Source organism: Nomascus leucogenys, chromosome 22a, assembly GCF_006542625.1.
Source record: "Nomascus leucogenys isolate Asia chromosome 22a, Asia_NLE_v1, whole genome shotgun sequence".
Taxonomy (NCBI): Eukaryota; Metazoa; Chordata; class Mammalia; order Primates; family Hylobatidae; genus Nomascus; species Nomascus leucogenys.
The window spans coordinates 13,571,518-13,705,065 of record NC_044402.1 but is presented as its reverse complement, the minus strand read 5'-3'; the positions used below and the strand labels follow the sequence as shown (position 1 = coordinate 13,705,065).

General features: G+C 41.9%; 3 protein-coding genes across 5 annotated transcripts; 1 reads left to right on the top strand and 2 right to left on the bottom strand.

Moving 5' to 3' along the window:
* Positions 1-17,174: 17,174 nt before the first annotated feature.
* ATXN3 (ataxin 3) lies at positions 17,175-67,560 on the bottom strand. 2 transcript variants are annotated; one of them, XM_030802809.1, is made up of 11 exons: positions 67,474-67,560; positions 56,504-56,668; positions 55,933-55,977; positions 53,568-53,653; positions 53,075-53,141; positions 48,123-48,210; positions 41,845-41,977; positions 41,011-41,177; positions 39,712-39,808; positions 29,537-29,649; positions 21,751-23,011 (listed from the first exon to the last, which is right to left on the bottom strand). In XM_030802809.1, the coding sequence occupies exons 1-11, from the start codon at positions 67,495-67,497 to the stop codon at positions 22,902-22,904; spliced, it is 1,095 nt and encodes a 364-aa protein (XP_030658669.1). In that variant the 5' UTR covers positions 67,498-67,560; the 3' UTR covers positions 21,751-22,901. The 2 variants fall into 2 exon arrangements, with proteins under 2 accessions (XP_030658670.1, XP_030658669.1); XM_030802810.1 differs by lacking the exons at positions 55,933-55,977; positions 56,504-56,668; positions 67,474-67,560 and adding an exon at positions 54,689-55,118 and having other exon boundaries at positions 17,175-23,011.
* A 9,397-nt stretch (positions 67,561-76,957) lies between these two features.
* NDUFB1 (NADH:ubiquinone oxidoreductase subunit B1) lies at positions 76,958-83,685 on the bottom strand. Its single transcript, XM_003260895.4, has 3 exons — positions 82,514-83,685; positions 78,323-78,467; positions 76,958-77,064 (listed from the first exon to the last, which is right to left on the bottom strand). Exons 1-3 carry the CDS (start codon positions 82,650-82,652, stop codon positions 77,028-77,030), a joined length of 321 nt encoding a protein of 106 aa, XP_003260943.2. The 5' UTR covers positions 82,653-83,685; the 3' UTR covers positions 76,958-77,027.
* An 851-nt stretch (positions 83,686-84,536) lies between these two features.
* CPSF2 (cleavage and polyadenylation specific factor 2) lies at positions 84,537-124,327 on the top strand. 2 transcript variants are annotated; one of them, XM_030803168.1, is made up of 16 exons: positions 84,537-84,917; positions 86,983-87,041; positions 91,791-91,975; positions 94,328-94,487; positions 94,567-94,672; positions 95,689-95,818; positions 98,511-98,626; positions 101,850-102,037; positions 102,936-103,226; positions 114,733-114,833; positions 115,805-116,005; positions 117,162-117,314; positions 118,337-118,562; positions 119,665-119,964; positions 122,058-122,192; positions 122,594-123,752. In XM_030803168.1, exons 3-16 carry the CDS (start codon positions 91,827-91,829, stop codon positions 122,684-122,686), a joined length of 2,349 nt encoding a protein of 782 aa, XP_030659028.1. In that variant the 5' UTR covers positions 84,537-84,917; positions 86,983-87,041; positions 91,791-91,826; the 3' UTR covers positions 122,687-123,752. The 2 variants fall into 2 exon arrangements, with proteins under 2 accessions (XP_030659028.1, XP_030659029.1); XM_030803169.1 differs by lacking the exon at positions 94,328-94,487 and having other exon boundaries at positions 122,594-124,327.
* Positions 124,328-133,548: the final 9,221 nt, after the last annotated feature.

The following is a 133,548-nucleotide window of genomic DNA, read 5'->3' as shown; positions in this document are numbered from 1 at the left end:
AAAAAAAAAAAAGCGGGGCCGGGTGCAGTGGCTTACGCCTGTAATCTCAGCACTTTGGGAGGCCGAGGCAGGTGGATCACCTGAGGTCAGGCGTTCAAGACCAGCCTGGCCAACATGGTGAAACCTCATCTCTACTAAAAATACAAAAATTAGCGGGATGTGATGGCAGGCACTTGTCACGGGCGTCCGTGTGAAGAGACCACCAAACAGGCTTTGTGTGAGCAATAAAGCTGTTTATTTCACCTGGGTGCAGGTGGGCTGAGTCACAAAAGAGAGTCAGCAAAGGGTGTTAGGGATGGGGCAGTTTTATAGGATTTGGGTGGGTAGTGGAAAACTACAGTCAAAGGGGGTTGTTCTCTGGCGGGCAGGGGTGGAGGGGTCACAAGGTGCTTGGTGGGGGAGCTTCTGAGCTAGGAGAAGGAATTTCACAAGGTAATGTCATCAGTTAAGGCAGGAATCAGCCATTTTCACTTCCTTTGTGATTCTTCAGTTCCTTCAGGCCATGTGGATGTATACGTGCAGGCCTTGGCTCAGAGGCCAGACTTTCCTGTCTTCTTATATTAATAAGAAAAATAAAACAAAATAGTGTTGAAGTGTTGGGGTGGCGAAAATTTTGGGGGGTAGTATGGAGAGATAATGGGCGATGTTTCTCAGCGCTGCTTCAAGCGGGAGTAGGGGTGGCGTGGGAACCTAGGGTGGGAGAGATTAAGCTGAAGGAAGATTTTGTGGTAAGGGGTTTTACTGTGGGGTTGTTAGAAGGAGCATTTGCCATATAGAATGATTGGTGATGGCCTGGATATGGTTTTGGATGAATTGAGAAACTAAACAGAAGACACAAGGTCCAAATAAGAGAAGGAGAAAAACAGGTATTAAAGGACTAAGAATTGGGAGGACCCAGGACATCCAATTAGAGAGTGCCCAAGGGGGTTCAGCATAATTACTTGCTTGGTTGGCAAGTTTTTGGGCTCTGTCCTTGAGTTTCTTTATATTGTCATACACCAGGCCAGATTGATTTAGGTAAAAAGAACACTGTTCACTTAAAAATATACAGAGCCCGGCCGGGCGCAGTGGCTCATGCCTATAATCCCAGCACTTTGGGAGGCCGAGGCGGGCAGATCATGAGGTCAGGAGATCGAGACCATCCTGGCTAACATGGTGAAACCCTGTCTCTACTAAAAAAATACAAAAAATTAGCTGGGTGTGGTGGCAGGCGCCTGTAGTCCCAGTACTTGGGAGGCTGAGGCAGGAGAATGGCGTGAACCCGGGAGGTGGAGCTTGCACTGAGCCGAGATGCGCCACTGCCTGGGTGACAGAGCGAGACTCCGTCTCAAAAAAATATATATATATATATATATATACACACACACACATACACACACACACAGACACACACACACACACAGAGCCCTCCTTTTTCAGCAGTGAGTAAGTCAAGGCCTTGGCAGTTTTGGAGGACAACTGCAGCCAGAGAGTCAACTTGGGCCTGAAGGACTGATAAAGTTTGTGATATGTCTGTGATGCTAGCAGAGAAGTCATTAGAGAGGCTACGGAAGGTTGTGACAGAGGTTGAAATGCCTTCTATTCCAGTACCGAGGGAATAGAGGAGGCAGAAAGTCCTAAACCGACAAGCAAGGGAATTAGTGGAATAACCCTTTTCTGTCGTGTCGGTGTCATGAGAGGAACAGGGAGCTCTTTGGTCCCATTCGCAAATTGAATTTTGGGAGTAAGGAAACTGAGTGTGCATGTGCCTGTCCAGTTAGCAGGTAGACACATGTAGGTAGAGAATCCACAGAGGAAGAAGAGAGCTTGTGCCAGGCAAAACTGGAAATGCAAAGTAAAAAGATGAGAAGGAGTGCTGAAAGGCGTGTCTTGTACCCAGACTCCTATGGATCGAGCTAGGGCGGCGGCTGTCAGAGGTTGTAATGGGGACTGATGAGGTAACTGTGTAGAGGGGAAGGTTCGATTTTCATGGTGTATGAGAAAACGTCGAATGTGTACGAGCAACCTTTCACTGTTATTTACGGGGCTGGGTATAAGTAAACAAGAAGAAGGCCTGGGAGGAGAGTCTGACAAGCAAGGGGAAGGTAGCCAAGGATGGAGTGAAATACAGGGTAAGTGTCTTCCTAAGCAATAATTATTGCTAATGTTTTTAAGTTTGCCTGTATTGATAGAGGGCTTATCTGTAATATGGAGCTGGAAGGCTCCAATTGTTTCAGTGATGTGTGTAGTTGGGCTTTGGAGATGAAGAGTGAAGGAACATCAAGAAGGTGAAAGGTTACCCAGGGGAATTCCAGTGGGTCTTTGCCGAGAGATACGTAAAGGAGCGGCCGCAGGAAAAGTAGTTTGTGTTGTGAGGGGTCCAAATACGGGGGGAGTAGAGTTGATATAAGGAGAAAGGTTTTTTAAGTAAGTGCGGAGGAGGGTGGCAGCTTGCTCATGTGAAATGTCTGGGGAGGTCTTGCTGGACCTTCTAGAAAGTAAAGAAGTTCTTCAGGAGGGTAAAGGTGAGGGCTGTTAAAGGAAGTTCAGAGGTGTAGGGAGACAGGAGATGTTGCCCAGCCTGTATGTAAGGCGGGGGCAGCTGTGTAGGCGCAGGAAGAAAGGGAAATGCAAAGCCAGCAATTGTTCGCTAAGGAGGGATTAGAAACGGCTAGGAGAGAGTAAGATTGATAGTGTGGTGGAGATAGCTGGGGAGAGGTAGAGGGTGGCATAAGAATGGGAGTGAGAATAAGAGTGAGTATAAAAGTAAAGAATAGAACTTCATCAGGGTGAAAGTATTGGAGGGTACCCTGCCAGCAAAGATCATCTATCCACTCTAAGAGGGAGTTAAGAGTGGCGGTTTGGGGATAGCACCAGGAGATGTCAGCTGCGATGGCTTGGAGAAACAGTGTAAACAGGCAATGTAAACAAGAGTAGGGCATTTATGAGTAGTTGAGAATAGTGAATAGGAGTATGACTAGACAGAAGACAGCAGGGATGACAAGTTTTTGGGGTGCAGTCCAAGTAGTGGGGGTGTCTATGTAAAGCCCTGTTGCAAAAAGTAGGGTAAGGACAAACAGACCTAATAGAATGAAGGTATGTATTAGGCTCATAAGGGTTATTACTGTTTTTCAGAAATGCAAGTGAGTTTAAGGGAAGTAGGGGAGAGTACTTGCAACTTCCAGGAGGAAGAAGAGAGATTAGGCTGGTTGTCCGATGGGCACAGCTTTATGCTGGAACGGTGAACCCAGTGGGGAGGATCCTGCAGGCGGATGGCAGTTGGGGTACTATAGATGACTAAGTAGGGTCCAGTCCATCGAGGCTGTAGAGTTTGAGGGGTCAGGTTCTTAATAAGAACTGATCGTCCAGCTAGGGTGTCTTCATATGGCTGGGAATCTGGAGTAGGCAAGAGAAGATTAGCAGCCTGGCGAATTTCCTGTTTATCCTGCCAGAGGACTGGAAGATAGTCGCCTAGAGGGCTGGTGTCTGGAATGAGGTTGGGGCCGAGCAAGAAAGTGCGTCCATATAAAAGTTCAAATGGACTGTACCCTGTAGCATCTGGAGGATGGGCTCTAATAATGTGAAGGGCAAGAGGTGAAAGTACTGTCCAGTCCTTTTTAAGTTGGAGGCTGAGCTTGGTGAGATGTCTTTAAAAGACCATTAGTCCGTTCTACCTTTCCTGAAGATGGAGGATGTTAAGGGGTATGAAGTTTCCACTGAATACCAAAAGCCTGAGAAACTGCTTGGGTGATTTAACTAGTAAAGGCCGGTCCGTTATCGGTCTGTATAGAGGTGGGAAGGCCAAACCGAGGAATTATGTCTGACAGAAGGGAAGAAATGACTGTGGTGGCCTTCTCAGACCCTGTGGGAAAGGGCTGTACCCATCCAGTGAAAGTGTCTACCCAGACCAAGAGGTATTTTAGTTTCCTGACTCCGGGCATGTGAATAGAGTCAATTTGCCAGTCCTGGGCTGGGGCAAATCCCCAAGCTTGATGTATAGGGAAGGGAGGGGGCCTGAATAATCCCTGAGGGGTAGTAGAATAGCAGATGGAACACTGAGAAGTGATTTCCTTGAGGATAGATTTCCATGATGGAAAGGAAATGAGAGGTTCTAAGAGGTGGGCTAGTGGCTTGTAACCTACATGGAAGAGGTTATGAAATGACAACAGAATAGAATGGGTCTGTGAGGCTGGAAGGAGATATTTTCCTTGGTCTAAGAACCACTTGCCTTGTGTGGGAAGAGATTGATAGGTGGAAGTTTCAATCCGTGAGTAGGTGGGAGTGACTGATGAGAAGGAGAAAAACTGGCCGTGAGGGACAGAAGTTGGAAAGCTAGCTGCTTCTTTAGCTACCTTATCAGCATAAGTGTTGCCCTGAGCAATGGGATCTGATGCCTTTTGATGGCCCTTGCAGTGAATGACTCCAGCTTCCTTTGGAAGTAAAGCGGCCTTGAGAAGAGTTTTTATTAAGGAGGCATTAATGATGGAGGACCCTTGCGTACTGAGGAAACCTCTTTCTGCCCATATAACAGCATTGTGGTGCAGGATATGGAAGGCATATTTAGAATCAGTATAAATATTGACACGTAGTCCTTTTGCAAGAGCGAGGGCTCGAGTTAAGGCAATGAGTTCGGCTTGCTGAGAGGTAGTGGAGGGGGGAAGAGCAGTAGCTTCAAGGATAGATGTGGAAGATACTACTATAGCATAGCCCGCCTTTGCTGGTGAATGGCGATTAGGCCAGGTGGAACTGCCATCGATAAACCAAGTGTGATCAGGGTGAGGAACAGGAAAGAAGGAAGTATGGGGAAATAGAGTGAATGCCAGGTGGATTAGAGAGATGCAGTCATGGGGGTCAGGTGTGGTATCAGGAATAATGTGGGGGCTAGCCTAAAACAGTAAGGTCAAGTTGTTTGGACAGAAAGGCTACAGGGCGCGGTCCTGGCTCTTGTGTAAGAATTCCAACTGCACAGCCCTGCATTTCGGCTGTGTGTAATGAAAAAAGGGTTGGGATGAGTTAGGGAGAGCTAGTGTGGGAGCGGCTTTTAGGGCTGTTTTTTAAAGAATGGAAAGGGGAGTGAGGAAAGGATTTAGGACTTATGGGGTCAGCTAGGTTCGCTTTTGTGAGTTTGTATAGTGGTTTTGTTAGGATGGCAAAACCAGGTATCCAAAGTCAAAAGTATCCAACCATGCCCAGGAAGGAAGGGAGTTGTTGTTTTGTAGAAGGTGTTGGGGTTTGAGAGATCAGTCGGACACGATCGGCAGGGAGAGCACGTGTGTTTTTATGAAGAATTATACTGAGGTAGGTAATGGATGGAGAAGAAATTTGAGCTTTGGAGGGGGATACCTGATATCCCTTGGAGAATAAATGTTGAAAAGTATCTTGTTGAGAAGATTCAAAGGAGGGGCTACAAAGTAGAAGGTCATCAATATATTGAATAAGGTGAGAAGCGGAGGGGTGGAAAGAAAGTAAAGCATGAGAAAGAGCTTGACTGAAGTAATGAGGGCTGTCCCTGAAGCCTTGCGGCAGTACAGCCTAGGTAAGCTGCTGGGACTGATGGGTGTCAGGGTCAGTCCAGGTAAAAGCAAAAGAGGCTGGGACGAGGGGTGTAGGGAATAGTGAAAAAAGCATCTGTAAGATCAAGAACAGAATAGTGAGTTGTGGAGGAAGGTATTGAGGACAAACGAGTGTATGTTTTGGGCATCACAGGGTGGATAGGCAAAACAATTTGGTTGATAAGACCCAGATCCTGAACTAACCTGTAAGACTTGTCCGGTTTTTGAACAGGTAAAATGGGAGAATTGTAAGAAGAGTTTATAGGTTTTAGAAGCCCATGCTGTAGCAGGCGAGTGATAACAGGCTTCAATCCTCTTAAAGCCAGTTGTGGGATGGGATAGTGGCATTGAGCCAGGTAAGGGTGATTAGGTTTTAATGGGATAGTAATGGGTGTTTCATCGGTTGCCAGGGAGGGAGTGGAAGTGTCCCATACTTGTGGGTTAAGGTGGGGGGATATGAGAGGAAGATGTGAAGGAGGCTTTGGGTTGGGAAGAAGGGTGGCAATGAGATGTGGCTGTAGTCCAGGAATAATCAGGGGAGCAGACAATTTGGTTAAAATGTCTTGGCCTAATAAGGGAACTGGGCAGGTGGGGATAACTAAAAAAGAGTGCATAAAAGAATGTTGTCCAAGTTGGCACCAGAGTGGGGGAGTCTTTAAGGGGTTTAGAATCCTGGCCGTCAATACCCACAACAGTTATGGCGGCAAGGGAAACAGGCCCTTGAAAAGAAGGTAATGTGGAGTGGGTAGCCCCCGTATCGATTAAAGAGGGGATGGACCTACCCTCCACTGTAAGAGTTATCCGAACCTCGGCGTCCATAATGGTCCAGGGGGCTTCCAAGGCAATCAGGCCCTGTCAGTCTTCAGCTGCTAAGCTGAGAAGATCTGGGAAGGAGTCAGTCAGAGAGCCTTGGGCCAGAGTTCTAGGGGCCCTGGGAGTGGTTGTCAGGTTGGACAGTCCAATTTCCAGTGGGGTCCTGCAAAGATGAGACATGGCTTACTGTCTTGGGAATTGGTAGCCTCTTCACATGGACGTGTGTGACATTTGGTGCTGAAGACCTGGGACAGGAGGACTCCTTCAGGAGACTGGTCCCCTGTCCTTGCCCTCACTCCATGAGGAGATCCACCTACGACCTCGGGTCCTCAGACCAACCAGCCCAAGGAACATCTCAAGGAATGTTCCTTGAGGAATCCTGGGCTGTGGGCATTCCTTGGCCCAGTGGCCAGATTTCCGGCACTTGAAGCAAGATCCTGGGGTAGGCGGTCCTGGAGGAATGCCTGGCTGCTGCAGTTCAGGCATTTGGAAGGGCTTGTGTGCTGGAGATGTGGCTGGGGTTTGTCTCACAGTGGAGGTAAGGAATTGCAACTCAGAAATACGTTACTACTTGGCTGCCTCTACTCTATTATTGTACACCTTGAAGGTGAGATTAATTAAGTCTTGTTGTGGGGTTTGAGGGCCGGAATCTAATTTTTGGAGCTTTTTCTAATGTCGGGAGTGGGTTGGGTAATAAAATGCATGTTGAGAATAAGATGGTCTTCTGGCCGTTCTGGGTCTAGGGCGGTAAAGTGTCTAAGGGTTGTTGCCAAACAGGCCATGAACTGGGTTGAGTTTTTATATTTGATGAAAAAGAGCCTAAACGCTAACAGATTTGGGAGAGGTCGGATAAAGAAAAAGGAGCATTACCCTTGGCTATGCCTTCAGCTCCAGCCACCTCTTTAAGAAGAAATTGTTGGGCAGGTGGGGGAGGGCTAGTCAGGGAAAGAAACTGTAAGCTGGACATGGTGTGAGGAGGGGTTGATAAAAGGATTATAGGGTGGGGGACCGGAGGCTGAGGAAGAATTGAGACCTTGCTCAGCCTGGCGAGGAGCAGCCTGGGGAAGAGGGGAGAGGTCAGATGAGTCCATAGAAAAGGAGGATTCAAAGGACTCAGAGCTTGGGGTAGAGACTGAAGGAACAGACAGGAGAGAAAGAAGAAAGATTTGGGATGAGTCGCATTGGGAGCAGAGACTAGGGAGGGACTAGTGTGTAAAAGAATGCCTGGATGTGAGGCATCTCAGACCATTTGCCCATTTTTAAACAAAAATTATCTAGATCCTGTAGGATAGACAAATCGAAAGTGCCATTCTCTGGCCACTTGGAACTACTGTCAAGTTTGTATTGGGGCCAAGCAGTATTGCAGAAGAAAATAAGGCTCTTAAGTTTTAGGTCAGGTGTGAGTTGAAGAGGTTTTAAGTTCTTGAGAACACAGGCTAAGGGAGTAGAAGGGGGAATGGAGGGCGGAACATTGCCCATAGTGAAGGAAGTAAGTTTAAAGAGAAAGGTAGAGACACAGAGAAGGGGGTGGGTGAGCAGCCAAAGCAGGTGTCCCTGCAATTGACTTGCCACCAAGGGAATGTGGGTGAATGACCAAGACAGGCGCCCCCACGGTGATCAGACACCAATGGAGTGTGGGTGAATAATCAGGCAGGTGTCCCCACAGTGATTAAACACCAAGGGAAGACTGTCTTCCTGAGTCCATGACCAGCACCGGAGTTTTGGGTCCATGGATAAAATGTGTCTCCTTTGTCTCTACTAGAGAGGAAAAAGAACTGGAATTGGAAGGACAGGGAGATTGAAGGGTAGTGAGAGAGGGAGATTGAAGGGTAGCAAGAGAGGATGGAAAAGACTGTTTACCCGATTTGAAATTCATGAGATGTTCCTTGGGCTGGTTGGTCTGAGGACCCGAGGTCGTAGGTGGATCTCCTCATGGAGTGAGGGCAAGGACAGGGGACCGGTCTCCTGAAGGAGTCCTCCTGTCCCAGGTCTTCAGCACCAAATGTCACACACGTCCATGTGAAGAGACTACCAAACAGGCTTTGTGTGAGCAACAAGGCTGTTTATTTCACCTGGGTGAAAAAGAACGAGACATGTAAGTATCTGCGAAAGAGCAATCCAGGCAGAAAGAAACAAATACCTTGAGGCAGGAGAATCCTTGGCAGGTTAGAAAATTAGAAGGAAGGTAAGGATAGCTAGTGCAGAAAATTAGAAGGAAGGCAAGGATGGCTAGTGCAGAAATTAAGTAATTAACATAAAAGCTATGTCCTAAAAGTTTCTCATGGGGGATTTCTTTCTGTGAGATGGACTGTGACTGAAGAAACTTAATAAATAATGTGATAAATAATGTGATGTGATGTCTTGGATGTGCTTCAAAATAATGGAAGTTGACTTTGCTCCCGTGTGTGTGTGTGTGTGTGTGTGTGTGTGTGTGTGTGTAGTGTCTGTATGTGTGTATAATAGAGGTGGGGTAGGTGAAACAAGAATTGTCAGGAACTGATAATTGTTGAAACTGGGTGGTGAGTACATAAGGTTCATTAAACTAGTCTTTTGCTTTTGCCTATGTTTGAATTTTTTATAATAAAAAGTTAAAAGACATACAAGTTTGATAGCATTTGAGCTGAAGACATCTCTTCCTTTTTCTGCAAAATATCTCAGTAGCTAATATGTTGCTCTTCATCACTCAATAAGCAGCAAAACCAACCCAGCACAATCGAACACAACACCTCAAACAGAGCCTGTGAACCTCAGTGGCTACAGGTGGTGGGATTGAAGCTGCCCAGCTGAAATTCCAAACCTAGGACAATGGATAGAACAGGAAAAAAAGACAAAAAATAACTATCAGCTGCAAGCTGGTTTCCATTACTCAAGCAGTGGGATCATCAATATTCCTCAAAGGAAAACAGTTCATCTGTTTTGTGTTTTTTGTTTTTGAGACAGAGTCTCACTCTGTCACCCAGGCTGGAGTGCAGTCGTTCCATCTTGGCACACTGCAACCTCCACCTCCCAGGTTCAAGCGATTCTCCTGCCTCAGCCTCCTGAGTAGCTGGGATTACAAGCATCCACCACTGCGCCCAGCTAATTTTTTGGCTGGTCTCGAACTCCTGACCTCAAGTGAGCCATCTGCCTTGGCCTCCCAAATTGCTAAGATTACAGGCATGAACCACCGCACCCAGCCAGTTCATCTGTTCTGAGAAAACCATCAAAATGAATTTATTTATGCAACTATAAAGCAAAAACTCAGTTTAAAGTAGACTTTAAAATTTAGTCTGATATTTTTCTGAATTTCTAAGCATTAGGCTTATGATTGCCATTTTCTTGTTAATTTTAGACATTACCAACTTATTGAAAAATAAAAGATTTAGCACTCTTGTATTTCCCTTTATTTCCCTTCCTTCTGGGCTTTCAATATGTTGATATCATAATTATTGGTAAACTAAGTAATCAGTGTTTACCTTATATGACTATGTAAGTCTTATTCATTGCAGGTAAGTCAAATGTTGTACCAAGATTATATTGCCCTGATTTTTCTACCTTTTGTTCTTCCTGAAGTTAACAGATTCCATTTTTTAAATTTGCACAATTTTCCATTACTACAGAATCTTTCTAAAACTTACCAAGAGAATTGTAAAGTGCTTCTGTTTTCAACAAAACATCAAGAATTCTATCGATTGGTTAGACTCAGTTCTCTCTACCCAGGACCCTGTTTTCCTGCTCTACTCTCCTCTGATTATTCTCTGTGCCTTGTTTTCTTCCAAGAAGCTTGTCAGATCTTCTCTTTATTTCTGATGCTCTGAAATTAATAATGGTGTGCTTTGATGTGGGTTTGCTTTTGTTTCATACATTATGCTGGGCACCCTGAGCCCTTTCAAAAAAGGCTTTTACTTTTGCGAATTATTTTAATTTTTTTTTTTTTTTTTTAGTGATGAATGTCTCCTCTCTAGGGAATCTGCTGTTTCTTTTTTCTTTTTTTCTTTTTCTTTTTCTTTTCTTTTTTTTTTTTTTTTTGAGATGGGATCTCTCTCTGTCGCCCAGGCTGGAGTCCAATGGCATGATTTCGGCTCACTGCAACCTTCGCCTCCCAGGTTCAAGCGATTCTCCTGCCTTAGCCTCCTTAGTAGCTGGGATTACAGGCATGTGCCACCATGCCCGGCTAATTTTTGTATTTTTAGTAGAGACGGGGTTTCACATGTTGGTCAGGCTGGTCTTGAACTCCTGACCTCATGATGCACCCGCCTTGGCCTCCCAAAGTGCTGGGATTACGTGAGCCACCGCACCCAACCTCTTTCAAAGAGTTTTAACCACACCTCCTGATTTCAGTCTACATCTAACCCCCACCTCCCAGGATACTTGTTGCTTTCCTTTCCTGCATATAGCTAGGAACTCTTTAACACTCAGTATTCAGCTTCCTGGTTCTGCTCATGCCTGCATCAAATTGTCATCTTCCAAAAAACAAAAAAAAGTTCGCATCTCTTGCCGGGTGCGGTGGTTCATGCCTGTAATCCCAGCACTTTGGGAGGCTGAGGCGGGCGGATCACCCGAGGTTGGGAGTTCAAGACCACCCTGACCAACATGGGGAAACCCCGTCTCTACTAAAAATACAAAATTAGCTGGGTGTGGTGGCCTGTAATCTCAGCTGCTCTGGAGGCTGAGGTAGGAGAATCACTTGAACCCAGGAGGCGGAGGTTGCGGTGAGCCGGAGATAGCGCCATTGCACTCCAGCCTGGGCAACAAGAGCGAAACTCCATCTCAAAAAAAAAAAAAAATTGGCATTTCTCTTCTGTTGTTGTCTCACCTGGAAATGACTGCTAATTGTTCCCCAAAGTCTGTTCTCCCCTTCATATATAGTAATTGAGCCTCCACTTTTTACCTGGATGCATGACAGCCAAGATGCCAGTGCCCATATTGCACCCCCTCATCTCTTTACCACTTTGGTGCACACCAGCCAGCAGTCAGCAGACTGCCTCCAGGTTACTGGAGCCCATACTTTCCAGGTGCCCAGAGAGCTGAAACGCAACCTTATTCAGCCAGAGTTGAAAATTATGCAGCTTGCCTGTTCTGTTGTGGACAACTCTAAGATGTGAATATCCTGCCTCTGGACTGTCTGCAGGACTGAGGCTTTGCTTGATAGGATCCCCTTGCTTGGCTTCCTTCCTTTCCTATTTCCACTGTCTTACTCCCCCATGCCCTTTCCATTTCCTCCTGGAACACTTTTAAAAAATCATTTTCGGCCAGGCACAGTGGCTCACGCCTGTAATCCCAGCACTTTGGGAGGCCGAGGCGGGCAGATCACCTGAGGTCAGGAGTTCGAGATCAGCCTGGCAACATAGTGAAACCCCGTCTCTACTAAAAATACAAAAAAGCCGGGCATGGTGGCGCATGCCTGTAGTCCCAGCTACTTGGGAGACTGAGGCAGGAGAATTGCTTGAACCTGGGAGGCAGAGGTTGCAGTAAGCCGAGATCACGCTACTGATCTCCAGCCTGGGTGACAGAGTGAGACTCCATCTCAAAATAAATTAATTAAATAAGTAAATAATCATTTGCACAGGAATCATCATCTCAGGATCTGCCTGTAGGGTACTCAAGCTAAGATGCATGGCAACCCAGAATAAAAACCATCTTGTAGCTAGTAGTTGTCATGTTAACTTCTGGCCAATGTAATGTAAACGAAAGTGGTATGCACAACTTTGAGAAGGTAACCCGAAAGAAAAGGTACATAGCCTTTTTCTGCCCTCTTTTTTTTTTTTTTTTCCTAATTACTTGAGATGGGGTCTCACTCTGTTGCCCAGGCTGGAGTGCAGTGGTGCGATCATAGCTCACTACAGCCTCAAACCTCCGGGCTCAAGGTATCCTCTCACCTTAGCCTCCCGAATAGCTGGGACCACAGGTGCATGCCACCACACCCAACTAATTTATTTTTATTTCTTGTAGAGATGAGGTCTCCCTGTGTTGCTCAAGCTGGTCTCAAACTCATGGGCTCATGTGATCCTCCCGCCTTGGCCTCCTGAAGTGCTGGGATGACAGGTATAAGCCACCAAACCCGGCCTCCTTTCTCTTTCTGATTGCTGGGCTGCAACATGAGCACCAACACAGCGATATTAGATCCATTAGCTGACCTTAGCCATGGAAGCCATGTACATAAAGCCATTATGTCAGAGGCCTGTAAACCAGAGCAACTCCATCTTGTTTTTTTTTTTTTTTTCTCCCAAGATGGAGTCTTGCTGTGTCATCCAGGCTGGAGTGCATGGCGCGATCTCTGCTCACTGCAACCTCCGCCTCCCAGGTCCAAGTGATTCTCCTGCATCAGCCTCCCAAGTAGCTGGCATAATAGGCGCACGCCAACCACGCCCAGCTAATTTTTGTATTTTTAGTAGAGACGGGGTTTTGCCAGGTTGGCCAGGCTGGTCTTGAACTCTTGACCTCGTGATCCACCCGCCTCAACCTCCCAAAGTGCTGGGATTACAGGCATGAACCACCGCGCCCGGCCGCAACTCCATCTTGAATAGGAGCTGGGTAAAATGAGGCTGAAACCTACTGGGCTGCATTCGCAGACGGTTAAGGCATTCTAAGTCACAGGATGAGATACAAGGTCAACACAAAATACAGGTCATAAAGTCCTTGCCGATAAAACAGGTTGCAGTAAAGGAGCTGGCCAAAACCCACCAAACCCAAAAAGGCCACAAAAGTGACCTCTGGTCCTCCTCGGTGCTACGCCCCCACCAGCACCATGACAGTTTACAAATGCCATGGCAACATCAGGAAATTACCCTATATGGTCTAAAAAGGGGAGGCATGAATAATCCACCCCTTGTTTAGCATATCAAGAAATAACCATAAAAAATGGGCAACCAGCAGCCCTCGGGGCTGCTCTGTCTATGGAGTAGCGATTTTTTATTCCTTTACTTTCTTAATAAACTTGCTTTCACTTTGCACTGTGGACTTGCCCTGAATTCAAGAACCCTCTCTTGGGGTCTGGATCAGGACCCCTTTCCTGTAACAATTATGCAGAAAGAGCAGATTCCTGACACTGCAATGCTGTATCATCCCTGGACTGGCAGTCTCCACATTTCTTGAAGATGAGAGGAGAAAAAAAAAACCCATAGCATGTAAAGTCGCTGTTATATTAGTTTGTTTTTGTTTGAGATGGAATCTTGCTCTGTCACCTAATCTGGAGTGTGGTGGTGTGATCTCGGCTCACTGCAACCTCCACCTCCCGGGTTCAAGCGATTCTCCTGTCTCAGCCACTTCAGTAGCTGGGATTACAGGTGTACGCCACCACGCCCGGCTAATTTTTGTATTTTTAGTAGAGATGAGGTTTCACCATGTTGGTCAGGCTGGTCTCAAACTCCTGACCTCGTGATCCGCCCGCCTCAGCCTTCCAAAGTGCTGGGATTACAAGGTGTGAGCCACTGCACCGGGGAGGTTTTTGTTTTTGTTTTTTTACAACCAAACCTAATCCAATGAATGCATCTCCTCTCCTGGTCCCTGTGTTCTTGTGGGTTTATATATTTTTCTTTACTTTAACCTAGGTGAGATTTTGGAAGGGAGCAAATATAGTGATCAATCCTCTGTATTTTTTATTGTGATAAGATATATATAACACAAAATTTTGTAACCGTTTTCAGTTGTTTTGTTTTTGTTTTTGTTTTTTTTTACCATTTTCAGTTGTTAAATGGTTATACGGTTCACCGGCATTAAATACATTCACGTTGTTGTGCAGCCATCACAACTGTCCATCTCCAGAACTTTTCTCATCTTCCCAAACTGAAACTCCATACTCGTTAAACGACTCCTAATTTTCCCCTCTACCATCCCCCGGCAACCACCATTCTACTTTCTGTCTCTATGAGTTTGACTATTCCAAAGATCTTATGTAAATGGAATTATACACTGTTAATCCTCTGGATTTGACTAGAAGCCCCTGGAAGATGTGTGAGACAGTGGTTCAAAGCAGTTAAGTCTGGCTGGGTTAGGTGGCTCATGCCTGTAATCCCACAACTTTGGGAGGCCGAGGCGGGTGGATCACCTGAGCTCAGAAGTTCTAGACCAGCCTGGGCAACATGGCAAAACCCCGTCTCTACTAAAAATACAAAACTTAGCTGGATGTGGTGGCCCACGTCTGTAATCCCAGCTATTCGGGTGGCTGAGGCAAGAGAATTGCTTGAGCCCAGGAGGCAGAGGTTGCCGTGAGCCGAGATCATGCCACTGCACTCCAGCTTAGGCGACAGAACGAGGCCCTGTCTCAAAAAAAAAAAAAGGCAGTTAAATCTTCTCTGGGTCTGGCAAAAGGGGTTTCAGTGTTGGAGACAGAAATGCCCCTGTGCAGAATTCAAACACAGCTTTTGGAAAAAATGGATCTGGAGAAGGCACGGAAGCAATGGAAGTGGCATAGAATCTGCTCCCTCCTGGCCTGCTGCGCTAGTTTGAGCCACTTTAGAGGGGTGAAGAACAAGACTTAGCAGGACTCTGGGCACAAGAAGAGTTCCTTGGGGCCCATGTAGTGACATGTGGCTCAGGGCTGAGACAAAGGCCATTCATCTCTGCTCAGCTTGGATTATAGTACCTGTCTGGTATTCAAGAATTTGACATTTTCAGGCTTGGTATTTTCCATCTTATTTTTTTAACCAGGTTACTGCTGGTATGTAAAAAAGCTATTGGTTTTGATGGATAAATGAATAAGCAAAATCTGCATATATCATACAATGGAATATTATTCATTTTTTAAAAAGAAAATTCGGATGTATGCTACAACATGGATGAACCTTGACATGCTAAGTGAAATACACTAGTCACAAAAAAACCCTACAAATACTGAATGATTCCACTTATAGGAGATACTTAAAATCAGAGACGAAGTAGAATGGTAGTTGTCAGGGTCTGGGGAAGGGAGGAAGGATAGGGAGCCATACTGACTGACTGAGCTCCTCTCTACCCTAATACAAGAGACTCTCATAGGCAGGAATATCATCACCCCTATTCAGCCTGAAGAAGTTACAGAAGATGGATCTTCATCCCTCTGCAACTCTTAGGATTAAGGGTTTTCTTATAAAAGGGAGTAGGGAAATATCAGAGGCATTTGAACCAGAGCAACTCTATCTTGAATAGAGGCTGGGTAAAATGAGGCCGAGACCTACTGGGCTGCATTCCCAGATGGTTAAGGCATTCTAAGTCACAGGATGAGATAGAAGGTCTGCGTAAGATACAGGTCATAAAAAAACCTTGCTGATAAAACAGGTTGCAGTAAAGAAGCCGGCTGAAAAAGCCAAAATTGCGATGAAAGTGACCTGTGGTCCTCCTCACTGCTACACTCCCATTAGCACCATGACAGTTGACAAATGCCATGGCAATGCCAGGAAGTTACCCTAAATGATCTAAAAAGGGGAGGCATGAATAATCCACCCCTTGTTTAGCATATCATCAAGAAATAACCAGCCAGGTGAGGTGGCTCATCCCAGCACTTTGGGAGGCCAAGGCGGGTGGGTCACGAGGTCAAGAGATCGAGACCTTCCTGGCCAACACGGTGAAACCCCATCTCTACTAAAAATACAAAAGTTAGCTGGGCGTGGTGGCGCATGCCTGTAGTCCCAGCTACTCAGGAGGCTGAGGCAGGAGAATTGCTTGAACCTGGGAGGCGGAGGTTGCAGTGAGCTGAGATCATGCCACTGCACTCCAGCCAGGTGACAGCGAGACTTAAAAAAAAAAAAAAAAAAAAAAGCGGGGGATGCGGGGGCGGCAACCAGCAGCCCTCAGCGCTACTCTGCCTATGGGGTAGCCATTCTTTTATTCCTCTACTTTCTTAATGAACTAGCTCTCAATTTATGGACTTGCCCTGAATTCATTCTTGCACAAGATCCAAGAACCCTCTCTTGGGGTCTGGATCGGCCCCCTGTCCTGTAATGTTACTATGTTTCAAAATTTGTGCCCAATCCTAATTAAAGCTAAAATGAATAGACAACCCTCATAAAATTTGAGGACAATATATTCCTCAATCAGTCTAGGTGGATTCCAATCATTACATTTGGATTCTGGTGTCCAGAGTTGGATAAAATGAGGAAAAGCAGCACTTGAAAATTGCTACTAATGTGCTTTGTTTGGCCCTCAGCGTTAAAAATCAACTGAGCAAACATTTATGATTTTTTTAAGGCAGTATTCTGTCTCTATTTTTTTTAATAGAGATGGGGTCTCTTTATGTTGCCCAGGCTGGTCTCAAACTCCTGGGGTCAAGTGATCCTTCTACCTCGGCCTCTCAAAGTGCTAGGATTAAAGGTGTGAGCCACTGGCGCTGGGCCAGTTGAGCAAACATTTAAAAAATATATTTCAAATAAAAATTTGGAATTCTTAGCTTCTCTTGGAAAAGACTGAGGATCCCGTAATAATGGACCTTTTGGCAGGCAGTAAGCTGGAAGAGAATATCAATGGACTGTGCTGGCCTGCGTTATGCATATTCATCACTGCAGCTGGTTAAGAACAATCCATACACCAGTGCTTCTCAAGCTTCACGCTATACTTTAGTGTCCTGGGGATCTTGTAAAAAGTGCAAATTCTGATTCAGTAGGTCCGAGTGTGGCCTGAAACTCTGCATTTCTGAAAAACTCACAGGTGATACAGATGCTGCTGGTCCTCCATCCATACTTTTCTCCTGCTTTGTCGCCCAGGCTAGAATTCAGTGGCAAGATCATAGCTCACTGCAGCCTCGAACTCCTGGGCTCAAGCAATCCTCCTGCTTCTGCCTCCTGGGTAGCTGGAATTGCAGATGCAAGCCACCAAGCCCAGCTCTAATCATACTTTGAATAGCTATGAATTAACAATAAATACAAATTCAAAAGGAAATAGAAAAGCAAACATTATCTTTATTTAATAATCTTTGATATTTAAAATACAACTCATTGAACATCCACACTAACAACAGAATCCTCAGCGTTCAACAGTGCTTTGGAAGCCCGGCTTTTCTAATGACCAGACAGGAAGGCCTGTGTGTGTAATAACAGCAAATGAACTTACGAGGGAGCACACACAGAAGGGCTGCAGGGGCTAGGTCCTGAGCAAGCGGCACTGCCACAGTGCACTTGTATCATGGCCAAACAATGCTTTTTGTTTCAGATATTTTCTGTACTTGAATTTCAAATATTTATACAGAACAGTAATTTTTAAAAAGTTATTCCTAATAGCCCAGTGTTGTAAAAATTAATCACATTTAAAATGTATGTTTTCCTCTTTCAAAAAAAAAAGCATTAAAAAAATTCCGAAAACATTCCTTGAACTATGCAAGAGACAAGTGAGAGCTCCCTAAAGGCATCAGGAATATCCATTTATATTTCACTAATGTTTCTCATTGCTTTGTCCATGAATCCACAGGCTTAAAATGTTTTTTGATATGCTATTAAACATGCCAATTACGACAAATTTAGAAGTTACGTTATTAGCACTAATTCTTAAAATGCCAGACCACTTGGAAAAAATAAAAATTGCAAAGATTTTCTTCAAATTAAAAAACGAAATCAAAATTCTAGAATTTACCAACGATGTCAATAATCTTCATTCATGAAAGCAAATTTGAACAAAAATACTTTTATTATGTTTAAGACTTTAAAAAAATACAAAGCCAGCTCATTTTTTAAAGCAAAAAGATGCTGGTTATAAAGGGACCAGGAATAAAAGGAAGTTTTTATTTTGAATATGAAAAATAAAAAGTTATTTACATTGCTGACATGATTAGTTGATCCAATCTGGTATTTCTTAATTAGGGTCACATATATCATATATCCATACTTGTTAAGGACTCGATACAACAAACAATTCACTTTGAAAACAGTGGCCCGAGGCCAGGCATGGTGGCCTGCACCTCTAATCCCAGCACTTTGGGAGGCCAAGGCAGGCAGATCACCTGAGGTCAGGAGTTTGAGACCAGCCTGACTAACATCGTAAAAACCCGTCTCTACTAAAAAAACAAATATTCGCCGGGTGTAGTGGCAGGTATCTGTAATCCCAGGTACTTGGGAGGCTGAGGCAGGAGAATTGCTTGAACCCGGGAGGTAGAGGTTGCAGTGAGCCAAGATCGTGCCATTGCACTCCAGCCTGGGCAGCAGAGCTAGACTCTGTCTCAGAAAAAAAAAAAAAAAGAAAGAAAAAGAAAATAGCGGCCCAAGGCCTCTTCGTTTCCGGATTTAAAAAAAAAAAAAAAAAACAACCTTTAAGACGGAGTTCACTCTTGTTGCCCAGGCTAGGGTGCAATGGCATGATCTCAGCTCACTGCAACCTCCACCTCCTGGGTTTAAACGATTCTCCTGCCTCAGCCTCCCAAGTAGCTGGGATTACAGGTGCCCGCCACCACACCTGGCTAATTTTTGTATTTTTAGTAGAGATGGGGTTTCACCATGTTGGCCAGGCTCGTCTCGAACTCCTGACCTCAGGTGATCCACCTGCCTCAGCCTCCCAAAGTGTTGGGATTACAGGCGTGAGCCACCGCACCTGGCTGGGATAAAGTTTTTAATAGGAAGTCATATATATATATATATATATATGTATTTTTTTTTTTTTTTCAGAGACAGAGTCTCACTCTGTTGCGCAAGCTGGAATGCAGTGGTGAGCCCTCGGCACTCTGCAACCTCTGCCTCCTAGGTTCATGCAATTCTTAGCCTCCTGAGTAGCTGGGATTACAAGTGTGTGCCACCACGCCCGGCTAATTTTTGTATTTTTAGTAGAGATAAGGTTTCACCATGTTGCCCAGACTGGTCTTGAACTCCTGGCCTGAATTGATTCGCCCGCCTCAGCCTCCCGAACTGCTGGGATTACAGGCATGAGCCACTGCGCCCAGCCGGGAGGTCATCAATATTAATTATTGAATCCTCCTAAGAATTTAAAACATCAAGATTTATTTTTCTACTTAAGATTTTAAAATTATCATATTTTGATTATGCACTGAATCTATTTTTTATCTGTACAGGTCCAATGGGCTGGTTTTAAGAATTTAGTAGCTCTTGGCACTAGCATGATTTTTTTTTTTTTTTTTGAGACAGAGTCTCACTCTGTTGCCCAGACTAGAGTGCAGTGGCACCATCTCGGCTCACTGCAACCTCTGCCGCCAGGGTTCAAGCGATTCTCCTGCCTCGTAGCTGGGATTACAGGCACCTGCCACCGAGACCGGCTAATTTTTGTAGTTTTTAGTACAGACGGGGGTCTCACCATCTTGGCCAAGCTGGTCTTGAACTCCTGACCTCCTGATCCACCCGCTTTGGCCTCCCAAAATGCTGGGATTACAGGCGTGAGCTACCACGCCCAGCCGGCACTAGCATGATTTCAAAAATAGTATCAAAAATTCAGACATTCAAAATGTGATTTAGGCTCTGACTGAAATAAAATTTATTTTATTCAACTTAATATTAAATGAAACAATATGGACTACTGGTAGTTTTGTCTGCAATGATACTCAACTGGTTTTGAGTTTTTTTCCTCATTTACTTTGGCATCATGAATAAAGCCTTAAGAAAAATCAAGTTTTAAGGACGAAAAAAAAAAGCACCACCTTAAATAAAATATTCTGTGAATTGTAAATTATTTGGCCAAGATCTTAGTATAGAGTTTACCTGCAGCAGCCTTTTCAAACAGTTTATATTACTGAAATATGTATATGATTAACGTAAAAAACATAGATTGATTTTAGATCAGAGATTAACTATTCTGAATTTTAAAAACATAAATTACTCATTAAATCCATGACATCTGAAAATACGAAAGTGGTATTTCCAAGGCTTATTTAAACTTCTACTAGCATCACCACTGTACATACTTGATCCCAGTAATACAAATTATACATTAGAAAAATGATACCAATAGTTTAAATATTAAACATTAAGATGTTCCCAATTAGTAAAACAAAATGGAAATCTTTAATACACTTCTTAGCAGGACAGTTCTTGTGAATTTAGTTGTTCCTGACTTTCTTGCAGGTGGTTTACAGTAAATGGCAGTAACTGATGTATGAACTACAGCTTTGCATAACTTTTAACTTTTTTGATACTATGGTTACTTGCACTGGCATCTTTTCATACTGGCCAATCAATTAAGAAATGGAATCTAAACATTCAATTAAATTTAAGCCAACCCCACCAAGATGGCAGTTCACTAGTGATTCTGGATCTGCCTGCTAAATGTAACAATTTCACAACAAACTACACAAACACATTCAAACGCATCCAGTGTGTGCTCAGCTCTGCTTTAAAAACTCTCTAGCTGGCCAGGCGCAGTGGCTCATGCCTGTAATCCCAGCACTTTGGGAGGCCAAGGGAGGCGGATCACCTGAGGTCAGGAGTTCGAGACCAGCCTGGCCAAACATGATGAAACCGTGTCTCTACCAAAAATACAAAAATCTGCCAGGTGTGGTGGTGGGCGCCTGTAATCCCAGCTACTCTGGAGACTGAGGCAAGAGAATTGCTTGAACCCAGGAGGTGGAAGTTGTAGTAAGCCGAGATCATGCCACTGCCCTCCAGCCTGGGAGACATAGCAAGACTCCGTCTCCAAAAAAAAAAAAACAAAAACAACAAAAAAAAACTCTCTAGCAACTAAAAGTCAAACATGCCATATTTTCTTAAGTGCTTTAACTAGGGTATATATGAACTTTATAATCTAAAGTTAAAACTTTAAAATGCATATTGGTTTTCTCATTTTTATATTAGGTAGCTCATCAATTCAAGTGTATGAAAAGTTTAGTTTAACTTTTCAATGGAAAAAGGTAATGAACAAATATCCATGGAAAATATGACTAACACACTGGTAATAATTAACATAAATGTTCAGTCTTAAAATATTTAGCTTTTTAAATCTTGAGGAAGTAGTAGTAAATTCCAACATCCCTTGCAGTTTTAAAGTTTTATAATTCTTCTGAAACATTTTTAACTATTAAAAGAAAACTTTAGATTTTAAAATAAAGCTATCCCTTTGTGTAAGGGAAACTTCAGAAAACTGATTGGCACAAAATAATGACTTAAAAAATCTGTTATATCCAAGAAAAAACTATTTTATAATCATAAATAAAAGATATTTTTTCTCTTTTCAGTTAGTTAGCAATAAATCCTAGATCAAAAAACTTTCCCTGATAAAATGTGTGCGCCACACACCAGGAGGGCAATATACCATATTTTAATTTTCGAAGTTGTCAGCTGAAATTTCTTGGATTTTAGCTTATGAACAATTCAACATTCAAAAGAGCTTCAAAAGGGGATGGAGAATGAGGGATAGGGAACACAGAAACTAAAACATCAATTTCAGAGACATGGTTTTCACCAAAATGATACTACCCTATTGACCCAGCAAGAAACTCTCTGTACATCTCAATTAAAGAGAATATTTATCAAAACTATGGACTTTCTTATTTACAGACCCACTAAGTACTGTGACTTCTATTGTTCTTAAGCTATCTAAACATGATGCAAGTGTCAAATCACAGTATAAATTTAAACATATTTTCATTAGTAAATTATTTTCATGTTCCAGATCACCATCTTTGATAAGCTATACCTACTAAAAGATGTGAAGCAGACACCTATATTCCATGACTCAACTGTAAAGAGAACAGAAAGCTCCAGTCATAGGAGAAAAAATAAAATAAAAGTGCTATTAAAATTGAAGGCCAAATTTCATGTATCATACATTCATGGTGGGTACATATGTTTAGTCTTCTAACAGAAGGAGACTTGCCTGCATACTATGCTTCTCCTAGTTTTCTCAATTGGAGAAAAAAGGAAAAAATAAGGCGCGGGAAGAAGGGGTTGCAACAAAGCTGTAAGGTTTTGATATAAGTGAAAAGACATTCATAAAGCATCTGGGAAAGCACATGCTCACACATTTTAAAAAATGCTCATTTATTCTCAAGTACTTGTGCAGGGCTGATTTCAGAGTTTAGGAATGCACCAGTCATGAAATAATGATCCCATCGTAGGGCTTAAATGCTAAACCTCAGAAAAGATTACCATCTTTCAAAAGAATTGTGGGAAAATAATGAAAACCAGGTAGCAGAAAAGTTGTGATCAGAGAAAACAACACAAGAAAACACTGGAGCACACGGTATACAGTTGAAGGGAGAACCGTTCATCCTTCTAGAACCATTACTATTATCAACACAGACTAGAGATACTTTCCTGAAAGGTTAATTTGGTTAATAAGAAATGAAAGCCACTATCACATGATGTGAGCCAAATTACCTACAAGAGAGAAAAGGAAAACAAACCATATGGAAAAAGCCTGAGGCAAGAGCTAATTAGCTGGTCTGCAAAAAGATCCAAGAAAAATGCCCTAACTTTAGATATGTTAGATATTGCACACTCAAAAAAGAAAAAGAAACATTTAGAAAACTATTTTAAATGTCTTTAATTGCTGAACGCCTCTTTGGCTAATATTTGGAAGATCATTATTTAGTCCTACAACTGACGCATTGTTCCACTTTCCCATCATTTTGTTTGCAAACCACTAAAAGTCTTATTTCCTCATCTCTTTGACACATTACCAAAGTGGACCCTATGCTGTAATCACACAGGATAATGTTGGAAAGTATGAATATCTAAATTATTTTGTAAACATATTATTTTTTCCTTCTGTTTTCAAATCATTTCTGACAGTTTCTAAAGACATGGTCACAGCTGCCTGAAGCATGTCTTCTTCACTCATAGCATCACCTGTTGGGAAACAAAACCACATTTGTTTAAAATTTCCAGAAAATTCTCAAAGTCATCAAAAGGTAAACTCTCAGAAAATGTTTTTCTATTTGAGCACGAGTTTCTTTTTTTGATTTAATACATATAAACCAAAATTTACTTTTATGGTTCTATATATTTTGACAAATACACCGTTAAGATATACAACCATTCCATTGCCCCAGAAAATTCCCTCATGCTGCCCCTTTGTGGTCAATCCCCAATTCCTAATCCCAGATAGCCACCAGTATACTCTCTGTCCGACAGTTTTATCTTTCCCTGCATGTCATATAAAAGGCATCAGTAGGTATGTAGCCTTTTGAATATGGCTTCTTTCACGTAGCATAATGCATTTGAGATTTGTTGTGTATATCAACAATTCATGTATTTACAAAAACCCAACTTTCTATTTTGAAAGAACTGTCAATTCAAAGGAAGTTGCAAAGATATTTCAGAGAGGTTTCGTGTACTCTTTTGCCCAATTTCACCCAATAGTTACATCTTATGTAACTAAAGATCAAACTAAAACCTAGATATTGACATTGGCACAATGTTATATGTAGTTCTACATGGCATTTTATCACACATGTATATTCATGTAACCACCACCACTACAATCAAGACATAGAAGTGTTATAATACCACAAAGATCTCCCTCCTATCGATTTATATTCCCACCCACCTCTCTTTCACCCACTTTCTCTAACTAGTGGCAACCATTAATATGTTCTCTATCTCTATACAGCTGTCATTTTTAGAATGTTGAACAAATGGAATCATACAGCGTAAGACCCTTTGAGGCTTTTTTGCACTCAGCATAATGCCCCTGAGATCCAGCCACGGTGCTGCCTGTGCCAACAGTTGGTTTCTTTTTAATCCTGACAGTAGAGTATTACATGCTATGGATGTACTACAGCTTGTTTCACTGTAGGACATTTTGGTTGTTTCCAGTTTTTGATTATGACAAGTAAAGCCGCTATAAACATTCATGTACATGTTTTTGTGAGAATACAAATTTCTATTTTTGGCTGGGAACAGTGGCTCAAGCCTGTAATACTAGCACTTAGGGAGGCCGAGGCAGGCAGATGGCTTGAGCCCAGGAGTTCAAGACCAGCCTGGGCAATTGCGTCAGTGGAACAATGTGTCAGTTGTAGGACTAAATAATGATCTTCCAGGCTGGGCACAGTGGCTCACGCCTGTAATCCTAGCACTTTGGGAAGCTGAGGCGGGCGGATCACAAGGTCAGGAGATGCAGACCATCCTGACTAACACAGTGAAACCCCGTCTCTACTAAAAATACAAAAAATTAGCCGGGCGTGGTGGCACACGCCTGTAGTCCCAGCTACTCGGGAGGCTGAGGCAGGAGAATGGCGTGAACCCGGGAGGCAGAGGTTGCAGTGAGCCAAGATTGCGCCACTGCACTCCAGCCTGGGTGACAGAGCGAGACTCTGCCTAAAAAAGAAAAATAATAATAATGATGATCTTCCAAATACTAGCCAAAGAGGCATTCAGCAATTAAAGACTTTTAAAATAGTTTTCTAAATGTTTGTTTTTCTTTTTTGACTGTGCAGCATTGCCCAGGCTGGTCTTGAACTCCTGGGCTGAAGCAATCTGCCTGCGTCGGCCTCCCTAAGTGCTAGTATTACAGCACTTACAGAGTGTGATATTAAAAAAAAAATAGTAATAAAGTTTCTGTTTTTCTGGGATAAATGCCCAGGAGTATAGATGCTATGTCATATGGTCAGGGTATGTTCAATTTTTAAACAAATAGTGAAATTATTTTCCAAAGTACCTGCATCAGTACAAAAGAAATATAGAGGGGTTACCTCCCTTTATATCCTTTGACCCTCCTTCATTTGTAACATAATTGCCTTAAATATTTCCAGTATATATACTGAAAACCAAATCAGTGCTATAATTCTTGCTTCAACCATCATACAATTTAGAAAATTCAAAAGGAGGGGGAAGTCTATTGTGTTTACCCATATTTTACTCTTTTTATTGTTCTTTCTTCCTTCCTGATGTTCCAAAATTACTTCTTTTATCATTTCTTTTCTGTTTTAGAGAAATTCTTCTAGCCATTCTTTTAGGGTAGGTCAGCTGAAGACAAATTGTTAATTTTCCCTTCATTCCTGAAGGATATTTCACTGGATATGTAATTCTGGGTTTAGAGGTTTTTTCTTGGTTTTTTTTTTTTTTTTTTTTGAGACAAGGTCTCGCTCTGTCACCCAGGCTGGAGTACAGTGGCATGAACTTGGCTCACTGCAACCTTCACCTCCTGGGTTCAAGCAATTCTCTTGCCTCAGCCTCCAGAGTAGCTGGGACTATAGGCGCCCACCACCAAACCCAGATATATATATATATATATATTTTTTTTTTTTTGAGACGGAGTCTCGCTCAACTGCCCAGGCTGGAGTGTAGTGGCGCGACCTTGACTCACTGCAACCTTCGCCTCCCAGGTTCAAGCGATTCCCCTGCCTCAGCCTCCCAAGTAGCTAGGATTACAGGTGCATGCCACCACACCCAGCTAATTTTTATATTTTTAGTAGAGACAGGGTTTCCCCATGTTGACCAGGCTGGTCTCGAACTCCTGACTTCAGGTGATCTGCCTGCCTCGCCTCCAAAAGTGCTGGGATTGCAGGTGTGAGCCACCATGCCCAGCCTAGAGCTTTTTTCTTTCAGCACTAGAAAAAATGTTGTATGTACCCCTTCCTTCTGGCCTTTATGATCTCTGATAGGTAATCTGCTGTCATTCAAATTGCTGTAGGTAAGGTCATTTCTTGCTAATTTCAAGATCTTCATTTTTTGTCTGCAGTGTTCAGAAATCTATAATGGGTCTCTGTGTGAATTTCTTTGAGTTTATCATATTTGAGCTTCATTCAGCTTTTTCAATCTGTAGGTTTCTGACTTTTGCCAAATTTGGGAAATTTTCAGCCATGACTTCTTCCTCCAATTTTTTTTAGCCTCACCCTCTTTCTCATCTCCTTCTGGGACTCCATGACACGAATTGAGATGGAGTCTTGCTCTGTTGCCCAGGCTGGAGTACACTAGTGCGATCTTGGATCACTGCAACCTCCGTCTCCCAGGTTCCAGTGATTCTCTTGCCTCAGCCTCCCCAGTAGCTTGGATTACAGGCGTGCGCCACCATGCCCGGCTAATTTTTGTATTTTTAGTAGAGATAGGGTTTCACCATGTTGGCCAGGCTGGTCTTGAACTCCTGACCTTAAGTGTTCAGCCCACCTCGGCCTCCCAAAGTGCTGGGATTACAGGTGTGAGCCACCATGCCCAGCTTAGTGATTTTCAATTAAATCTTGAAAATTTGGGGTATTATGTTATGAGAATGTGAATCTTATTTATCTTCCAATTTAGCAAGTCTCCTCTGACACAGCACTGGCAGCAGGGAAAAGGGAGTGCCACCTCACTACAACCAGAGGGGAGTGAAAGTCCAGGTTTCTTCAAGGCCTGTGATGACACGGAGTGGTGGTCATGGGGATTATTGCTGAACGCCCATGGGAGTCCTAGCTCCCTAGTCCTCCACTGACATCTCTCTGACTGGGAGGGAGAGGAGTGCCTTGTTACTGATCTCCACGTGGCCTCCACGGACATTGTGGAGGTGTCCTTGTTACTGCTGGGTGTCAGCAACAGTCTGGATTCTCTACTAGGCCTCTTCTCCAATATCACCCACATAGGAGCCAGAGAGATGCCTATGTATTATTGGGTGAAAGTTCAGGCTCCCTGTGACCGCTGACACCGTGGGAAAGGAGTGTTATCACCTCCTGGAGGGAATGAAAACCCCAGCTCCCCAGTCAGCCTTCTCTGCCACCACCTTGGCTGGGAAAGGGGAGACGTGTACCTTATGACTTCCAGGTTGGGGTACATATCTTGGCTCCCACTTGGCCTTTGCTGACAGGGGTGAATGGGGCCAGTTTATTCTGTTCTGTTTGACTGGAGTCTAAGTGCTTATTATCCAAAAGTTTTTGTCTTGCTAGGCTACCTCTTTTGACTAGAGAGAGCAGGCTTTTCATGGGGTTTTCTCTTGGTCTGAGCTCATAGCTTCTCCAGCACCAAGTCCAGGAAAAAAGAGGCAAAAAGAAAATCCAGGCCACTCCCCACCACGCTGCTCCTCTGGTTCCAAGGTCCCTAGCCAGTCTGTCTTCTCTCTGACTTTGAGATTCAGCTTCATGTTTTTTTTCCTTTTTGAGACAGAGTTTTGCTCTTGTTGCCCAGGCTGGAGTGCAATAGTGCAATCTCAGCTCACTGCAACTTCCGCTTCCCAGGATCAAGCAATTCTCCTGCCTCAGCCTCCCAAGTAGCTGGGATTACAGGCATATGCAACCATGCCCGACTAATTTTGTTATTTTTAGTAGAGACAGGGTTTCTCCACGTTGGTCAGGCTGGTCTTGAACTCCCAGCTTCAGGTGATCCACCCGCCTCAGCCTCCCAAAGTGCTGGGATTACACGTGTGAGCCACCGCACCCGGCCCAGCTCATGTTTCATACAAATGTTGAGGTGTTTTGGCGAATAGAAAAAAGTACCAGTTCATCCCTTTTATTATTCAATTGTTTGGACATACCACAGTTTGTGTATTCATTAACTAAATGAAGGTCTACATTTACACAGTTTGTAATTTTGGGCAATGATGAATAAAGATGCTATAATCTTTTTTTTTTTTTGAGGTGAAGTTTCAGTCTTGTCACCCAGGCTGGAGTTCAATGGCACAATCTTGGCTCACTGCAACTTCTGCCTCCCGAGTTCAAGTGATTCTCCTGCCTCAGCCTCCTGGGATTACAGGTGCCCACCATCACGCCCAGCAAATTTTTGTATTTTTAGTAGAGACAGGGTTTCACTATGTTGGCCAGGCTGGTCTCAAACTCCTAACCTCAGGTGATCCACTGGTGTCGGCCTCCCAAAGTGCCGGGATAACAGGCGTAAGCCACCGTGTCCAGCCGTTTTGTTTTGTTTTGTTTTGTTTGAGACAGAGTCTTGCTCTGTCACCCAGGCTGGAGTAGAGTGGCACAATCTCGGCTCACTGCAACCTCTGCCTCCCAGGTTCACGTGATTCTCCTGCCTCAGCCTCCTGAATAGCTGGGACTACAGGTGCTCGCCATCACGCCTGGCTAATTTTTGTATTTTAAGTAGAGAAGGGGTTTTGCCATGTTGGCCAGGCTGGTCTCGAACTCTTGACCTCAGGTGATCCACCAACCTTAGCCTCCCAAAGTGCTGGGATTACAGGCATGGGCCACCATACCTGGCCAGCTATAAGCATTGGAAAAAAGTTTTTATGTGAAACTAAGTTTTCTTTTCTCTTGGTTATATATACATGATTGGGACTGCTGGATCACATGGCGAAGTATATATTTATCAAAAAAATGCCAAACTGTTTTCCAAAGCTGTACACTTTTACATTCCCATTAACGGTATATGAGTCTCAGCTGCTTGGATCCTTGTCAACACTTGGTATTGTCGGTTTTATTTCTTCATTAAGCCATACCTACAGGGGTGCCGTGGTATCTCATTGTGGTTTTATTGTGCATTTCCCTGTGACTAGTGATGCTGAGTCTTTTCATGTGCTTATTTGTCATCCCTATGTCTTATCTGGTGAAATATCTTTTCAAATCCTTCACCTTTTTATTGAGTTGTTTTCTTATTGTTCAGTTTTAAGAGTTCTTTATATATTTTGCTTATAATTTCTTTGTCAGATACAGTTACTTTTTCTCTCAACTTCTACTACTAATTGGCCAAAGTTTAAGACATATTTAAACCGAGACCTGGAAAGTAACTCTGCGCTTCCCATTGTTATTTAGATTATACTCAAGTATTTTTCATTTTCCAGGTGGTAAAATGTATTATTTTTCACCTACTAATATTCGTGATTTCTGGCCGGGCACGGTGGCTCATGCCTGTAATCCTAGCACTTTGGGAGGCCAAGGCGGGCAGATCACGAGGTCAGGAGATCGAGACCATCCTGGCTAACATGGTGAAACCCCGTCTCTACTAAAAATACAAAAAATTAGCCAGGCAAGGTGGCGGGCGCCTGTAGTCCCAGCTACTCGGGAGGCTGAGGCAGGAGAATGGGAAGCGGAGCTTGCAGTGAGCCGAGATCGCGCCACTGCACTCCAGCCTGGGCAACAGAGCAAGACTCCGTCTCAAAAAAAAAAAAAAAAAAAATTCATGATTTCTAAGGAATTTTTGGAGACTGTACAAATTACTGTGAAGTTTAAATTATTATGTTAAAGTATTCATTAAATGTTCTAGCAATCCTCTCCTGCCTTGGTTTCCCAAAGTGCTGGGATTACAGGTTTGAGCCACCGCATCTAACTTTTTTTTTTTTTTTTTTTGGTAACTGCTGCTTAATCCAGGGAAATTTAGTAGATTACAAATTTACTTAAGAGTCTTAATATGATTAAAGAGGGGATGAAGAATAACGTAAAGCAAAAATCACATGAAGCCCGTATGTCAGATAAAGTGTGAAGGTAGCGAACATGATGAATGGTGAGCAGTCCTTACCTAGATCACTCCCAAGTGCTCCTGAACTGGTGGTTGGCCTTTCACATGGATGTGAACTCTGTCCTGATAGGTCCTCCTGCTGCTGCTGCTGCTGCTGCTGTTGCTGCTGCTGTCTGAAACATTCAAAAGTGAATGTATATTTAAAAAAACAAAACTTAATAAATACACCATGAGAAAAACTATTCATGTGGAAAATACATTGTTCCACAAATCAAAGTAGTCACTGGTATTAAAAGAATGCAAGAGCAGTTAGTCTGATGTAGATTACTTTAAAATATAGAAGTGCTCATCTTAGGAAACCTAGACATAAAATTTAAATTTATCAGACAAATTAAGAGGTAGGTATTTTCATCACAAAATAACCTATCATGGCCGGGCGTGGTGGCTCACACATGTAATCCCAGCACTTTGGGAGGCTGAGGCGGGTGGATGGCTTGAGGTCAGGAGTTTGACACCAGCCTGGCCAACACGGTGAAACCCCATCTCTACTAAAAATACAAAAATTAGCCAGGCGTGGTGGCAGGCACCTGTGATCCCAGCTACTTTGGGAGGCTGAGGCAGGAGAATCACTTGAACCGGGGAGGTAGAGGTTGCAGTGCGCCAAGATCGCGCCACCACACTCCAGCCTGGGCGACAGAGCGAGACTCTGTCTCAAAAAAACAACAAACAAACAAAAAAACCTATCATACAAAAAGATTCACTGGTAGCTATTCTTATGCAAATGAATATTGGTTTATAGACCCTTAATATTGCTGAAAGTCACCAAAATAAGTACCTTTGATCAGATAAAGCATTTCAAACTACCATGTGAGTTAACATAATGTTTCCATGGCTGGCTCATTCTTTTCATTCAGGTCTGAGCTTAAATCTCCCCAGAGATGCCTTTCCTGACCATCCCACCAAAAGTAGCCACCTGAGATTCCCATTATTTAATCACTTCATTTTAATTCTCAGCATAAACTTATCATCATCTGGTGTTCTCTTTATTTCCCTCTTTATGGCGTGTAAGCTAATGAGAGTGCAAATCTTATCTTGTTCATCTATTTCCCCAGTGCTAATTGTGCCGTTACGTAGTAAGCATTCACTGAACACTTGATAAATGAAATAAATGAAAACTACTATTTAACACACATTATCAGATTTTAAGTAATATCGATTGCATTAAGCTCCTCTGTAATTTTTTCAAAAGGAGAAACAATGTAATATAAATCCCCATTTTAAAATGTTTAAACATGATGGTTATGATGTAAATATGTAGGAATATATTCTTGAACTTAGAAAATATACACTGAACTGAGACATAATGGAAAATCATATCTGCATATTATTCCCAAATGGTTCAGAAAGGCCAATAATTGGGGAATCTAGGTGAAGGATATAAGGAGCTCTGTGTACTATTTCTGCTTTTATGTAAATCTGAAATTACAGGTCAGGCATCCTAAATCCGAGAATCGGAAATCCAAATGCTCCAAAATCAGAAACTTTTTGAGCACCAACATGATACTCAAAGGAGGTGCTCAGTGGAACACTTCAGATTTGAGATTTTGGATTTGGAATGCTTAACTGGTTAAGTATAGTACAAATATTCACAAATCCTAAAAAACCCCAAATCTAAAACACTTCTAGTCTTAAGCATTTTGGATAAGGGATACTCAATCTATATTTCATATATGCAAATACAAACACAGAAAACCAAAAACCAAAACTTACAAACAGCTGACAATCTCAGTGAGAAGCCATAGGTTAAAAAAAAAAAAAAGGCCGGGCGCAGTGGCTCACGCTTGTAATCCCAGCACTTCGGGAGGCCGAGGCGGGCGGATCACAAGGTCAGGAGATCGAGACCATAGTGAAACCCCGTCTCTACTAAACATACAAAAAAAAAAAATTAGCCGGGCGTGGTGGCGGGCGCCTGTAGTCCCAGCTACTCGGGAGGCCGAGGCAGGAGAATGGCGTGAACCCGGGAGGCAGAGGTTGCAGTGAGCCGAGATTGCGCCACTGCACTCCAGCCTGGGCGACAGAGCGAGACTCCGTCTCAAAAAAAAAAAAAAGATTGCTTCTCAGTCTTTTGGCTAAGATCAAGTGTTTAAAAAAAAAAAGGTATATAAGAATTTGAAAAGGAACCAGGATTTTTAAACCACCAGCAACAATTATTAATAGAATGGCACATTTTTTAGAGAGTTCCTCTCAATTTTGTGTTTTAAAACTGTGAACAATAAAGAAAGTTCAACTAATGAGAACTGCAATTTCTCCTTGTTGGTCTCTGAGCCAGAATACTGACCTGTGTGTAGGTGTAAGACCTTAGTGTGCATGGCTAATGATGCACATAAGGGCAGTATCCTCCCATTAGCAAATCCTGATGCTGCAACATAGCACAAGAGAGACGGACTAAGTTATGGAGAATTCCTGGCACATCCACTATCACTCCATGCCCTCTTCCCCTCCACTCAAGAAGGTATGTGAGAATGCAAGGTAGTGACAGGTGAGATAGCAATTTTAGAGGAATAGCCTTTATTCTACTTTTAGTTTATGAAAAATGAGAAGTAAATCAATTGTCCACCTTGAAACAACGTAGACACCTTCCAGCTGTGAAGACACTGAGGTGGAACATGTTCAAGTGGCACTCAGCATCCACTCCAACTGTGCCATCAATATTATAGAGGTTACAAAGCTAAAAGCTACATGTCTTAGATTATTTTACAAGTAGGATTCTGTTTATAAATTAAGTGCTCACATGAGCTTTAAAAGGCAGAAATGGGTCAGGCACAGTCGCTTGTGCCTGTAATCCCAGCACTTTGGGAGGCCAAGGCAGGCAGATCACCTGAGGTCAGGAGTTCAAGACCAGCCTGGCCAACATGGCGAAACTGTCTCTACTAAAAATACAAAAATTGTCTGGGCACGGTGGCTCATGCCTGTAATCCCAGCACTTTGGGAGGCCAAGGCGGGCAGATCACAAGGTCAGGAGTTTGAGACCAGCCTGGCCAACATGGTGAAACCCCGTATCTATTAAAAATACAAAAAAATTAGCCAGGTGTGTTGGCGCGCACCTGTAATCCCAGCTACTTAGGAGGCTGAGGCAGAAGAATTTCTTGAACCTGGGAGGCGGAGGTTGTAGTGAGCCCAGATCATGCCACTACACTCCAGCCTGGGTGACAGAGTGAGACTCTGTCTCAAAAACAAACAAACAAACAAACAAAAACAAAAATTAGCCAGGTGTGGTGCTGCACACCTGTAGTCCCAGCTACTCAGGAGGCTGAAGCAGGAGAATTGCTTGAAACTGGGAGGCAGAGGTTGCAATGAGCCAAGATTGCACCACTGCACTCCAGTCTGGGCAACAGAGTGAGACTCCATCTCAAAAAAAAAAAAAAAAAAAAAAAAGGCAGAAATGGGCCAGGCAGGGTGGCTCACGCCTGTAATCACAACACTTTGGGAGGCTGAGGCAGGCGGATCACCTGAGGTCAGGAGTTCAAGACCAGCCTGGCCAACATGGCAAAACTCCACCTCTACTAAAAATAAGAAAATTGGCTGGGTGCAGTGGCGGGTGCCTGTAACCTCAGCTACTCGGGAGGCTGAGGCAGGAGAATTGTTTGAAGCTGGGAGGCGAAGGCTGCAGTGAGCCGAGATCACACTATTGCACTCCAGCTTGGGTGACAGACAAGACTCCATCTCAAAAAATAACATAAAATAAAATAAAATTAAAATAAAATAAAATGAAATAAAATAAATAAAATAAAATAAATAAAATAAAATAAATAAAATAAAATAAAATAAAAATAAAAAAATAAAATAAAATAGGCAGAAATGAGGCCTAGCCACCTCCCTCCACTTTGATTGTTCTCTGGTGGTAAGCAAAGGCATTTGGGAGATGCTTCACTGCTGTTGCAATGGGGGCCAGACTTCATGTTCCCATGTCTAGGCAATTGTGGTGGCAGCTTTCTAAGCCGAGGATCATTGCTATAGCAGTGTGTTCTTAAATTTAATATCCTCATTACCCATTGTTCCAATTGGGGCAGTGGTTACAGCTCTTCCTGCAAGTTGGTTTGTGGTACTCTGGAGGCCTGGCTAAGAGCTGTACCTTCATCCTTTCTTAAGATTATGTAAACCCCTAATTTCTGTATTAAGTACTTTTCTCTTTAAAACATCCCCAGCAGTTTCTGTTTCTCAACACTGTTTGATAAATTATACCATATCACTGAAGTGGTGGCTCAAGTATTAGGCAATCAAACACTCATAGCAATCCATGTCCATGAAGATATTTGTGTCTCTCCTTGTTACAAAACATTTGTAACTACGTTTTTTGTAACAGAAAGAATCTGCATCCATTTCAAAGCCACACCTAGAGAAGACATTAGTAACTGCCAACATGTATGTATGGAATACTTTACAGTTTATAAAATAGTTTCACACACATTGCTCTCGCTCTTATCGCCTAGGTTGTAGTGCAATGGCACAACCTCGGCTCACTGCAACCTCTGCCTCCCAGGTTCAAGTGATTCTCCTGCCTCAGCCTACTGAATAGCTAGGATTACAGGCGCCCGCCACCACACTCGGCTAATTTTTTGTATTTTTAAGAGAAGAGGTTTTGCCATGTTGGCCAGGCTAGTCTCGAACTCCTGACCTCAGATGATTCGCCTGCCTTGGCCTCCGAAAGTGCTGGGATTACAAGCGTGAGCCACAGCGCCCAGACGAAACTAGTTTATTTAATGCATGAAAACTATGATTACTTTATGCATTTATGCAATTACTTTATGATTTTCTTTATGCATGAATACTATGATTACTATATTCAGTATGAAGCTTCAAATACTCAAAAAGGGAAAAGAAAAACTAGAAAATCGTATGAATAACAAATCAGCACCAGGGTCAATTTGGGAAGGGTAAGAGGGAAGAAGGAGTTAGCTTGATAACCTTAGAGCCAAGCTCCCAAATACAGAACCTAGAGAGACAACGAACTACCTAGACTAAGTAATCAGGAATTTTAGTGAAAGGCAAATATTAGCTTCTCAGCTCCTACTAATGAGCTCTATAAGGTTTTGAATGCAAGCCATTGTTAAAAATGAACATCAAGAAGTTAGTTCTTAACTCTTCTCAGCAACATGTGACTATGTAAGATATTCTCAAGCTCTTTCCAAATTCTCACCAGTATTTGCAAAGTCAAGCCAAGAGGCTGAAGCTGGTAACCATCAATGCACACTTTCCTCCTCAATCAATCCTCCTCCAATTAGGAAGGAGGTATATTGATATTTGAACATTTTTGAAAAGGTACAAGGTTGCCTGACCCTGTTTACTAAAAAGCACTAGTTATGGCTGACATTGTGCTTGTTATAACTTACTTAGTCATTATTGGACATTACTGAATTATCTTTACTACTATAAAAAGTTCAGGCCGGGTGCAATGGCTCATGCCTGTAATCCCAGCATGTTGGGAGACCCAGGCTGGCAGATTGCCTGAGGTCAGGAGTTCAAGACCAGTCTGGCCAACATGGTGAAACCCCGTCTCTACTAAAAATACAAAAAAAAAATTAGCCTGACGTGGTGGCATGTGCCTGTAATCCCAGCTACTTGGGAGGCTGAGGCAGGGGAATTGCTTGAACCAGGGAGGTGGAGGTTGCAGGGAGCCAAGATTGTGCCACTGCACTCCAGCCTAGGTGACAAAAGCGAGACCCCATCTCAAAAAAGAAAAAAAAAAAAAAAAAGCTCAATTTGTTGGAAGTTTCATATTTTTAATCCAGTTTTTTAAAAATTTTAAGTAAAAGAGCAGTTTATTTTTATGCTTTAAATATATTTTCCTTTTCTTAGATATACCTGTAAATTTTGTATTATAGTTTCTCTATGATGTATGTCTTTAGACCATTTTATTTTGGCAAAAAAAACTCTGATGGCCGGGCGCGGTGATGCACGCCTGTAATCCCAGAACTTTGGGAGGCCGAGGTAGGAGGACTGCCTGAGCTCAGGAGTTCGAAACCAGCCTGGGCAACATGGTGAAACCCCATGTCTACAAAAAACACAAAAATTAGCTGGGCGTGGTGGCACTTGCCTGTAATCCCAGCTACTTAGGAGGCTGAGGCAGAAGAATCGCTTAAACTCAGGAGGCGGAGGTTGCAGTGAGCCGAGATCACGCCATTACACTCCAGCCTGGGTGACAGAGTGAGATATCGTCTCAAAAAAACAAAAAAAAAAGTCTGAAATAAACATAGTGAAAGTATCACATGGGAATTATTCTGGAAAGCAATTTAGAAATCTGTACCAAGGCTTTAAAAATGTTCATATCCTTTAACCCAATAATCTGACATCCTCAGAAAAAACAGAAGAAATGATAAGACGTTTGAGGCACAGAGGCAATATAAGAATTGTTCATTGCAATATTAATTATAATAGCAGAATTCAAAAGGCTCACATATAAATTATGCCACACCCCTTCATTTTATGAAATATCATGCAGTCTGTTACAAAGATTATTTACTGTCATAGGAAATGAGTACAACACTTACAAGGTAAGTGTGTATATGTCACAGAAAGAGAATATGCCAAAATACTAATATCAGTTACTGAAGGAGGTGAGAGTATGCTTTCTTTTTTTTTTTTTGAGACAGAGCTTCGCTCTGTCACTCAGACTGGAGTGCAGTGGTGTGATCTCTGCTCACTTCAAGCTCTGCCTCCCGGGTTCACGCCATTCTCCTGCCTCAGCCTCCGGAGTATCTGGGACTACAGGTGCCTGCCACCACACCCAGCTAATTTTTTTTGTATTTTTTAGTAGAGACGGGGTTTCACTGCATTAGCCAGGATGGTCTCCATCTCCTGACTTCGTAATCTGCCTGCCTCGGCCTCCCAAAGTGCTGGGATTGCAGGCGTGAGCCACCGCGCCCCCCTTTTTTTTCTTTTTGAGACAGTCTTGCTCTGTCACCCAGGATAGAGTGCAGTGGCACAATCTCGGCTCACTGCAACCTCCACCTCTGGGTTCAAACGATTCTCCTGCCTCAGCCTCCAAAGTAGCTGCGATTACAGGTGTGCACCACCATGCCCAACTAATTTTTTTGTATTTTTAGTAGAGACAGGCTTTCACCATGTTGGCCAGGCTGGTCTTGAACTCATGGCCTCAAGTGATCTGCCTGCCTCAGCCTCCCAACGTGCTGGGATTACAGACATGAGCCACTACGCCTGGCCATGTATGCTTTAATTTTGATATTTCTTTTTCTTTTTTGAGGCCGAGTTTCACTCTGTCACCCAGGCTGGAGTGCAGTGGGGTGATCTCAGTTCACTGCAACCTCTACCTCCCAGGTTCAAGCGACTCTCCTGTCTCAGCCTCCTGAGTAGCTGGGATTACAGGTGCCCATCATCGTGCCCGGCTAATTTTTGTATTTTTAGTGGAGACAGGGTTTCGCCATGTTGGCCAGGCTGGTCTTGTACTCCTGACTCTCCTGACCTCAGGTGATCCGCCCACCTCAACCTTCCAAAGTGCAGGGAATAGAGGCGTGAGCCACCGTGCCCGGCCAATTTTGATATTTCTCAAAATAAAATTTTTAGAATGTTAGTTTTTCCAATTAAGAAGATTTAAGTTATTTTTTATTATCTATTTATTTATTTGAGATGGAGTTTCACTCTTTTTGCCCAGGCTAGAGTGCAATGGCACGATCTCGGCTCACCGCAACCTCTGCCTCCCGGGTTCAAGCGATTGTCCTGCCTCAGCCTCTCAAGTAGCTGGGATTACAGGCATGCACCACCACGCCCGGTTAATTTTTTGTATTTTTAGTAGAGATAGGGTTTCTCCATGTTGGTCAGGCTGGACTTGAACTCCTGACCGCAGGTGATCCACCCGCCTCAGCCTCCCAAAGTGCTGGGATTACAGGTGTGAGCCACTGCACCTGGCCTTAGATTTATTTTTTACATTAACTAGATAATTGATGGTATAGAATTACAATTAATTATTATTATGATTATTTTATGACAATAGCATTTAACTATGTTAAAAATAAATCTCATATATTTCAGAGACACATATTAAAATGGTTATAGGATAATATGATGATTGAGATTTGTTACAAAATAATCCAAACTTGCAGGCGGGACAGTGGAAAGAATGGGAGATGGGAGTATTATAGAACGAGATTGGGCCAGGCGCAGTGGCTCATGCCTGTAATCCCAGCACTTTGGGTGGCCAAAGCAGGTGGATCACTTGAGGTCAGGAGTTTAAGACCAGCCTGGGCAACATGGTGAAACCCCGTGTCTACTAAAAATACAAGAATTAGCCAGGCATGGTGGTGTGCACCTGTAATCCCAGCTACTTAGGAGGCTGAAGTGGGAGAATCACTTGAACCCAGGAGGCAGAGGTTGCAGTGAGCAGAAATTGTGCCATTGCACTCCAGCCTGGGCAACAGAGCAAGACTCCAACTCAAAAAAAAAAAAAAAAAAAAAAAAAAAAAAAAGCAAGATTGGCCGTGTGCTAGTATTTGTTGAATCTGGGTGATAAACAGGAGTATGCTGGTTTTTCTACTTTTGTATAAATTTGGAGTTTATTATAATAAAAAAGTTAATTTTGAAACTTAAAAGTAAAAAGCACTAATAAGCACTACTTTGAAATTTAACACATATTTAGCCATTAATCTATGCTGAATAAAGACTAGAAATATCTCACATTAAGAGGATGTCAGCTGATCAGAATTTTCCTTCATCTACTTCTGAGTTGTGACTTAAAAACAAAACAGAAAAAAAGGTAAATATTTTCTGCATTATACCATCAAATGTAAAATGAGCCAATATTTTTAGGTGCTGCTAATATACTGTCAATTATGACTGTAAGGTGCTTCTCAATTTCAGAGACACTGAAATGTGAAACTATGTGCATCTCAGAATGGAAGAAATACAGCAAATAGTAAGTCAGATTCAGCTATGAGTCTGTTTTCTGACCTAGGATCAGTGGGTCTGATTATTTATCTTGTAATCTTTAACATGAAGTTTTCTTTTTCTTTTTTTTTTTGAGACGAAGTCTTGCTCTTGTCCCCCAGGCTGGAGTGCAATGGCACAATCTCAGCTCACTGCAACTTCTGCCTCCCAGATTCAAGCGATTCTCCTGTCTCAGCCTCCCAAGTAGCTGGGATTACAGGCACCCACCACCATGCCCAGCTAATTTTTGTATTTTTAGTAGAGATGAGGTTTCACCATGTTGGTCAGGCTGGTCTTGAACTCCTGACCTCAGGTGATCCACCCACCTTGGCCTCCCAAAATGGTGGGATTACAGACGTAAGCCACCGTGCCCAGACTTTTATTTTTCTTTTAAAAAAAAGTGGGGGACAAAAGTCTGAATGATAGTTACTTGAAAAGAATGTATTTTCACATGGTGGAATTCCTATTTAGCAAGCACTTACAAGGCTGGGCACAAGGTAAGGTTTTAGGAGTTGATCCAGATTTATGGTTTGCATCCATTCGCCTGATGCTAACAGGCCTACAGGACTGCCTGAAGCGGCCATGAGCAGATAAATGAACTACCACGTCTATTTGGGAATGTGCTCCCATACCTCCAAAGCTGTTTTTCTTACTGATTGGTAAAGGAATTTTGCAGGGTTAATCAGGTAAGCAAGAAGCACATCCAAAGGATCAATAGGCATTCTTCTTGCCTTGTCCTAATTTCATTTTTCTTCTAATAAATGAAATTGTATAAGGTTTCCTTCACTCAGTTTCAAAAATTTATCCAGTATTGGGGCAAGGTTTGTTTCATGTTATTTGCTGTAAATTCTTATTTTTATTTATATATACATACATATATTTTTGGAGATGGAGTCTCACTCTGTCACCTAGTCTGGAGGGCAGTGGTGCGATCTTGGCTCACTGCGACCTCCACGTCCCGGGTTCAAGCAATTCTCCTGGCTCAGCCTCCCAAGCAGCTGGGACTACAGGCGCATGCTGCCATGCGCAGCTAATTCTTTTGTATTTTTAGTAGAGACGGGGTTTCACTGTGTTGCCCGGGCTGGTCTCGAACTCCTGACCTCAGGCAATCCACCTGCCTTGGCCTCCCGAAGTGCTAGCATCACAGGTGTAAGCCACCGTTCCTGTCCTATTTGCTGTAAATTTTTAAAAAATACATTCAAATATTCATAGGATTCAGGCAGTAACCATTTACAAACAGACAAAATAGCCAAAGCAAATATTAAACATGCTACTTTAATTTGTACCAACTACTTTACTTTTCAAAGTAGGCTTCTCGTCTCTTCCGAAGCTCTTCCGAAGTAAGATTTGTACCTGATGTCTGTGGAATATCTTGAGATATATTTCTGGAACTACCTGAAAACAAAACACAACAGAACAAAAACCAATCACTGTATTTACCAATTCAAGCAACAATATGTTTGTTTATACTCATTTGAGTAAGCCTTTAAAACGTTTTTTCTTTAAGAATATTCTACTCTTCTGGCTGGGTGTGGTGGCTCACACATGTAATCCCAGCACTTTGGGAGGCCAAGGCAGGTGGATCACCTGAGGTCAGGAGTTCAAGACCAGCCTGGCCAAAAGGGCAAAACCCTATCTCTACTAAAAGTACAAAAAACTAGCTGGGTGTGGTGGTAGGCACCTGTAGTCCCAGCTACTCAGGAGGCTGAGGCAGGAGAATCGCTCGAACCTGGGAGGCAGGAGTTGCAGTGAGCCAAGATCATTGCACTCCAGGCTGGGCGACAGTGAGACTCTGACTCAAAAAAAAAAAGAAAAAGAAAGAAATCTAAAGCTGATTTCTGTCCCTGCTAATCCAGCAGGACTCTATTAATCAAAAATGGGATTGCACACCATATGGAGTACTCAGAGGCGTGCCTAGAGGCAAGAAAAGTTCAGGATAAAAATAATCTTCCCATTAATGGAATTTCAATCTTATTTAGATATCTAAGGAAATCAACTGATAATTTCATTAGAAAGTAGAAGCAAATACATATGAGTTAGAGAAAAATAAAACAAAAAACCTACTTCAAACTTTTAATTAAGCTACTTTGAGCTATGTCTTAACATTTTTTCTTTGCCTAGATTGTCTAGGTGATATGTTTTTGCTTTTCTCTATTGATAGTTTATATCACTAAAAAACTGGGCCCACCAAAGTGGGCTTATGGTTTAAGTTGCATAGCCAATAAATGTTGGGTTTTTGTAAAATCAGTTTATATTCCCTGTCCAGGCCCTTCCATAGTGTCTAATGGCACACATTTATGAAACAGCTGATTTGGGTAAGAGTCAACTGATACCCCCAAAGATTAACACAATTTACTATTGTGTTAGTACAGTGTTGAAACCAAATAAAATAACCAGGAGTAAAAATATAACTACTCCTAATAAAATATAGGTTGTAAAAAGTGATTTCCATTATAAGAAATCTAAAGGGAAAGCCCATTATATAGCTATTGCTTCTGCAGTAATTGTCAAAACACTTCTAAGAGTACATTAACTTCCAGGAAACCTAAGAATAATTGGAATCAATTCTTCAGCAACACACATCAGAATGTCTTTACCTTGCATACTTAGCTGAATAGCCCTGCGGAGATCTGCTTCCTCATCTTCCATGTCAATTTCTTGGCGACTTAGTGCCAGAGCCCTCTGCAAATCCTCCTCGTCTTCGTCTAACATTCCTGAGCCATCATTTGTTTCTAACACTCGTTCCAGGTCTGTTTTATGGACTCTAAAGAACAAAAGCACTGGTAATAACTGCAACCAATCTTCTATTTTAGACATAACATAAAGGCATTTGTAATGTAAAGGCTTTACGTAAGTCAAAACTTAAAACATTTTCTGGCAAATAAGCTCTAGTAATATAATGATTGTGTTGTAATTTGAATCCAGCTAAGTTTTTTTTTTCCATTTCTTTTTCTTTTTTCTTTTTTTTTTTTTTTTTTTTGAGACAGGGTCTGACTCTCTTGCCCAGGCTGGAGTGCGGTGATGTGATTATGGCTCACTGTAGTCCCCAGTTTCAGGTGATCCTTCTTCCTCTGCCTCCCAAGTAGCTGGGACTATAGGCATGCACCACCATATCTGGCTAATTTTTGTACTATTTATAGAGATGAGGTTTTGCCATGTTGCCCAGGCTGGTCTCGAGCTCCTGGGTTGAAGCAATCAGCCTGCCTCAGCCTCCCAAAGTGCTAGGAATATACCATACCAGCTAACTAAGTTAATATATTTAAGTATTTCAAAGAGTTGATTCAAGTTTAAACTAATAAACTTCACTAAAATATAAGGTCCAAAATAGAGTCACCAACAACACAAGGACCACATATTCAATCTAAGCATGAAAATTTAATTCTCGTAATGAAATACTATCATATATTCCATACTGCAGGCCTCGTTTTTACCTTTGCTCTTTTAGTTGTGCTAATTCTTCTCCAATAAGTTTTGGTCGATGCATCTGTTGGACCCTAATCATCTGCAGGAGTTGGTCAGCTTCACAATCTGGCAGATCACCCTTAACAACAAATATAGAATAACCTAAAAAAAAAAAAGGCAAAAATCAACCTAAACAGCTAGTAAACAGATTCAAAATTGATGTAAAACGCTAGTAGATAAAAAGGCAGCAAAGAACACTGGAAAAAATACAAGCTGAGGATTCAGAAAGACTTTAGTCCAAATAATGATTCTGCTACTTACTAGTAAAGTCATCTAGGATAAGTTACTTAAAGTCTCTGAGCCTCACTTTCTCCATTGTAAGACTGGAAGAGCCGTCTCATTGAGTGACTGTGAGAAGTAAATATGTCTGCAAAGGGCCCTACTAATATAGTACTTGACTGAGCAGGCTACTCACTTACTGTTGTCAGAGGTAGAGTAAAGGAGTGGGTAAGAGCAACTGATTTAGAATCAGACTGCCTGCATCTGATCCCAGTTCTCCCACTTCCTAGCTGCATTTGTCTTGGTTTCTACTGTTAAACACATGATACTAGTACCTTCCTGTGATGGTTAATATCAACTTGATTAGATTGAAGGCTACAAATTATTGTTTCTGGGTGTGTCTGTGAGGGTGTTGCCAAAGGAGATTAACATTTAAGCCAGTGAACTGGGAGAGGCAGACCCACCCTCAAACTGGGTGGTCACCATCTAATCAGCTGCCAGCTCGGCTAGAATAAAGCAGGCAGAAATAAGAGTGTGGAATGGCCGGGCGCAGTGGCTCACGCTTGTAATCCCAGCACTTTGGGAGGCCGAGGCGGGCAGATCACGAGGTCAGGAGATCGAGACCACGGTGAAACCCCGTCTCTACTAAAAATACAAAAAATTAGCCGGTCGTGGTGGCGGGCGCCTGTAGTCCCAGCTACTCGGAGAGGCTGAGGCAGGAGAATGGCGTGAACCCAGGAGGCGGAGCTTGCAGTGAGCCAAGATTGAGCCACTGCACTCCAGCCTGGGTGAAAAAGCGAGACTCCGTCTCAAAAAAAAAAAAAAAAAACAAATAAGAGTGTGGAAGTACTACACTTGCTGAGCCTTCATCTTTCTCCCATGCTGGATGCTTCCTGCCCTCAAACATCAGACTCCAAGTTCTTCATCTTTTGGACTCTTGAACTTACACCAGTGGTTTGCCAGGGGCTCTTGGGCCTTTTGCCACAGACTGAAGGCTGCACTGTCAGCTTCCCTACTTTTGAGGTTTTGGGACTTGGACTGGCTTCCTCGTTCCTCAGCTTGCAGACAGCCTATTGTGGGACTTCACCTTGTGATCATATGAGTCAATACTCCTTAATACATTACCCTTCATATATACATCTATCTTATTAGTTCTGTCCCTCTAGAGAACCCTAATACACTTACTCACAGGGCTGCTGTGAGGACACAGATAATGTGTGCAATAACTAGTAACATGGCTAAAACTAATCATCTGTGGAAAGAGCTACCCCCACCCTGACCCGCACGTGTACACCCCTTGTAACTAAAAACAGGGGCTGGGAAGCCAAATACCTAAAAGCTACTTAAGGTGTCAAACGTGTGGTTTGCATCCCAAAAGAATTACATTAGTTTAGTGTGACTGTGTATAAATATGATTCCAGAAATCCAGGGTTTCCCCAAGCTAGATGCTACACACAAAAACCAAGGATGGGCTATACCTAAAACAATCTAATTGATTTAAATTTTTCTATCATTAATTTTTTTTTTTTTTTTTAATTTGAGATGGAGTCTCACTGTCACCCAGGCTGGAGTGCAGTGGTGCAATCTTAGCTCACTGCAACCTCTGCCTCCCAGGAGGTTCAAGCGATTCTCCTGCCTCAGCCTCCTGAGTAGCTGGGATTACAGGCACCCGCCACCATGCCTGGTTAATGTTTGTATTTTTAGGAGAGGCAGGGTTTCACCATGTTGGCCGGGCTGGTCTCGAACTCCTGACCTCAGGTGATCTGCCCACCTCAGCCTCCCAAAGTGCTGGGATTACAGGTGTGAGCCACCGCACCTGGCACATTTTTCTTAAACTTTGGTGTTTGTTATTGGATATCCTTTGTTGGCATTAACACATAATGGGACAAAGATTATAAGAACTATTAATGGAAAACCTCAAAATAGTACATTGAACATTTTTTATGAGGACAACTATATTCAGAGTTTAGACGGTTTAATGTGTTTTCTGCCAGTAAAATTGTTTCTGTATTGTACAATAAATACGCCAGCTCACCATGGTATTCTATGAAGAGTGTCTGAAGAATGGATACTCTGCCCTGTTCAGGGGCCACGGTAAAGATCTTGGGTTTTATTCAAGATTTCAGATATTACTATTTTTTTTTTTTTTTTTTTTTTTTGAGAGTCTCGTTCTGTCACCCAGGCTGGAGTGCAGTGGTGTGATCTTGGCTCACTGTAATCTCTGCCTCCCGGGTTCAAGTGATTCTCCTATCTCAGCCTCCCGAGTAGCTGGGACTACAGGTGCACAACACCACGCCCAGTTAATTTTTCTATTTTTTGGTAGAGACAAGGTTTCACCATGTTGGCCAGGCTGGTCTCAAACTCCTGACCTCAAAGTGATCTGCCCCCTCATCCTCCCAAAGTGCTGGGATTGCAGGCATGAGCCACCACGCCCGGCCTAAGACTTCAGATTTTATTCTAAGTGCGCTGGGAAGCCACTGAAGGACAAAGAGTAAGGGTGGGACATAACAGGCCTTACACTGGTTAAAAAGCACTCTGAGCTGCTCTATCAGTATAATATATAGGAACCAGAGTACAAGAAGAGTCACCCTTATGGAAATGGAAAACCTGATGGATAGCATGGATAGAGAGAAAAAAAATAAGTCTTTCATAGACATGTTCAGTTTGAAATGCTTTTTGGACTTCCAAGTGGAGATGCCAAAGCTAGGAGTTAGTCAAAGCTAGGTGTTCAGGATAGATGTCAAGACTGAAGATAAAAGTTTGGTAATTATTGACATATGGATCTTATTTAGAGATGATATTTAAGATCCATGAAAGGAATCTCAAAAGTGCAGGTAACGAGTTAGGAAAACCACAGCACGGTGGGCTGGAGGCCAAAGGCAGACAGGGTTTCTAAGAAGCGATATCATCAGGAACCAAGGTTTTAAATATAAAAGAAAAAAGATACAAGTATCTAAAATCAAAGAATTAAAAACCCTATATTCCTAAATGTGAATTCACAATAACTACATAACAAACCCAGTAGCAATAAGCATGCCAGCACTCAAATTGTGATCTCCAAATACCATTACTAAAAGATGGCTAGGCACGGTGACTCACGCCTATAATCCCAGCACTTTGGGAGGCTGAGGCAGGTGGATCACTTGAGGCCAGGAATTCGAGACCAACCTGGCCAATATGGTGAAACCCTGTCTCTACTAAAACTACAAAAAAAAAATTTTAGCCAGGGCCAGGCGCAGTAGCTCATGCCTGTAATCCCAGCACTTTAGGAGGCTGAGGTGGGCAGATCACCTGAGGTCAGGAGTTGGCGACCAGCCTAACCAACATGGAGAAACCCCTTCCGTCTCTACTAAAAATACAAAATTAGCCAGGCATAGTGGCACATGCCTGTAAATCCAGCTACTCGGGAGGCTGAGGCAAGAGAATCGCTTGAACCGGGGAGGCAGAAGTTGTGGTGAGCCGAGATCACGCCATTGCACTCCAGCCTGAGCAACAAGAGGGAAACTCCATCTAAAAAAAAAAAAAAAAAATTAGCCGGTCGTGGCGATGCACGCCTGTAATCCCAGCTACTCGGGAGGTTGAGGCAGGACAATTGCTTGAACCCAGGAGGCGGAGTTCAAGAAAAGGAGAAGGCACACTAGAGACAATCCTAAGGAAAAAATAAAAATGGGGAGGCAGCTGGAGTTCCATGGAATTAAGAGAGGATTTTTATTTTTAATCAATGGAAATAAAAAGCTTATTTTTCTGCTTATAGGACTATTACAAAAAAAAGGGTGGGGGGGAACTGATTATATAAGAGAGTGGAGAGATGAAAGCAGGAACATCTTGAGTAGGTGAGAGGAGCTGTAGGTGAGAGGAGCTGGGATCCAGCCCACAAGTGAGGGACTGGTCTTGATTAGAGGTAGGGGACCATTCATCTATTTTAATAGGCTCAAAGCACAGGTGAAGATATAAGCAAATTGATAAATTTGCTGGTAGAAAGATAAGAACATAATTTTATTTTAATTTTTTTTTTTTGAGAAGGAGTCTCACTCTTTCACCCAGGCCGGACTGCAGTGGCGTGATCTCGGCTCACCGCAGGCTCCGCCCCCCAGGGTTGACGCCATTCTCCTGCCTCAGCCTCCCGCGTAGCTGGGACTACAGGCGCCCGCCACGTCGCCCGGCTAATTTTTTGTATTTTTAATAGAGACAGGGTTTCACCGTGTTAGCCAGGATGGTCTCGATCTCCTGACCTCGTGATCCGCCTGCCTCGGCCTCCCAAAGTGCTAGGATTACAGGCGTGAGCCACCGTGCTCGGCCAAGAACATAATTTTAATTGCTTCTATGTTCTCAGTAGAATGTAACGAAAAGCCATAAGGAAGGTGTGTAAGGGAGAGGAAAGTGGTTAAAGGTTTAAAGACATAAGCTGTGAAATTAGTCACCTTGGAGGGTGGCACATTATTTTTTATAAACATCTTGGAGAGTGGTACATGATTTTTTATAAACATCTTGGAGGGTGGTACATAGATTTACTAAGAAAACATAGTAGAAATATCAGGCAGCACTAAAGGCTCATCTGAATTTTGTGATTATAATAAATTTAAAGTAAAACCTTAGCTAGGTTTGGTAGCACAAGCCTGTAGTCCCAGCTACTCAACAGGCTGAGGCAAGAGGATCACTTGAGCCCAGGAGTTTGGGGCTGCAATGAGCTGTGGTTATGCTGCTGCACTCCAGCCTGGGCTTCAGAGAGAGGCCTAGTCACTTTGATAGACAGATGGATGGGTGAATGGATGGACAGATCATTTAAGAAAAAGTAAAACCAATCATCATGTTTTATGTTATTCTTTAGCCACGTCCAGCTACTCTGGTACAGGAATGGACAAGGCCAAGATTTGGTTTTAACCAGGGGTGAGATTTTTGTCATTCAAGTATGATGGAAGGAGAGAGGGGAAACAAGTTGAAGAATGCAATGGAGTGATTACAATGATGGATTACAGAAAATAAGCAGTAGAAGAAAGGAAGAATGCATATAAAGGAAATGCTTGGGCCCCACAGTAGGGTTTAAAGAATGGCTGGAATAAAAAAAACAGACACAACATGGTTTAAAGATAGGAGGTGGTAGTTAAAGAGTAATATGCTTGCAATTGAGACTTGACAGTGGTTATGATTATTGGTAATAGCTGAGCAAGAGTAAGTGATTTTGAAACTAAGAAGCAGGTAGTGGGTTGATTAGATTGACTAATGATACAGAAATAATTAAGAATGATAAAAGTAGTTGAAGTAGAGAAAAAGACAAGTCAGATCCTAAAATCACTGATGAAAAGAGACTTGTGGATGAGTGCAAAAGGGCAAGGGACAGTTTAATCTAGGGGCATGTATTTCTTTTTTTTTCTTTTCTTTTTTTTTTTTTTTGAGACGGAGTCTCGCTCTGTCGCCCAGGCTGGAGGGCAGTGGCGCGATCTCAGCTCACTGCAAGCTCTGCCTCCTGGGTTCACGCCATTCTCCTGCCTCAGCCTCCCGAGTAGCTGGGACTACAGGCGTCCGCCACCACACCTGGCTAATTTTTTGTTATTTTTAGTAGAGACAGGGTTTCACCGTGTTAGCCAGGATGGTCTCAGTCTCCTGACATCATGATCCGCCTGCCTCGGCCTCCCAAAGTGCTGGGATTATGTGAGCCACCGCGCCCAGCCCTTAGGGGCATGTATTTCAAAGAAACTGGAGTTTATAAGGAAGAAAAGTGGCCTAGAAGAGGCAAAGAAGAAAAATATCTATCCCTCCTCTCAGCCGTGTGACATGTGATGTATAAAAGAAAAAGCCATTACTTAGAAGGGCTGCAAAGAAAGCATCCTCAGAAGAAGGAGGGCCAGGTGTTGGTGACAACTCTAACTGAACAGCGTCACCCAAATCACAGCCTATCACACCACATCAAAACTAAAGATTGTTTCACTGCCACTGCCAGAAAAACAGTTTTATCACACTGTCATCTAATGTGCCTGTTTATTTAACTACTTCGAAAGATAACATTACAAAATTTCCAGCCTTTACTTACCTTCCTGTTGTAATTGAGCCAAGAAAAGTGCAAGATATGTATCTGATATTAATTCTGGACCCGTCAAGAGAGAATTCAAGTTAAACCACTGGAAAAAAATTGTCAATATTTAAGTTAGTGTATACTATAGCTAATAAGGAAGTTTCACATGTTAAGAATAGATACAACACATCAAAGCTTAGTAAGATTGTTTAAACCCTGGAAATATTTCAAGTTGAGCTCTTTGACTGAATAATATGATCTTAAAAACTACAAGAGAATACTGCAGATTTATCACTATTAAACACTTTTTTTTTTTTTTTTTTGAGAAGAGTCTCACTCTGTCACCCAGGCTGGAGTGCAGTGGCATGATCTCGGATCACTGCAACTTCTGCCTCCCAGGTTCAAGCGATTCTCCTGTCTCAGCCTCCCAAGTAGCTGGGACTACAGGCATCCGCCACCACACCCAGCTAATTTTTGTATTTTTAGTTAGAGACAGCACATTTGCCACACTGGCCAGGCTGGTCTCAAACTCCTGACCTAAAATGATCTGCCTGCCTCGGCCTCCCAAAGTTCTGGGATTACAAACGTGAGCCACTGCACCCGGCCTCTGTTAAATACTCTTTTTTTTTTTTTTTTTTTTTTGAGACAGAGTCTCGCTCTGTCACCCAGGCTGGAGTGCAGTGGTGCGATCTCGGCTCACTGCAAGCTGCACCTCCCGGGTTCACGCCATCCTCCTGCCTCAGCCTCCCGAGTAGCTGGGACTACAGGTGCACACCGCCACACCCAGCTATTTTTTTGTATTTTTAGTAGAGGCGCGGTTTCACCGTGTTAGCCAAGATGGTCTTGATCTCCTGACGTTGTGATCCACCCAACTCGGCCTCCCAAAGTGCTGGGATTACAGGCGTGAGCCACCGCGCCCGGCCCTGTTAAATACTTTTTTAAAAACAACAGTTTGCTTTAAACTATAAACATTAAACCCTCCCAAAAGAATAAAAATGGATAGTCAGTAGTTTAAATGTCTTTTTTTTTTTTTTTTTTTTGTATTTTTAGTAGAGACGAGGTTTCACCGTGGTCTCTATCTCCTGACCTCGTGATCCGCCCACCTCGGCCTCCCAAAGTGCTGGGATTACAAGCGTGAGCCACCGCGCCCAGCCTAAATGTCTTTATTAATAGCTATAATTAAATCTTTTTTCAAAGTATCAGTCCAATATAACTCCAATCATGTCTATCATACTGATGGGAGGAAAAATGACAACTACACAAAGTTTTCCCATTACCGATAATTTTTGTCAAAAGATTCCAATTGTGAGAAAGTCAGAAGTTCCAGGAAGAGAATTTATAATTACCAACTCAGTTTTTAAAAATCACTAAATTAGCTGGGCATGCAGCTCCTGCCTATAATCCGAGCACTTTGGGAGGCTAAGGTGGGAGGATTGCTTGAGCCCAGGAATTTGAGACCAGCCTGGGCAACATAGTGAGATCCTGTCTCTATAATTTAAAAATGTTTTTAGAAAGCACTATCATATATAACATATAAACACTTTTTTTTTAAAGAGATGCTCGGCCGGGCGCGGTGGCTCACGCTTGTAATCCCAGCACTTTGGGAGGCCGAGGAGGGCGGATCACGAGGTCAGAAGATCGAGACCACGGTGAAACCCCGTCTCTACTGAAAATACAAAAAAATTAGCCGGGCGTGGTGGCGGGCGCCTGTAGTCCCAGCTACTCAGAGAGGCTGAGGCAGGAGAATGGTGTGAACCCGGGAGGCGGAGCTTGCAGTGAGCCGAGATCGCGCCACTGCACTCCAGCCTGGGTGACAGAGTGAGACTCCATCTCAAAAAAAAATAAAAATTAAAAAAAAATAAAGAGATGCTCATCTAGTCTGGAGTGCAGAGGTGCAATCACAGCTCACTGCAGCCTCGAATGCCTGGGCTTAAGTGATTCTCTCACTTCATCCTCCCAAGCAGCTGGGACTACAGGTGTACACCAAGATGCCTGATGAATTTTCTAATTTTTTTTGTAGAGATGGGGTCTCACACTATGTTGCCCAGGCTGGTCTCAAACTCCTGGCCTCAAGACATCCTCCCACCTCAGCCTCCCTATGTGCTGGAATTACAGGTGTTAGCCACTGCACTCGGCCCTAATTAACATCATTTATCACTACCACATAGTAATCCTAATTTAACCCACAAGATACAAAAAGTTTCTAAAGTTACAATCAATATCATGATCAACTACTTTTCCTGGATTTTGACAATGTTAATACTTTTTCTGGCCTTCTTTTTCATTATACAGGAACCTCGAGAGACAGAAAGAGTCTCTAGTGAAAAATATAGTTTTAAACAAAAATATAAATTAGAACCAAAGAAAATAAACCAAAATTTGACATCTTCTGTATTTGTCAAAGATAACGTAATTCAAAATGTGAAAATTCAATTTTGAAGAACTAAATTTTTTTAAATCTCTCAAAATAATAAGATAGACATTTATTTGCAAATTAACACAACCTTAAAAATTCAGTGCTTACTTTATACAAAAAAAGTAAAACATACTGGATCATAATTTTTAAAAACACATAAATAAAACCCAGAGGTGAAATAATCTCAGCAGTACGCTACCCTGGTTTTTACCTAGAGGTGATTCCCACTCGCATCAGCCTCTACTGCTGTAAGCTGCCTTTTTTTTTCTTTTTTTGGTAGAGACAAGGTGTCACTGTGTTGGGCCAGGATGGTCTCAAGCTCCTGGCCTCAGTGATCTCCCTGCCTCAGCCTCCCAAAGTGCTGGGATTACAGGTGTGAACCACTGCACCCAGCTAGCTTCCACTGTAAGCTTCTAGATTACACCCCTTAACTTGCTCTTGGCTCCTCAGGAAGAACTTTAAGAAAGAACCAACTTAGGGCTCGGCGTGGTGGCTCACGCCTGTAACCCCAGCACTTTGAGAGGCAGAGATGGATGGATCACCTGAGGTCAGGAGTTCAAGACCAGCCTGACCAACATGGTGAAAGCCCGTCTCTACTAACAACACAAAAATTAGCTGGGTGTGGTGGCGCGTGGCTGTAGTCCCAGCTATTAGGGAGGCTGAGACAAGAGAATTGCTTGAACCCAGGTGGTGGAGGTTGCAGTGAGCCAAGATCCCACCACTGCAATACAGCCTGGGCGATAGAGCAAGAATCCGTCTCAAAAAAAAAAAAAAAAAAAAAAAAAGACAGAAAGAAAGAACCAACTTAGGATGAAGCTAAGTAGGTGACTTTTCCCAAATTTGATTTGGGTGCCTTAAAAGATAACAATAGGGTTTTTGTTTTTGAATTATCTCTTACAGATTTAATTCAATATATTTTCTTGCCTTATATCTTTTTTGGCTTTTATTTACATTAAAAAAAAACAGCTTTATTGGGGTATAAGTGACATATAATAAACTGTACATATTTAAAGTGTATAATTTGAAACTTTTTTTTAAGACAGGATCTCCTTCTGTCACCCAAGCTGGAGTGCAGTAGCATGATCACGATTCACTGCAGGCTTGACCTCTGGGCTCCCTCCTCAGCCTCCCTAGCACCTGGGACTACAGCCATGCATCACCATGACTAGCCAATTTTTTTTTTTTTTTCATTTTTTTTTAGAGATGGGGTCTTGTGCCATTGCCCAGGCTGGTCCTGAGCTCCTTGAGCTCAAGCAATCCTCCTGCCTTGGCCTCCAAAAGTGCTGGGATTATAGACATGAGCCACTGCATTTGGCCTCCGAAATGTTTTGACATTTGTATACTGTACTCCCATGAAACCATTACTACAACCAAGATAGTGAACACATTCATCACTGCCACGTTTTCCGTGCCTCTCTGTAACCCTCCCCTCTCACTCCTCTGTAGCCTTCTCGTCCCCCAGGCAACCATTGGTCAATCTGCCTTCCATCACTACAGATGAATCTGCACTTTTCTAGACTTTTAATAAATGATACCACACAGCATGTAGTATTTTGTTTCTGGGTTATTCTTTCAGCATAATTATTTTGAGATTCATCCATATTGCTGCATGTATCACTAGTTTATTCTTTTTTACTGTCCTAGCTGGTTTTCAATAACCCTCTTTCAAAGATTCAAAATTCTAATAAAAAGGACGTTAGATGATTGTTTCTTAAAATAGCTTGCTCAAGACATATTTCATGTTTTATTTAAAAAATAGAAGTGATTTTCTGTAGACGTATGTATTACATGGCTTTTGGAATCATATGAATAATCTTACACTAAAGCAAACATAATTGAATGCTCTATTCATGCTTGACACTATTTCAGGCTTTGTGACAGCACTATGCTAAATACAAATCTATAAATGTAATAATTAACTGACAGAACATAGTCATCACATAAAAACTCACTTAAAAGTAACCACATTTGTATTATCTTTAATATAGAATTTTTCTTATGATATGGTTAAATTGAATATACTTGTCACAAATAAATTTATAAGGAAAACTGATATTATCTTTTAAAATGACAAATTTCTATCTATCAAGATAGATAAACCATGCCACACACACACACATTACTAGTCAGTTTCCTAATTTTAAAGTCAGCAATCCTTTTTTTTTTCAATTTTTAAATATTTTTTTTTCTTTTTATGTTTTATAAAACAGAGTCTTACTCTGTCACCCAGGCTGGGGTACAGTGACACAATCATAGTTCATTGCAGCCTCAAACTCCTGAGCTCAAGTGATCCTCCTGCCTCAGCCTTCCAAGTAAGCTGGAATTAACAGATGTGAGCCACCATTCCTGGCTCTTTTTTTTTTTTTTTTTTTTAAGAGACAGGACGTCCTTTTGTTGCCCAGGCTGGTCTCAAACTCCTGGCTTCAAGTAATCCCCCCCTCAGCCTCCCAAACTGTTGGGATTACAGGCATGAACCACCACACCTGGCCCACATTTTAGTTTTAAATGGGGTACAATATAAGAAAAAAAGACAAGGAAGGGTAAGAAATGTTACCTGTTTTCCTAATTTTCTAACTGTAAACCAGTGTTCCTTATAATTGCATATAAATGATCTTTCATTTCTAAAAAAGAAAACACACAATATTAACTTGAAATACTGAATTCATATTTATGTTGTCTACTGGCAAATGGTATATAAAATTTGTGATAATTTAAGATTATATTTACAGTTAAGTGTCACTGATGTTTTTAAAAGATCACACAACCATATGAACGTCTCTGCAGCAGCTTAGTGATGCCGTGCCAAAAGATGGCCTCACCCACCACTTATGGGTCAGCTCTGCGCTGCCACAGACACTGGGGTACCAGGAAGGCTACACAGCAGATGCTCATGGACATCACAAAGGTGAAATAGGAAAGTCTGAGTGAATGAAACAGGGAACATCAAAATAAAAGTATTCAAAATATATTTCTCTTCTTTAAGAAATTACAACTTTAAAAATCAAATTTGGGAAAAGAAATGTATGAAATGCAAAACAAAATCTTACATAGGATCGATCCTGAGCCTCTGATACTCTGGACTGTTGAACAGGATTAGTTCTAAACCCCAAACTTTCAAGGCATTGCTTATAACCTGTTAAGAAAAATAGCAACTTTTCATAAGCTAAACCACTCCATTCCAAATTTAGGAAGTGTAGCTATGTTAGTTGTGTACTTCATATATAAATTTCTCTAGAAGGCCATAGGTTTTTTTTTTTTTTTTTTTTTTTTTTTTTGAGATGGAGTCTTGCTCTGTCGCCCAGGCTGGAGTATAGTGGCATGATCTCGGCTCGCTGCAACCTCCGCCTCCCAGGTTCAAGCGATTCTCCTACCTCAGGCTCCTGAGTAGCTGGGATTACAAGCACACGCCACCATACCCAGCTATTTTTGTATTTTTAGTAGAGACAGGGTTTCACCTTGTTGGCCAGGCTGGTCTCAATCTCCTGACCTTGTGATCCACCCGCCTTGACCTCCCAAAGTACTGGGATTACAGGCATGAGCCACCACGCCCAGCCAGCTATAGGTTTTAAAAAGTGTGTGTGTATAGATATATCACTAAATCCATAAAAAAATACACATATATATTAGAAGAGTGCTTTTCATACCAGGTCTCTGAGATGTTCCAGAAAACCACACAATTCCTAAATAAAACTGCCTCAAAAATCCAGATATGTATTCTACCCATAAGTGCTATTCTTAAAACTAGTCTACTATATACATCTGATAATTTGGCTGCTGTGGGTGCTACTTTAGAAAAATTATTCAACTTACTACCTGCAATGTCAGAAATCATGTCCATCAAAATAAGTTCTCCCTGGGCATTTAAACTGAAGGTTCCATAGATGTCAGACTTCTAGGGTCATGGGCTTGCCACTTGTAGAAAAAACAAAATGCAAACCTGTTTATTTCAATCTGTCTGACAAAAAAAGGGAAATTTCTGAAAATTCACTATCTGCCCTCCAAGGTAGCCAACAAAGAAGCAAGTGAGCCAGGTACCAGTGAAGACAGAAAGTGAGAGCAAGGTAGTGGGCACACATGAACAGGCAGCAACAGCAGCAAGGCACAAATAGGAAGCGCCAAGTGCTGGGCCTACTCTGACCTCTGATTCCAGCCCTGTAGTAGCCATTACCTGTTAGCAGTGGCACGGTAAAGCACTAGATGGAAATGCTGGTGGATGAGGAGGAGTCCAGGAGGGCAGTACAAGGGAAATATAAACAAAGATATCTGCAGAGATAGGTCACTCAGAAGAGGTTCTGAAAGAACTCTGGATACAACTCACAGTGTTAGAAAAAGAATGAAAGACCCACAGATAAAAGAATCTTGCAAGTACATATATATATATATAACCACCAAAGAATTCAGAGAGCTATACATTAAAAAAATAATAATAATCAAAAGCCACAAACCATAATAAGGAAATCCAATCTGGTAGGCTGATTTAAAAGGATGGTGGCAAGGTATTGCATTTTCTCAAATTTACCCAACAGACGGTAAGTTTGAGACACTGTGACTTATTAGAATTAAGGATGTTTTTTTCTTTGAGATGGAGTCTCGCTCTGTCACCAGGCTAGAGTGCAGTGGCATGATCTTGGCTCACTGCAACCTCCGACTCCCCGGTTCAAGCGATTCTCCTGCCTCAGCCTCCTGAGTAGCTGGGATTACAGGCACGCATCACCACGTCCAGCTAATTTTTGTATTTTTAGTAGAGACAGGGTTTCACCATGTTAGCCAGGATGGTCTCAATCTCCTGACCTCATGATCTGCCCACCTCGGCCTCCCAAAGTGCTGGGATTACAGGTGTGAGCCACTGCACCCGGCCAGAATTAAGGTTATTATTAGCATCCAGATGCAAATTAAATAATCTTTCTCAAGAAGGAATTTTTAAATGCCCCACTCTAATATGAAGATTCTACAATCCTTTCATGTTTATCTATATAAAAATCTAGTACTCTAGTTGGCCAGGCACAGTGGCTCACACCTGTAATCCCAGCACTTTGGGAGGCTGAGGTCAGGAGCTCGAGACCAGCCTGGCCAACATGGTGAAACCCCCTCTATCTCTACTAAAAATACAAATATTAACTGGTGTGGTGGCGGGTGCCTGTAATCCCAGCTACTTGGGAGGCTGAGGCAGGAGGATCGCTTGAACCCAGGAGGCAGAGGCTACAGTGAGCCAAGATCGCAGCACTGCACTCCAGCCTAGGTGACAGAGCGAGACTCTGTCTCAAGAAAAAAAAAATCTAGTACTATAGAGTATAATCTTATACTCTGTAGACAGAAAAACTTCCGAAGGTCGCCTTGTTAGTGACTATTGAAAGGCTGTGAAATGGTGCCTGGGATGTAAGCAACACATAGTACATGTTTGTGACTACTTACCTGAATAGAGAAAAAACCACTGTCATCCATATTTCCAGAGGGCTGCTGTTAATTTTGACAGGTAGTTGAAGCAAGGGTGGGGGTTGGGAAAGAAGGACACAAACTGTCATTAGCGTGCATATTTAAAACAACATCTTGTGCATTCCCATTTCCAAAGTTAACAGCACAGTTATAATTCACCAGTCAGATCCCTATAGGAAGAATGGCCCATCCTTTTCTAAATAGTATCCACATTTTTAAAAGAAATGTAAGCCGGGTGTGGTGGCTCACACCTACAATCCCAGCACTTTGGGAGGCCGAGACAGGTGGATCATAAGGTCAGGAGTTCGAGGCCAACCTGACCAACATGGTGAAACCCCATCTCTAACAAAGATACAAAAAATTAGCCGGGCATAGTGGCGTGTGCCTGTAATCCCAGCTACTTGGGAGGCTGAGACAGGAGAATCGCTTGAACCCGGGAGGCGGAGGTTGCAGTGATCCGAGATCGCGCCATTGCACTCCAGCATGGGCGACGGGGCAAGACTCCATCTCAAAAAAAAAAGAAATGTGAGACTTAGTTTAAAATCAGTACCTGTAAAAACGTGCGATAATCTTCACTAGTAACTCCTCCTTCTGCCATTCTCATCCTCTCCTCCTCATCCAGCTGATGTGCAATTGAGGATAATTCCACAGGGCTAAAATATTCTCCTTGCAATAAGTTATTCAGGCAATGTTGAGCACAAAGTGAGCCTTCTTGCTAATATTTCCAAAAGAAAAAATTAAAATGTGACTTGTTAAACAGAATTGTATAGTATTTTCTCCTAAATTATATATATATATATTTTTTTTTGAGACGGAGTCTCATTCTGTTGCCCAGGCCGGAGTGCAGTGGAGCAATCTTGGCTCACTGCAAGCTCCGCCTCCCAGGTTCACGCCATTCTCCTGCCTCAGCCTCCCAAGTAGCTGGGACTACAGGTGCCCGCCACCACGCCAGGCTAATTTTTTGTATTTTTAGTAGAGACGGGGTTTCACCGTGTTAGCCAGGATGGTCTCGATCTCTTGACCTCGTGATCCACCCGCCTCAGCCTCCCAAAGTGCTGGGATTACAGGCGTGAGCCACCACGCCTGGCTCCCCTAAATAATTTAATCATTAACTTTTTTTTTTTTTTGAGACAGAGTCTTGCTCTGTTGTCCAGGCTGGAGTGCAGTGGAGCAATCTCAGCTCACCACAACCTCTGCCTCCTGGGTTCAAGTGATTCTCCTGCCTCAGCCTCCCAAGTAGCTGGGACTACAGGCATGCACCACCATGCTTGGCTAATTTTTGTATTTTTAGTATATACAGGGTTTCACTATGTTAGCCAGGCTGGTCTCAAACTCCTGACCTTGTGATCTGCCTGCCTCGGCCTCCCAAAGTGCTGGGATTACAGGTGTGAGCCACCACACCTGGCCAGCTTTTTTTTTTTTTTGAGATGGAGTCTCGCTCTGTCACCCAGGCTGGAGTGCAGTGGCATGATCTTGGCTCACTGCAAGCTCTGCCTCCTGAGTTCACACCATTCTCCTGCCTCAGCCTACCAAGTAGCTGGGACTACAGGTGCCCACCGCCATGCCCGGCTAATTTTTTGTATTTTTAGTAGCCATAGGGTTTCACCATGTTAGCCAGGATGGTCTCGATCTCCTGATCTCGTGATCTGCCCACCTTGGCCTCCCTAAGTGCTGGGATTACAGGCATGAGCCACCCTGCCCGGCCCCAACTATGTTTTAACATAGTTGAACTGAACTTTCAGCTTTAGATAAGTATAATTAACATAGGTACATGCATTTTCATTTGTTAACATTTATTTTACAAATCTACCATTAATGAAACTATAATTACATGATCAAAAATTTAAGATTTTAAACATTATCATCTATCAAATGCATCAAATCTCATATTTTACTAAAAACTACTGTATAAAACATTTAGTTTCCCTCATTTTCAGTACCTAAAATAAGTTCATTCTTGGAGATTCTACAGTAAATTACTAATGGCGAAAGGAAATTTTAGTCCCTAGAACAGTTATTTATTTATTTAAAGAAAGAGATCTCACTATGTTGCCCAGGCTGGACTTGAACTCCAGGGCTCAAGGGATCTTCCTGCCTCAGCCTCCCGAGCAGCTAGGACTACAGAAACATGCCACTGTGCCCAGCTCCCTAGAACATTTATACTTTTAACATGATAATGCCAGTCAAGCATGGTGGCTCACACCTGTAATCCCAGCAGTTTGGGAGGCCGAGGTGGGTGGACTGCTTGAGGCTGCGAGTTTGAGACCAGCCTGACCAATATGGCGAAATCTCGTCTCTACTAAAAATACAAAAATTAGCCAGCGTGGTGGTGTGTACCTGTAGTCCTAGCTAATCAGGACACTGAGGCATGAGAATCGCTTGAACCCGGGAAGTAGAGCCTGCAGTGAGCCAAGACGACCATGCCACTGCCACTCCAGCCTGGGTGACAGAGCAAGACTCTGTCTCCAAAATTAAAAATAAAAAATCTCCACACAATCTAAATGCTTTTTGATAGAATTTCAAATCTTAATTAATACAGGTGAGAAAAATTCTGTTCCATGTTAAAACTTGCAGTTACAGAGCTGAAGTTCTCTTCATGGAACTCTGCAGATAATGTACACACAGTGTAAAGCAATGAGCAGAACTGTCCCAAACAACCCTAGAGCTCACTCCTGGACAAGCCAGCAAGAGGGACTGCACCCAAGCTCAGCTCCCATGGGATGACAGGCTTCCTCCTCATGGGAGGTAGGTACAGCTTCCCATGGGTTCAGGGCCTTCAGGTGCTGGGCAGTTTCTCACACAACTGGCAACCTGAATCCAAGTCCAGGGTGCCTGGTACTAAGTAGCCTGCATGTGACCCTCCTCCCCACAACAGTGTAGCCTTCCCATGCTACCTGATAAGAAGAGAGAATCACAGATGGATGGATCCCTCCCTGTGAACACAGACACCAGGTTTGCCCCTACCTGAATTGACGGCAGATGAGAGAACATTTCCTTCTCCTGCTAACCTTGGCCCTCCAAGTTCTCTCTTTCCCCAATAAGGTCTATTCTCCAACCCAACCTATCTGACATCACGCAATTTGTCCTGAGCTATGTCACACAGTAGACTCTAAAGAGAACCACCTTGCAAGATGGATATTTTTCCTGATGAATCAATTTTCTAGGAACAAAATTCAGTTGGTGAAAAAAATATGGGTTATATGTGTATAATGGAATAGGAAGACAGCATTGAGACAGCCTCAGTCTGAGATAAGCTTATCTTCAACTTCTCGTAAGGAATAAGTAGCTTGGAGCTAGAGAGAACACCATTCCCCAAGTCTTCTCATGAGAATAGACTTCTTGTTTCCACTTCTTTCTCCTCCTTCTATATTTCTACTACCAGAGTGCAACTCTTACTGAATAATATGCACATTGAAGGGATATACAGATGTTCTACTTATATCCTTTTGAAAACTCGCCAAGGCTGGCTGCGGTGGCTCATGCCTGTAATCCCAGCATTTTGGGAGGCCAAGGCAGGAGGATTACTTGAGCCCAGAAGTTTGAAACCGGCCTGGACAACATGGTGAAACCCCATTTCTACAAAAAATAAAAAATTAATTGAGCATGGTGGTGCGTGCTTGTAGTCCAGCTTCTTGGGAGGCTGAGAAAGGAGGATAACTTGAGCCCCAAAAAGGTGGAGACTACAGTAAGCTGAGGTTGCACCACTGCACTCCAGTGTGGGTGACAGGGCAAGACCAAGAAAGACAGAAAGACAAGAAAGAAAGACAAGAAAGACAAGAAAGAAAGACAAGAAAGACAAGACAAGAAAGACAAGAAAGAAAGAAAGGAAAGAAAGAAAGAAAAAGAAAGAAAGAAAAGAAAGAAAAAAGAAAAGAAAAGAAAAGAAAAGAAAGAAAGAAAGAAAGAAAGGAAGGAAGGAAAGAAAGAGGCCGGGCGCGGTGGCTCACGCTTGTAATCCCAGCACTGAAAGAAAGAAAGAAAGAAAGAAAGAAAGAAAGAAAGAAAGAAAGAAAGAAAGAAAGAAAAGAAAGAGGCCGGGCGCGGTGGCTCACGCTTGTAATCCCAGCACTTTGGGAGGCCGAGGCGGGCAGATCATGAGGTCAGGAGATCGAGACCACGGTGAAACCCCGTCTCTACTAAAAATACAAAAAAAAATTAGCCGGGCATGGTGGCGGGCGCCTGTAGTCCCAGCTACTCGGAGAGGCTGAGGCAGAGGAATGGCGTGAACCCGGGAGGCGGAGCCTGCAGTGAGCCGAGATTGCGCCACTGCACTCCAGCCTGGGCAACAGAGCGAGACTCCGTCTCAAAAAAAAAAAAAAAAAAAAAAAGAAAGAAAGAAAGGAGGACAGGACAGGACAGGACAGGGCAGAAAGAAAAAGGAAGAAAGAAAGAGAAAGAAAAGAAAAATAGGCCAGACAAACAAGCACTTCACAAGACAGCCAAATGGCTATAAAGAACACAAAAGAGATACTCAACTTCATTTGTCATCAGGGAAATGTAAATTAAAACCACAATGTGTTATTACACAGACTCTAAAATGGCTAAAATGTTGGAGATTAGAGATACAAAAACTGTTGTATATTACTGATGAGAGGATAAATTGGTATAACCAATAATAACTAATAATTACGTAATGCATCTACTAAAGCTTAATATATACATCTCCTATGATCTAGCAATTCTATCACTAGGTACATAATGTAAACAACAGAAATGCAAACATACATTCATCAAAAGATATGTATAAGAATGTTCACAAAAGCAGTATTTTTGTGCTACAAATAGCATTACTATTTGTAGTAATACAAAATAGCATTACAGATAGCATCACTATTTGTAATGGACCCCAAACTGGAAACGACCCAAATGGATAGCTGGGATCACAGCAGAATGGAAATTGTGTTTACTCACAAAAGAATATTACATAACAATGAGGATGAATTAACTACAACTACCTGGAACAGTATAGATAAATCTCTCAAACAATGCTAAACTAAAGAGAACAGAATCAAAAGGGTATATACACTGTACGATTCCAGTCACAAAAGCTCAAAACCAGGCAAAACTCATTTATGATGTCAGAATTCAGCATAGTGGTTATTTTTGGTGGGAGTGCAGTGGAGAGAGAGTACCTAGAAAAGGGAATAAATGGGAGGTTACAGGATGCAGGTGAATCTTCTGTTACTTGCTGTTTACACGTGTTCACTTTGTGAGAATTCGCTGAGCTGTACTCTTAATGATTTGTGTGCTCCTCTCTGTATTGTATCTAATTTTTTAAAAATTCAAACAGTGGGGCCGGGCACGGTGGCTCACGCCTGTAATCCCAGCACTTTGGGAGGCCGAGGTGGGCGGATCATGAGGTCAGGAGATCGAGACCATCCTGGCTAACATGGTGAAACCCCGTCTCTACTAAAAATACAAAAAATTAGCCAGGCGTGGTGGCGGGTACCTGTAGTCCCAGCTACTTGGGAGGCTGAGGCAGAAGAATGGCGTGAACCTGGGAGGCGGAGCTTGCAGTGAGCCCAGATCCCGCCACTGCACTCCGGCCTGGGCAACAGAGCGAGACTCTGTCTCAAAAAAAAAAAAAAAAATTTAAACAGTAAGAAAAAAGCCTTTGCTAACAGAAATTTCCTGTCCTGCTGTCAGTTTGGAGTCTACAAACTATGGTCACCATACTTAATACCATATATAGCAATAGTGACATCCAAATATTTGATTAAAATTCTCTCTATAAAAAATAGCTTTAAATTATGAAAAATAAGTACTTGAAATCAAACTTCATCAAAGAAAAACTGTATTGCTACAGGAAATATCAAGTTCTGTACTTCTAATATGATTTAATGGAAGGAAAGGACAAACTGTTCAGTACAAATTTAAAAATCACTTAAGGCTAGGCACAGTGGTTCATACTGTCATCTCAACTGTTTGAGAGGCTGAGGTGGGAGGATCACTTGAGCCCAGGAGTTCAAGGCTACACGGAGCTAAGATTGTGCCACTGTATTCTGGCCCAGGTGACAGAGTAACATCATGTCTCTCAAAAAGAAACAAAATAAATAAAAATAAAAACAAAAATAAACATAACAAGTCATAGAACAGATCAAATTCCACATGGACCAAAAGAATTGTACAATGACAATGAGCCCACCTAAGATTATGCGTTTTCCTGCCTTGCCCCTATCTCAGACTATCCCCAGCCACCCCTCTCGTCAAGCTTTAATCAAAGCAGAAGTTCACTTTGCCATAATCAAAGTTCAGCGGTATTGAAATCTCCTGATTTGGCTGGGCGTGGTGGCTCATGGCTGTAATCCCAGCACTTTGGGAGGCCAAGGCACGTGGATCACTTGAGATCAGGAGTTTGAGACCAGCCTGGCCAACATGGTGAAACCCCGCCTCTACTAAAAATACACAAATTAGCCAGCTGTGGTGGCAGGCACCTGCAGTCCCAGGTACTCAGGAGGCTAAGGCAGGAGAACCACCTGAACCCAGGAGGCGGAGGTTGCAGTGAGCTGAGATTGCACCACTGCACTCCAGCCTGGGTGACAAAGCGAGACTCTGTCTCAAAAAATAAAAAATAGGCCAGGTGTGGTAGCTCACACCTGTAATCCCAGCACTTTGGGAGGCTGAGGCAGGTGGATCACGAGGTCAAGAGATCGAGACCATCCTGGCCAACATGGTGAAACCTCGTCTCTACTAAAAATACAAAAATTAGCTGGGCATGGTGGCACACGCCTATAGTCCCAGCTACTCGGGAGGCTGAGGCAGGCGAATCTCTTGAACTCAGGAGACGGAGGTTGCAGTGAGCTGAGTTCACGCCACTGCACTCCAGCCTGGTGACAAAGCGAGACTCTGAAGAAAGTTCGTGCCACTACACTCCAGCCTGGTGACAGAGCGAGACTCTGAAGAAAGAAAGAAAGGAGGAAAGGAAGAAAGGAAGAAAGGAGGGAGGGAGGGAGGGAAGGAATAAATAAATTAAAAATAAAAGAAATCCTACAATTTTAGGCCCAGACTTCATTGTGTTGGGCTCAGAGAATTAGCAAACTGCAGTTCTACAAAGATAATTTATAAAATCACAAAAGAGAACTGCTACCAAATCATTTACCCCCAACCTCCCCAGGTTTTCAAGACCAACCTGAAACTAGTTCAAATTACCACAGACACTACTAACTACAACACAAATCAGGTATAAACCTAAGGTGCTCTCAGGAATGGGCTATCTGGGGACAAGCTGTCAATCTAGCAGCATTTCTCACCTCCTCTTAGTGCTCTCCGAGCCCTTACTATGAGGTTCAGCAAACACAAGCATCTGAGTAACGGCAAGGGCCAGTACTTCTACAGCACTATCTGCCAGGGAGCCTTCTCTACACTCTAACTCTCAGGTTATGTCTATGCTATTATCCCCACACTACAAAGGAGGAAACTAGAGGACAGGGATACTAAGTAACTTGCTCAGGATCACACAGGTAGTAAAAGGCATAGCTGAGACTCAAACCCAGGCAGAGGTTTCACAATCTGTGCTATTAGCACTTCAAGTCATTTATACAGAATTTGGCTTCTCCTAAAGCTCAAATGTCCTAAAGGTGGCTAAAATCCAGCAATCACAAAAGGGCACAATGAATGCCACAGAGTCAATGCTCAGCATCTTTTCAATATTTTCAATAATTTTATGTACAACTCCAGCAAGTTTAGATATTATTCCCAGTTTGCATTACATTAAAAGCACCAATACAAATGGCACAGTGACTGCACCAAGACACATCAGCAGGAGAAATGATTTATTTTATTTATTTTTTTTTTTTGAGACGGAGTCTTTCTCTGTCCCCGAGGCTGGAGTGCAGTGGCGCGATCTCGGCTCACTGCAAGCTCCGCCTCCCGGGTTCACACCATTCTCCTGCCTCAGCCTCCCGAGTAGCTGGGACTACAGGCGCCCGCCAACACGCCCGGCTAATTTTTTGTATTTTTAGTAGAGACGGGGTTTCACCGTGTTAGCCAGGATGGTCTCGATCTCCTGACCTCGTGATCCGCCTGTCTCGGCCTCCCAAAGGGCTGGGATTACAGGCTTGAGCCATCGCGCCCGGCCGAGAAATGATTTAAAAAAAAAAAAGAAAATAAGCACCAGAACTAAAACAAACAACAACAAAAATCTAGTGGTTACTGGTCATAGAGTTAGTACAAAGGTTTAAGTTAGGGGTTGGCAAACTCTAGCCCATGGGCCAAATTCAACCTGCCCCAGTAGCTAAGAATGCACTTTACGTTTTTACATGGTTGGGAAAAATATGCACAAATAAGAATGTGGGACAGGGACTACAGCTGGCCTGCAAAGCCTTAAAATATTTACGGAAAAGTTGTTTACTTTAGATAAACAGCACCATATATATCTCAGAAACTCAAAGCCCTCTCTTTATCCATTCAAATATATACATTTTTTTCTTTTGAGACAGGATCTTGCTCTGTCCCCTAGGCTGGAGTGCAGTGGTGCGATCATGGCTCACTACAGCCTCGACCTCCCAGACTCATGCAATCCTCCCACCTCAGCCTCCCAAGCCTACAGGCATGTGCTAACACGCCCAGCTAATTTTGTTCCTTCTTTGTAGAGACAGGTCTCACCACGCCTGGCCCCATTCAAATATATATTGCGTGCTTACTCTGTGCCAGGCCCTATCTCAGGCACTGCAGATTTATCAGTGAGAAACTGTTTTTACATTCTAACTTAATAAAGGGTACTCAAAGTGACAACTCAGAAAGAGGAAACCAAGGTTCCAAGAGGAAATGGTTGCAAGGCCCTTTGTAGGCAGATATTCCTACCTACACAGCTTCTTTAGGGCCAAAGTTGGTTCTCTGGCTCTCCAAACCCAGGACCTAGCAAGGGTTAAAGGCATATTGCAGAGGGGAAGGCAGTGAACTGAAAAATGGCACAGTAAGCCCAAACATTCCCAGAATGGACTGTATAGGAGATTAACAATGGGCCATATGGTTATAGGTGCATACTCTTGAGGATGCCCAAAAAATTAAATTGTTGAATCTTCACGTGCTATGTACATACAAGTTGATGATAATGGTAAATGTATTCCTGAAGCATCTGTAGGCCTATACACACGCTGATAATTAAGAGGGACTCTTTTTTTCTTTTCTTTTTTGTGAGACGGAGTCTCGCTCTGTTGCCCAGGCTGGAGTGTAGTGGCGCAGTCTCGGCTCACTGCCACCTCTGCCTCTCGGGTTCAAGCAATTCTGCCTCAGCCTCCCCCTCCCGAGTACCTGGGATTACAGGCGCCTGCCACCCCACCTGGCTAATTTTTTGTATTTTTAGTAGAGACGGGGTTTCACCATGTTGGCCAGGCTGGTCTCAAACTACTGACCTCGTGATCCGCCCACCTGGGCCTCCCAAAGCACTGGCGTGAGCCACTGCACCTGGACTAAGAGGGATTTCTTTCGGGTAAGTAGATTTTCACTAGGCTAGCACCCAGCTTTTTTTGATCCCATGGGTCAGCAGAAATGTGTCCCAACTAGGTAACAATCAATATTGTTAAAAATCTTGTCTAATTCTCAGGAAGCAGTGTGGAACATGTTTAAGGCCTTCCATGTTGAAATGCGGTCCCACACCAAAGCCTCTGAAAACTAATAACAAAAATATGGCCGGGTGCGGTGGCTCACGCCTGTAATCCCAGCACTTTGGGACGCCAAGGCGGGCGGACCACCTGAGGTCAGGAGTTGGAGACCAGCCTGGCCAACATGGTGAAACCCTGTCTCTACTAAAAATATAAAAATTAGCTGGGCGTGGTGGCGGGCGCCTGTAATCTCAGCTACTGGGGAGACTGAGGCAGGAGAATCGCTTGAACGGGGAGGCGGAGGTTGCAGTGAGCCATGATCGCGCCATTGCACTCCAGCCTGGGTGACAAGAGCCAAACTCTATCTCAAAAAAAAAAAATTTAGAAAAAAGTACATGTGTATTTTTCACCCACTCTACTCAGCCAAGCAACCAAATCTCTATTGTCTATGATTTACAAGTCATGTCAATCAAGTCAAAAAATTAGTGACAACTATACAACTGTGTCCTTCCTCCCCCACTGAACATCAGCCTATTTCAAAAGTTTCCGAGATGTTTTCTACAATGAAAAGCATTGTACTTAACAATTTGTTCCAGGCACAGTGGCTCATGCCTATAATCACAGCACTTCGAGAGGTTGAGGTGGGAGAATCACCTGAGTCCAGGAGTTCGAGACCAGCCTGGGCAACACAGCGAGACCCCCGTCTCTCCAAAAACATTACCTGGCCCTGGCGATATGCACCTGTAGTCCCAGCTACTCTGGAGGCAGAGGCGGGGGGATCGCTTGTGCCTAGGAAGTCAAGGCTGCAGTGAGCCATGATCTCTCTGTTGCACACCTCCCTGGGTGACAGAATGAGACCCCATCTTTAAAATAAAAATTAAAAAAAGATTTATACTACAGATCTACATTTGGCAAATGTATTCTTTTGTCTTTGCTTTATTTGTTCTGTGTGTGAATTTTAAATGTCTGGGATAAATGATCATTTATAAGTATTTAATAAAACAAAAACCCTTTGCTCCTCCTATTAAATAATAGCCTTACCAGCAACTCTTTCCAAACACGAAACTATTATGAAACAAGATATCATGTGCCAAAGCTGTCCTGGGGAAGGCCTCACTCACACACAAATGGCTGGATAATAGTATGTGAGAAACGAGGAGTTTCTTCACATATCACAAACGGTATCTTCAAGTGCATGGTCACTGAAGAGTTAAAGGGACAGCAGGCTAGGCAGACCACAACAAAATCATCCCAGTCCACTCCTAATACCTAAAAACAAAGCTGGCCGCCTGCTCCGGAAAGATAGGAGTACCAAAAGAAACCAAACCCAAACATCCCGTAATAAAAACTCTTGTGACGACTTCCCTGTTTAGGGGCACGCCGGGTTTCCTACTTCACTTCCTAAATATCAGGCCCTACAGTGGGCGAGCCAAGGTCTCCTCCCTCGGGAGACTCGCGGACCTAGTGCAGGGAAATGACATGAACAAGACCCCAAAGATCTACGTGTAGGGAAGACTCCAATATAGAATTGAGCAGTCCGGAGGAGGAAAAGTTAATTCTGCCAGGATTAGGGTAGGAGGGGTTGAGAGAAGTGTCCCAGAGGTGACTCTAGCTAGACCCTAGGGAGAGGGAAGGATTGGGGAGGGGTGAAGGAATCCTCCGAAAAGCGATGGAAAGTGACGGAGAAAGGCAGAAGCAAACCCACTGGGCGCCACCCCACTCCGGTGTCCCGAGACGCCCCCGGCCCCGCCCATACTCCCTCCCGGCTCCAAGGGCGGGGGCCGCGGGGGAAGTAGGGGCGTAGGTGATGCTCCCCTCCCCGAGCCGAGGAGGCGGGAGGCTGCGGCGGCGCCCCTCGCCGGGCGAGATCGGCATGGGGGCGACTCGGGCCCCACCCAGCCCTCTGGGAGGCGGTGATGCAGCGCTCCACGCCCGCCACCGCGCGGCAGACAGCTCCCCACCGAACGCGGACACTCACTTTCTCGTGGAAAATGGACTCCATGTTTATTTGTCTGGAGCCAACGGCCCCCACACCGAACCACCCCCTCCAGCTCCGCCCCCTGCCCCTCTCCTCCGCCCACCCCGCCCCTCCCCGGCCCGCCCCGGTACCCCGCCCACGTGCCATACGCAGGCCAATCACCCGCGAGGATGCGAGTGTCGTGAAGCGAAGAGCGAGTGAACGCCGGGGACACGTGACCTTGGTAGCGCGTCCTCCTAGCTTCTGTTAGCGGGCCTTCTGGGGGATGCTACATCGCCACCTGCTGTCTGGAGGATCTTCTCCACTTCCCACCCATTTCTATGGATTCTTAGGTTTCTGGGGGGAGGTCTGGACGGCTCACCTGGGTTCTGTGTTCTTTTTGTTTTCCACTTTGTACTTTCTACTGTGTTCATATAACTATTTACTTTCTTTCCCCTCCTCCTGCACTGAAAGTTTAGTAAGAAAAAGCCATCATTATATTCTCCCAAAACCTAGCACTTGTATAAAAATGATAGCTAGGCCGGGCGAGGTGCCTCATGCCTGTAATCCCACCACTTTGGAAGGCCGAGGCGGGCGGATCACCTGAGGTCGGGAGTTTGAGATCAGCCTGACCAACATGGAGAAACCCCGTCTCCACTAAAAATACAAAATTAGCCGGGCGTGGTGGTGCATGCCTGTAATCCCAGGTACTCGGGACGCTGAGGCAGGAGAATCGCTTGAACCCGGGAGGCCGAGGTTGCGGTGAGCCGAGATCGTGCCATTGCACGCCAGCCTGGGCAACAAAAGCGAAACTCCTTCCCCCCAACCCCAAAAAAGGAAAAAAATGATAGTTAATATTTATATAAAGCTTTCTATGAGCTAGGCACTTTTCTAAATGCTTTGGATATATTATCAAATTTAATACAGTGAACTTTGATGTAGGTGTTGATGTTATTCATACACATGAGGAAACCGAGGCACGGAGAGGTTAAGAACAGCACAATGTCCAAGGTCAGATAGTAAGTTGTCTTGCCAGGATTCAAATCCAGGTGGCTTGTTACCAGTGTAGGTGTTCGGGCCCTTTAGAGAGAACTTAGAAGTCCCATAAATTGTGTGGGAGACGGGGAGGTAGCAGCGGTTTGATGAAGCTTAAATGGAAGAATAGGTGCAGATCTTGCACCTTGAAACCAGATTAAGGTGTACTTGTTTTTTTTGGTTTTTTTTTTTTTTTTTTTTTTGAGACAGACCTCTCTCTGTCCCCCAGGCTGGAGTGCAGTGGCACAATCTCCCCGCTCACTGCAACCTCCGCTTCCTGGGTTCAAGTGATTCTCTTGCCTCAGCCTCCCAAACAGCTGGGATTACAGGCGCGCACCACGAAGTCCAACTATTTTTGTATTCTTAGTAGAGAAGAGGTTGTACCGTGTTGGCCAGGCTGGTCTCGAACCCCCAACCTCAGGTGATCCACCTGCCTTGGCCTCCCAAAGTCCTGGAATTACAGGTGTGAGCCACTGCACCTGGCCAAAGTGTACTTTTTAAAGGATGTGGGAAGCTATATAAATATTTTAAAAGAAGACATGTGCTCATGTTTGCCTTTTAGAAAGATCACTGGCTGCAGAAAAAAGCAGTTGCTGTTGAAGGAATCTTGGGAGAGATGATGGTGGTTTGGACTACGGTAGTGTCTTAAACATGGAAATAGGCCATTTTGAGAGATTCTTTGGACGTAAAGAGACTCAACAGAATGTGGTGATGATACCGAGTGGAGGAATACTAGCGTTTTTCGTCTTGAGTCGAATTACATAAAACGACATGGACAAACGTGGAGTGGTTTTAAGGAGCGGAGAGTTTAATAAGCAAGAAGGAAGGGAGAAGAAAGAAAGAAGCAGCTCCCCTGAACAGAGACAGAGGGAAGTGTGCTCCAAAGCCGAGAGAGGAGACCCAGAGTGCGTGGGAGATACTAGCCAGTTATATGAGGAGGCTGCAGGAGGCGGTGTCTTATTTGCATAGGGCTCAGGGGACTGGTTTGACCACGCATGTCATTCATGTAGCCCGCTAATAAAACTGGCCCTCCCACCCTATCCTTTTAATATGCAAATACAGGGCGCCATGATGTTCTACACATGTGGGGATATGTGGGGGTGGCCATGTTGCCAGGCACATGTGAGAGCAAGGGCAAGAGGACAATGGTGGGAATCGCCGTGTTGGTGGACCCAGTTTCTAACTGCCAACATTTGCACATTAAAGGTTGCCAGCTCGGGTCTAAGAGTCAGGGCTTTTATGCTAGACAGGAAACGTTTCTGGAGCTGCTTCAAAAGAGACAAAAACTTTTCAAGGACCCCTTTTCCTCTCTATCTGCCTAAAATAATTTCTTAATAACTCCTACCACAGTGAGGGATTGGGGAACGTAAGAGACAGAAATATGAAGGTGACTTCTGGGTTTGTGACCTGGGCAGCCACTGTGCCAGGAGTGGTATTGAGAGCAGAAAAATGGGAGGAGCAGCAAGGTTTTGGGAAGAGAGTAAGATAGAGCTTACATTTTGGAGATACTGAATTTGAAATGTCTATGGACATTTGAGTAACTATGTTGAGTAATGGTTGGATACGGAGTCTGAAGTTCAGGAGGCTGCTTTGAACTCAATGAGGAATTGTCATTAAAAAACAGGTAGCTAAGGCCATTGTGGTGGTGCATGCCTGTAATCCCAGCACTTTGGGAGGCTGAGGCAGGCAGATCTCTTGAGGCCAGGATTTTGACATCAGCCTGGCCAACATGGTGAAACGTCATGTCTACTAAAAATACAAAAATTAGCCGGGCTTGGTGGCTCATGCCTGCAATCCCAGCTACTCAGGAGGCTGAGGCAGGAGAAGCACTTGAACCTGGGAGGTAGAGGTTGCAGTGAGCCAAGATCGTGCCATTGCACTCCAGCCTGGACAACAGAGTGAAACTGTGTCTCAAAAAAAAGTAACTGAAACCATAGGAGTGAATAAAATAATTCTAGGGAAAAGGAGGTGATTGAGAAGAGGGCTAGAGCTGAGCCCTGAGGATAGGAGAAGTAATAGCCAAGGAGAAGGGAGAAGAAGCAAGAGAGTGTGACATTGTGGAAGGCCTGGGCAGGGGATGCTTCAAGGGGTGGGTAGTCAGTGTCAGTTGCTGCCAAGAAGTCAAGCAATATAAGGACGTATAAGAGCCCACTACATTTTGTTGCTATGGAGACCATTGGTGACTTTGGGGACTGCAGGTTCAGAGAAGCAGAGGGGGCAGTGAGAGGTAAGGGAATGGAGACTGCCAGAGAGGACCAGGTGCTGAAGGAGAGGATTCGGTACCATTTATCGAGCATCTCTGTGTGCACAGTTCACAGCCTTGTATGGGGTAAAGTCCATGTTCTTAAGGATTTGTGTGGCCTACCCAGGGAAATAAATCATAGTCTCATGAAGTGAAAAAAATTGCAAACCACCTTTTCTGTTTTTGTTTTGTTTTTTTAAATTGTAGTTGATGTCTTTCAAATGAATTAATGAAGTTGAAGTTCTTGGTCTTTTTGGGGCGATATAACAAGATATCTTAGAGTAATTTATAAACGGAAATTTAATACAGATCTGTAATAAATTTACAGGCTAGGAAGTCCAAAATCAAGGCTCTAACAGATTTAATGTCTGGTGAGGGCCCATTCCTCATAGGTGGTGTGTTTTTTGTGTCCTCACATGGTGGTAGGGGAAAAGGGGCAAACAAGCTTCCTCTCTGTTTAAGGGTGCTAATCCCAGTCACAAGGCTTGGCCTTATGATCTAATCATCTCCCAAAGGCCCCACCTGTTAAACCAACACACTGGGGACTGCATTTCAACGAATGAATTTTGGAAAGATACAAACATTCAGATCATAGCACCAAGTATCTGGGAATCATTTTTTATTCTCTTCCCACAACTTCTCCACGTCACCCCTTATTCCAGTCAGTCCTCAAATGCTATAAATCCACTCCTAACTCTCTCTTGCCCTTGTCTTCATTGCTACTACTTAGTTCAAGCCCTCTTGGTATCTCATGTAGTCTAGTCCAAGGATCTTTGAATTGGTCTTCTGATTCCAGTCTCAATATGTCTGATTCATGGTGCTGTCAGTGATCTTCCAAAAATGCAAATCTCACAAGATTTTCTTTCATTTAACAAGAATAACTGTGTATCAGGCCCTGGGACTATAACCATGAAAAAGACAAACAGTCCCACCTTCAGGGGACTTACATTGGCAGGGATTCTTAAATAATTACACAACTCTTACTTCAAAATCCTTCAGTGACGGCCGGGTGCAGTGGCTCATGCCTGTAATCCCAGCACTTTGGGAGACCGAGGCGGGTGGATCACCTGAGGTTAGGAGTTCAAGACTAGCCTGGCCAACATGGTGAAACCCCATCTCTACTAAAAATACAAAAATTAGCCAGGTGTTGTGGTGGGCACCTGTAATCCCAGCTACTTGGGAGGCTGAGGCAGAATTGCTTGAACCTGGGCGGCAAAGGTTGCAGTGAGATGAGATCGCACCAGTGCACTCCAGCCTGGGCAACAGGCTCTGTGATCTGGACCAACCATCTGTCCTGTTCTGTTCTCCCCAGATTCTCTCTGCCCCAGTCACTCCACACTCTATTCATACTAGCTTCTTCCTTTTACTTCTGGAAAGTTCACTAAGGAAAAGTCTTTTGTGCCACTGCTACACCTTGAGCATGCCTACATTAAAGCACCATTACATCATACTGGAAGTATTACTTTATATACTACTGAACTATCAGCTTTTGAGGGGCAGAGGAATCTTACTCTTTTTTTTTTTTTTTGAGATGGAGTCTCGCTCTGTCACCCAGGCTGGAGTGCAGTGGCGCGACCTCAGCTCACTGCAAGCTCTGCCTCCCGAGGGTTTACGCCATTCTCCTGCCTCAGCCTCCTGACTAGCTGGGACTACAGGCGCCCACCACCACGCCCGGCTAATTTTTTTGTATTTTTAGCAGAGACGGGGTTTCACCATGTTAGCCAGGATGGTCTCAATCTCCTGACCTCGTGATCGGCCTGCCTCGGCCTCCCAAAGTGCTGGAATCTTACTCTTTAGGTCAAGGGTTGCTACAGAGCAATGAATTAATGCATGAAGTCTTTTCGATTGACTGGCACAAAAAATTACCAATAATTCAGTAGGAGAGAGAGAAGTTACCGAGCTAATCAGGAAAGAGTTCATGGAGACAGAATAGACCACACAGATGCACTTCCAGTACACTTTCTATGTCATCTTAGGCTACTCACCTTTTCTGTAATCTTATTCATTGAAATCTTGTGTTGGCTGGGCATGGTGGCTCAAATCCTAGCACTTTGGGAGGCCGAGGCAGGCAGATCACCTGAGGTCAGGAGTTCAAGACTAGACTAGCCAACATGGCAAAACCCCGTCTCTACTAAAAATACAAAATTAGCTGGGTGTGGTGGCGTGTGCCTGCAATCCCAGCTACTCGGGAGGTTGAGGCAGGAGAATCACTTCAACCTGGGAGGCAGAGGTTGCAGTGAGCCGAGATAGTGCCATTGCACTTCAGTCTAGGTGACAGAGCAAAATTCCGTCTCAAAAAAAAAAAAAAAAAAAAAAGGCTGAGCGCAGTGGCTCACGCCTGTAATCCCAGCACTTTAGGAGGCCGAGGCAGGCCGATCACGAGGTCAGGAGATCGAGACCATCCTGGCTAACACGGTGAAACCCCGTCTCTACTAAAAATACAAAAAAATTAGCTGGGCGTGGTGGCGGGCGCCTGTAGTCCCAGCTACTTGGGCTGGGGAGGCTGAGGCAGGAGAATGGCATAAACCCCTGGGAGGCGGAGCTTGCAGTGAGCTGAGATTGCGCCGCTGCACTCCAGCCTGGGCGACAGAGCGAGACTCCATCTCAAAAAAAAAAAAAAAAGAGTAAGATTCCTCTGCCCCTCAAAAGCTGATAGTTCAGTAGTATATAAAGTAATACTTCCAGTATGATGTAATGGTGCTTTAATGTAGGCATGCTCAAGGTGAAACCCCATCTCCACTAAAAATACAAAATTTAGCCGGGTGTGGTGGTGGGCGCCTGTAGTCCCAGCTACACAGGAGGCTCAGGCAGGAGAAGGGCATGAACCTGGGAGGCGAAGGTTGCAGTGAGCCGAAATCCTTCCACTGCACTCTAGCCTGGGCGACAGAGTGAGACTCTGTCTCAAAAAAAAAAAAAAAAAAAAAAAAAAAATCTTGTGTCAACAAGAGAGACTGCACAGAGCTATTTCCATCTTGAGCACTGTACCCATTAAATCCAAACTGGCATGAATTTTGTTACCCAAAACGAAATAGTTTAACAGAATTTCAAATGTTTGGCATTTTAAAAATTATGATGCGTATTAAGTGTTCGGACTTGCAACACAAATCAGTGGTAACTAAAGGGTATCGTTTCATTGTAATCTTCTCCTAAATTCAATCCTACCTAAAACAATTAACAAAATGTGGCTTCCAAGAAGAGAACTTGGCAATTTATTTATTTATTTGTTTGTTTATTTAAGATGGGTCTCACTCAATCGCCCAGGCTGGAGTACAGTGGTGCAATCTTGGCTCACTGCAACCTCTGCTTCCCGGGTTCAAGCGATTCTACTGCCTCAGCCTCCTAAGTAGCTGGGATTACAGACATGCACCATCATGCCTGGCTAATTTTTGTATCTTTAGTAGAGACGGAGTTTCACCATATTGGCAAGGCTGGTCTCAAACTGCTGACCTCAAACAATCCACCTGCCTCAGCCTTCCAAAGTGCTGGGATTACAGGTGTGAGTCACCGTGCCCGGCCATAGTTTTAAAAATTGATAACTGAATCTTGATGATATTGTTATAAAAAATGAATCAAGAGAGAATCCAATTTACTATTACAGATCTTCGCATTAGCAATTAATGTTTCATAAAAAATACTACACGTATTTCCAGGAAAGGGAGGTAGAAAAAAATACACACAACAGCATTGTGTTGAAACTCTCCATATATCCCTTAAGGACAAAAGACTTAGGTGTAATATTGCTCGCAATATATATGTTTGAAACAAACCAAAGAAAACAAAAGAAATACAACCTAATGTTTCTGATTAGTGCTATTTTTGTCCTTTCTAAAAATATTCTGCTTCTCCTAATTGATTACAGATTTTTCAAGTATTATTCATCAATCTCCTCTTTCATATATTGAAGGCAAAGGAATATTTTTAAGAGTTTACTTCTCTATTGTTTTTATTTTATATTTTATTTTTTGACACGGGCTCACTCTGTCTTCCAGACTGGAGTGCAGTGGCATGATCACGGCTCATTGCAGCCTCATCCTCCACAGGCTCAGGTGACCTCCCACCTCGGCCTCCTGAGTAACTGGGACTACAGGCACACCCCACCACACCCAGCTAATTTTTGTATTTTTAGTAGAGACGGGGTCTCACCATGTTTTCCAGGCTGGTCTCGAACTCCTGGGCTCAAGCCATCTGCCCACCTTGGCCTCCCAAAATGCTAGGATTGCAGGCATTGCCACCGCGCCTGGCCCAGCCTCCTTGTAATTCTTTTCAACACCTTCTAGACCTTGATCTCTCAACCACTGAACTGCTTTGTTACTACAGATGGCTGTTTATAACATTTTCTGTTTATATAAATAGAATCCTATAGCATGTGTTCTTTTTTATCTGGCTTCTTTCATTCAGCACTATTAGTTTGAAATTCATCCATATTATGTATCAATAGATCATTCCTTTTCATTGCTGGGTAGTAGTCTATGATATGGACTCAACACTGTATCCATTCATGTTGATAGACATTTGGGTTATCTCATTTTTGGCTTAATCAAGCTGCTACGAACATTCATGTGAGTCTTTGTGCGGATATATGCTTTCATTTCTCTTGGGTAAATAACTCAGACTGGGATAGCTGGGTCAAGTGGTAGGTGTGTTTTACCTGAAACTGCTCAACTTATTTCCAAGGTGGGACAACCACTGGTGGCTACATTTTATATTCCTGCCAGCAGTGTGCCTTCTAGCTGCTCTACATCCTTGCCAACAATTGGTAGTCAGTCTTTCAAATTTTAACCATTTATTTTTACTTATTTAAATCTATTTTTTGAGATGGAGTTTCGCTCTTATTGCCCAGGTTGGAGTGCAATGGCACGATCTTGGCTCACTGCAACCTCCGCCCCTGGGGTTCAAGTGATTCTCCTGCCTCGGCCTCCTAAGTAGCTGGGATTAGACATGCACCACCACACCCAGCTAATTTTGTATTTTTAATAGAGACGGGGTTTCACCATGTTGGTCAGGCTGGTCTTGAATTCCTGAGCTCAGGTGATCCACCCGCCTAGGCCTCCCAAAGTGTTGAGATTACATGCGTGAGTCAGCCTAATTTTAACCATTTAATAGGTGTGTAGTGCCATCTCATTTTGCTGTTAATTTCCATTTCTCTAGTGACTACTAATGTTGAGTATCTTTTCATGTGCTTACTTGCCATCCTCATATCTTTTGGCAGTGTTTGTTAAAATCTTTTGCCCATTTAAAAAGTTAGGTTGTTGAAGCTGGGCGCGGTGGCTCACGCCTGTAATCCCAACACTTTGGGAGGCTGAGGTGGATCATGAGGTCAGGAGATCGAGACCATCCTGGCTAACATGGTGAAACCCAGTCTCTACTAAAAATACAAGAAATTAGCCAGGTGTGGTGGCAGGCGCCTGTAGTCCCAGTTACTCAGGAGGCTGAGGCAGGAGAATGATGGGAACCCAGGAGGCGGAGCTTGCAGATCACACCACTGCACTCCAGCCTGGGCGACATAGCAAGACTCCGTCTCAAAAAAAAAAAAAAGTTAGGTTGTTTATTATTAAGCTATAAGGTTTATATATTCTAGATGTGTTTTTCGAAGAGCAAAATTTTACATTTTGATAAAGTACAACTTACTGATTTATTAAATTAATTCATGTTTTGTGTGTTGTATTTTAAAAATCCTTGCTTCCCGTGTGTATCCTACATTAGAAAAAAGGGAAAATCTTTGCCAAAGCTAAGGTCACCTAAAATTTTCAGTATGTGATTTTTGTCAAAATCTTGGCATCATCCTTTTTAAGTCCCATTGAAGCACAAGGTTTGAAATTTTTTTCTGAAAAATACATGATAAAAAATTTGCTCTATGATTTAATAGTACTGTGGTCCAAAATGAGAAACAGCAAATTAAATGCTAATCATAAATTTAATACCAATGTATACAATCAGGTACCTGTTATTATTTTATTTATTATTTATTTTTGAGATGGAGTCTCACTCTGTTGCCTGACAGGACAGGTATGTGCCACCATACCTGGTTAATTTTTTGCATTTTTAGTAGAGATGGGGTTTCACCATGTTGCTCAGGCTGGTCTGGAATTCCTGACCTCAGGTGATCTGCCCGCTTCAGCCTCCCAAAGTGTTGGGATTACAGGCGTGAGCCACTGCGCTGGGCCCTAATAATTATTTTTTAAGTATGCTTGTTACTAGAAGGACTACCTTTGTATAAAAATAAAGACATTTCAGGTTCTTCATGTTTTTATTTCTCTCAGAACTTTAAAATGTGAACATTCGATAATCCAGCCAGTCTTTACTTCCAGGTAACTTCTTCACTGGGTTGCAAGTCCCTGTGTGGAAAGCAAAAAAGGAAGAAATGGAAAAACTGTAAATAAAACTGTGATACCAGATAAAAGGGGAAGTCAGAAGAACGATTGCAATATATTTTTTTTTTTTTTTTGAGGCGGAGTCTGGCTCTGTAGCCCAGGCTGGAGTGCAGTGGCGCAATCTCGGCTCGCTGCAAACTTCACCTCCTGGGTTCAAGAGATTATCCTGCCTCACCGTCCCGAGTAGCTGGGATTACAGCTGTGTGCCACCACACCGAGCTAATTTTTTATATTTTTGGTAGAGATGGGGTTTCACCATGTTGGCCAGGCTGGTCTCGAACTCCTGACCTCAAGTGATCCACCTGCCTCGGCCTCCCAAAGTGCTAGGATTACAGGCGTGAGCCACTGCACCTGGCCAATATTTTATTTTCTATTACACTGATCCATTTAAAAAACTTACATATTAGATTCATCATATTTATTCTTTTCATTCATGAATTTAACTTTTACCATACCGTTAGCTTCATTTTTCTGGGTTAAAGAATTGTAATTACTTAGTTTATCTTTGTATGAAAGCTATTATCTCTGCTCAGTGAGTTCATTCAAAATGTTTTCTAAACCCTTTCCAGCTTATTTTCTCTTTCTTGAAATCCCTGATTTGTAAATCACTTCTACCATCTCTCCATACCCACTGTGGATGCTGCTCACTCCTCTTGCCCCTCAAGCTTCCTCCTACCCAGCTGTATGCCCACTGGCAGGCATCCTGTCTTGTTAACTGGAACTCTCTGCTGCCAGAGGAGCCATCTCTAGAGGCACAATGGGACTAGGCAGCTGCCAGTTGCTATCACTCTACCACCCGGTCTAAAGCTCTCAGGTAGTGTCGCTAAGAACACAGCACCTAGCTGCTGTTATTACTATTTATCTCAGCTATAGCATGTCTTAAGTAAGATAATATATGACAATATATGTGGAAGCTGTGTATAAGCTAGGCTTTGGTCAGCTACTTTTAAACTGTTTCTGTATTAAAATGCACTTTTAATTAAAAAAAGATGATACTTTCAAAGACCTGAAACAGCCTATTCATTAAATGAAGACTTTACATTCTAGAGGTAATCATATTGTTTTATCCAAGGATTCAATAACAAACAAGACTAAAAACAGTATCATTTGACTCTAAGTCCTCAAGGGGGAAAAATTACCCCTTCTATTTATTTTTGGCACACATCAAAAAGAATATTCCCCAAATTTGGCCAATTGCTGGTTTAAAAAAATGCAGACTAACCTTTTAAATAACATACTCTTGTTCCGGAAGGCAGTTAGCCGTTCATCACTCTTTGTGTCCAAATAATATCCAATGACAAATCCCATGGGGACAAGAACATGAACCCAGTGGTCTCGCACAATCTGAAGTAAGTTCACCATGATAGCTAAAAGAAAAAAATATATCAGAAATACAACTGCTTTTTTTGTTTTTTTGAAATAGCTTTCAAATTGCATCTGGGCCGGGCGTGGTGGTTCATGCCTGTAATCCTAGCACTTTGGGATGCTGAGGTGGGCAGATCACTTGAGATCAGGAGTTTGAGACCAGCCTGGCCAACATGGCGAAACCTCATTTCTACTAAAAGTACAAAAATTAGCCGGGTGTGGTGGTGTGCATGTTATCTCAGGAGAATTGCTTGAACCTAGGAGGCGGAGGTTGCAGTGAGCCAAGATCGTGCCGCTGTACTTCAGCCTGGGCGACGGAGCAAGACTCCATCTCAATAAAATAAATAAATTGCATCTGAAACAAGAAGATGATAGACATAGATGTAATAGATGTTAAAAGCCTAATAAGCTTCTTTGTTTGCCTGGCATCAGAATGTAGTATAATACTTTAAAATCTAATTGATGAAGATTACATACGGGACAATGATTAATATAAAATTACACTGCACTGGGTCTATTTATTAAATTTTACTACTAGCTTCAATAGTGATGTGATATGATACAGAGCAGAGAAACAGCAAGGGTATGTAAAAAAATTCTACCTGCAACAGCTGATTGTTTGCACCCTCCTCATGTTGTTTTGGAAATTTTTTTTGTAAAAGAGACAAGATCTTGCTATGTTGCCCAGGCTGGAGGGCAGTGGCTATTCACAGGCACTACAGCTCTCAACTCCCAGGCTCAAGTATTCCTCCTGCCTCAGCCTCCCAAGTAGCTGGGACTACAGGCATACACCACTGCACCTGGCTCTCATTTAGAACTTTTACATGTGTAAAACATATTTAGAACCTCTCACAATGCGAAAACAAATTTAATACAATTTTGCCAGAGATGGAATTCTTTAGGTAAAGCTGTAATTACTGAAAACTAAATTTAGAAAGGAAATTAAAAGATATGAGAGAAAAAAAAACTATATTCAATAATGTCACTGCAGATATGAATATAAATTACTCTAGAAAAGGTAAAGGGGCCGGGTGTGGTGGCTCACGCCTGTAATCCCAGCACTTTGGGAGGCTGAGGCGGGTGGACCACAACAAGGTCAGGAGTTCGAGACCAGCCTGGCCAACATGGTGAAACCCTGTCTCTACTAAAAATACAAAAATTAGGTGGGCATAATGGCTCATGCCTGTAGTCCCAGCTACTCAGGAGGCTGAGGCAGGAGAATTGCCTGAACTCGGGAGGCAGAGGTTGCAGTGAGCTGAGATGACGCCACTACACTCTAGCCTGGGGGATAGAGCGAGTCTCTGTCTCAGGGGGAAAAAAAAAAAAAGGCAAAGGGAGAAGAAAACTTACTTTTATAGAGTGACTACTAGGTGGCTCATGCCTGTAACCCCAGCACTTTGGGAGGCTAAGGCGGATGGATCGCTTGAGCCTAGGAGTTTGAGACTAGCCTGGTTAACATGGCAAAACCCTGTCTCTACAAAAAATCAAAAATTAGCTGGGTGTGGTAGTATATGCCTGTAGTCCCAGCTACTCCGGAGGCTGAGGTGGGAGGATTGCTTGAGGCCAAGAGACGGAGGTTGCAGTGAGCTGAGATCACACCACTGTACTTTAGCCTCGACAACAGAGCGAGATGCTGTCTCAAAAAAAAAAAAAAAAGACTACTACTTTACTAGGTACCAGAGCCATCACATATTTCTATACGTAATGTGAAATAACTATTATTTACATTTTACAGATAAGAAAACAGCTTAATCCAAATAGCTATTAAGTACAGAGCTGGAGTTCAAATTAAGCTTCACCCTACAGTTCTGGCTCCTATTATAGCTCATGCCTAAGAAACCCCTTCTTGAATTGATGTTTATGGTACTTAAAAGCTTTTAAATGCTGAGTTTCCAGAAGGTAGATGAGGAGGAACAGAACTATAGGTTTTTCCTTATCCAAAATGCTTAAAGTGTTTTTGATGTTTTGATTTTGAAATATTTGCATACACATAATGAGCTATCTTGGGGATAGGACCGAATTAAAACATAAAATTCATTTGTGCTTTAAATATACCTTATACACATAGCCTGAAGGTAATCTTATATGAAACTTTTTTTTTTTTAAATAGTCTCGCTCTGTTACCTAGGATGGAGTACAGTGGAGTTATAATAGTCCACTGCAGTCTTGAACTCCTGAGCTTAAGTGATCTTCCCACCTCAACCTCCTGAGAAGCTGGAGCTACAGGTGCTAATTAAAAAAAATTCTTTAAAAAACTTTTTTTTTTTTTTGTAGAGACAAGATCTTGCTATGTTGCCCAGGCTGGTCTCAAACTTGTGGCCTCAAGTTTCACATATGGAGGCATTTTGGATTTCCAACATTCTGATCAGGGATGCTGAACCTGTAATAGTCATCATGTGGAAAATAAATTGCACTAATTTAATAAAAACATAGTTGGATTGCCAATTTTCTGTAAAAATTCGTGCATACAGTTGAATTCAAAATACACCTGTGTGCATTTGGACTAAACTAATAAATCATGTACAATGACTGAGAAGACATATGACAACATCCTAGAAAGACAATCAATACATTATTGCCAACAAAAGTGCTTAGCACTAAGCTGTGCTAGGACTATGTAGACTGAATTTCTGCCTCTCCTCTGACACTGGCATACTTATACAATTCATATTTTTTCTTTCTTTTTTTTATTTTGAGACGAAGTTTTGCTCTTGTTGCCCAGGCCGGAGTGCAATGGCGCGATCTTGGCTCACCGCAACCTCCACCTCCCGGATTTAAGGGATTCTCCTGCCTCAGCCTCCCGAGTAGCTGGGATTACAGGTATGCGCCACCATGCCCAACTAATTTTTTATTTTTGGTAGAGACAGGGTTTCTCCATGTTGGTCAGGCTGGTCTTGAATTCCCAACCTGAGGTAGTCCGCCCGCCTAGGCCTCCCAAAGCGCTGGGATTACAGGCGTGAGCCACCGCGCCCGGCTTTTTTTTTTTTTTTCTCTCTCTGTGGCCCAGGTTGGAGTGCAGTGGCGCAATTACAGCTCACTGCAACCTCTGCCTCCCAGGTTCAAGTGATTTTCTTGCCTCGGCCTTCCGAGTAGCTGGGACTACAGGCGGGTGCCACCACGCCCGGTTAATTTTTGTATTTTTAAGTAGAGATGGGGTTTCACTGTTGGCCAGGCTGGTCTCAAACTCCTGACCTCTTGATCCGGCCACCTCGGCCTTCCAAAATGCTGGGATTACAGGCGTGAGCCACTAAGCCTGGCCATACTTTTTTCTTTTAAAAGGCAAGGTGGGCCAGGTGCGGTGGCTCACGCCTGTAATCCCAGCACTTTGGGATGCTGAGGCGGGTGGATCACGAGATCAGGAGTTCGAGACCAGCCTGGCCACCACAGTGAAACCCTCGTCTCTACTAAATATAAAAAAAATTAGCCGGGTGTGGTGGCGGGCACCTGTAATCCCAGCTACTTGGGAGGCTGAGACGGGAGAATCGCTTGAACCCGGGAGGCGGAGGTTGGAGTGAGCCGGGATTGCACCATTGCACTGGGTGACAAGAGTGAATCTCCGTCTCAAAAATAAAAATAAAAAAGCAAAGCAAAAGGGTAAGCGCATCATTTTGGTGCAACGGTGTCGGCTCAAGAGGATTTGCGGTTTGGAAGAGAGCGAGGTTAGCAAGAAGACAGAAGGCTGGGACTTGGACGAATGTAAGCTGCTCGCGGAGGGGAGGCAACGTCTTCCCTACTTCAGGCCAGGCGTGGGATCCCGGCCGGTCTCCTCTCCAGTCCGGTTAGCGGGCGGTCACTGGGTCACATCTCTACGGACGTTTTCCTGTTATGACAGCCTCAGAAAACCCTTTCCAAAAGCTCCGGCCCGGAAATCCCATCCTCCACCCGAAGAAAACCCCATTTTCCTTTCCCGTCGCCTTCGTTCCGAAGCCCCGGGGAAGCCCAGACCACCCTTCCACACAGGCACAGCACCGAGGGCTTGCCTAGAACCCTCCCCGCCACCCTCGCCGTGATCTTCGTCGCGGCGGCCCCCCGGGCTCTCCAGACCCACCTGCAGCCTCAGTGCCGACAACGACCCCGAGACCAAGGGCAACGGGGAACTCAGCCACCGGCGCCAGTGGAAGCTGCGACCTCGGGACCTGCCATTCGCCGCGCCCGCACGGAACAGAGGGGTGACGCCAGCAAATCATACTACTTCTTCCTCCTCAGGGTTGACTCCTCTCATTTTTTTTAGCTTCCAAACATTACCAATAATTTCTGAATAAAATTTCGCTCCACGCAGACGAGGCGTGCAGGCGTGAGCGCCGTCGCCTTCCCACAGCACCGTGCCCACCCCCCGGAGATGGTCTCGCCCTGGGTCCTCCTCGTCTCCGCCGCTAGTCTCCAGCTCCAAAATGGCGGCCGCCACTGTGGGGCTTCTGCCGGCCGGTAGTCTCCGGCCCTGCTGAGCCAGCATCGGCTTTTCTACCTCTTGAACCTGGATTCGCCTAGGGGTTGGGAAGGGCAGTGGACGGCGTTGGGGGAGGCCTGACGAGGCAAGTGAGGGCGGGAGAAAGGAGCGAGCCTCTGGCTGGGGAAGGCGGCGTCATTGGCCCTCTGGGAGCGCCGGGCCCCGACTCCGACTCGGTCTCCCCCGAGGACTCACCCCCGCCGCTTCGGCTGCGACTGTCCCGGTCGTTCGCGGCAGAAGTGGTCAGCGAGGGAAAGAGAAGTGACTTCTCCATGGGTTTCAAGCTCCCAGCTGTTTTGCGGCAGCCCGTACGGTTCCCTCCCGGGATCTTCTTCCCTCCTTTCTGCTTCCCCTTTCATCTTTTGGCGCTGGAGGAGTTAAACCGACGCCAGCTTTAGCTCCTTGGCCTCGTGGCTACGGCGTTCTTAGCCTCCCCCGCTCGGGCTCTTCCCGTCGTTTTGGGTTGAGAGACCACGAGGTTACTAAGCTCTGGACACCGCTTAGGCGTCCTTGTAGTTCATCGGCTCCAGAGACCTTTCGGATGTTTTTTCCACACTGTACTAAAAGGGTCTCGGCCCTTCGCGCCCTCCCGCCATCGCCCTCCAGCGCTTCCACTATCACTGCGAAGTTCTAATTCTTTTTTGACTTCGTACTATATTTTACGTGCTCTTTAGAAAACAAGAGGTCAGACTGTAACCCTGGAAAGTCTGGCCTCCTGTGACCAGGCGAACCTGAGCTGTCATTTATACCCATCCCCTAATTTTTAATTTTACAATCCCTTTAACCCCCCTTTTTTTCTTTCTTTTTTTTTTTTTTTTTTTTTTTTTTTAATAAAGACGGGGTTTCACTATGTTGCCCAGGCTGTTGTCGAACTCCTGGGCTCAAGAGATCCTCCCATTTTGGCCTGTGCTGGGATTCCAGGCGTGAGCCACCATGCCCGGCCTTGCAACCCCAGTATGAAACGGCGGCTCTCCCTCAGCTGACCCGGAAGAGACTTCCCCACTCAGTGAGCTCCAGGGCTAACCCAAACTCCTGTTTTCCCTTGGATTTTGCTTAGTTCACCTTAGTTGTCATCAACATGCACGGTCATGATTTTTTATTTTTTATTTTTGAGAAGGAATCTCGCTCTGTCGCCCAGGCTGGAGTGCAGTGGCACGATTCTCGGCTCACTGCAACCTCTACCTCCCGGGTTCAAGTGATTCTCCTGCCTCAGACTCCCGAGTAGCTGGGACTACAGGCGCGCACCACCACGTCCAGCTATTTTTTGTAGTTTTAGTAGAGACAGGATTTCACCTTGTTGGCCGGGATGATCTGCCCGCCTCGGCCTCCCAAAGTGCTGGGATTACAGGCGTGAGCCAACACACTCGGCCGATTTATTATTTGAGACGGGGTCTCGCTCTGTTCCCCAGGCTGGAGTGCAGTGGTGCCATCTCAGCTCACTGCGACTTCCGCCTCCTGGGCTCAAGCAATCCTCCCACGTCAGTCTCCCAAGTAGCTGTGGTCACCAGCCCAGCCACCGCGCCCGGCTACTTTTTTGTGTTTTTAGTAGAGAAGGGGTTTTGTCATGTTGCCCAGGCTGGTCCGGAACTCCTGAGCTCAAGCGATCTGCCCTCCTCGGCCTCCCAAAGTGTTGAGATTACAGGCGCAAGCCACCGCGCCCGGCAACATGTACGATCATTATGAAGAGGGCTAGTAACTGTGAGATATTTGCGATGAAGTAGTATCTGTCAAAACCAGTGCTCTGAAGCAATTTATGATATGATGAGGCTTCATACCTTCTTGCAGTACCCATTTATGCTGCCTTGACCACTGAAGTTGGTATTGGGTATACAAAGGTGATCACTTTTACTCCTCTACATTGAACATTCAAGAAATACTTTATGTGCCTCCTTTATAACAAAATAACTAACTTTGCCTAGGGCAACAAAAAGGCTTTATAAAGGAGTAAATATGTCAGCTGGCTCATGTAGCATCAAAAGGAATTTGCTGAGCTCAACAGGAGAAGGTAATTTCGGGATTCAGTACAGGAATACAGAGCTTTGAGCTTTAGCATACTTAGGGAGAGTGGATAATCAACCTGCTTAAGCATTTAGTGCACGAGTGATTGGTGAAGCAAGAGGTAGGTTAAGATCAGCTTGTGAAGGATCTTGGTTTCCAATAGGGAGTTTAGATTTTATTCAGTAGTTAGCAGGAATCCAGTGGATATTTGGTGCAAGGAGTGAGCAGGAGGATATTTGTTTTTTTAGGATGGTCTCTGACAGCTCTATGGAGGATCAACTGGGAACAGAAAAACTAGATGAAAAGAAATTGGCAATCATTCAGGTAAGGCAATGAGGGCCTCCACGGAGGCAGGACATGAAGGAGGTCAGACACTAAGTAAATGTCAAATGGGATTCACCTGCTGACCGCCAAGTTAATGGTAAGAAGGTGACTTGAGTTTTTAGTCTGGGAGAGTAAATGGTTGGCAATACTATTAAAACTTAGCCTGAGACATGTACATAAACATAGGATGGTGCCAACCTGCACTTTAGGGGTGACAACATGATGCTCTATAGTGTAAAGCATTGATTTTTATAGTCTGGAGTCTAGATCTGCACTGATACAGTAGTCTCTAGCCACATGTAGCTATTGAGCACTTCAGATGTGGTTAGTCTAGTTGAAATGTGCTGTAAATATAAAATACACAGTGGATTTTGAAGATTTAATATGAAAATGTAAAATATTCAACATGATTACATGTTGAAATAATGTTTTGGTTCTATTGGGTTAAATAAAATACATTAAAATTCACCCATTTCTTTTTCACTTTTCCATGTGGCCATGAAGAAGTTAAAAAGTACATTTGTGGCACGCATTATATGTCTGTTGACAGAGCTGTTCTAGTCTAGACTAGATGTGGGAATTTGTAAGGAGGTGGAATATGAGCTGGGCCTGAAGACATTGAACAGTGATGTCAGGGTGGCTTCCTGGCAACCTCCATTGCCAGTTAAGGCATTTGGTTTGTCTTTTCTCAAGCAGTAAGAAGCCTTCAGAGATTTCTGAGCAAGGGGTAATAGGTGCAGGATATTTCTGGAGATGAATCTGGTAGCAGTGTTTAGGTTGGTTGAAGGGAGGAAAGACTGGAGGCAGAGAAACTGAGAAACCCAAACATCAGGTAGTGAGGCCTTTCCTGTATTAGGGTACTGGCAGTGGAATAGAAAGGGAATGATGTGCAAAGCATTCCTGAGGGAAGAATAATCAGGAGCTGGTAATAATAGACTGTCCCAGAAGTGAAGAATCAGCATGTAGCATTTCAAGCCTTGGTTACTTAGATAACAACTAATATATTAATGTCGCAGAGCTATAAAATACAATTTGAGACTGAAGAAATTTGGTCCCAAGATAGAATCAGCAAAGTTAGGAGGGAGTGGTCCACTAAATACTTTCTCTTTTTATCTCCCTGCTTTCTGTGTCATATCAATCATACACACCAGCTAATATCCCCAACCAAAATACAGAATTACCTGTATCATGCCATCTTTCTACTTGATAATGAGTCTTAAAGTATTTCTGTTGCCTGCAAGACTAGGTTCAGTTTCCAAGGCCTTTCATTATCTGGCCCCTTTCTGTTCATTAGGCCTTATCTTTTATTTTTTGCTTTTGTGAATGTGTGCCAGGCTAGTGTTTTCACTGGTACTTTAAAACTTACTCAAAAGTGCAGAGATCTGAGATCTCTGGTACTCCTTTACTCCTGTTATTCCTCTGTTTTGAGTACCTTCTCTTTGTTTCTACCCATGTCTTACCAATCCTTAGTGAGTAATCTTAAATCCCACCTCTTCTATGATTCTCAATAACATAAGGTAATGTCAACTTAAAAAAAAAAACTTCCTAAATATTTTTGTCTTTTATTATCTGTTTATGTAAGCTTAAGATTCCTAAAATTATGACATCTCTTTTTTAAAAAAGGACCACATATTATACTACTTGCTGCTGCTCCTGATGCCTTAGGGCAAGATACAAATTAAACACCATAATTATAAACAGAATGAAATCATAATACCACATTCATAAGGCTTTTATTTATTTTTTAGATTAATAAAGAACTCTTCAGAATTCCTGGTGTTTCATCATATATACGACTGAGATATCAGTAAGTAGTGAATGTTTGATAAAGATATAGCTTTATTATGAATAATTGTAGTGAAAATATCTTTTCATCTGTTGAAATATTGGTCTGTCTGCAAAACAGTTTTAATATGAACTTACTCAGTTCTAGCTGCAAGATACCTTGCATGTTACTTCATAATCTAAATGAAGAAAGTGGGAATTAAGGAAGACTTAAGTAGAAAAGAGTTTCCCTTAGGCCATTAATATAATTGTGGTACAGTAAGCTTTTTGACAGGGATAATTTCCAAGGTCCTTTCCAAAATAGTATTTATAAACGTTTTTCATCAAATAGAGAATTAATGTCTTTGTACCCCAAATAAGAACACATGAAGGCTAGGCGTGCTGCCTCACACCTGTAATTCCAGCATTTTGAGAGGCCAAGGTGGGCAGATCGCTTGAGCCCAGGAGTTAAAGACCAGCCTGGGCAACATAGTGAAATGCTGTCTCTACAAAATATTAGCCGAGTGTGGTGGTGTGTGCCTGTAGTCCCAGCTACCCAGGAGGCTGAGGTGAGAGGATCACTTGAGCCCAGGAGGTTGAAGCTGCAAATGAGCCATGATTGCACCACTGCACTCCAGCCTGGGTACCAGAGCAAGATCCTGTTTCAGGAAACAAAAACAAGTCAATATATTTTAAATTTTAACTTACCAACAGTTATTTATTGAACAACCACTATGTGCAGGGATGTGCTAATGTACTAAGGATAAAAAAATGGATCAAGCCAACTCTTGTACTCAAAGAGCTCTCCCAAGCAAGGGCAAATACATGTAGATGGGTTCTGTTTATGGTGTGGTAAGGACAGTGAGCTTATTTAATACTAGCCATGCCCCGTTCCTTCCTTTAAGAAACATTTATCGGCTACCACTGTATGTTAGGCACTGTGGAGGCGCTGGAATGTAACTGTGATGAAAACAGAAGGTCTTTACCGTCATGGAGTCTACATTCCAGTGTGGGCACAGGAGGGGAGAAGGTGACAGACAAAGCAAGTAAATAAATAAGTAGCAATTAGAGAGCACTAAGTATTTTGAGGGAAATAGAATGATGTTGTAATGGACATGAAGAAGGACTTTAGGGTGGTCAGAGAATGACTATCTCTGAGAATGACTCAGAATAAATTACAGACAGGGAAAATATATAAACAAGTTAGAGGTTTTGGTCACAGTGAAGAGAAGAAAATTTGAGGAATATAATTAGTTGTTATGAAAGTATATCACTGGAAGTGTTTTATAAAGGTCGTTGATAAACCTCTATACAACTTAAGCCAATGGACATTTCTCTGGCTTCTCAGACTTAGTGCAAATGGGAGGTGAGGAAGTGGAGATACATCTGTGGACAAATATTCTGAGAAGTTTTGCTGTGAAAGGGAAACCCAAAAATGATGCAGTGGTTGTTGGGGGTTGAAGGGTTAAGAGAGGGTTTTTATAAGTTGGGAAATTCTAGAGTATTTTTATAAGCTTGTGGGAATGATACATCAGTGATATGTTGATGCAGGGGAAAGAGTGAATGACTGAAGATGTCAAGTCTTTCAGAAGGTAAATAAGAATGGGATCAATGGCACACATAGAGGGATTGGCCTTGGGTGGGAGCAGGACTATTCTATACAACAGGAGACCCAACAGTGTACATGCAGATAGGTTAACAGATGTAGTATCTGGAAAATGAGAAATTATTGTCTAATTTTATTTTCTGATTGAAGAATGAAATGAGATTATCAGCTGAGACTGGGGTGGAGGGAGGGATGGGTGATCTTTGAACAAGGAGGAGGAGGTGTGGAATAGTAATCTCAGAAATTGAAAGTCAACCTACTGAGAAAAGTCAGATTGAAGGGTAATACTTACGGCCTGTTTGAGGCCTTTGGCCATGAATTTAAAGAGCAAATAGCATTAGCCAGGTGTGGTGGTGGGTCCCTGTAATCCCAGCTACTCGGGAGGCTGAGGCAGGAGAAATACTTGAACCCAGGAGGTGGAGGTTGCAGTGAGCTGAGATCTTGTCACTGTACACCAGCCTGGGTGACAAGAGTGAAACTCTGTCTCAAAAAAAAAAAGAAAAAAAATGGGCCCGGTGGATCATGAGGTCAAGAGATGGAGATCATTGTGGCCAACATGGTGAAACCCCGTCTCTACTAAAAAGAATTAGCTGGGCGTGGTGGCGCATGCCCGTAGTCACAGCTACTCGGGTGGCTGAGGCAGGAGAATCACTTGAACCCGGGAGATGGAGGTTGCAGTGAGCCAAGATTGTGACACTGTACTCCAGCCTGGCAACAGAGTGAGACTCCGTCTCAAAAAAAAAGCAAATAGCACAGCTGTAATTCTCCTCCATATCCCATCCCCCCCACCCCTGCACAATTGGAGTTAATCAGGACTGGGGTTTTGCCAGCCTAGTAGAGAGAAGGACTAGAGGAGCAAGACATTTGAGTGTTTGCAAATAATCTTAACAGATCATGAATTGAAGATGAGGACCTGAGTAAAAACAGGAGGGGGTCATGGATAGGGAAAAAGTAGTTAGCGAATTAGAGAGATACCACTGAGCCCAGAGGAGTTTTGCAATGGGAATACTAGAGTAAGTAAGGTGTTAGAGAATGAGATGCTTGAAGTGAAATTTTGAAAGTAGTACAGTTACTGGTAGTGATAAGATCTCAGGTGTAATCGTAGTGGTGGGTGGCTGAAGTGAAATGAAGATTATTGGAGTTGAGGAAGTCAAGGAACCAAAGGTCAGTATTGAAGTTACTGAGAGGAACAATGGGTCATGTAAAAGTCCTCAGTGAATGAGGCCAGGTTAATGCCATAGTGAAGAGGAAATGTGGAAGACTAATAGTGAACTGCTGGGTAGCAAGAGCTTTAATGGGACTAGACTATTTGAAAGGAAGGAGAAGACATGGTTTAGAAGCTGCAGTGAGGAGCAAGGAACACATACCTCCTGCTTTTCAAGTACAGGGGATACAAGAAGTTAAAACAACAACAACAAAAAACCTTGAGAAGGCTGTAACAGAAAGTATGATTAGGGAACAGCCAGGTACCTGGGAAGACAAGCAGGTGAAGAGATTTTCAGAGAAGCAGTTGCAGTTACAGGTGAGTATAATCATAGTTCCAGAGAGCATCCTGAAACGATCTGAGAGGGAGAAGAGGTAGGGGATTAGGTCTTACTAAGAGATGTACACATCGTTGATAATTGATAACCTAGCAGTCTTGTGATTTTGGCTGTCACTCAGATAAACAAGGCTGGGAGATGTGGTGGGTTTAGCAGCCTCTGTCAGCCTCTTATGAAAGGTGGATATTCAGTTTACCTTAGTTTGTTGATGGCTTGAGTAGTGGTAAGAAATTATTAGGTAACTCGGTGGCCTTCTCTCCTACTTGCATAGTTAGCCAGGAAAAGCTCATTTATTTTAGGGAGCTAAAATCTGAAATGTTGCTGTGGAGTTGAACTTTGTTAATGAATATTTTCATAACTTCTGTTTAATAGCACACAGTTCCAGGTTCTAAATCCCATTTTTTAAAAATGTATATATTTTATTTTATTTGTTTTTTAAATACAAAGTCTCACTCTGTTGCCCAGTATAGGGTGCATTTTAGGGTCTCACTCTGTGCCCAGTCTAGTGGCGCACTCATAACTCACAGTAACCTTGAACTCCTGGGCTCAAGCAATTCTCTCATCTAGGCCTTCTGAGTAGCTAGGACTACAGGTACATGCCACCAGCCAGTATTCTTATTTTTTTTCTTTGTAGAGACAGGATCTCACTACATTGCCCAGGCTGGTCTCAAACTCCTGAACTCTAGCAGTCTTCTTGCCTTGGCTTCCCAAAGTGCTGGGATCACAGGCATGAGCCACCGTGCCTGGCCTATAGATGTGTTCATGTTATATTTTCCTGAAGTATATGTAGTAGGCATCCCAATTTGCATTCCATCAGATATATGTTGAGCGTGCATCAGATTCCATTTAGGGAGTTGCAAACATGCCAGCTATGTTTTTTAGTTGCTCACATTCCAATGCAAGGGTTCTTAATGTTAAACTCCCTGAAAAGTTTGTGAATTTCTCCGTGTATATGTCCTCTTGCTTTTTGTTTGGGTGTGTTAAGAGTTGGTGGGGGAGAGGGGAGGGTGCATAGGTTTTTATCAGATTCTCAAGGGGGTCTATTTAAGGACCACTGGTCTAATTAATAGGAGAGAAAGACATGTAAACTAATCATTGTAATACAGTGAAATCAGTGCCATCACAAAGCAAGATAAAAGAGGAACAGATTCATCTTGAAGGATGAGTTCATTAATTCCTAAACATTTATTTATTGAGGAACTTGGATGCAGTAGTATCTGTTATAGGTAATTTATACATTATTTGAAATACTTCAGTATCCTTTTTACATATATATTAATACTAATGTTTTATGGACTGAGATACATAGGTGAGGAAAGTTTAACTTTCTTCAAATCATGTAGGAGTAGATTCATATATGGGTCTATTTGATTGCAACATTCACCACCCCACTAGGGAGCCACTAAAGGGCTCATTGTGTCTAAGATTATGTTTGTGCTTTTAAACTTGGCAGTGACTTAATAAACTTGCTTTCACTTAAGAAAAAAAGTAAACTTGGCAGTGATGGAAATGGGCCTTTAAACTGCTTTTCGTGTTAATGGAATTTCTATGCACTTAAATATTTGAAATAATTTTAATCAATTTGTCTATTATATATGCTAGACTGTGCTTTTATGTTTAATTATGTTTTCATTTCACTTGAAAGACCCTTCTAGCTTGCTGTTTCTGGACCAAAAAAAAAATGACATCTATTATCAAATTAACTACCCTTTCTGGGGTCCAAGAAGAATCTGCCCTTTGCTATCTTCTCCAAGTTGATGAGTTCAGATTTTTATTGGACTGTGGCTGGGATGAGCACTTTTCTATGGATATTATTGATTCCCTAAGGAAGTAAGTTACATTTCATAATTCTAGGTTTTTATTAAATCAACTTCTCTTTTCTGTACTGTAATACCATTTCGATGTGATAAATATTGCCTTTCTACACTAGTTTATAGCAAAAACCAAAAGATCGAGACCATCCTGGCTAACATGGTGAAACCCCGTCTCTACTAAAAAATACAAAATAATTAGCGGGCGTGGTGGCGGGTGCCTGTAGTCCCAGCTACTCAGGAGGCTGAGGCAGGAGAATGGTGTGAATCCGGGAGGCGGAGCTTGCAGTGAGCCGAAATCGCGCCAGTGCACTCCAGCCTGGGCAAAAGAGCAAGACTCCATCTCAAAAAAAAAAAAAAAAGCTGGGACAAAAATCCGTTATAAGTATGTGGCCATATAAATATCCTCTCCTTAATAATTTCTGAAATTCTTCTTTTTTTTTTTCTTTTTTTTTTTTTTTTTTTTTTTTTTTTTTTTTTTTCTTTTCTTTTTTTTTTTTTTTTTGAGATGGAGTTTCACTTTTGTTGCCCAAGCTGGAGTGCAGTGGCATGCTTTTGGCTCACTGCAACTTCTGCCTCCAGGGTTCAAGTTATTCTCCTGCCTCAGCCTCCCAAGCAGGTGAGATTACAGGCATGCACCACTCGCCTGGCTAAGTTTTTGTATTTTTAGTAGAAACAGGGTTTCACCATGTTTAGCCAGACTGGTCCCGAACTCCTGACCTCAGGTGGTCCACCGACCTTGGCCTCCCAAAGTGCTGGGATTACAGGCCTGAGCCACCATGCCCAACCAATAATAATTTCTGAAATTCTAAGCTGAGTTCGTGAACTTAAATTAATAGTTTGCGACCAGGCGCAGTGGCTAACACCTGTAATCCCAGCACTTTGGGAGGCTGAGGCGGGCGGATCACTTGAGGTCAGGAGTTTGAGACCAGCCTGACCAAGATGGTGAAATGCTTTCTCTACTAAAATTACAAAAATTAGCTGGGCATGGTGGCGCATGCCTGTAATCCCAGCTACTCAGGAGGCTGAGGCAGGAGAATCACTTGAACCTGGGAGGCGGAGGTTGCAGTGAGCCAAGATCGCGCCATTGCATTAGAGCCTGGGCAACAAGAGTGAAACTGTCTCAAAAAAAAAAAAAAAAAAAAAGAGTTAAGTGAGCCTGGGTGCGGTGGCTCATGCCTGCAATCCCAGCACTTTGGGAGGTGGAGGAGGGCAGATCACCTGAGGTCAGGAGTTTAAGACCAGCCTGGCCAACATGGTGAAAGTGTGTCTCTACTAAAAATAAAAAAATTAGCCAGGTGTGGTGGTGGACACCTGTAATCCCAGCTACTCCAGAGGCTAAGGCAGGAGAGTCGCTTGAGCTGGGCGGCAGAGGTTGCAGTGAGCCAAGGTCGTGCCGGTGCACTCCAGCCTGGGCAACAGAGCGAGACTACATCTCCAAAAAAATAAAAAAATAAAAAAATAGTATGCAAGATAGCTATTAAAAATCAACTTACGGCTGGGCCTGGTGGCTCACCCCTGTAATCCCAGCACTTTGAGAAGCCGAGGCGGGCGGATCACCTGAGGTTGGGAGTTCGAGACCACCCTGACCAACATAGAGAAACCCCATCTCTACCAAAAATACAAAATAAGCTGGGAGTGGTGGCACATGCCTGTAATCCCAGCTACTCGAGAGGCTGAGGCAGGAGAATCGCTTGAACCCGGGAGGCAGAGGTTGTGGTGAGCCGGAGATTGCGCCATTGCACTCCAGCCTGGACAACAAGAGCAAGACTCCATCTAAAAAAAAAATCAACTTGTGGTGTCTACTGTTCTTTTTTGGTTTTGTTCTTGTTTTTACTTTTAGGCAGGGTCTCACTCTGTCACCCAGACTGGAGTGCAGTGGCATGATCTCATCAAGCTCAACCTCCTGTGCTCAAGTGATCCTCCCACGTCAGCCCCTCAAGTAGCTGGGACTATAGGCTCATGCCACCACCCCTGGCTTTTTTTTTTTTTTTTTGTATTTTTTATAGAGAATGGTGTTTTGCCATGTTGCCCAGGCTAATCTTCAACTCCTGAGCTCAAACAATTTGCCTGCCTTGGCCTCCCTAAGTGCTGGGGATTACAGGTGTGCACCATCACACCTGGCCTTCTTTTCTGTTGAAAATGTGTCTACACACCATATATTTAAGTGTACCTTATGCCACATTTTTTGTAGCTATGCAGAGCACAGGTAGTAATAATTGAAATTCATAAGTAATCATAATTTTAGCTCTTAGTTTTGCTCTTCTGCCCCAGCGTAGTCTTCAATCCAGAATTGGTGAATAATTTTGAATATTCTGTCTTTACCCTTAAAAAGATTCAAGAAGTAGTCCTTTGGATTGTGTTCTTGTAGGCATGTTCACCAGATTGATGCAGTGCTGTTGTCACACCCTGATCCTCTCCACCTTGGTGCCCTCCCGTATGCTGTCGGAAAGTTGGGTCTGAACTGTGCTATCTATGCAACCATTCCTGTTTATAAAATGGGACAGATGTTCATGTATGATCTTTATCAGGTAATTTAAGCAATTAAAAAATTTTTGTTAGCACTCCTTCAGTGATTGTTTTTCACCTTTATTTGTGTTATTCTTTTAGTCTCGACACAATACAGAAGATTTTACACTCTTTACATTAGATGATGTGGATGCAGCCTTTGATAAAATACAGCAGCTAAAATTCTCTCAGATTGTGAATTTGAAAGGTAAAAAGAATTTCCAGTAGTAAGTATTTAGACGAATGGGGTTTAACTTGCTGGAAAATACTGAGGAGAATTCAGAGAGAAAATTATAGGCATTATGATCTGAAGAATAAAAAAATTAGCACATTCTGCCTTGATACAGAACTCTTAACTTCCATTTGAATTTTAAAATATTTCAGAATAAATGCTAACAAAATGTTAATAGCTCAGGCCTTTTCATATTTAACTTGGGAAAAACTCATTTGGTGTTTACTGTGTATAATAAACAAAAGATAATGTGGCCATTTCCTCCTTTTCAGAGCTTACAGTTAGATTGAGGCGACAAAGTAGCTGAGACGGCTAAATGTAGTGATTGGGGTAAATGAAGTGCTATGGCAGCAGAGTAGATAATGAATTCTAGCACTGGACATTAAAAAGTTTATTATTGAATTAGGTCAGGAAGTCCTATATTAAGTCTATATTTATCATCCAGAGAGAGAATTGTATTAGATATTTTCATAGATATGAACCCTGGCGTTGATAAAATGGTGCAATAATGGACTCCGAAGATTTAGCCCAGGAATAACAACAGTCTCAACAGTTTTGCTTCTAGTTAATTTTTCTGCAGGATAAATTCTTTAGCACAATGAGATTTAAGTTATTCTGTTAGTTTAGAGGTTAGCAAAAATGGAAACATTTGATCATTGTATATACAAAATACACATTAAAATTTGCTAGTTCATACTAAATAATTTAATAGTGTACTAGCTTTTACATCTTATCTCTAGCCTTGTACTTATAAGCACAAATAACTCTACAAGATTACATAATAAAGTAACAAGAATGTTTTCCTGCAGTGAGGGAGTGGAGTAGCTGGGGGACAGGAGAGTGAAGCCTGCTTTCACTATATGCATTTTTACTTTTGAAATTTGTATTATTGCATATATAGTATTACCTATTAAAATATTATAGTTGAGAAGTAAATAACCTTTCTTTAGGGTTGTAAAACAAATCTGAGTATTGTTATCTTGTTGACATAGGTAAAGGACATGGCCTGTCTATCACACCTCTGCCAGCTGGTCATATGATAGGTGGAACAATATGGAAAATAGTCAAAGATGGAGAAGAAGAAATTGTTTATGCAGTTGACTTCAACCACAAGAGGGAGATGTAGGTATATCAAGAGAAAAGCTAAAGGAAATGCAATTGGTATTATTTTATTCTTTGGAGAAAAAATAAGAAACACAGTTTTTGTTTTGGTTATCAGAAATTTAGAGCAACTTAAAAGCATCAAATAGGGAATGTTTTCAAAATTAATTACTTGCATAGTAGTATGGTATAAGACATAAGAGATTTTAAAAATTTACAGGTTAAGTATACACTCTACAAAACAGATATCTCCCTGGAGATGTTGCAAAGGAGATGAATTTTTACGTATCAAATTACATGTTCTTGACCTGCTATTTAACAAAACTTTGTGGATGGGTTGTTCTTTTGTTTTGTAACGTGATATGGTTTGGCTCTGTGTCCCCACCCAAATTTCATCTTGTAGCTCCAATAATTCCCACGTGTTGTGGGTGGAACCTGGTGGGAGATGATTGAATTATGGGGGCAGGTCTTTCCCATGCTGTTCTTGTGATAGTGAATGGGTTTCACGATATCTGATAGTTTTAAAAACGGGAGTTGCCCTGCACATAATGTAATTACCATCTAATATAACTGCCCTGTATGTTTAAAGTTAGTCCCTTTGAAAGGGAACTCAATTCTAGTTATGATTTTACACACTTCATCTGGCACTCAGAGCATTACTATATAATATTTTGGTGTTTAGTCTCTTACAGGCTTGTTTTGTTTTATCTGTACATTAAGTTCATAGCTATTTTGTGTTACATAACAATAGTCTCAGGATCTTTATATTAAGAAATATTTAAGACAAATAGACTGAATTTTAGACACTTATAGATTAATGAGGAAAGGATGGCTATGTTGCAGGGCAAAAGAGTGAGGGTCGTGATCAACTCAGTATACCACTGGAGGCTATATGAGTAAACAGCAGACTGTTCTCATAAATGCAGAATATCGGCAAACTGACAAACTGTGTCTGCCACCCAGAAGGAATGCTGAGGGCCGTCAGGCCTCAGGTGCAGGTGTTTCTTGTGATTAGGCACATCTGAAGCCTGTTAGCAGTAATGTGAACCTGTGATCAATTAAGCAGCTGACCAATCGTTACCTCCTCCTCCCTGCTCTTTCTACCCAATAAATATGAAGTGCTGTAGAAGCTCAAGTCTGCTTTCTTTGCTCACTAGAAGCAGGGAGCTCTCTTCTTCTTCTCCTGACCCCTTGCTTTAAAATAGTTACTTTTGTTTCAAGTTTTCATTTCTGCATTCATCCTCCTTCGTTCAGTCTCCTAGTAACCGTGGCAAACTGTGGCATGGCTATTTGAGTAAATGGTATTGAAGGATTCAACCATTTTGGAAAAAAATCAATTTGTGTCTTTTTAATTATATAACAAAAGAAATTTCAGATGGATTAGAACTAAATAGAAATGAAGCAGTATTGGTGAGTGTGATCTCTGATTTGGAAAAGACTTTGTAAGCATAAAAATAATGAACCAAGTTACAAAAGAAAAGTTTGATAGATTTGACGACATACAGGTTCAAATGTCTGAAACAACAAATAAAAAAAAAATCAAAGTAGGAAAATATTTGCAGCAAGTTGCCCAAAGACTTACAACTTGCTGCAAAATATACCAGTTGCAAGATGGACAAAAGTTATAAAGTCAAAAAAGAAAATTTAAATGATCTTTTTTTGTTAGATACCATTAAAATTATTATTATTATTATTTATATTTTTATGTATTTTTTTGAGACAGAGTCTCACTCTGTTGCCGAGGCTGGAGGCACAATCACGGCTCACTGTAGTGTCAACCTCCCAGCTTCAAGCGATCCTCCCATTTTAGCCTCCCAAGTAGCTAAGTCTACACATGCGCTCTAACATGCCTGGCTATTTTTGTATTTTTAGTAGAGATGAGGTTTTGCCATGTTGCCCAGGCTGGTCTTGAACTACTGGGTTCAAGTGATCTGCCCACCTCTGTCTCCTAAAGTGTTGCGATTATAGGCGTGAGCCACTGCAGTAGTCCAAAATTATTTTTAAATGGTGATTTTCTTCTGGGAAGTATGTAGAATTGGTCAGTCTTTTTAGTTGAACTTTTCTAGATAAGATTAAATCTTTCTGGAAAGCCTTTTAGCAGTACTATGTATTATAGTAAATACATTTCTAGGAATGTGACCTAAAGAAACAATCAGAAATGCAATTGAAGCTTTTGTAAAAAATGTTCTTTGAAAGATTATAATGGCAAAAATAAATGACCTAAATATCAGTAAAGGGAAAGGATCAAATACAGTGTAGACACAATAAAATGTTTTTATAACTGTTAAACATTTAGTTTAGAAAAAAAATTTTATGTCATGGGTAAAAATCAGGGTATAGAACTGAGTGTATAGGAATGTATATGGGATATCAGCTTTGTAAAATACATAATGTATATCAGTACTTGCCATAAGACAGGGCAAAAAGAAAAATAAAAAAAATACATATGTGCACAGAAAAACTTATATGGTTAGAAGGATGTACACCAAAATATTATGTCGGTTATCTCTGAGTAATGGTACCCTGGAAGATTTTTATTTTCTTCTTTATACTTTTTTGAAGTTACTAGATTTCTTATCAATGAGCATGTCTACTTTTATGGTTAGAGGAGGGAACACCTTATAAATGAAGCTGCTTATTTTTTAAGTAAGAGAAGCTATTATTGTTTACTTGAAATGATATAAAATATTCCTCTTCTTAAACTTTCTTATAGCCATTTAAATGGATGTTCCCTGGAAATGCTAAGCAGGCCTTCCCTACTTATCACAGATTCATTCAATGCTACATATGTACAGCCTAGAAGAAAACAGAGAGATGAGCAGCTTCTGAGTATGTATTCTTTCATGTCCTTATTATTATTATTATTATTTTGTAACTTTTTGTATATTTAGGGAATAGAAGTACATATAAGTACAGGTTTCTTTTTTTTTTTTTTTGAGACGGACTTTCGCTCTTTCATCCAGGCTGGAGTGAAGTGGCACGATCTCGGCTCACTGTAACTTTTGCCTCCCGGGTTCAACTGATTCTCTTGCCTCAGCCTCCTGAGTAGCTGGGATTACAGGTGTGCACCACCACGTCCAGCTAATTTTTGTATTTTTAGTGGAGACAGGGTTTCTCCATGTTGGCCAGGCTGGTCTCGAACTTCTGACCTCAGGTGATCCACCTGCCTTGGCCTCCCAAAGTGCTGGGATTACAGGCATAAGCCACCATGCCCGGCCACAAGTACAGGTTTCTTAATGCATATGTTGCACAGTGGTGAAGTCTGGCCTTTTACTTTATCTGTCCCCAGAATCATGAATGTTGTACCCAGTGTATAATGTCATTTTTAAGGAGCTGTGGAAATGCATGGTAGTGGGAATGACTGTATACTGTTTAACACTTTTCTTGGTCATAAGAGATTGGTTAACTTTAGTATTTTTGAAAAAAATATTATGTGACCATCAGTTTTTGTATAAGAAGAAACTTAGCTGGTTTGAATTTAACTTTTGTGGAAGAGTATAAAGATTGGCTTCTTTTTGCCAGTCAGTACATAGCTAGCTATCCCTGGCACTCACTGGCATATGTCTATATATAAAGACCTCATATAAATCTATTAGAAAAATACACTCTAAAAGAAAAATGAACAAAGAGCTAAGTGGATAAATGAGGGTCAAATAGTCCACTAATTTTGGGTGTTTTACACTCTAATATAGTAGGCCATTGCTGCTTGCTTCATCTTACATTCATTTTTTTTTTTTTTTTTTTTTTGAGATGATGTCTTGCTCTGTTGCCCAGGCTGGAGTGCAGTGGCACAGTCTTGGCTCACTGCAACCTCCACCTCCCGGGTTGAAGTGATTCCTTCTGCCTCAACCCCCTGAGTAGCTGAGATTACAGGCATGCGCCACCATGCCCAGCTAATTTTTGTATTTTTAGTGGAGATGGGATTTTGCCATGTTGGCCAGGCTGGTCTTGAACTCCTGACCTCAGGTGATCCTCCTGCCTCAGCCTCCTAAAGTGTTGGGATTACAGGCATAAACCACTGCACCTGGCCTTATATTCTTTTTAAATAAGCTATATGGGATCTCAGCAGGGAAAATTGGATTCCATTTTTAAACATGTTTTCAACCATTGTTTTTAGTTCATCTACTTTAAAAGTATAACTATTAATAATATACTGTGTTGCACCAATTTTAAGAAGCTCAAGCTAGACACTGTGGTTCACGCCTGACATTGTGGTCAATGGTCAACACTTTGGGAGGCTAAGGCAAGAGAATGGCTTGAAGCTAAGAGTTGAAGACCAGCCTGGGTAACATAGTGAGACCCCATCTCTATTTTTTTTTTTTTTGAGACATATTCTCACCCTGTCTCCAGGCTGGAGTGCAGTAGCGCTTTCTCGGCTCATTGCAACCTCCACTTCCTGGGTTCAAGTGATTCTCCTGCCTCAGCCTCCCGAGTAGCTGGGATTACAGGCATGCACAACCATGCCCGGCTAATTTTTTGTATTTTTAGTAGAGACGGGGTTTCACCATGTTGGCCAGGATGGTCTTGATCTCTTGACCTCGTGATCTGCCTGCCTTGGCCTCCCAGAGTGCTGGGATTATAGGTGTGAGCCACCACGCCCGGCCAAGACCCCCATCTCTACAAAAAAAAAAAAAAAAAAAAAAAATTTGCCAGGCATGGTGGTACAGGCCCGTAGTTCTAGCTGCTTGGGAGGCTGGGGTAGGAGGATTGCTTGAGGCCAGGAGGTTGAGGCTGCAGTGAGCTGTGATCACACCACTGCGCTCCAGCCTAGGTGACAGAGCAAGACCCTGTCTCCACAAACAAACAAACAAACAAACTAAAAAACAAAAAAAGTAGCAGCTCTTTAATTCTTATTTTTGCTAGAGTTCAGTTTTACCACATATTTCCAAGGGGATTTTCATCTAGAGCAAGGAAATCCATAAAGATATACTTGTTGGAAGGGAATATGATCTATATTTTATTCTACAGGCATACATACATACAAACTATGTATCGTACATAGTTGGCCCTTTGTAGCTGCTGTTCCACTTCTGAGGATTCAACTAACTGTGGATTGAAAATATTTGAAAAAACAATAAAAGAAGATAATGCAATAATTTAAAAAATATAAGTAAAAAAATACAATGTAACAACCATTTACATAGCATTTACATTGTATTAGATATTATAAGCAATCTAGAGATGATTTAAAGTATATAGGAGGATGTACGTAGGTTATATGCAGATATATATTTTTTTGAGATAAAGTCTTTCTCTGTTGTACATGCTGGAGTGTAGTGGCACAATCGCGACTCTCTGCAGCCTCAAACTCCTGGGCTCAAGCAGTCTCCCTCTAGCTTCCCACATAGCTAAGACCACAGATGTGTGCTACCATGCCCGGCTAATTTTTTTATTTTTATAGAGATGTGATCTCCCTATGTTGTCCAGGCTGGTCTTGAACTCCTGGACTCAAGCCATCCTCCTGCCTTGACTTCCCAAAGTGCTGGGATTACAGGTGTGAGCCATTGCGCCTGGCCACCATTTTATTTGAGGGACCTGGGCATCTGATGGTTTTGGTATTCGTGGGGGTCCTGGGGCCAGTACCCATGGATACTGAGGGATGGCTGTATATATAATTATGTGAGTGTATATATATATGTATATAAATTTGGGAATTCATCATAACAGAGTTCATTGGGGTGGATAGGCGAGACCAGGGTAGCCTGGAAACACCAGGCTGGTTACATTTGGCCTGGTCATACAATTTTCTCAGTGATACACACACCATTTTCTATGTGTATTATGATGTATAAAGTGTTGAGGACTACTGATTTATAATTTTTCAATGAAGAAAGATTGAGAGTTGATGACACTGAATGTATGAAGAGATATTCAACAGAATCAAAAGCGTTTGTAATGACCTGAACAAAATTCCTTCATTTTGTACCTGGCCTAGTAGTTGCTTATTTGTAAATTATAGTCTTTCTAATAAAAACAGAGAGACAAAATTATCTTTACTTTTGTAGCATAGTATTGTTACGTTCTATAGGGATTTTACATTCTTGTTTTCTAGCAAATGTCCTGGAAACACTTCGAGGTGATGGAAATGTGTTAATAGCAGTGGATACAGCAGGCAGAGTTTTGGAACTTGCTCAACTTCTTGATCAGATTTGGAGGACTAAAGATGCAGGATTGGGTGTTTACTCATTGGCACTCCTAAATAATGTCAGTTACAATGTGGTGGAATTTTCTAAGTCTCAGGTTTGTTCTCATGTTGTCACTTGTAATAAAGAAGTTTGCTACAGTGATTGGGTCTGTGGAAGTGGGTGTCTTAAATGTTTTTTGGATTTTATTTTTCTCTTGAAGAGATTGTTAATAATGATGATAACTTGCCATTAACCATTTACTGTTCTGTGTGCTTTAAATGTATTGTTTCATTTAATCCCTATTTATTCTATTAAGTAGTTTCCGTTATGTCCCTGTTTTAAAGATTAGGCAAATTACTTCCCTTCTAACTCTTAGTATCCCAGTCTGTAAACTGTAAAATGGGGACAAAAATAGCACCTACCTCATAGCATATGCATGTTAGAATTCATTGTTCTTTCTTTTTTTTTTTTTTTTTTTTTTTTTGAGATGGAGTCTTGCTCTGTCGCCCAGGCTGGATGGAGTGCAGTGGCACGATCTCGACTCACTGCAAGCTCCGCATCCCGGGTTCACACCATTCTCCTGCCTTAGCCTCCCGAGTAGCTGGGACTACAGGCACCCACCACCACGCCTGGCTAATTTTTGTATTTTTAGTAGAGACGGGGTTTCACTGTGTTAGCCAGGATTGTTCTTTCTTTTAAATAAGCTTTTTGCCTTGAAATAGCAATTTCTGGGAGTAAGATTTTCGTTTAGAATATATACCTTGCCTTTTCAAAAAGATTTAAGGTGATTAATACGTGAAATATAATGCAAAATTGGGTTTTTTGGGGATGAAAACGAGGGTGGGATAATCTAATGGGAAATGGAAGCAGAAAATAAGCTGCTTGTCAAAACAGTGCAAATTTAAGCAATCAGTGGGGGTAAAAGATAGAACTTGAATTCCCTGACTATTAGAGAATATATTGAAGTTATAATATAGTATTTCTAATTATTGTCATCTTTCCCCCTATATTAGGTAGAATGGATGAGTGATAAATTGATGAGATGTTTTGAAGACAAACGAAATAATCCGTTTCAGTTTCGCCATCTCTCTTTATGTCATGGTCTTTCTGACTTGGCCCGAGTACCTAGCCCTAAAGTTGTACTTGCCAGCCAACCTGACCTGGAATGTGGATTTTCAAGGGATCTCTTTATTCAGTGGTGTCAGGACCCTAAAAACTCAATCATTCTAACTTACAGAACTACTCCTGGGACTTTAGCACGTTTCCTAATTGATAATCCTTCTGAAAAAATTACAGAAATAGAGGTAAGCACTCGTATGTGAACTTTATCTTAAAACTGTTTGGGGGATACATTGTGCATGATGTATAAAAAATAGTGACCAAAACTAAATCTTGAAGTTGTTTTAGGATTTTTATCAGAATTACTCTTTTTTTTTTTTTTTTTTTTTTTTGAGACAGAGTCTTGCTCTGTCACCTAGGCTGGAGTGCAGTGGCATGATCTCGGCTCACTGCAAGCTCCGCCTCCTGGGTTTACACCATTCTCCTGCCTCAGCCTCCCAAATAGCTGGGACCATAGGCACCCACCGCCACGCCCGGTTAATTTTTTTGTATTTTTAGTAGAGACAGGGTTTCACTGTGTTAGCCAGGATGGTCTTGATCTCCTGACCTCGTGATCCGCCCACCTCGGCCTCCCAAAGTGCTGGGATTACAGGCGTGAACCACTGTGCCCGGCCCCCAGAATTACTCTTGAGAGCCAGGAGTGGTGGTGTGTGCTGTAGTACCAGCTACTCGGGAGGCTGAGGTGGAAGGATCACTCGAGCCCAGGAATTTGAGGTCAGCCTGGGCAACATGCCAAGACCCACCCCCCATCTCTTAAAAAAAAAATTACTGTGGAAGAGAGCCTTTAATAGCACAAATTTCAGAGTTCCTTAACTGGAGGTTCTCGTTCTTCTTTGAGATGGGGTCTTGCTTTGTTACCCAGTCTAGAGTGCAGTGGTACTATCATAGTTCCGTGGAGCCTCAAACTCCTGGGCTTAAAGGATCCTCCTCCCTCAGCCTCCCAAGTAGCTGGAACCACAGACATGTGCCACTATGCCTGGCTATTTTTTTGTTTTTATTTTTTGGAGAGACATTGTCTCATTATGTTGCCATGGGTGGTCTCAAAAGAAATTCTCATTCTTAAACTTTTCCGTGGTACCCTCTAGTTTACCCAGAGGGTAAGCATATACAATGTTTTCTCAATCTGTGAAAGGTTCCTTTCCTGTCTCTTGCTTAATTTAAATCAGACTCTTTCCTAAACACTTTCTTTATCCTGTAGCCCTCTGAAGTAATTACTCTTTCTTTCAGTGTTTCATGTACTTTGAATGGAGTACATGTCTTCCTTGTTCTGTATTGCAGCTTCCTAGCTACTTATCTTCCATTTGCAGTTTTTGCCTTCAGACCTGCTGATATGCTGACCCCTCCTGATATGCTGACCCCTAAATGTTTCTGACATTTAATGATCTCTTGGTCATTCTGTTACTCATTCATCATTTGACCCTGATTCACAGTCTTCCTGTCCACTTGTGTTCAGGACTTTATTCTCATTGACCTTAGCATCCATGTGTATGATCTGTCCAGTTCTTCTCAGTTACTTGACACCTTATTTCTTAATCTTTTCCTTCATCTTACCTCAGACATCCATTCCTGCTGTCATGCTGTCTGCTTCTGTGGTCATGCCTGTAACCTTCTTATGGCTGAACAGTTTCCAGATCTCCATCTCAAGCATATCATTTTGAATTTACAGCTGACTTTCCCTATTATTCCCATGACAATAACTCTTCGGTTCCATTGGGACTTTCAGTTCATGAACCTCACCTTTTACAGTCCGTCATCCTTCCAGCCTTAAACTCAGTGGTCCACAATTAATCAAAATTTTGCAAATACATTTAACTCTCCTATACTTCTGTTTTAGTTGCCTGGAAAGGCTTTGACTTTACTTAAACCATTTGCTTGGTTTGTGCCTGTACTTAAGCAGCTTTATGTTTCTGAAGTTAAACACTATGGTGTAGACAGATTTGTTTTCACATTCATAACTTCACATCTCAAAAGGGGACCCTACACCAGTACTCAGCATTCAGTAGGATGTTCCCTTTCTCACGGTAAGTAATTTTATATCTTCTTTCTCCTCAAACATCCTATGTCTCACTCTCAGCCTTCATTCATAGCACATGATCTTGTCTCAAACTTAACGTAGAAGTCGAAGCAGTGAGTCAGGAATTCCTTTATCTTTCCGCCACTAAATGTACTAACTTGATTCTGCATCTGCATTTGCTGCTGCCTTATCTCCTGCTATGGGAACAAGATGATTAGCTCAATAACCAGTATACCCAAAGATCATTTGCCTAATAACCAGCCCATCAAATCTATCGATTTTTCAGAATTAGTATATCATTAAAGTTTGTGGCAATTGATATAGTGGGATGGTTAATAACTGCCAGAGTTGTACAAAGGTTTAGGTGACTAAACCTTAACATAAAGCTGTGACAAACCTTAACATAAAGCAGTGACAAACCTTAACATAAATCAGTGACAAACCTTAACATAAAGCAGTATCATAAAGCTTCTCATTTTGTCTTTGTAGCACTCATATAATTATTTAATTAGAGACAGACTCTCACTCTGTCACCCAGCCTGGAGTGCAGTGGCGCCATCATAGCTCACTGTTCCCTCAAACTCTTAGGCTCAAGCTGTCCCTACCCCACTCCCTAACCCACTCCACCTTCCCAAGTGCTGGGATTATACACGAACCACTGCACCTGGCCCTTAGCGGTCATTTTAAGGAAAGTTTAGTTTGTTAAAAGCTATGTGGTACGGATATCTGTCTGCCAGCTCTACCTAAGAAAACCATAACATCAGTAACTAAAATCTGAGATATATGTACTATAATTATAGAATTGTTGAGCAAGAATTCTGAGCAAGTATAGCAAAGTAAAATGGTGTCTTTGCGGTTATTTAGTAGCTTAGAAATACAAGGTTAAAAGAACTCAGAAATACTTGAAACAATTTCATCAGATAGGAAATACTGAATTTGAAAATTTTAATTACTAGAAATTCAATTAGGTCTAATAAACCATTTGAGGAATTAGTAAAAGAAAAATGGTTTAAGTTTGGAAAAAAATAGACAATGATGTTTAGAAGCATGCTAAAGAAATGAGAAACAGCCAAAACATCAAATGTTAAGTTTTTGATCTTTTTAATAACTAATGCTGATGCTCAGGGACCTTTTCTTGCTCACCTTCTTAGCGATAGTTCTTTTGCAGTTATCCCTCCTATCTTCATTATCTAGCAGTTTTCCCTCTACTTGATCACATCCAAAACAATTTTTATTCTTCCCCTACTCCCAGTACTGTTCTGTCTTATCTCAGAGAATGCAGCACTTCCCACATATTCAAGCCAAAAATTTGGAAGTTTAAAAAATGTTCACCGAAGTGTAATATGTACCGAAACCTACGTGAAGTGTATAGCACGATGAACTTTTACAAATTGAATGCACCTGTCTAGCCTGTACCCTGATCGAGAAATAGAATATTTCTGTGGCATGTTGGGCAGAGCCAACTAAGGTAAAAAATAGAAATGGTAAAAAAAAAAGAAATAGAGGGCTGGGCGTGGTGGCTCACCCCTGTAATCCCAGCACTTTGGGAGGCAGAGGCGGGTGGATCACAAGGTCAGGAGTTCGAGACCAGCCTGGCCAACAGAGTGAAACCCTGTCTCTACTAAAAATACAAAAAATTAGCCTGGCGTGGTGGTGGGCGCCTATAATCCCAGCTACTCGGGAGGCTGAGGCAGGAGAATCGCTTGAACCTGAGAGGTGGAGGTTGCAGTGAGCCAGGATCGCACCACTGCACTCCAACCTGGGTGACAGAGCGAGATTCCATCTCAAAAAACAACCAAAAACACATACAGTTCACTATCTTAACCATTTTTATGTGTACAGTACAGTAGTGTTAACTATATGTACAGTGTTGTATGACAGATCTCTAAAACTTTTTCATGTAGCAAAACTGAAACTCTGTACCTATTGGATAACAACTCCCAGAGAGATCTTTTAAACATTCATCATTTCATGTCATTCACTTGCTTAAATGGCTCCAAAGCCTTCCTTCTTCTCTTTCAATAAAATCCATGCTACTTATGCAGGCTTCTTAGATCCCACATGATCTAATCCCCACCTACCTTGTGACCTTAGCTTATTCCACTTTCTCTATGCCCTACAGTGCATCAGGATCTTTGTACTAGCTGTTCTTCTGCCTATAGTGTTCTTTCCTGGCTTTGCGCGTGGCTGGCTCCTGATCATTCAGGTCTCAGGTTAAACCTGAGGCCTACCCCCTCAGGTAGGCCTTTGACTACAGATTTAAAATACCTGCCTGGTTTAGCTGCCCATCATCTTACTTGAATTATTTTTCTTAGCACTCATCACCATCTGATGTATTTCTTTTTTGTTGTCTTCCTCTTCCCACCATCAACTAGAATATGAATTCCATGAGAAAAAGGCCCTTGTTTTTTGGTATCCCTAGCACCCAGAACTGTGCCTGACATATTGGAGGTCTTCAGTGAGTGCATTGGTTGAATTCATGAATAATCAAAAAAGTGAATATGGAATAAACTAGGTTTCTGATTGTGTTAGATAAGAAAAGTTTACCAAGTATGGTATTTTTTCATTTATATCTAATGCCCTTCTAAGTCAAGTCTTACTCATTTAGAAAGAGCAAAAATGAACAACGAAGGATTGATAGGTTGGAGTAGATTTGGATTAGAAAAAGGAGTAAGTTGGAGGTAATACAGTGAAGGAGTAGGAAGAAAAATATTTTCGAGTTGGTTATTCTAGAAATCTGGTTCTGAATAAGCCATTAATCTTACATATTTTAAATGAAAAATAAGATGGAGAGAAAAATTTATTATAGCAACAGGCATAAACTAAATCACAGAGGTAAACACTTTGTTAAAGATTATTGGTGGGTAAAAGGCATCTATGTGGGTTGCTGTTCTTAAAAAAAACCCACTATTTTCTGAATGAAACTTATTTTCAAATAAGTTATTAGGCAAATGTGAGATGCCAGATATTAACATGTATTTTTTTTTTTTATTTTAACTTTTTATTTTTTTGAGACAGGGTCATGTCATTCCCTGTCACCCAGGCTGGAGTGCAGTTGCACGATCATAGCTCACTGCAGTTTTGAACTCTTGGGCTCAAGCGCACCTCCTGCTTAAGCCTCCTAAGTAGTTCGCACTGCAGGCATGTGCCGCCATGCCCAGCTAATTTAAAAAAAAAGTTTGTAGAGATGGGAACTTGCTGTGTTGCCCAAGCTGTTCTTGAACTACTGGCCTCAAACGATTCTCCCACCTTGGCCTCCCAAAGTGCGGGTATTATAGGTGTGAGCCACTGCTCCTGGCCTTAAACATGTAAATCACCCATTTATTTTATACGTGAAAATAATCTGAATCGGTTTAATTTTTTTGTTGTTACTTGTCTCCCCTCCCCTTACCCCACTGGGCAGCCCCTGAACGAGAATAGTTTCAGAGAGATTCCCCTTTTTCCATTACTTTTAATTTTGAAAAAATTTCAAACAGGAAAGTTACAAAAATATTATACCCAGATTCCCCAATTGTCAACATTTCACTGGATTTGCTTTATCACTTATATACACATAGACATAATATTACTTTTTCTGAACCATTTGAAGAAAAATTGCAAATATTTCATCATTATCTCTAAATATTGCCAGCGTGTGTTACCTAAAAATAAGGTCCATTTCCAGCAAAACCATGTTACATCCATTGAAATCAGGAAGTCAACAACGATACCACCCTACCATTTCACCCATTGACCCCATTCAGCATTCACCTTTTACTGATGACCACAATGTCCTTTATAATTACCCTTTCCTTTTTTGTCCAGGTTCCCATCTGTGACTACATACTGCGTTTAATTGTCATAACTGTTGACATTTTTGAAGCATATATATTCTGGTTTTTTTTTTTTTTCTTATTGATGTACTAATACCTGGTTTTTATTTTATTTTTTTAAAGAGATGGGAGCAAGATGTGGTGGCATGTGGCTGTAGTCCCAGCTATTAAGGCAAGAGGATTGCTTGAGCCTAGGAGTTTGAGGCAAGCCTGGGCAATATAGCAAGGCCTCTTCTCAAAAAAAAAAAAAAAAAAAAAGATATATGTATGTGTATATATATATATATTATTTTATATTTATATTATTTTTTTATATATATATATATATATATACACATACATATATATATAGACAGAGAGAGAGAGCACATGCACGCAAGCGCGAGAGAGAGATGGAACCAAATTATCACATATTCTACATATCCTGAGACTTGTATTTTCACTTGAGTCCTTCTTGAACAATGTAAGAAGATATAGGTCTACCTTACGTAGTACCTGGTATATTATAAACATTTAAATGTTTTTGGATAAATAAATGAAAGCTTTTTAGTAATTTTATAATAGTACATTGTATATGTATACTGTGATTATTTAATCTAGTGGTTCTCAAAAGTGTGGTTTGAGGACCCCTGGGAGTCCCTGAGACCCTTTCAGGGAGTCCACAAAGCCAAAACTATTTTTCATAATACTGGTAAGATGATATTGGCCTTTTCACTGTGCCTACATTTATACTGGTGAGTAAGATCAGTGGTGCATAAAGTGCTTACACCTTGGCCTAAAACTCCACTAGTAGTCACTGCATTTTTCATCACCGTACACTTGTCATTAAAAAAAAAAAAAAAAAGCTAGTTTCACTTAAGATGTCCTTGAGAGGCTGGGCGTCATGGCTCATGCCTATTCCTAACACTTTGGGAGGCTAAGGTGGGAAGCTCACCTGAGGCCAGGAGTTTCAGAGCAGCCTGGGCAACATAGCAAGACTCTGCCTCTACAACGTATAAAGGTATATTAAACAAAAGAAATTTGAAAGAGAATGTTTTTGAGGGGCCAGACATACTGGCTCATGCTTGTAATCCCAGCACTTTGGGAGGCTGAGGTGAGAGGATTGCTTGAGGCCAGGAGTTTGAGACCAGTCTGGGCAGCATAGTGAGACCGTCTCTACAAAAAAGAAAAAAGTCCTTGAGGGAATAGTAAAAGTTACTAATATTACTAAGTTCTTTCAGTAAAAGTTTTTTTGCTTTTTTTGAGACAAGTCTTGCTCTGTCGCCCAGGCTGGAGTGCAGTGGTACGATCTCAGCTCACTGCAACCTCCACCTCCTGGGTTCAAGCGATTCTCCTGCTTCAGCCTCCTGAGTAGCTGGGACTACAGGTATGTGCCACCACGCCTGGCTAATTTTTTGTATTTTTAGTACAGACATTGTTTCACCGTGTTAACCAGGATCGTCTTGATCTCCTGACCTTGCGATCCGTCCGCCTCAGCATCCCAAAGTGCTGGGATCACAGGCATGAGTCACTGCGCCTGGCCTAGTAGAAGATTTTTAAAAATAATTTGGGTGACAAGATGGGAAGTATTAATAAAGAACTTGCATTGTACAATGGCTGTCTCCAAGAAAAACACTTATATGTTTATTTGAGTCGTGAGTTAAACTAGCCACTTTTTTCTGGGAACACCTTTTTTTGGTTGTTTTTTTTTTTGTTTCTTGTTTTTGAGACGGAGCCTCGCTCTGTCGCCAGGCTGGAGTGCTCGGCTCACTGCGACCTCCATTTCCCGGGTTCAAGCTATTCTCCTGTCTCAGCCTCCCAAGTAGCTGGGACTACAGGTGTGTGCCACCATGCCCAGCTAATTTTTTTTTTCATATTTTTAGTAGAGATGGGGTTTCACTATGTTGGCCAGGCTGGTCTCGAACTCCTGACCTCAGGCGATCCACCTGCCTCGGCCTCCCAAAATGTTGGGATTACAGGCGTGAGTCACTGCACCAGGCCCTGTTTTGTGTGTGTTTTTTTTTTTTTTTTTTTTTTTTTTTTTGAGTTTGGGTCTCTGTTGCCCAGGTTGGAGTGCAGAGGCACAATCATGGCTCACCACAGCCTTTAACTTCTGGGTTCATGTGACCCTCCTGCCTCAGCCTTCCTACCAGCTAGGACTACGGGTGTGTTTCACCACACTCGTAATTTTTAATTCTTTTTTGTAGAGACTGGGTCTTGCTACATTGCCCATAGTGGTCTCGAACTGGCCTCAAGCAATCCTCTCACCTCCAACTCCCAAAGTGCTAGAATTACAGGCATGAATCACTGTGCCCAGTCTGGAACACCATTTTTATGTGAAATAATGACAGGGTTATTCAGATTTGGGTGTTTGGCAGACATTTTCTTGAAAATTAATACATTGAGCCTGTCACTCTAAAGAAAACAATTGACAGCATTTGTTGGCTTAAATCTGATAAAATTCTAATTTCAAATGAAAATTTAGAATTTTGGAAATCTTATACCCAGCACTGTGAGACTGACAACTTAAACTGAAAAGACTTCTGATAAGATTGGTGGTGATATTTGCAAATGTTATTTAAAAAATATTGCCAACATTTGTAAGATCTGGATAACTTGGTGAACTAGTATTTTCCAAATAACCAATTAATTATGTGACAACAAATGCACAAATTAAAAGATCCATTCAAAATTTAAAATACAGGCTGGGCACAGTGGCTCATGCCTGTGATCCCAGCACTTTGGGAGGCTGAGGCAGGAGGATGGCTTCAGTTCAGGAGTTCAAGACTAGTCTGGATAACATAGCGAGACCTTGTCTCTACAAAAAATAAAAAATTAGCTGGGCATGGTGGTGCACATCTGTGGTCCCAGCTATTCAGGAGTCTGGGAGGTAGAAGGGTTGCTTGAACCCGGGAGTTCAAGGCTGCAGTGAGCGGTGATCATGCCACTGCACTCATCGTAGGCAACAGAGTGAGACCCTGTCTCAAAACAAACAAACAAACAAAAACCACAGATACATAAAAAAAAAAAATTTAATGCAACAGAGTACAAAAAGTCTATTGGTGTGGTTTCAGGTTCTGCATTAAAACTAACCTTTAAGAAACTACCACTTCCTGAGTTTTAATGTAGTATCAAAGAATAATATCCATGAAAGAACTATTTATATATTTTTCCCTTTCCAACTATACATGTGTATAAGCCTGGATTTTCTTCATATACTTTAACCAAAACAACATATTGCAAGAGAGTGAATGGAGAAGCAAATGTGAGAATCCAGCTGTCTTCTGTTGAGCTAGACATTAAAGAGATTTGCAAAAATATAGAATAATGCTGCAGCCCAGGTGCGGTGGCTCATGCCTGTAATCCCAGCACTTTGAGAGGCTGAGGAGGGCAGATTGCTTGACTCCAGGAGTTTGAGACCAGCTTGGGCAACACGTCAAGACCCGGTCTCTACAAAAAAAAATACAAAAATTAGCTGGGAGTGGTGGGTGGCAGAAGTGGGAGGATTGCTTGAGGCTGGAAGATTGAGCTGCAGTGAGCTATAATTGCACCATTGCACTCCAGCCTGGGCAGTGGAGCAAGACCCTGTCTCAAAAAAAATAAAATAATGCCGTTCTTCCCACTATCTTTTTTTGCTTCGGAAAATGTTAATTATTTTTTGTAAAAATTTGTTAATGTTGCCATGTGGTTTTATTATTTATTTTTTTATTTTTTATTTTTTATTTTTGAGATGTAGTTTTGCTCTTGTTGCCCAGGCTGGAGTGCAATGGTGCCATCTCGGCTCACTGCAACCTCCGCCTCCCAGGTTCAAGTGATTCTCCTGCCTCAGCCTCCCTAGTAGCTGAGATTACAGGCATGTACCATCACACCCGGCTAATTTTGTATTTTTAGTAGAGATGGGCTTTCTCCATATTGATCAGGCTTGTCTCAAATTCCCGACCTTAGGTGATCCGCCCGCCTCGGCCTCCCAAAGTGCTGGGATTACAGGCGTGAGCCATCGCCCCTGGCCTATTATTATTATTAATTTATTTATTTTTGAGCTGCAGTCTCACTCTGTTGTCCAAGCTGGAGTGCAATGGTGTGATCATGGCTCACTGCAGTTTCCGCCTCCCAGGTTCCAGCGATTCTGCTACCTCAGCTTCCTGGGTAGCTGGGATTACAGGCATGTGCCACCATGCCTGGCTACTTTTTGTATTTATAGTAGAGACGGGGTTTCACCATGTTGGCCAGGCTGGTCTCGGACTCCTGACCTTAGGTGATCTGCCTGCCTCGACCTCCCAAAGTACTAGGATTACAGGTATAAGCCACCATGCCCGGCTGGTTTTATTATTTTTTAAATGAACAGATGAATATTTTAAAAATTGCTCAGTTTTAATTTCTGATAAGGTAGACATTGATAAATATAACCCACAAAAACAAAAAGCTGTTTGGGGTTCTCTAATTTTTAGGAGTCTAAGGTAGTCCTAAGATAAATATATGAGAACTACTGATTTAATCATTCCATTTTGATGGATTTTAAAATTTTGTCCAGTTTTTTACTATTACAAACATTGCTGCAATGTACTAATGTACTTTTTTTTTACACATTTGTGATTGTTTCAGTAGGATAAATTCCTAGAAGTAGAAATACTGTGTCAAATGACAAATTTTTATTTTTAGATGTTAGCAAATTGCCTTCTAACATAGTTGCACTAATTTTCCAACAGACAATGGAAGAAGGTACTCTTGCCCCATGTATGGCATTGCCAATCTCATAGATGAAAACAATTATGTTTTTTATATTTTGTACTTTTCAAAAATTAGTAAAATTAAGGATCTTTTCATGGCCAGTAGTTATTTGTCTTTCTTATTTTGTAAATTGCCTTTTTAAGTATCTTGTGCTTTTTCATGTGTTGATCATCCTTTTCTTAACTAATTTGGAAGAGCTCTTAGGAAAAAATCGTTTTTATTGGTCATAGTGCTGAAAATATATTTCTGTTTCTTTTTTGTTTTTCTTTTCAGTTTCTTATTTTATGAGATTTAAAATGTCAAAGGGAGATTTTCTTTATTCATGTTGCTGCATTTATTTATCTGTATTTTCTTTTCCTGATTGGTGATTTTTAACCAGTTTGATTGACTGGTCGATTGAGACAGGGTCTTGCTCTGTTAAACTGAAGTGATGCTCAGTCTCAGACTCAAGTGATACTCAGTCTCTGAGTAGCTGGGACTACAGGTGCGTGCTACCAGTCCTGGCTTTTTTTTTTTTCTGAGACAGAATATCACTTTGTCACCCAGGCTGGAGTGCAGTGGTGTGAGCACAGCTCACTGCAGCCTTGACCTCCCGGGCTCAAGTGATCTTCCACTGTAACCACCTGAGTAGCAGGGACTACAGGCGCATGCCACCACTCCTAGCTTTTTTTTTTTTTTTTTTTTGTGGAGACAAAGTCTCATTATGTTGCCCAGGCTAGTCTCAAACTCAAGTGATTTTCCTGCCTTGCAAAGTGCTAGGATTATAGGTGTGAGCCACCGTGCCCAGCCTCCCAGCTAATTTTTCAATTATTCCTAGAGACAGAGTCAACCTATGTTGCCCAGGCTGGTCTTGAACTCCTGGCCTCAAGCAGTCCTCCCACCTTGGCCTCCCAAAGTGCTGGGATTATAGGTGTGAGCTACTGTGCCTGGCCAACCAGTTTGATTTAAATTAAACCCATTCTAGATGATGTGTGACAGCTCAATTTTAATACTAATCTAAATAGGACCTATAATTGCATGTAATGGAAACTTGATTAATTTCAGAGGAAAAAATCAGTTTAAAGATGATGGAGCAATTTAGAGATGTGATGTATCTCATATCCCACTGCTTTAACCCCCTAATATTAACATTTCCTTTTGTCTTTTATTTTTTTTTAGTTGAGGAAACGTGTGAAGCTTGAAGGGAAAGAACTTGAAGAATACTTGGAAAAAGAGAAACTAAAGAAAGAAGCTGCCAAAAAGCTTGAGCAGTCAAAAGAGTGAGTCATTTTCAGACAGATTATAAATTTATGGATGCAATTTGAGAAGAATGTGTCCTTGACTTAAATGTTTCATTGAAAATATTTTTAACTTTTCATAAGACTTAATTTTGTTACAGACATCTTTCAAATGTCTAGAATACCAGATCCTGTCAGTGCTAATATTATTATGCATTTATTTGTTATGTTTTATAAAATGTCAGTCCAATAATGTTGAATGTTATTCCTGTCATGCATCACTTAATGATGGGGACAGTTCTGAGAAAAGTGTCGTTAGGGGATTTAGTCATTGTGCAAACATTAGGATATATGTTTTTTTTTGTTTTTTTTTTTCTTGAGACGGAGTCTGGCTCTGTCACCCAGGCTGGAGTGCAGTGGCGCGATCTTGGCTCACTGCAAGCTCCGCCTCCCGGGTTCATGCCATTCTCCTGCCTCAGCCTCTCCGAGTAGCTGGGACTACAGGTGCCCGCCACCATGCCCGGCTGATTTTTTTTGTATTTTTAGTAGAGACGGGGTTTCACCGTGGTCTTGATCTCCTGACCTCGTGATCCGCCCGCCTCAGCCTCCCAAAGTGCTGGGATTACAAGCGTGAGCCACCGCGCCCGGCCCAGGATATATGTTTACACAAACCTTGATGGTATAGCCTACTGTGTATCCAGAGTATATGATATGGCCCATTGTTCCAAGGCTACAAACCTGTACAGCATGTTACTGTACTAAATACTGTAGGCCATTTTAACACAATGTTAAGTATTTGTGTATCTAAATGTATCTAAACATAGAAAAGGTACAGTAATCTTATGGGACCTCTGTTGTATATGTGGTCCATTGTTGTTGACCGACATAATTGTATATTATCATTTAATATTGAATTAATAATATTGAGTATTGATTCAGTAATAAATTGATAAATATTAATTTAAGATATCTTTGAAACTTTATGACCTTGATCTATTCTAAAATCCTCCTAGGGCAGATATAGATTCCAGTGATGAGAGTGACATTGAGGAAGATATTGACCAGCCATCAGCTCATAAGACGAAGCATGACTTGATGATGAAAGGTGAAGGCAGTCGTAAAGGAAGTTTTTTCAAACAGGCAAAAAAGTCCTATCCTATGTTTCCTGCCCCAGAAGAAAGAATTAAATGGGATGAATATGGAGAGATTATCAAGTATGTGAGCAAAACAAACTTTTCTCTCTTACAAATTGGAGGTATTAACTGTGTTATTATTTCAGTTCAGTGAATTTGATCTTTCACTTGATCTTTCTAGTCACATGTATGGGGTTAGCTTCTGAGTACCTCAGCCTGAAGACACAGAAGACTTGTAACTTGAAACATAAAAATAGAGAGGCTGAGAAACATCTAGAGAATATTAAGAGAAAACTGGCAGTTTATGACTTAGTTGTGTAAAGGTTTAAAAACATGATCACGTGATCAAGACTTTTTTTCCCTGCTTAAAAATAGAGGAGGATGTAGGATAGGAAGAACTTTGGGGCTGTGCATGGTGGCTCACCCCTGTAATCCCAACACTTTGGGAGGCTGAGATGGGAGGATCACTTGAGCTCAGGAGTATGAGACCAGCTCAGGCAGTATAGTGAGACCCCCATCTCTATCTTTAAAAAAAAAAAAAAAAAGAACTTTGGATGGCTGGTGATTGCATTACCAATGGATTATGTCTTAAGTATTATACAAGTTTTATGAGATTAAGAGGAATGTGAGATAGCGTGAGTGAAATCATGGAAAAATCTACAAAATCTATACTATTAGAAAAACAACTGCAATCACATGTTGTAATTGCAAATTTGAAAACACTACTACCCTGTGTGAAAAAAAAAAAAAAAGAAAAACATAATGCAGGCCAGGTGTGATGGCTCATGCCTATAATCCCAGCACTTTGGGAGGCCGAGGCAGGTGGATCACGAGGTCAGGAGTTCAGGACCAGCCTGGCCAAGATGGTAAAACCCCGTCTCCACTAAAAATACAAAAAAATTAGCCGGGCGTGGTGGCAGGCGCCTGTAATCCTAGCTACTCTGGAGGCTGAGGCAGAGAATTGCTTGAACAGGGAGGCAGAGGTTGCAGTGAGCTGAGATGGCACCACCACACTCCAGCCTGGGTGACAGAGAGAGACTCCATCTCAAAAAAAACAAAAAACGCAATACATACAATCATCTGGTAATTGATATGAAATTGCATCAGCTTTGGATGAAATGTATATTTAAATCTTGAGATATGTGAGGACTCCAAAAATTATGCCACCTACTAGTTATATATGTTATGTAGTATTAGCTTGCTTTTTACTGCTTCTAATTAGAGACTTATTATTTAGACCAGAGGATTTCTTAGTGCCAGAGCTTCAAGCTACTGAAGAAGAAAAAAGCAAATTAGAATCTGGTTTGACAAATGGAGATGAACCTATGGATCAGGATTTATCTGATGTTCCTACTAAATGTGTTTCTACAACAGAGTCTATTGAAATAAAGTAAGTGCTTTTGTGACATTTTGAAAATAGATTATAAGATAAAATTTCAAGCATTTGAATTACATAATTTACATTATTTCAAGCAAAATTTCTGAATATTCTTTAGTAAGTTTGTGCTTTTAAAATTTATTTTTGTATGAAGAGACTTGTGAAGTATGGTGGCATGATATTTTCTCTTCATTAATGGTATTTGAATGCCAGCGTAATTGAATTGGTGGTGGTGGGGGGTGCTTAAATTGTAGCATTAAATTGTACATTTGTATGAAGAAAAATTATTTTTGGCCTTTTTATTCTGTAAGCAGGTGAAAGGGAATAGTGTAACTCACAGTTTAATTTTTCTGAGTAACTGCTTGTTTCATAAAATATGCTCCTTGACTTAAATATCTCTAAAACCCTAATGTCTGGAAAATACTGTTGTGATCTGAAGTAGTTAGAAACCTTTTTACTCCCCCCTTCTACTTAGTTAAATAATACCAGTAAGTGATCATTTTGGAATTTCTTTTAAGTCATCAGAGAACAAAGTGTTTTATTTGTCCAGTAATATCATTTAGTATATATTTTTGGGTATAGATAAGATCTAAATAATACAGATAGGGCCGGGCACGGTGGCTGATGCCTGTAATCCCAGTACTTTGGTAGGCTGAGGTAGGCTGATCACTCGAGATCAGGAGTTTGAGACCAGCCTGGCCAACATGGTGAAATCTCATCTCTACTAAAAATGCAAAATTATCCCTGCGTGGCGGTACATGCCTATAATCCCAGTTACTTGGGAGGCTGAGTCAGGAGAATCGCTTGAACCCGGGAGGTAGAGGTTGCAATGAGCGAAGATCATGCTACTGCACTCTAGCCTGGGCAAAAGAGCGAGACCCAATTTCAGAAAAATAAATAAATAAATAAATCATACAGATACTATAACACGTGTATTTCTCAAATCCTAGTGTTATATATTGTATACATGATAAAAGCCATTTTTTTTTAGAATTATGAGAAAAGTTATCTTGAATAATCATATCTAATTACAGAGCCCGGGTTACCTACATAGACTATGAAGGACGCTCTGATGGGGATTCCATTAAAAAAATCATTAATCAGATGAAACCACGACAGTTGATCATCGTCCATGGCCCACCAGAGGCCAGTCAAGATCTGGCAGAGTGCTGTCGCGCCTTTGGTGGGAAAGATATTAAAGTGTACATGCCAAAGCTACATGAAACAGTTGATGCCACTAGTGAAACTCACATCTACCAGGTAAACATGCCAGGAGTTGCTGTTGAGTAGAAATAAGTACTTTTTGTTGCAGGTTAGGACAGATAACATTAGAAATACAGAGATGTGTGAGACAGACAGACATGGATAGTCTCCTGCCCTAGCAGACCTGATAGGGTATGGGGCTTAGAACAAGGAAATACCATTTATCACGTTGTTGTGCCACTGAGAGAAGAAGTATAGGATGCTATGAGAGTATCAAGAGGGGAAACCACCCACATTTAGAGGTTTAGAAAAGGTTTCCTACAGGAAGTGATAACTAATCCTAACTGATGTTTAGATGGGTTGTCAGGACAGACAGAGTAGGAAAGGGGGGGGAAGAGCGTTCTAGGCAGAGGAAACCATATTTGCAAAAGTACAGAGGTGAGGAAAATGATTAAGAATTCAAAAGTTTTTGAAGAATTCCTGGATATCAAGGTTCTACTCCTAATTGGAACAAATGGAGACAGATACCAAATATAGGACTAGCACAGTAGAGAGATAAATTTTGTCTGGTAGTGGAAGATGGTGTCAGTTTAAGGCCGGAGTGATGTCTATATCTGGAAGAAATGGATGTGCACATACCAGGCAGGAAATTTATTCTGGGCAGAGTAAGAAGAAGCAACCTTCCAAGAATATGCAGATGTGAAATTCTGTGGTATGTTCAGGAAAGGACTAGCAGTTCACTGCCTACTGAAGTATGCCAAGTACTAGAGGATGGGACTAATCAGTGGTTCTCAACCTTGACTGCACATAAGAATCATCTGGGGAGTTTTGTGAGGGTCAGAGATACTCAGTGTTCTGGTCTTAATCTTACCAGTTATGTTAGAAACACTGGATATGAGGCCCTGATATACTTTTTGTTTTAATTGCCATGTGATTCCATTTTGTAGTCAGGGTTAAGAATCTCTATTTTGGAAAGTAGGCAGGGGCCCAGTGATCTGCAGGTAATGAGGTCATTGCAGGTCATTGTCGGACTCAGATGAGTGAAAGATTTCCCAATTTTAACATATTACCAGAGGTAGAAAATGATAATAGGTTATATTTAATTTGTTAATCTGTATTCTGTGGGTTTTATTTCTCTCCCCCTCCTTTGCATATCTAGGTGAGGTTAAAAGACTCACTTGTCAGCTCTCTTCAGTTTTGTAAGGCAAAAGATGCTGAATTAGCTTGGATAGATGGTGTCTTAGATATGAGAGTTTCCAAAGTGGACACAGGGGTTATTTTAGAAGAAGGAGAACTAAAGGATGATGGAGAAGACTCAGAGATGCAAGTGGAAGCTCCCTCAGATTCTAGCGTTATAGCACAACAAAAGGCCATGAAAAGTCTGTTCGGAGATGATGAAAAAGAAACAGGTGAAGAAAGTGAGATCATTCCTACTTTGGAACCCTTGCCACCTCATGAGGTAAAAAAAGCATGTGCTTTTTTGATTTCTTCCTGAATTTGTCATCCTTCTAGTTTTCGTGTCTTTTGGTTTTTTTTCCCTCTTCTAAAACTAAGTGGGTCTGTGGAACCTTGTATATTTTTAACCATTTAAAATATGTGTCAGCTGGGGGCAGTGACTCAGCCTGTAATCCCAGCACTTTGGGAGGCTGAGGTGGGAGAATTGCTTGAGGCCAGGAGCTCTAGATCAGCCTGATTATAGGGACACCCTGTCAAAAACCTAGTCGGCATGGTGGTGTGCACCTGTAGTCTCAGCTAAGAAGGCTGAGGCAGGAGGATTGCTTGAGCTCAGGAGTTCGAGACTACAGTGAGCCACAATTGTGCCACTGCATCTAGCCTATATGATAGAGTGAGACCCTGTCTTGAACATAAAATATGTCTCACATTTGGGCTGATTTTGGAGTTTTTAAAAAAGAGAACTTGTGACATGCTTCTGTGTGTATGTCTCTGTGTATATATTAATTCTATATAGCTAAGGAATGACATATCTTTAGCAAATCTTTTAAGGTACGTAATTGTTTCATGATTTTTTTTTTGGTATGGATTTTTAAATTTTAAGTTTGATGATTGTGAGGATCACCTGCCTGCTTCCAGTCAGGAGATTTATAGTTTTCTAAGAAAGTCATACTGTTGTTTTTTTTTTTTTTTTGAGATGGAGTCTCGCTCTGTTGCCCGGGATTGAGTGCAGTGGTGTGATCTTGGCTCACTGCGACCTCCGCCTCTCGGATTCAAGCGATTCTCCTGCCTCAGCCTCCCAAGTAGCTGGGATTACAGGCATGAGCCACCCGGCCCAGCTAGTTTTTGTATTTTTAGTAGAAACAGGGTTTTGCCATGTTGGCCAGGCTGGTCTTGAACTCCTGACCTCAGGTGATCCACCCACCTCAGCATCCCAAAGTGCTGGGATTACAGGCGTGAGCCAGTGCACCCGGCCAATAGTCACACACTCCATTTTTTTATGTTATTCAGTTCAAATAACTTTTGGTTTTGATATAGTTAGAAATCTTTAAGTATAGATATAATTTATTCTAGCATTTACATATTCTTTAGAGGTATCTAGTTAACTAGCAAGATTCTAAGTAATTAAACTTGGAAAAATATTAAAACTGTGAACCCTACATGCATATCAAGTGATGTCTTCAGCCCTACTATGAAATTAAGAATAGAGAGACAGCCTCTGTTGTTGGATTTCCTTCTAGTACAACTCTCAAAATTGGGAGGAGGAATAAGAATATTTTTTTCTTCTGTGCTAAAGCTAATGCTCTTCAAAGTAATGTCAAAGCAGAAAGCAGCAGCATTAGGCAAGAACCGCTTTCCTTACTGATTGTAGAACCTATGGCATCCATTGCATTTGCTCTGAGGAAGGAGGGACAGGGAAAATGGGATTGGGGAGGAAATGTCTTTTGAAGTAAGCAAATGACTGGGATCTAGAAAATGAATTTTTGGTTCAGTCCTGCCCATGGCACTCTAGTTGACTCCCTTAGGCAAGTGAATGAGTGAAGAGCATAACATTACCAAACGTCTCTGTTATGACGAGGCATGACTAACAAAACTGATGGTGAAACAGAAAACGTGAAAGGCTTTGTAATGTTAAATAATGGGGTAAAATTTAGAATAACAACTTGGAGGCCGGGTGCAGTGGCTCACGCCTGTAATCCCAGCACTTTGGGAGGCCGAGGTGGGTGGATCACGAGGTCAGGAGATCGAGACCATCCTGGCTAACACAGTGAAACCCCGTCTCTACTAAAAATACAAAGAAATTAGCCGGGCGTGGTGGCGGGCACCTGTAGTCCCAGCTCCTCTGGAGGCTGAGGCAGGAGAATGGCGTGAACCCGGGAGGTGGAGCTTGCAGTGAGCCGAGACTCTGTCTCAAAAAAAAAAAAAAAAAAAAGAATAACAACTTGGAATGTGATTTACAGTCTTGAAATGATCTGTCAAAGGACTTCAGGGAATAATAGAAAATCTCTTAGAGATCATGTAGTATTTTACTTTATTCAGTACAGTTGTATGTTTGGTGTTTTACTTGAAGTTATTCATTCCCCTTTGACCTTATCTAAGGTTCCTGGACATCAGTCAGTTTTTATGAATGAACCAAGACTGTCAGACTTCAAGCAAGTTCTGTTACGGGAGGGGATTCAAGCTGAATTTGTAGGAGGTGTACTTGTTTGCAACAATCAAGTAGCAGTCCGCAGAGTAAGTGTGTTTTCAATAAGGGCTGAATTGGACACATACTTCTGAAGTTTTGTCATTTTGAAATTCGGCAATTCTTGATTGGTATTTTCACAAAACTGAAGATCAGTAATTTATATTCATGATCACGACCTCAAAGGCTTACAGAAGTCTTATTGACCTGAAGGCTTATGAAAGACTCTTGAAGAAATGATATATAATTTTATTGTAAATTTTAATTATTTGAATCTTCTGACATTTATGTCTATGTAAAATTCATGACTTCAATATTATATCCATATGCTGTGAATCAGAGCAACCCATGTCCTGACCAATCATAATCTATTTCATATATTTCGGTTATTATGTCTGCATATTAATGAATAGGAAATGTACTAAAGAATTCTTTTTTATTTGGTTTCTAGACGGAAACTGGACGCATTGGATTAGAAGGCTGCCTTTGTCAAGATTTTTATAGGATAAGAGACCTTTTATATGAACAATATGCCATTGTATAAAGGACATGATGTCAAGAAGTATCTGCTTGACCTTTCTAAGAAAAAGGGATTCTTATCTTACTCTGAGCTTTTGATGTTTTGTTTTGTAACATACAAAAAGAATCTGCCAGAAAAACTTACATGTATTAGATTTTTAAAAATATAGAGAACATTTTGCAAATGCTCAAATGAGCATTCTATCTTTTGGCTTTCAGAATGATAGAGCTCCTAACAGGTGCACAGGCCCAAGAGTTGAAGGTGATTGGTTTTCTTTACAGACTCCTTGTTCTAGAAGGGCTTTTTACTTGAATAAAACAATGCAACTTAGCAAACCAATTCATGGCCTTAGAGAAACATTTTTGCATGAGTTCTTACAAACTGTTTGTTATATTTTCTGGAATGATAAGTGAGAATTATTTAGAAAAGACATGCTCCAAAAAAAAAAACAAAACTGATAAAACAGTTTTTCGAAGCTTATTTTTAAAAGCATACATGCTACGACTCTCTTCAGTTTGAATATGCAGTTGTTTTCACAGGCAGGATGTCTGTTTTCTGCCTATATTTCCCAGTGATTTACTCTAGGGTAAGGTAGTACACATTTGGTTCAGAAATCAATTTTTATGTCTCCTATATCTTGTTTTATCAAGTTTTGTTGTGGCATTTCAATGTAAATTATAACACCATCATTTGAGTATACATAATTCAAAAGAACTCCTTGATGCAGTATAGTCTTAAGGGTTCTGCATCTTAGCCATAAGTTAGGTCCTGTATTAAACTGTTTAGTGCTCTGTTTTTAAGAAAACAAATGTTGAACCTCACACTTCTATGTGGTGACAGTGTAATTTAATTAAAAGGTGTAAATGTTTTCATCTCTTAGGCTTGCTGTCTCCTAAGGTCACCCAAGCAGTAGTTGGATTTTATACACATTACTACTAAAATAATACTGAAGTTGGATAAGGTTATCCTTTCTGTGTTTGTGTCTTTCTTGTGACTAACCACCCTGATAAAGTATTAACCACTGTGTTCAAGAGTAAAAACAATATATGCAATTTTCATTGAACTTAAAGAGTGAAAACCATGTAAACTATTGAAAATATTGTAATCCATTAATGCTTTTTTAGAATGGCAGATCCTTGATGTTTACTTCTCAAATGGTTAAGCCCTCTTCTTTACTCTTAATTTTTTTTTTTTGAGACAGAGTCACCCAGGCTGGAGTGCAGTGGTGAGATTTTGGCTCACTATAACCTCTTCCTCCAGGGTTCAAGTGATTCTCCCACCTCAGCCTCCCAAGTAGCTGGGACTACGGGCACATGCCACTGCACCTGGCTAATTTTTATATTTTTAGTAGAGACAGGGTTTCACCATGTTGGCCAGGCTGGTCTCAAACTTCTGACCTCAAGCGATCCACCCACCTAGGCCTCCCAAAGTGCTGGGATTACAGGCATGAATCACCACAACTAGCCTACCCTTAGATTTTTGGAAAAATCGACCTTCTTACTTTACTATGTGTGGAACAACCCAGTAATATCAGACTTGAATTACTATTTCATTCTATTTCAAATGCTTACAAAGCTTCTATTGTTAGATTATAGTGTTAATGCAAAGTTTACAGACTTTCGATATGGAAAACCAGATAAACAAAACAATGTTACAAAAGGCAAATATAAAGAGTATGTTTTCTTTTTAGTGCTTTAGAAAAATTTCACTTACACTCTTATTACTGTATAGATTAAGCACTATAATGCTATTTATATTCCAGGGGAAAGAAAATCTGAATTTGTTTTATGGTTTAAAGCATCTAGTTTACATATCGTATTGTAATACTGATACGGTTTGGCTGTGTCCCCACCAAATTGAATTGTGTTAATAGTTCCTATAATCCCTACATGTTGTGGGAGGGACCCAGTGGGCAGTAATTTAATCATGGTGGCAGTCACCCTCATGTTGTTCTTGTGATGGTGAGTTCTCATGAGATCTGATGGGTTTTTTTTTTGTTTTTTGTTTTGTTTTGTTTTTTGAGACGGAGTTTTGCTCCTGTTGCCCAGACTGGAGTGCAATGGCACGATCTCAGCTCACCACAACCTCTGCCTCCCGGGTTCAAGCGATTCTCCTGCCTCAGCATCTTGAATAGCTGGGATTACAGGCATGCACCACCATGCCCGGCTAATTCTGTATTTTTAGTAGAGACGGGGTTTCTCCATGTTGGTTAGGCTGGCCTCAAACTCCTGACCTCAGGTGATCCGCCTGCCTTGGCCTCCCAAAGTGCTGGGATTACAGGCGTGAGCCACTGCACCTGGCCCGAGATCTGATGGTTTTGTAAGGGGATTTTCCCCCTTTGCTCGGCACTTCTTCCTGCTGCCACGTGAAGAAGGACGTGTTTGCTTCCCCTTCCACCATGATTGTAAGTTTCATGAGGCCTCCCCAGCCTGTGGGACTGTGAGTCAATTAAACCTCTTTACTTTATAAATTACCCAGTCTCGGGCAATTCTTTATAGCAGTGTGAGAACAGACTAATATGAATACCAATATTGAAAAATTGTTTTTTGCCTCACCTTTCTCTTGTCCTATGAACAGAAATTAAATTTTAAAGTATTGCCTTAAGATGGCTGTGCTAAATAATAATCATTGCAAGAGCAATACTTTTACCTGTTTCTAGATGACAATATTACTAAAATTTCTCAAATGAAGACTTTGTTTTAGCTTCAATTACTTCAGAAAATATAAATTTTAAAAATGACTAGGAGATAAATCATGAACTCAGTGGAATTTTCAGATGAGATGGGGCGCGTTCAGGGTGGTATGACTAGACGGAATTTTCAGATCTTTATTATTTAGAGGCAAGTATAGGTATAACGTGGACTATCAACTGATATATGCAAATAATTTGGTTAAAAAGAAATTTGACTGTAGTATTTGTTGCAGTAGGATTATAAATGTCAAATATCATTGTAAACATTTCTTTGTTTTTAGAAATATCTTGGGTGGCCTGAAACAGAAGTGAGGAAATCAATTTTTTAAGGTGAGCCATTTGGCTTTTTAAAAAAATTGAGATACAATTTATATACCATAAAGTTCATGCTTCTAAAGTGTACAATTCATTGGTGTTAGTATATTTACAGAGTTGTACAACTATTACCACTATATAATCCCAGCACACTTTGATCACTCCAAAAAGAAACACCATACCCACTACCAGCCACCCCTCATGCCCCCTTCCTATGACCCCTGGCAACCATTAATCTACTTTCTGTCTCTTTGAATTTGCATTTTCTGGACAGTTCATAAAAGTTGAATAATACGGCCGGGCACTGTGGCTCACGCCTGTAATCCCAGCACTTTCGGAGGCTGAGGCGGGTGGATCACGAAGGCAGGAGATCGAGACCATCCTGGCTAACATGGTGAAACCCCGTCTCTACTAAAAATACAAAAAATTAGCCAGGCGAGGTGGCGGGCGCCTATAGTCCCAGCTGTTCGGGAGGCTGAGACAGGAGAATGGCGTGAACCCAGGAGGCAGAGCTTGCTGTGAGCCAAGATCGTGCCACTGCACTCCAGCCTGGGTGACAGCGAGACTCCATCTCAAAAAAAAAAAAATAATAATACAACATATGATCTTTTATGTTTGACTTCTTTCACTTAGCATAATGTTTTCAGAGTGCATCACTGTTACAGCATGTATCAGTACCCTTTTTGTGACTGGATATTATTCCACTGAATGGATATACCACATTTTATCCATTCATCCGTTGATGTACATTTGAGTTGATTCCAAATTTTGGCTATTAAGAAGAATGCTGCTCTGAACATTCATGTGCAAGTTTGTTTTTTTTTTTTGTATGTACATATGTTTTCAATTTTCTTGGGTATATATCTAAGAATTAGAATTGCTGGATCATACAGTAATTCTGCTTAACCTTTTGAGGAGCTGCCAGGCTGTTTTCCAAAGTGGCTACAACATTTTGCATTTCCACCAGCACGTGTTTGAGGGTTCCATTTTCTCCTCGTTCTTGGCAACATTTATTACTCCCTTTTTAAATTTTAGTCATCATAGTGTGGGTGAAGAAGTGTCTCACTGAGGTTTTGATTTGCATTTCCTTAATGACTGATGATGTGGAGCCTCTTTCCATGTACTTACTGACTTTTTGTATGTTTTGGAGTAATATCTGTTCATATCCTTTGTCCATTTTCAATTTGTTTATCTTTATTGTTGAGATGTAAGAGTTTTTTTAATATATTTTCTGGATACTAAACCATTATATATTGATTTGCAAATATTTTATTCCATTCTGTGGCTTGTCTTTTCACTTTCTTGATAGTGTACTTTGAAGCACAAAAGTTTTAAATTTTGATAAAGTCCAATTTGTTTTTTTCTCTTCAGTTCTTTGTGCTTGGTTTTATATCTTTTTTTTTGGAGATGGAGTCTCGCTTTGTCATCCAGGCTGGGGTGTAGTGGCGCGATCTCAGCTCACTGCAACCTCTGCCTCTCAGATTCAAGTGATTCTCCTGCCCCAGCCTCCTGAGTACTGGGATTACAGGCACCCACCACCATGCTTGGCTAAATTTTTGTATTTTTAGTAGAGACATGGTTTTGCCATGTTGGCCAGGCTGGTCCTGAACTCCTAACCTCAAGTGATCCACCAGCCTCAGCCCCCGAAAGTGCTGGGATTACAGGTGTGAGCCACCTTGCCTGGCCTTGGTTTTATATCTTAAAAGCTATTCCTTCATTCAAAGTCACGAAGGTTTACACTTAATTTTTTTCTATCTAAAAAACCATTGCTTCATCTAAAGTCATGAAGATTTACACTCATTTTTTTTTTTCTAACAGTTTTGTATTTTAGGCTCTTATAGTTAGGTCTTTCATCTATTTTGAATTGTTATCATTATTATTATTAATTTTTTTTTGAGGCAGGGTCTCGCTCTGTCACGCAGGCTGGTGTGCATTGGTGCAATCACAGCTCACTGCAGCTTCAGCCTCCTGGCCTCAAGCAGTCCTCCCACCTCAGCCTCCCAAGTAGCTGAGATACAAGTGTGTGCCACCATGCCTGACTAATTTTTAAAATTTTTTTGTGAAGACAGTTTCTCACTCTGTTGCCCAAGCTGGTTGTCTCAAACTTCCAGACTCAAACAGTCCTCCCACTTTGGCTGCCCAAAGTGCTGGGATTACAGGCATGAGTCACCATTCCTGGCATTAATTTTTGTATATGGTGTGAGGTAGGGGTCCAGTTTCATTTTTTTGCATGTGGATATCCAGTTGTCCCAGCATCACTTGTTGAAAAGACTATTTCTCCATTGATTTTTTTCTGCCACCCCTGTTTAAAATCAGTTGCCCATGAGTGTATGGGTTTGTTCCTGGACTTGAAATTATGTTTCACTGATCTGTATATCTATGCTAGTACCACATGTCTTCATTACTGTAGCTTTGTAGTAACTTTTGAAATTGGGGAAGTGTGAGTTCCCCAACTTGCATTCTCTTTCAGGATTGTTTTGGCTATTCTGGGTCTCTTGAATTTTCATGTGAGTTTAAGATTCTGCTTATCGATTTCTTTTTTTTCTTTTTTCTTTCTTTCTTTTTTTTTTCTTTGAGACAGCATCTTGCTCTGTCACCCAGGCTAGAGTGCTGTGGCTCAATCTCAGCTCACTGCAACCTCTACCTCCTGGGTTTGAGAGATTCTCCTGCCTCAGCCTCCAGAGTAGTTAGGACTACAGGCACGTGCCACCACGCCAAGCTAATTTTTGTATTTTTAATAGAGATGGGGTTTCATCATGTTGGCCAGGCTGGTCTTGAACTCCTGACATCAAGTGATCCAGCTGCCTTGGCCTCCCAAAGTGCTGGGATTACAGGTGTGAGCTACCATACTCAGCCTAAGATTCAGCTTACCAATTTCTGCAAAAAAAGGCCACTCATTTTTAATAGGAGGTAAAAAGCAGTTGACATTTATAACTTAGAGTCTTTTAATGTTAGTGCTGAAAGGGACTATAGAACTCATCTAATTCAACCCACTTATTTTATAATGGCCCTGTGCAAGGAAAGGGATTTGCTTGAGATCCACACAGCTGTTTAAAGGCAGAGTTGGGATTGGAACCAAGTCTTAGAGAATCCATTGTTGCTTCTACACTGCATTATTGCTTTGGTTCCCTAGTTTACATTCACTTTGCTTAGGAGTAATATGTTCAGTTTATCTTCTCTAAGAATGGCAGCTGTTATTTAGGACAATGGCATGCTGAGAAATAGATTGATTTCTATTCTATATTGTGTCCAGTAAAAGTCGGGGGAGAAAGAGTAAATCTTATCTTCTTCTGTACTTTTCTTTGATTAATGTAAGATTCTAGAGTTTTATCAGAAGATTATTGTCCTTTAAAATATTGATGAACTGATGATCACTTAAAGGATATAAACAGTGGGTAGTAATTCAGTGATTGAGAGGTTGATTGCAGGTTCTTTTTTTTTTTTCTGGTAACCACAGAATGAATGTAGAATGAATTTGGATTCAATAATGGGAACTAAGGTCAGGCGTGGTGGCTCACGCCTGTAATCCCAGCACTTTGGGAGGCCGAGGCGGGCGGATCACCTGAGGTCAGGAGTTCCAGACCAGCCTGGCCAACATGGTGGAACCTCATCTTTACTAAAAATACAAAAAATTAGTCAGGTGTGGTGGCGGGTACCTGTAGTCCCAGCTACTTGGGAGGCTGAGGCAGTAGAATCGCTTGAACCCGGGAGGCGGAAGTTGCAGTGAGCCAAGATCATGCCACTGTACTCCATCCTGGGCGACAGAGTGCAACTCTGTCTCAAAAAAAAAGGGGGGGGAGGGGGGCGGCTAGAGAAGGAACATTCAAATCTTCCCACTTGGGCAGGTTCCAAGCAAATGTTTATTTTTTTTACCTCCTCTTTTGTTTTTGTCTCACTTTAATCACTTTGTGTTTATGGGAAAATACCAAAAATTATCAAAATGTAAAAACCCAGGGCTTTGCTGGAAGTGAGGATATCTTCTTGGCTTTTCCCTTCCTTTTCCTCCCCACCACTATACACACATGCACAAACAGCTCTATTTTTTGGTGCTTTTCATTCATTACTCACTCCCATTTCATTTTAGCTCTTGAAGTCAAAATGTGATTCCAAAGAGCAAAATAGAAGTTTGGAGAGTTTGAAATCTCTCCCTGTGGCTGGACGCTGTGGCTCACACCTGTGATCCCAGCACTTTGGGAGGCCAAGGCAGGCATACTGCTTGAACTCAGGAGTTCAAGACCAGCCTGGGCAACATGGTAAAACCCTGTCTCTACAAAAAATAGAAAAATTAGCTGGGCTTGGTGGCTGTAGTCCCAGCTACTTAGGAGGCTGAGGTGGGAGGATCACTTGAGCCTGGGGAGGTTGAGACTGCACTGAGTCCTGAATGAATGAATCCATCTCTCTTTCTCTCTCCATATAGTCAAAGAGAACCAAAAGTGTATGTGCTTTTTTTTGTGAAATTGTTAAGGATTCCATGGGTCCTACTAAAATTTTTTATAGTGATAATTTCAAGTGGAGAATATATAAAGGATTCATGAGGCCTTCCTACCTCATTTTCTGAGGTTATGTTGACTTTAATATCCAATGTATTGTAGGTGTTTTCTTTTTTCCCTGACAATTGTTATGTTAAAAAACAAAAAAAAGGAACCACGTATTGTACATTCAAAACGATCAAATGTAACTCTTTGGGAAACTTTATTCCAAGGGTGCTGCCACTGCCCTTGTTTTAAATATTTTTGGAACTTCATTTCTCTTCAGGTCTATTTAACAAGCTTGTTAGGAATATTGTAAATTATTTTAGAAACACATTGTGGTCTTGGCCTCATGTGGCATTGCCACTTGTTACTACATGACCCCCCACACACCCCCTAAAAAAGAAAAAGGATTTTAAAAACCCTCTAAGGACAAACATTTGCTGCCATCATTGATTTTTTAATTTTACATTAACTATTTAATATCAAACTATAACTAAAATACAAGTAGTGGAATTATACTTTTATAAAGTATCAAATTATGTAGATAATGACAGTTATAAGGTTACTATAATTTCCAACTTTACCCATAGGTCATGGTATAGTTGAAATTTCATATTTAAATATCAAAACATAAATATCTATAGAGATTGTATAAATATCAGTTATAAGGAAAAACCAAATTCTCAAGGTTTTTCTTATATGTGTTTTTTTTTTTTTTTGAGACAAACTTGCAGGGAGAAAGAATTATGTGTCAGGAGGAGGATTCAGAATGTTCTTCATTTTATCTAATTACTGCCTATTAAGAAAAGCTTCTCATTTATTTCAACTATGCTATTGAATACTTTTACCTAAGATAATGAAACCGTTAAGTAGAGATTTTTCTAATACAATAAAAATCAGTGTAGGCCCAGCACAGTGGTTCACACCTGTAATCCCAGCACCTTCGGAGGCTAAAGGCAGGAGGATTGCTTGAGCTCAGGAGTTCGAGACCAACCTTGGCAACATAGTGAGAACTCATCTCTATTAAAAATCAGAAAAATTAGCCAGGTGTGGTGGCAGGCACCTGCAGTCCCAGGTACTCAGGAGGCTGAGGCAGGAGGATCCCTTGAGATTGAGGCTTCAGTGAGCTAATGATCACACCACTGCACTCCAGTCTGGGTGACAGAGTGAGATCCTGTCTCAAAAACAACAAAAATCTCAGTGTGACAAATTCCTAACAGCTCAAATACTACTTGTCTTATTTGTTAACTATTTTGAAATAATTTTAAACTTACAGAAAAGTTAGAATAGTTCAAAAGATCCTGTATATCCTTCCCCTAGATTCTTCTATTGTTAACATCCTGCCATATTTTCCATACCACTCTCTAGCTATGTATTCACATTATTTTTTGAACTGTTTGTTACTAAGTTGCAATTGTGATGTCCCATTAGTCCTAAATACTTAAATTTATACTTTTTAAAAACAAGGACACTCCTACATAACCACAGTACTTAAAATCAGGAAACCAGCATTGATAAAATTCTACCATTTGATCCACGAACCCCATTCAAATGTTGCCATTTACTCCAAAAATATCCTTAAAATAACCCTTTCCTTTTTTGGTCCACAGTCCAATTCAGGATGAAGCATGCATTTAGTTACGTTTTCCCTTTAGTCTTCCTCAATCCGGAGTGGTTCCTTGGTTTTTCCTTTTCTGTGACCTTGACATTTTTGAAGAATGCAGGCCAGGTACTTTGTAGAATGATGTGCACTTTGGGTTTGTCTGATATTTCCTCAAGATTAGATTCAGGTTGTGAATTTTTGGCAGGAATACCAGAGAGGTGATGCTGTCTTTTTCTCTGCATTCTATTAGGAGGCACATCGTGTCAATTTTTTCCACTGCTGGTGATGTTAATTTTTAACAGTTGGTTATGATGTTTTCAAGATTTCTCCACTATTAAGTTAGTATTTTCTCCACTTGTATTTGTTTTTTGGCATCAACTTAAAAAGTACAACATGATGTTTTGATATACGCATCCATGGTGAAATGATTATTACAGGTACTTATTAATTAATGAGGAATTACGTATTTTGTGGGTGGCTATTTTGAGACTGTCAATATCCTATTTCTCAAAATTTTACCCTTTACTTTTAGTATCCATTGATGATCCTTGTCTGGATCAGTTATTGCTAAATGGTGGTTTTCTTTTTTCTTTTCTTTTCTTTCCTTTCCTTTCCTTTCCTTTCCTTTCCTTTCCTTTTCTTTTGAGACAGTGTCTTGCTCTGTTGCCCAGGCTACCGTGCAGTGATGAGATCATAGCCCACTGCAGCCTCAAACTCCTGGGCTCAAGCCATTCCCCCCTCAGCTTTTGGAGTTAGCTGGGACTACAGGCATGTATCGCCACACCCAGATTATTTTTAAAGTTTTTGTAGAAATGGGGTCTCTTCTTCCCCATTTATTGAATATTTATATCAGTGTAGAACATGGGTTCCTGTTTTATCATCTGTAAGTTATGATTTATTTTGATGCCCCTGTTGTCCAAGATTTGACTAGTGGGAGCACTTTCCAGCTAGCTCCTGTGTCCTTTGGGCATATCCCCATGGTTCATTGAGCACTTCCTTGCTTTCTGGCACCACAAGATGTTCCAGACTCATCTTTTATTTTCCCTACCCTGGTCCTGACATCAGCCATTTCTCCAAAGAGTCCTGGTTCCTATTAGTGGAGAATGGTATTTAAAACCAAGATCTGGATGCTAAAGGCTGTGCTCATTGCCCCTGTGCTAGCATTGCCACTGTGCGTTCTCCCAGTGGACAAATTTGGAAATATATGCATCTATGCTTGTTACCTCATCCATCCATATATATATTAAAAACAAGTACACACTGATACCTATTTCACATCTACTCCACAGAGTTTATTCTAGTCTTCTCCCTTTCCACAATTGTATCTTCTCCACCCTACATTTAAAAACTGGACTTCCAAAGTCTTCAATACATTGGCTTATTTGTTCATTCTCCCTGTGATTAACCAATCTCCTGACCATATGGCTGGCTCCTTTGCTCCATCTCTGCCCTTCAGCCCCTACTGTGCATCACTGCTGTGAGGACTGAGTTTCCTCCCTTTCCTCGATCCATGACAGCACCTGCCAGTTGAACCCCACAGTGGGAATTTTAAAGAAGGCACTTTTGGCTCAGATGGCAGTGCCAAAACAGGCATTCCAATTCACATGGTGCTCTAGCAATTGTGAAATAAACAGATTCTGAAGGTCTATCCTGGACTGTGTATAGTCTTTGGGTTTTTGTCTCGCTTATTTTGTTAAAATGTTTTCCTGATGACTTTCTACTCTATAGTTAAGCTGTATACATAATGTTCAAGCAGGCGTCAGACAAAATAATGATCATTGTGGAGTGGAGTTAGGAAGGAAAA

Bases quoted from the DNA above. Each gene is read 5' to 3' on its own strand.
- ATXN3 (XM_030802809.1), bottom strand. From the start codon at position 67,497: ATGGAGTCCATTTTCCACGAGAAA. The intron at 55,978-56,503 runs GTACTGATTTTA...CAAAATTAACAG, and splicing joins ATTATCGCACGTTTTTACAG to CAGCCCTCTGGAAATATGGA. The intron at 53,142-53,567 runs GTAAGATTTTGT...TTTCTTTTTTAG, and splicing joins AGGCTCAGGATCGATCCTAT to AAATGAAAGATCATTTATAT.
- NDUFB1 (XM_003260895.4), bottom strand. From the start codon at position 82,652: ATGATTTGCTGGCGTCACCCCTCTGTTCCGTGCGGGCGCGGCGAATGG. The intron at 78,468-82,513 runs GTGGGTCTGGAG...TTTTTCTTTTAG, and splicing joins TGTCGGCACTGAGGCTGCAG to CTATCATGGTGAACTTACTT. The intron at 77,065-78,322 runs GTTAGTCTGCAT...CTTTCCACACAG, and splicing joins AAGAGTATGTTATTTAAAAG to GGACTTGCAACCCAGTGAAG.
- CPSF2 (XM_030803168.1), top strand. From the start codon at position 91,827: ATGACATCTATTATCAAATTAACTACCCTTTCTGGGGTCCAAGAAGAA. The intron at 91,976-94,327 runs GTAAGTTACATT...GTGTTCTTGTAG, and splicing joins ATTATTGATTCCCTAAGGAA to GCATGTTCACCAGATTGATG. The intron at 119,965-122,057 runs GTAAAAAAAGCA...ACCTTATCTAAG, and splicing joins AACCCTTGCCACCTCATGAG to GTTCCTGGACATCAGTCAGT.